Raw genomic sequence first — 124921 nt, forward strand, 5'->3', positions numbered from 1 at the left:
TAGAATGTCAAAATTTTCAAGCTTGCTCGCTTCACTCGCTCGCATTGAATCGTTATGCCATTCTCCTAATGTAGCTGCCAATAATTGCCGGCAGTTGCGTAATACGAAATATATAGCTACAAAACTCCAGTTTTGGAACTGCAGAATATCAAAATTTTCAAGCTCGCTCGCTTCGCTCGCTCGCATTTTATTGTTATGCAATTCACCTTATGTTGCTGACAGTATATAATTTGTCGATCGTTTCACACCGTGGTCATTCCATAATCCATGTAAGGAAAACGTACAATGTTCCTCAATGACTGCGTTGTTGAATGTATCACATTCCGTAATGTATTGTAGTCCCATTATTGCTCACGCACACACGCACAAGCATACAGACCGTCAAAATTACTTTATGGTTCCCCCCATGTTTCGACCCACCGTACGCCACTTTACATATATATATAATAGATATGTGTGCGTGTGCGCGCGTGTGTGTGTGTATGTGTATATTGTGTAACATATGCATGGTCTAATCTTGAGCCCCCTCCAATGTTTGCCCCCCCCCCCCCCCCCAATCCAAAACTGCTTCCGGCGCGCCTGTTTTAAACTGTTATTTGATCTTATTCTAATAAGACGTAATATCATGGACTGCTTTTTATGTTCTCCATTACGTTAGTAGATGCCAGGAAAACATCACTTACGGGGTTCAAATAGCTTAAAAAAAAAAAAAAAATCGGCGCGACGCCACGCGGCTCCACGCGGCCGGCTCACAGACATCGCCTTGTGGACGATGCTCTGCATCGCCATTGGGACATCACAAACCCAGGGACCGCGGAGCCAGGGTCGGCAAAAAAGATTAAAAAAATACAGCATGCAAGTATGCTTAAAATCGCAAGCTGGCGACCCTAAAAATGAAAAATCTCCCTACTGTAGGAGGGGGGATACCCCCCTCCCACACCCTCCCCCCCCCCCCCCCCCTCGCTCGCTTCGCTCGCTCGGGCTTGGTCGCTACGCTCCCTCGCAATACCCAGCTCAGCCCCTCAACCCCCCCCCCCCCCCCCCTTGGAAAAAAGCTAGATCCGCCCCTGTTTTACCCTTTACCATGAATTCAGACTATAGCAGTACAGTGCTCAGTAAACATTCATAACTGAATGATACACGCCTTTAAACTAAAATAACAACAACAGTACTAATACGTACAGTAGATAGCAAAGAGCTTACATACTACTCGCATGTTACGCACTTTGCTGTTGGTAAAAGGTTCAACCGGCGCGGCTGTTGTCATACAGGACGGACATCGTAGTAAAAGAGAATAGAGTGTACGTATTCGAAGCTACATGGTATCTAGACCTATTGACCGAAAGATCGGTCTGTATCTGTCCGTCGGGGAATGTTCCGCGGAGACTGCGTCTGGCTTCACGGATCCCCTCCGTATACAGACCGAAGTCAATGATTGCGGCTCCTGTGTGGAGCAGTCGCGCACTGATCAAACGTTACGATAAACCAAATTCCAGACAGCTTTTTTACATTCAAACAAGTTTGGCATGACATGACACATTATGCAACAATATTTGGGATAAATTTCTCAATTGTGCAATCGAAATACTCACATAAACTCGGTTATAACGCAGAAATTTTATCGATATCGCAACATCGCCGTTCGCAAGCTGTAAGTCGCCATTTTGAATCTGGAAGCCAATCACATGCGAGGTACGTGTTTTAGTAAAACAAACGCGTAGAAGCTACCTCGCATGTGATTGGCTAATAGATTCATACTGTATGTTTCTGCAGTTTGAACGTGACGACGCGACGGGCTGGTTGATGTGTGTTTTGCATTGTAAATTCTACCAAAATATTGGATTATTCATTAATCTGGTGAGTGTAGTCTATTCTTGAATAGTTGATTTAACTATTCAAGCTTCAATTTGCCGACCTAGGGCCGTGAATTAGACGCAATCGAGAAGGGTGAGGTACCTCACCCAATTTTCCATAGAGACAGTGGTTAAGAACATCCACACAGCAATGGGTACTACAACCTTCCGTCTGTCTACGGAGGACAGCGTTAATGGCAAAATATAAAAAGAGTCCTCCGGACAGACGGATCTTTCTGTCTACTAGACCTACAGCTACACTATGACCGGAGTAGGTGTCGATGCCCATGTTCGTAAGTAAATTTATGCTTCAAATTTGTGACGTTGTGAAGACTCGGACCTGGATTTGTTTTCGACTTTATTTTCTAAGAGACGATGATATCATACCGCGGCTTAATTTTCGACTGGGCGTAAAAACTCATGCTAGCATGCGAGTCATAATAGTGGATACAATGGAGTCCAATGAAACTTTTTATCTAGCCCGACCTCGCGCTCGCACGGCGTTCCGCCCGTATCGTGCGACAGAGCTGTGATCATCTTATTATGGTCGATCGACGATGCGATGATGGCTAGCTATGAATTATTACCGCCTTCGTTCATTGTTAAAACGTGTGCGGTCTATTATTGCTCTCACTGAGCTAGTCTAGACGTTGATGAAAGGCTCATGTTTGGCAAAGGCTTTTAAACCATCTGGTTTCCAGCGACTTTTGTTTTCCCGAAATACGGTGTCCCGGTATTGCGTGACGTGAGTGAACACGGCTTATAGTTCATGTGTTGTAGTTGGGCTTATCCATTCCCCGGACGGCCCCCACGCTGGATGAGGCGATGCTGCTGACAGTGGCAGTGAGGATGTGTTTAATTGCGGAATAATTGGTCTCACTATTAAACGTTTTAAACGGTTAGACTGTTTGACTCTGAGACCCTGCATCACAGAACTATCCAACAAAAGTTGACAGACATGGATTTTTAGTTAAAGGCAAATTCTAAAAGAGCAAACTTATACAAGCTTTTGTCATCCTCACAATAAATATACTCTACACAAATAACATTTTTTAACATTTTCAATATTAGAGTTTACGTTTTGTAGTTGGTAAATTTTCACTGAATTTGAAGTTTTATACCCATGCCTTTGTGACCTTTGAAAAAACCTTACTGTAAACCATTTGTTTTTGTCTCTTTTTCTTTCATTTCTATGTTTATCGATCTGTGTAGTTTGTTTTCCTGCCTGTTCTGTTCTTGCTTTCGTTCTTATCTCAGACTTAATTAAGACATTGATTGATGATTGTATAGTCCTTTCTTGCTTTCTGTTTGTCTGTTTCGCCTAACGTCATGCCAGCATTTTTCATACATGGATTCCTTGATGCATCTTGAGATGCCCTTACATTTGTTTTGAACCTAAAGTTATTCACAAAACTTACAAGTTATGCTTCTCTTGTAAATTCCCCTTTTTCTATCCATAAACAGTTTAAAATTAAGATTATAGTTGCTGAACTTTTGCATTTGTTGAAATACAATGATGATAATTGCTATGATTGGTACAATGTAGTGTTGAAGCTTGTGTGATAAGAAATCTTTTAATCTTTACTCATACTCATGGCCTTGTTTTTGCTTGTCAGCTGAAGGAACCCAGAAGTGGAAGGAGAAAGATGAGCTGAAGATCTTTTTTTTTTTTTTTTTTTGCTTGTCAGCTGAAGAAACCCCCGGAAGTGGAAGGAGAAAGATGAGCTGAAGACGTTCTTTTTTTTTTTTCTTCATCTTTTTTTTGTGCTTGTTTGCTCACTTTTGAAAACGCTCCGCCGGCCGGCCTGTGGCCCAATATATATTACTGTATGACATTGAGTATAAATTAAAATATCACATAAGAACAACCATGATTAGGAACCTGAGATTCCTTTTTATTTGCAGTATCTTTTTGGGGTAATATTTCATGTTTTTGTCATCACCCAAGTGATTTCTGTGTTATCAGAGCATTATTTCACACAGTTCTGAATATATGCATCTGCCCATATTCATGCAGAACAGAAATTGACATTAATATGCAGTCCTTTGGTAGTATATTTTTACCTACAAAATGTTTGTAAAAATTTTTGCAAAATTGTTCTCAGTGATTTCATCATTTTTCTTCTTTTTTTTCCCCTGCTAATAACACATAACAAAGTCAACAATTTTATGGAATAATTTACTATTGGAGGAACTGAAAAACACAGCTTCCAAAGCACTTTCTGTGTGTTTTAACAACTTGATATGTCTGTATGCTCTGCCAGTACTCCACCCTCCATTCTTTAATAGTGTCCTTTTGTCCTCCTTCCAGTGCTTTGCATTGCATTGTTTATTTTATACCTGTACCTTATTCATAAATTGCGTTATAGTCTTGTAATATTTTTTACTTTGATGCCTTTTCTCATAGCTAATAAGCTTCAGCTGATCCCCCATGATACAGTAGGCCTGCAATGTATGTCTACATTTTGACTTGAAACTCCGATGATAATTCATTGTGAAAAATACAGATGAAATGAGAAGAAACCTGTGCAAGGGTTTATACATGTACATACTTTTTGTCTCATGATAGTTCCATTTGATTTGTGACGCGTATGATTCAAACAAAAATTGTGAAGTCAAATGGCAATTTTGCCAATTGTATACCAGGTACAATGTGCATATTGCTTTGGGATTTTCCCTGAATGATAGAGCAGGTGTATTTAGTTTGCTTCCCATCTCCCAGTTTTGTTCTTGTCTTGCCTTTCCATCTGTGCATCACCCAACCTTAGGCCCTACATACCGTAAAAGTGGATATTTTTCGCATTTATGAGTAATTTTTTGTGCACGGCATTGTCCAACAAATTTCATGTGTTTTTAATCAGGAAGTTAATTACTTGTGTACTAGACAATATGGCATGCAAAAATATATGTGTGCTTTTATTTTTGCGCTAGCTTCTGGTTAGTGCGAACATTTCAACACCGAGAAATTTCCTCTTTTACAGTAGATTAATTTTGCACTCTCATAGATTTCTGGGACTTGAAGAGATTTGGGTATCTCTGGCCCAGTGCTGAACATGGCCCTCTATTCCAAGACTTTTACCCCTGTGGATACGAGAAGACCTTGGTAGAGAGCAACTCTGCAGTGAAGAATTGCATCTTCGTCCAAGTTGTCAACAACACTGTCGCAGAGACGGGTGAGTCTGCTTTGGAGGATGAGAGAGTGGGAAATGTGTGCTTCTCTCTTTCCTTTTCTTCCGTTTATGACAATCTAGTGAAGTCTAACACTGAAGATGAACAATATGGGATATGAAACAAAATTTCCTTTAGAAAATTTCAAGTAACATTACAATATCTTATACCAAGCATAAAAATTTATATTGAAAGATACCATAATTTTTGAAGAAATACGAAAAGTTATATATTAGTTTACTTTTTGTTAGTTTTTCCAAATTTTCTGCCTAAGTTGGTCTAGCCTACGGATAAATCTCTTAGAAAACAAATACCGAAACGTATAGGTAACTATCTCTTTTGACCATTGCTATAAATATTAAGGATCTTTACATGATTATGAATCAAGTCTGCAACGTTTGTGTTGTCCTGTTTGGTGATATTTCTGTGGTACTTTGTGCCAAAATGCATATTTTGACATCATTTTTATCTGTGACGTTTCCTTTCTATGATAAAACTTTTTTTTTTCACATATTTTTAATAGAATGAAGTATTAACACCTGGGTATGTTCATAGTAAGTAAAAGATGCTAAATGTACATGTAGCTTGTGAATATTAAGCCAGAAAACTGCAGTGCATGGGTTAATTACAAAGTCCACATACATGTACGGTACCTGGTGCTAGTAGTCTACAAATGTTGACTGCTTGCAAATGGTTAGACATAAACATGCACAACGATTGTCAAGATGTTTTACAATAAACGAACGCTAACACTCGTGTGAGGATACACCTATGCCTATTTCATTGTGTGGTTTAATGCATGGACTCAACTTAAACCATGTTACTTCTTCAAACTATCTTTGTGAATTTTGCCTAGTATAACATTATTTTTTTTATGTGTGTGTGTGTGTGTGTGTGCTCCATTTGTCTGTCCATGTGTTGGTAGTACATTCCACATCTTGTATTGTGATTGAATAAGTACAATGTATTTGACCTTTATCTAACATTTCATCTACATACAGTTGTAGATGGGCAAGTCCAAGATAAGGTCCCCTCAGAAGGCAAAATTTCATCTTTGCTCAATATTGACATGTTTGGTATCATTTTGAAGCTTATGAGTTGAAGTTTTGATTTCCGTGAAGAAAAAAAATGATATTATGTAAATTTATGCAAATTTCAAGGGCTTAATTTGCATAAATGTGAAACACAGCGTTACGTATGGGACATTTATAAAAATTCATATTAATTCAAAGGAAAGCAAATAATATTTGATTAATATGTGGACATAAGAAGTTCATCACATAGTTTAACTTGGGATGAAAATTTAGGGATTATGCAAATGATTATGCAAATTAGCTTGTGTCCTATCAGAGATGTCCCATACGTAACAAAATGAGGTCATTTTTTTAGGTTTTTTCTGAAATTGCTAAGATTATTTGAATGCCCTTTTGGAAAGTTCTAATTTATTGTTTAGAGAAATTAAATACCAGAGAAAAAAGAAAAAAAAAGTAAAAGAAATATTTTTTATTAGGCATTGAAATAATGTTACGTATGGGACAAATGCGTTACGTATGGGACATCCTCATACATATTGCATGTGAATGCATGTAGCTAGCTGGGAAGGTCTTTCAGTACACAAATGGTCAATCATCCTGAAGAAAGCATCCCAACATTGTAGCTACTTTTTGAGTTATAGACACTTGAAACAATACATGAACTTGACTGAACAATTTTCAGAAAGGGGGAGGGGAAAATGGCAAAATACACAATGAAAAATCAGCATTAAAGGGATGGTATAGTTTCTTGTAGAAATGGGGATTCAGTTTTCAACATTTAAAGAGATGATTGGAAACCAATTATATGAATTACTTAAGAGCATAAAATCCTAAGACTAGAGATTTTCAAAGTTTAAATGTATGTGATGGAGATCCAATTTGAAATGGTTGTGATTATAGAAGAAAAAAAAGTAAAGTGATTTTTTTTTTTTATTGCAAGTGATACACAAATTGTCCTTATTCAGTTTTCAAGTAGCCACAACAAAATTCATGGGTATACATACTGAGTTGTGACTCGAATCAATGACCTGACTGCTAGACAGACATCATTCGCTACTCGATCACTGGGGTTCCATGCAGCATTTATTAAACTTAATATTTCTTGTGTCAAGTTGTTTTTTATTGAAACTAAATGGCAAACTGCCCTTCATCAATGCAAGTAAACACCTGTATATTCAATTTTTCAGTAGTAACTATCGCAATAAAAATAGGGCATACATACTCAGGATGGTCATAAAAAATATAGAATATGATAGAATGTGATCATGATGGTAAATATCTGGGGAATATTGTTCCCTTGTCAATCTGGATCAGTATTTGAGTAATTTCAACTGATCCAACCTCAATAATTATGCAAAAATTTGTTTAAATGGGTATTTTGCAAAATTATTTTGCAAACTACCCATAAACATGGTTCTCCACACACTAAACGAATGGGGGACAAAGGGCATGCATACCCAGGTTGGTCATAAAAATATAAAAATATGATTGAATATGACTATGATGGTGAATATTTGGGGAATATTGTTTCCTTGACAATCTGGATCAGTATTTGAGTAGTTTCAACTGATTTTACTTCAATAAATATGCAAAATACCCATAAACGTGGTTCTTCACACACTAAATGAATGGGGGACAAACTGTCCCATACGTAACTGTCCCATACGTAACACATCATGTCTGTCTTTAATTAGAACCTGTAATTAGAGCTTTTTGCCTAATGACATGAAACTTACCTGTGAAAATCTTGAGTGTTGTGACTTTCATCACAGTGAGTTACAAGTTGTAGAATGATATATTTTTAGAGAGTTCTGAGGTTGAAAAAAATGTTTAAAAAAACAAAATTTCTCTGGTCCCATACGTAACGGCACATATTTTCTCTTCTAGAATATAATTGTCAAGATCATTTTTCTCAATTTTTTACATGATTATGCTTCTTCCAGATATCAATCACCATGATGAATTTCAATATGATCAAAGGCCATTAACACTATTTTTCAGGTCATAAAAGTCTCTGAATGTCCCATACGTAACGTGCGCGTTATCTTGGACTTGCCCAGATCCAGGCACCTTTTATATGAGTTGGTCCAATGATCAACTGGAATGTGCAAAATTCTATACATGTATTGGTGCACTTGCTGAATGCACCAAGTGATGCAAGAGAGCAAGGCCTGAAGGGGAATGGAACCTAACGTTATAGATGTGACCTTGCACCACAAAACAAACAAAAAGTCTCACCCCTTGATTTTACACGAGGACTCAAAACGGGTGAATGGGTCAACTTAGGATGCGTTTATAAATCAACCCTTTTTCTTGGCAGAAACAGGTTTTCCAAACGGCTTTCAGGGAATTTTTACGAGATGATAAACGCAAAGCTGTTTTGAAATGGGGTTCAGAAAGCCTTTTTGAAAACCGCAAAATTGTGCTTTCTGAAACAGGTTTTCAGAAACCTGCTTCTAGAAGCCCTTTGAAGTGAGATAAACGCAAAGCTGTTTTGAAACGGCTTTGTACTGCGGTTACAAATATGACCCTTTCTCCTCGGGTAAAAATGCGCAATGCAGCTGTGCAGTGACAAGGCCAGTTTTCATGTTTGCGATGAGTTGATAACACAAAGCCGTTTCTAAAGGGCTTTAGAAAGGGCTTTGGAAAGGGCTTTTGAAAGCCGTTGCAAACAAGGGAAAGATGATAAACGCAGCCTCAGTCAATCTCGAGTTTTTCTTATTTTCTTTTTAATAAAGAGTTATCTTTCTTCTACAGTATTCTTTAGTTTGGGATCATAACACAAATGGGAAAGTGTGTTTTCAGCTATTTTTCCACAACCCCTTTTTGGGGGAGAGTAGAATGATCAGGTATGCATTGGAGGCCCCTTTTCATTTTTTGAAATCCTTTGTACACTCTTAACTTTCAAGTCTAATAAATTTGAAAGGATAATGCAACTGCTTTGTAAGTTGGCATTAATCATGGACAGAATGTGTTAATAGAACATGGTCAATTTCACCTTAATCTGATAATCCCTTCATTGTTGTTGCTCCACTAGTTGACATCCTGTTTTTTGTCCCTTTCATCGCCCAGTTAGCATTGCTTGATGAAAGATTGAGCGCTTGAATAGACCCTGTACTTCAGACACACTTGCCCCCCCCCCAGAAGTATGTAGAAATACATATATTTGATGACGTTCATACGTGTAATTATGTAGATGGTCACCATCTTTCAATTGATAGCGTTACGAAATTACACCCACCAGTACAATTGTATGTTATTTTTCCGTTCATGGAACACCCTGTACAGGTGATTGACATGTAGATGGCGCTGTTTATCCTGTCGGTCTCGTGGGCTTTCTTTGCTTAGTGTCGGTCTCGTGAGCCTTTTTAGCTTATTGTCGGTCATGTGGGCCTTTTTTGCCTACTGTCGGTCTCGTGGGCTTTCTTTGCTTAGTGCCGGTCTCATGAGCCTTTATTGCTTAGTGTTGGTCTCGTAGGCTATGTTTGCTTAGTATCGGTCTCAAATGAGCCTTTTGTGCGTAGTGTCGAACTCCTGGGCTGTGTGACTCCTGAGCCGTATGACTCATGGGCTGTATGACTCATGGACCTATTATTGATGTCGGTCTCGTGGACCGTATGACTCGTGGGTGTCGGTCTCGTGGGATGCCCCCCTTTTATCATGGGAGTTGTCTGTATACATTTAGATTTCATTCTTTTTTTAAAACTCTATATAAAAGGGCAATTCCACGGTAACTGACGTTACGCATAAGGATTTTCATAAAATTGTTTATGTTGTAGTTTTGTGAATGAAAGCACCCGGGGCTTGTAATTAGCATTGATGAATGAGTTCATGAGAATGAAGAAATAGGTGGAAAGTTTTCCTCTCAAACTGAATTTCTTATCACATAGCAAGTGAAAATGTGTCGGTAACTGACGTTACGAAAAAAGGACATGGAAAATTATGGTGTAGATTTAAATGGAAATATCTCATGTCCCTGACTTCTAAACTTTATGTGTTTAATATGGCAACATACCTAGGTTCTTAGGAACAGGTATGCAAAATAATGTGCACTTTAGATATTTCCTTTTAGCACCATGCCAATGTCAGTGAAGGCATGACGGTAACTGACGTTACGTAACTGACGTTACGCTTACATTTGCCATAGGGTTTACACATGGAGTCATGATTAGGAATAGTTTTGTGATATTTTATAATTCTCACCTTTCAGAGTGATTTGTTGGATATGGAATCATACCTTGGTTCATCAATTACAAATACCCAAATGAAATTAAACATAAGTCCATTTTCTTTATGTTTTATGAAAACTTAAAGGTAAACATGTCAGTAACTGACGTTACACATACTTTTGCTATGGCGTTTACAAAAAAACTAATTTATTTAACAGGTTATTGTACTGCTGCAGTATACCAGTAACAATCCCAGGCATTTACTTAGCAACAAATTAAAACAAAATCTAAAGACAAAAATTGGGTGGGGCCCTTAGAGGGCAAGCCTCCCCCCCCCCCCCCAATGCCATAGCACAGTTGAGCAAAAATAATGTAAATGCACCAGAGGATATTTTTTGACATTGGTCTTAAGACTGAATGCTTATTCAACAGTTATGATTACACAGAGCCATTTAGATTCTGCAGTTCAAAGTATAAATATTGACATAACTAAGGGGTTTTTTTTTTGGTTGTTGTTGTTGTTTTTTTTTTTTGATGAACAGGAAAGTTTCTATCTAGAGTACCCCACCCATAATGCCCTGCAGTACTACACAAAACACAGATGTTTTTGTGTGTGGAAAAAAAAAATCTTTCAGGTCATGGGGAAAAAACACATACAAATAAAAATGTTCATAAATATGTATGAAATCTACTGTGATATATTCTTTCTTCTTTTCTTTATTTTACTCCTCCCTCAAGGCATTGTTAGGGCCGCAAATAAAAAAAAAAATGATCTCCATTATCAATAATGATTTAAATGAATAGTGTTACACTTATGATATTTTTTCTGTGAAGAAGAAACATGCTTTTTTGGTCAAAAGGGCATTATTTGTTTATTCCTTGCTTGAAGGAATGTAATTGTTTTTCTTTTCCTTTTCACTGGTATATCAAGGCTTGCAAATACATCCCAGATACCAAGAAATAGGACTTTGCACCGAAAGAATTCTAAGATCAATATAAACAAATCTTCCTGTTCATAATTATCATGTATTACAAAAATGTCCCTGCATGAATGAAATAAAGTAATCAACAAATATGAACAGTTTTTTTTTAAATTTTACCCTAGAATCACCTCTCACTTTGAGCAACATCAGTGTTAGTTTCAAACAGTAATGACAGTACTATAATATGCCTTATGTCAGGCCTGCTTATGTACCATTTCAAGATGTGCCATATTAACTAAACCACACATTTAAGTGCAAGCAAAGAAATATATCTGCTCTTACATTAGCCTTGAGGTAGAAACTCCACTAAGCTTCCAGAAAAAAAAAAAAAATGCTTGCAAAAGTAGTCATTAGTAAAGATTATAAAACTGTTGGTATACAGCTGTACACAAGCTTTTTAAGAGAAAAAGGTGGTTACCATGCAACCACGTCATTGATTAGGCCTACAGAATTTGGTAGCTTTATCATCCCGTAGGACAGTGAGTACTGTATAGTAATTTGAGTGCATTAGATATTGCATGTGGTAAACCTAAACTTCCAGATGATTTAACCTTAAACTTGTGCTGAACCGAAAATCAAAAGCTCAAGCCCCCCCACCAAAAAAAAAAAATATGATAAATAAATAAATAAGATAAAGTGAAAAAAAAAAATGTATCCATGGACATACAGTGTACCATGGTGATGACATCATTCCCTATCAAAGGGATTGCTGCTCTTTGTTGATAACCTTTGACTTCCCAGATGTATTGAAATGGCCTAAAGTAAAAAAATTTGCATAAGTTGTAATTACTGTCATGGTAACTGACGTTACATATATTGGTATATGATGTTTCAGTAACTGACGTTACACATTTTGATGTGTTCATTTGACTCTCCAGTATGCCAAGTATCCTTATTTTCTGTTATTGAAAGGAAAGCATATGGGCATACATTAGAAATCCTAAGTTACATCATATAGCTAACTTTCTTTGATGAATAAAGTTAAAAATTCCTTGTTTTTGGTAACTGACATTACATCCATCATTGTCAAAGTAATTAAAAGTTTTTATAAAATTCTTTAAAGCAAGCAGCTTTTTCTTTCTATCATGTGGTAAAAGACTTGTCTGGTAACTGCATAAGATTGTTGTTTAGAGTACTAGTAAAGTGGATATACAGAGGGTAAATTATGTGACAATACACTCTTTCTTACCATTGAGTTATAGGCATATTTTGGCAGCCATTTTGAAAATCAAAATGGCCGCTTTTATTGAAAAACATAATAATTCTTAAAACTTCAACTCAAGTATTGTTTGAAAATGTATGGTGTTTGAAACAAATATCATTTTGAATTTTCGGCATCTGTGTCCTACATACCATGGAATTGCCCAAAAGAGGAAATTTTGAGTAATAATTCTGCCTGGTTCATAATATGTGTTGACAAAATGCCCTACTCTCAGAGTTCTTCTATGGTAGCCCAGGTATAAGGATGGATACAAATTTGTACGTACCCGTAGGCTGTACCTGACATTCTGGGATAATAATTAATGATAACATTGACTGAACCCTGCAGAGCTATATTTACACTAAACAATGCTCTGCCTTTTAGTCTATGAGACAATTATGAGGTAGTGTTTATCGTGATGTTGATGATTATTTTAGTATAAATTTCACAACAGTTTATCTATGTTTGATTATAATATACCCTCATTGAATATTTCAGTATCATTGTATGGCAGAGTTGTAGATGTCTGTCATTATTCATCCCCATTTAATTGCCATCACAGGTTTCAGGAATTTTTTGCCTAACATGGACTTTAATAGATTGTCAAGTCAATTCCTTTCAAATCAATCAATCAATCAAACTAATCAATTAATCAATGTTATGATTTTGGAGACTTCAAGGCTGCGGAGTGATGTGCCTTCAGTACCCCACTTCTATTTTGTGTCAGCTAAATATTTTGCCATCACTTCGAAGAGAAGACAACTCCACAATAAGTGAGCACTGTGCTCCAAGTTTGCAGTTCATACTGAAAAACATGATACACAAGTGTATTTGTGGCATGAAATTTTGCAAATTGACAGCCTTTTTGCGTGGCATGAAATTTTTGTGAATTGCCACTGGCTTTCAATGCATGTAGTGTAGACAGGAACTTTTGCGTGCATTTTAATTTTGAGAATATCGGCGCTCGCGAATTTTGTGAAATAAAAATGCACGCGAACATTCCTTTTGTTACAGTAGTCCTTCTTGATGTAGTTCTCTTTCATCTTGCATACAGACTGGGTGCTAGATATGGCCACTCGTCACCAGTGCATTGTGGGCGTCGTCGGCTGGATTGATATGACAGCACCAGGTAGTGAGGTGAGAAAATTTTCTTGCATGTAATATTCTAGAAAAAGAAGGAAATGATAATAAACATTGTACACATTCCAACACCCCCCCCCCCAAAAAAAAAAAAAAAAAAAAAAAAAAAAAAGGTTCACAATCCACTGGGATCAAGATCATATTTTACATCCAAAGATTTGGATCCTGGTTTGATACTGCAAGATACTGAACGCAAGATTGAATGACAGAACACTCGACTTGTATTTCTTTTTCTTTTTTTTGTAACACCTAGTACAAGTATATTGTAGAACCTGAATAACATATGGGATTTGCAACTGATTAACAAACCGCCCTACAATAAGCAACAATTATTCAGTGTTTCACTGGAAGACGTGATAAAAACCATGGATATAATCAGAATGCAAATTCATGCACAATAGAATATACTAGATGTTACAAAAAACATTTCCCACTTTCGATCCTTAATAGTTAGAAAACTATACACTGGGGGCATTTTATGAAGGAACTTTTCGGATAAATTGTCCGACAAGTCAATTATATCCGACAAGTTCCGAGAAATCAGCCGATCAGACTAAAGAATTTCTCAAAACTTGTCGGATAAAAGAGACTTGTCAGATATTTTATCCGACAAGTTCCTTCATGAAATGCCCCCCAGATAACACTGCCATTGTAGGGCCTAATACCTGAATAGTGTACAATTTAGTTGGATGTTATTTGAATATGAGAGCATAAATCAATTTCGTTTTAATCCATGGTAAATTGTGAAGTTAAGTTCCAGATTTTGGTGTAGTTTGAACCCTCTGTACAAAATTGAACTTTACACAAGAACCAATGATGTGTATACAGTTGTACGTGAGTGTGTAAGAAAGAAGGGTGTGGAATGGGGGTTTCCCCCCTCCCACGGTGTGGACCTTTTTTGTTTTTCAATATCAAAATATGAGATTTGGTGCATGCTTTTTAACCTTTTAACCTGGCTGAATACGGCATTTTTGAGGAACGAGTTCCTTGAAATTATTAGTATTACTAGCTTATTTTAGGGAATCAACGCACAATGAAGGGATAGTATAACTTCCATTTCATTTTATGGTAGGTTTGCTACAAAATCGGTAGATCAAAAAAAAAAAAAATCGGTAGCCGGTCAAAACCTCTAAAAAGCGGTAGTCTACCGCCCAAAGCGGTAGAGTTGGCAAGTATGCGTTTTACCTCTGTGCAAAATTAAAATTTTGTACAGAGGTTTGAAAACAGAGCAAAATCTGAAACCTAATTTTTGAATTTAATGAAGCTGGTTTATGCTATCATTTTTTAATTACCCAGAACAAAATTGTATAGATTATTGCTCATATCAATTTCAGTGTTATCTGATATATAGTTTTTTAACTATTAAGGATCAAAAGTGGGAAATTTTTTTTTGTAACACCTAGTATTTAGGGTAGAACTCCTACACAGACAGGTGTTGCATCCACTATCCTACAACCTGTATCCTAGACTACCGAGCGCTCGCCTGACAGCCAGTGCTGAAGTGAGAGTATGAGCTGTAGATTCCCCCCCAAAAAAAAAAAAAAAAATAATAAAATAATAAATAAATAAATAAATAAATAAAATAAAATAAATAAATAGATAAAATAAAAAATAAAAAATAATCAAGACTAACTGCTACATCAAGATTTCTTTTCTTTGACATCATGGCTGGAAATGGCAACTCTTTGTAATAGTGTGAGCATGATAGACAGAATGTTTTTATGATAGTGCGTGGAAATCATTTTAGAGAAATATCTGTAACTTTCTGGAGCTGAGAGTGATGTAGTTAGATGAAGTTAGATAAGAATGCTTTAATACTTTTCTTTTACAAAATCAATATAGAGCATGTGCTTAGATTGTGTTGATTTATGTGTAGGATTATAACTCCCCAGCACACAGAGTTTCAATCAGTGCTTGTTTATATACTACCGGTAATAGCCAGAACAAAAGAAGAAAGCCTACATGAGTTCATCACAGACTAACTTTTTAAGCAAGGGCTATTTAATGGAATTAGATTGCTACATTAATGGAATATGTGAGCATTATATTATCATCCTTGTTCAGTGTAGTATGTATTATTGTATTAGTTTTTTGTTTTGTTTTTTGTTCAGAGTACTTGTTTATAATCTGCTTTAGGACCACAACAAATTCTACAAATATATGCATGGCACTACATGATGTCAGATTATATAAATATAAATATATATACGTGTCAATAAAGGAATTAAAATAAATAAAAAAACTCATCTGGACTGTATCTCGTAAAGCAGTTTGTATTGTAATGGAATTACATTTCTACATTGTGAGTCTCCTATGTAATCATCTGTGTTCAGTGTATTATATTTGTGGGTGTGTGTGTGTGTGTGTGTGTGTGTTTGTTTTTTTCCCAGAGTATTGATGTACATGTATCTTGGCAAGGACCACAATAAAATCCACAAATCTGTAGTCCTACAGAGAGGTGGTCCCACCTCCCTGGTCCTACATGGCACTATCGCAGGGATGCCAAGTTCAAAAAATTTTTATGAGTGAGATTTTTATGATTCGGCATCTCGGCGAGGGAATGTGCGCGCGAGCGAGGGTGTGGGAAGGGTTTTCCCCCTGTGGCCTCCCACGGTAGGGAGCTTCTTCAATTGTTAGCTCTTAATGGTGTGATCAGGTGCATACTTAAGTGACTATTTTTTACTTATTTTGAAAGACAGAAGGAAAATATACCTTCAGTTGCAACTATCACTTTAATCTTTGGAGCTATGCTCCTTATTGTAGGCCCAAGTTGCAGACTTTGCCTGATGCGTGAGAAAAATGGGTGTCATGCGTGAGATCGTGAGACCGACCCTAAATGCTTGAGTCTCACTCAGAATGCGTGAGACTTGGTAGCTCTGCTATCGATATTGTAGTACATGATGTGAAATTATGAATGCCTCTTTAAATGGAGATTGGCATGGGATTGAAATGCAGGTTGATGCTGAACTGGAGAGACTGTCTAGAAATCCCCTCTTCCTGGGCCTGAGACATATCCTGGATCTTGAAGAGCCTGGCTGGATAGAGCGAAAAGATGTGCGATGCACCCTGGGTAAACTGGAGAAGTTGAACTTAACCTTTGACCTCTTGCTCAGGTACGAGGTCCCGGTAAGGATCCAATTTGCACAATCCCTTCCATTCGAAATACATGTAACATGTCACCAATGTTATGGTGATTAACTGACATTTGCAGAAGAGCAAAACAAATGATCACAGGCGCTGTAAAATAAGACCATTTCACTGAGAATTGTACAAGATTTTGTAATTTTGTCCTGAATTCACCATGGTAGCATATGTGACCCTGCACCTCAAAACAAACAAAAAGTCGCCAGACATGAATTTGTAGTTAAGACCATATTCTGAAAGAGCAGACTTTAAGCTTTAAAATGATGTAGAACTCAAATCAAATGGACTCTCCTAACCTATCTAAATAGTGGAAAGAAAGCACAAACTCAGGAAAAGTGTGAACTGAGAAAAGAGGCTCTGAAGTACAGTGTCTATTCAAGCGCTTAATCTTTACCAAACCGTGCTGGCTGTGTGATGAATGGGACAAAAAAGAAGAAGTAAACCACCAGAGTAACAACAATGAAGGAATTATCAGATTAAACTGAAATTAAGCATGCCTCATTAGCACATTTTGTCCATAATTAATGCAACTTTCAAAGCAGTAGCGTTATCCTTTCAAAAGTTATTAGAGTTGAAAGTGAAGAGTGTGGACGAAGTTTTTCAGAAATGAAAAAGAGATTCTAAAGACACACCTAATCACACTATTCTACCAAAAATGTTCGAGATAAACTGCTAAAAAAACCACATTTTCCTGCTTGTTTTATGATACCAAATTTTAGCATAATGTAAAAGAAGACCCTCTCTTTCAGAAAATATGAAGAAGTCAAGTTCGGCTAGGTTGACCCACTTCACTTTGTAATATTTTCAGTCCTCACGCAAAATCAGTGTGTGCGACTTAATGTTCGTTTTGAGGTGCACGGTCACATATATCATGTGACCGTGCATCACAAAATGAACAAAAAGTCACATGCACTGATTTTGTGTGAGGGCTGAAAATATGTGAAATGGGTCAGCCTAGCCAGTCTTTGCTTTTTCAAATTTTCTGAAAGAGCAAGCCTTCTTGCACATTATGCTATAATTTGGGATCATAAAACAGCAGGAAAGTGTGTGTTTTTTTTTTTTCAACACTTTATTTTTAACCGAATAGAATAGTGTGATTAGGTGTGACTCAGTACCCTTTTCATTTTTAAAAACCCTGGACACACTCTTCACTTTCAACTCTAATAACTTACAGAAAGGACAATGCTACTGCTTTGAAAGTTAGCATTTATCATGGACAGACTGTGCTAGTAAAGCTTCTTCACTTTCAGCTTAATCCGATAATCCCTTTATTGTTGTTACTCTGGTGGTTTATATCTTGTTTTTTTGTCCAAGTCGTCGCACAGCTAGCACAGCTTGGTAAAGATTGAGCGCTTGAATAGACCCTGTTCTTCAGAGCCTCTTTTCTCAGTTCACACTTTTCTTGAGTGTGTGCTTTCTTTGCAATATTTAGATAGGTTAGGAGAGTCCATTTGAAATGAAATACATCATTTTAAAGCTTAGAGTCTGCTCTTTCAGAATATGCTCTTAGTTAAAAATCCATTTCTTGCAACTTTTTGTTGGTTTCGTGATGCACGGTCACGTATATCAAATCCATGGTGGATGTCTGGTCCATAAAAGAAAAGAGCATTGCATGCCTGTTGGCGTCCTCAACTTACAACCAAAATTTGCATGTATGGACCGAATTCAAACTTCCTTTGTGAATTTGGGACTTTGAGATCGTATGTACAAAGGGTTGTACATCGATCCTGTTATCATGGCAAAGTGTTTAAAGCTGTTAATGTGCCAATCAGGCAATTAGCTCAACTTGACACTCTCTATTGTCAGCATTCAGGAATCCATCCGAAATTACCCTATTTAAAGATTAGCAAGCCCACTTACAATGTAGGTGTAGAATTGTGCCTCGGGCCATTGTGACTTGACAGCGATTACAGGATTTGATAGATGAACCTCTTTTCATAGCCAATTGGTTTCACTACATTCATTCCAGTTGGCAAAGAAAGCATTTCATCATGCGCGCCAAGCTATGAAAAAAAAAAAGTACAGTGAAGGTTTCAAATCACCCTGTGGTTTATTTGACAAATCTCCTGCATGCTTCACTGCATATCTTTCCAGATCCAAACAATTCAGTCTGTCCTGTTTGTCCAGTGCCTGGCCCTCTTTCAGACCATGACAGGATTTTGGAAATGATGGAAATAAGTCAGATGAATTATATATCACTGGAAAGCAGTGAGACTGGAGAATGTGAAAGTGCCCATCTCAGGAAATTGATGTTTGCCCAGGTAGCATGCCCATGATGGAACCCATGTGGGCATACCCTGGGCCTCCGGGCGAGGGGAAGTCTCATATGATTGTAATTTTCTTCTGGTTGGTAAACATGGTCTTGAGTAGGCAAGAATTACTGTACAAAATAGTAGACACGATGATGACAGGGATGTCAAGTTCAACAAATTTTTATGAGTGTCTTTTCATGATTCAATGTCTCATCGCTCGCATGTGCGCGCGAGAGAGGGTGTGGGAGGGGTTTAGTAGGGAGCTTTTTCAATTTTTACCTCTTAATGGTGCTATCAGGTGCATATTTTTTACTTATTGTGAAAGACAAATAAGGGAAATATACCTTCAATTGCAAGTAGCACTTTAATCCTTTGAGCTATGCTCATTGTTAATTGGCCCAAGTTGCAGATGCACCAAATGCTTGACAAAAATGGGTGCTATGGGTGAGATCGTGAGACGGAACCTAAATGCGTGAGTCTCACGCAGAATGCTTGAGACTTGGTAGCTCTGTGATGATGATGATGTGAAGTCATTGGAAATGAAGTCCAGTTCAGCTAGTATCGTCTTATTTGTCAAATGTCGAGATACACCATGTACACATCATGAGTGCCATTGAAGAATACATTGAGGATACAAACACTTTGCACTCTTTAGAATTCTCTCAATGGGGGCTGGATTGGTTGGAAGATAGTATTACCCTCTGCCGGGTAGCAAGAGGTTTGGAACAGTAGGACCAGTTTTCAAGCTGAACAAGTAGTAAGTGCACATGTTGACATATTTGCATTGATTTTGTGAATAAGTTTAATTATCCATTAGATGGTACTTTCCATACAATAAAGGGGGAGATTATGATTACCTCATATACATTTGATGGATACATATCTATAGTGGGGACAATTCAAATAATAGGAGGATGTACTGTAGAGCCCACAAATGTCAAAATCGTCCACTGATGTCCACCTTCATAGACATGTGGGTTGAGTGAATGCAGCAATTATTGTAGAACACATCAGTGAGAGTTTGGGGAAAATCGCATAATCCGTTCGAAAGTTATGAATTTTTGAAGTTTCTGCTCAGTCACTGATGTCAATATTACCACAAATGTCATAACATGTTAACCACAAATATCAAAATCTGATTAACCACAAATTTTCTGGGGGGGGGGGGGGGGGGGGGAGGCATGGGGCATGTCCCCCCCCCCCCCCAATCTGATTGCTTAAAAAGCACAGGGACCCAACACATATGTTGGGGGGGGGGGGGGTGACCCATATCCGTTGACCCACGGTACACCCCTGAACTGGGCAAAACAAAAGAAGAGCTACCACAAAATTTATTAAGTCAACTGTAATATATGATGTGAGTGAACTCAGAAAATTTTGGTGTAATCACATGTATTATGTGTACTATGTACATGTACACTATTATAATGCAATCATTGAGTTTTGACATTTGTGGTTGATGCGTTATGACATTTGCGGGCAGTTCTGGGATCAACCTTCATCAACCAACCAAGTTTCATCCCATTTAACAGACAGATGGACAGACAGACCAGAATGGTGGGAAGAGACTCTTCCTACCTCCCTGGACAGACAAAATGTTTATCACTAGTTTTCATTATTTTAATGCAAGCAGTGAGTTTTGACATTTGTGGTTGAGGGCAATTCCATGGTAACTCGCGTTACAAATAATGGGTACATTTATGGGATAATGTGCCAACATCTTTGTAATTGGTAGGATCTACAAGTTACTTTTTTCATCATGGGTTAAGTAGACATACACCAAGTAAATGAATCCCAAAAGAAAAATAAAGGACAAACATGTTGGGATTCTTGAATCATTTAACTTTGGTAACTCGTGTTACACAAAAAGGACATGGTCAATCCTATAAAGGCCTCTTTTTGGAAAGTCTCCTCATACTAGAAAATCTTGATAAAAGTTTTCCTACCTTGAATTGATAGTGGGTTATGACTCATAAATTAACACTATCAAAGTTGAGTAACAAGGACTTGGTAAAATGTAGGAAGCCTTTATATCGGTAACTCGCGTTACATTATGTTCACTAACACAGGGCAGGGTTCTCGCCAGGAATTTATTCACCATGGGCGTCACCAGGGGGGGTGCGTTGGGTGCGAACGCACCCCCTTCAGACAAAAAAAAAAAAAAAAAAACCAAAAAAAAAAAAAAAAACTTCAGTCTGCGAGCGACCTCAACGCCGGACACTAAATGATTATTATTTTTTCTTATATTGTTTTTTTTTTATTTTGCATCGGGGACAAAAACAAAAACAAAAACAAAAAAATCGTGCGCAAAAGCAATTCGCACCCCTGGTTCTGGCAGCACTGATTTTATACATAATTATCTACTAGTACAAGTGTATTCTATACAGTGTTGACTATATACATAGATTTTGGACATCCTTCCCATACTTGGTCACTTCGACGCCACCTCGCTGGTCATACCTCCCCCAGTCATGAACATAAACCGACACCCTTGACTACCAGTGGCGGATCCAGGGGGAGGTGCGCAACGGGCGTCCCCCCCTCCCGCCCCCTCTTAATTTCCAAAGCGAAAAAGTATAGCTACAAATGGCAGTTTTTGGACTGTAAAATGTCAAAATTTTCAATCTCGCTCGCTGGCATTTAGTCGTAATGCCATTCTCCTGATGTTGCTGCCAGTAATTGCCGGCAGTTCCACCCGGTGCGCCCCCCCCCCCCTTACTGCAAAGAATATTCTACAAACGGCAGTTTTGAGACTGTAAAATGTCACAATTTTCAAGCTCGCTCGCTCCGCTCGCTCGCATTTGAATTCTCCTAATATTGCTGCCAGTAATTGCCAGCAGTTGCGCCCGGTGCGCCCCCTCGATTTCGAAAGCAAAAAAAATATATATCATCAAACGGCAGTTTTGGGAGTGTAAAATGTCAAAATTTTCAAGCTCGCTCGCATTTAATCTTTATGCAATTCCCCTGATGTTACTGCCAGTAATGTCTGCAGTTGCGCCCGGTGCGCCCCCGCCCCCCCCCCTTAATTTCCAAAGCGAAAAAATATAGCTACAAACGGCAGTTTTTCTACTGTAAAATGTCAAAATTTTCAAGCTCGCTCTCTTCGCTCGCTCGCATTGAATCGTTATGCAATTCACCTGATGTTGCTGCCAGTAATTGCTAGCAGTTGTGCCCGGTGGCATGCGCTCCACCCCCCCCCCCCTTAATGTAAAATTTTCAAGCTCGCTCGCATTTAATCGTTATGCAATTCACCTGATGTTGCTGCCAGTAATTGCCAGCAGTTCCGCCCGGTGCGCCTCCCTCCCTTAATTTCCAAAGCGAAAAAATATGGCTATAAGAACGGCAGTTTTTGGACTGTGAAATGTAAAATTTTCAAGCTCGCTCGCATTTAATCGTTATGCAATTCACCTGATGTTGCTGCCAGTAATTGCCAGCAGTTCCGCCCCCCTCCCTTTATTTCCAAAGCGAAAAAATATGGCTAAGAACGGCAGTTTTTGGACTGTAAAATGTAAAATTTTCAAGCTCGCTCTCTTCGCTCGCTCGCATTTAATCTTTATGCCTTTCTCCTGATGTTACTGCCAGTAATTGTCTGCAGTTGCGCCCAGCGCACCCCCCCCCCTTAATTTCCAAAGTGAAAAAATGATTACAAACGGCAGTTTTTCTACTGTAAAATGTCAAAATTTTCAAGCTCGCTCTCTTCGCTCGCTCGCATCGAATCATTATATGCAATTCACCTGATGTTGCTGCCAGTAATTGCCAGCAGTTGTGCCCGGTGGCATGCGCTCCACCCCCCTTAATTTCCAAAGCGAAATAATATGGCTAAGAACAGCAGTTTTTGGACTGTAAAATGTAAAATTTTCAAGCTCGCTCGCATTTAATCGTTATGCAGTTCACATGATGTTGCTGCCAGTAATTGCCAGCAGTTCCGCCCCCCTCCCTTCATTTCCAAAGCGAAAAAATATGGCTAAGAACGGCAGTTTTTGGACTGTAAAATGTAAAATTTTCAAGCTCGCTCTCTTCGCTCGCTCGCATTTAATCTTTATGCCTTTCTCCTGATGTTACTGCCAGTAATTGTCTGCAGTTGCGCCCGGCGCACCCCCCCCCCCTTAATTTCCAAAGTGAAAAAATGATTACAAACGGCAGTTTTTCTACTGTAAAATGTCAAAATTTTCAAGCTCGCTCTCTTCGCTCGCTCGCATTGAATCATTCTATGCAATTCACCTGATGTTGCTGCCAGTAATTGCCAGCAGTTGTGCCCGGTGGCATGCGCTCCACCCCCTTAATTTCCAAAGCGAAATAATATGGCTAAGAACGGCAGTTTTTTTGGACTGTAAAATGTAAAATTTTCAAGCTCGCTCGCATTTAATCGTTATGCAATTCACCTGATGTTGCTGCCAGTAATTGCCAGCAGTTCCGCCCGGTGCGACCCCCTCCCTTAATTTCCAAAGCGAAAAAATATGGCTATAAGAACGGCAGTTATTGGACTGTGAAATGTAAAATTTTTAAGCTCACTCTTCTTCGCTCGAGCGCATTTAATCTTTATGCAATTCCCCTGATGTTACTGCCAGTAATTGTCTGCAGTTGCGCCCGGTGCCCCCCCCCCCCCTAATTTCCAAAGCAAAAAAATATAGCTACAAACGGCAGTTTTTCTACTGTGAAATGTCAACATTTTCAAGCTCGCTCTCTTCGCTCGCTCGCATTGAATCGTCATGCAATTCACCTGATGTTGCTGCCAGTAATTGCCAGCAGTTCCGCCGGTGGCATGCGCTCCACCCCCCCCCCCTTAATTTCCAAAGCGAAAAAATATGGCTAAGAACGACAGTTTTTGGACTGTAAAATGTAAAATTTCCAAGCTCGCTCGCATTTAATCGTTATGCAATTCACCTGATGTTGCTGCCAGTAATTGCCAGCAGTTCCGCCCGGTGCGCCCCCCCCCCCCTCCCTTAATTTCCAAAGCGAAAAAATATGGCTAGGAACGGCAGTTTTTGGACTGTAAAATGTAAAATTTTCAAGCTCGCTCTCTTCGCTCGCTCGCATTTAATCGTTATGCAATTCACCTGATGCTGCTGCCAGTAATTGCCAGTAGTTCCGCCCGGTGCGCCCCCCCCCCCTTGATTTCCAAAGCGAAAAAATATGGCTAAGAACGGCAGCTTTTGGACTGTAAAATGTAAAATTTTCAAGCTCGCTCGCATTCATTCGTCATGCAGTTCACCTGATGTTACTGCCAGTAATTGCCAGCAGTTCCGCCCGGTGCGCCCCCTCCCTTTATTTCAAAAGCGAAATAATATAGCAACAAACTGCAGTTTTTTTTTTTTTTTTTTTGGTTTTTTTTTTTTTTACTGTGAAAATGTCAAAATATTCAAGCTCGCACGCTCCGCTCGCTCGCATTTAATTGTTATGCCTTTCTCCTAGCTACGCCGGTGCCCTTTCCCCGCTTGGTTTCCCTCAACAACAGTAGAAGTCTAGGGATTGAGAGCTTCCTATATTCCAAATGTCGGTCAAAAAAAAAAAATCTCGTTACATTAGGGTCAAAACGCACCCCCCTTGAAAAAAAGCTGGTGACGCCCCTGTTCACGCTTGTCGGCATTTATGCGCGCTGTTCTGGGGGTGGGTACGGGAGGGGGGTTCCCCCTCCCGCGCGAAGCGCGAAAGCCTTCGCTAATGCTGAATACAACACAGATAAATCGCCGCTAAAATGCCACTAAATGCGACATTTTCACGGAGATGTAATGAACGTTGTGAGGGGCATATTCTCACAGAAACAATGCAGAAACTCCATACATTTTGTTGGCGGCAGTTCCTCAATAATAAATGAAAGAGAAGTAGGTGCCGATGGTGAAGGTTCCGATTTCTTTTAGGCCTTTCCTGTCTCACTGTTGCAATAATTAGCCGTCTCTGCATCGCAACAACGCGCGCCGTGTTGCTTTCTCGCCGTCTGCTCGACCACGTGGTAAGCTTACTGCATGCAGATGCGCGAGAAGCGATCGAGAACTTTCGGGACATCGTTCCTTTCTGGGTATACTACGGTAGTTTGGCCGTGACATCAAAGAGATATCATACAAAAATGTAATGATGGTCATTATTCCGAAGGTTTGTTTAATCATAAAATGAAACGATTCATTACTGAGTACTTCAAAGGTTTGTAATCGAAAACAACAACAACACCAAAGGTCGGTACTACAGATGATTGTTCAAAATAAAACTGATTTCGTTCGAAGATTAACAAGCATTTTTTCTTTATTATTTTCCGATCAACGAACCTTCAGAAAGGAATCTATCATCGTTACTGTTTCGGAATAACAAACCTTCAGAATAAGAAAACACCGTTTTGGGGCCGTTGTATTCCGAAATTATACTGGCAGAACATTCGAAATAACAAAATTGATTTCGTTTGGATATTATCAAAATGAAAATTTTCTCCTTTATCATTTTTCTATTAACGATCATTCAAAATTAAGAATGTAGAGTATTATTTTGCCATTATTCTTTCGGAGTAACGAACCCTCAGGGTAAGAAAACTGTAACCGTTTTCATTTCTTCTTTATCGTTTTCCGATTAACGATCGTTCAGAATAAAGAATCTTAAGTATTTTATCGTTATTCTTTCGCAGTAACGAACCTTCAGAGTAAAAGAAAACTGTAACCGTTTTGGGGCCGTCGTTTTGTTCTGGAATTTCACTGACATAAACGTTCGAAATAACAAAACTGATTTCGTTGTGAAATAAACGGACATTTTTTTTTTAATCATTTTTGGATTAACGACCCTTCAGAATAAGGAATCTAGCATTATTTTATCATTAATCTGTCGGAGTAACGAACCCTCAGAGTAAGAAAACTGCAACTGTTTTTGGGCAGTAATTGTTTTATTCCAAATTTCACTGGCAAAACGTTTGAAATGACGCACTGATTTCGTTTTGAAATTTACGGACATATTTCTTTATTTGATTTTCGGTTAACGAACCTTCAGAATAAAGAATCTACAATTTATTATTTTATCATTACTATTTCTGTCGGAATAACAGATCCTTAGAGAACGAAAACACGCTGTTTTGTGACGTCGTTTTATTCCGAAATTTCACTGACAGAAACGTTCGAAATAACAAAACTGATTTCGTTGTGAAATGAACGGACATTTTTTCTTAATCATTTTTGGATTAACGAACCTTCAGAATAAAGAATCTAGCATCATTTTATCATTAATCTGTCGGAGTAACGAACCCTCAGAGTAAGAAAACTGCAACTGTTTTTGGGCAGTCTATTCCAAAATTTCACTGGCAAAACGTTCGAAATGACGCACTGATTTCGTTTTGAAATTTACGGACATATTTCTTTATTTGATTTTCGGTTAACGAACCTTCAGAATAAAGAATCTACAATTTATTATTTTATCATTACTATTTCTGTCGGAATAACAGATCCTTAGAGAACGAAAACACGCTGTTTTGTGACGTCGTTTTATTCCGAAATTTCACTGACAGAAACGTTCGAAATAACAAAACTGATTTCGTTGTGAAATGAACGGACATTTTTTCTTAATCATTTTTGGATTAACGAACCTTCAGAATAAAGAATCTAGCATCATTTTATCATTAATCTGTCGGAGTAACGAACCCTCAGAGTAAGAAAACTGCAACTGTTTTTGGGCAGTCTATTCCAAAATTTCACTGGCAAAACGTTCGAAATGACGCACTGATTTCGTTTTGAAATTTACGGACATATTTCTTTATTTGATTTTCGGTTAACGAACCTTCAGAATAAAGAATCTACAATTTATTATTTTATCATTACTATTTCTGTCGGAATAACAGACCCTTAGAGAACGAAAACACGCTGTTTTGTGCCGTCGTTTTATTCCGAAATTTCACTGGCAGAACGTTCGAAATAACAAAACTGATTTCGTTGTGAAATGAACGTACATTTTTTCTTAATCATTTTTGGATTAACGAACCTTCAGAATAAAGAATCTAGCATCATTTTATCATTAATCTGTCGGAGTAACGAAAAAAAAAATGAACCTTGGTGGTGATAACTGATGCTGGTGTATTAGAGAAAAACAAAGACAGGTCGCTCAAAAGATGCTTCCTTCTTTCAGTTTATTTTCTCCCCAGTCATTCCTATCGTTCTCTCATGAACCCCTGCCATGCACGGACGATAAACAAAACAAAATGTTACCGATGCTGCAATGAAAAAAAAAAAAGAAACACATCCTCGACGCAAATTATCTACACTTTTCAAGTTTAACAAATTGATGTTCGTAATGAAGAATGAAAAAAAAAAAACACGACCACAAGCAGTGGGGAAACTTGATATCATGGCTTGTGGAAATTTCCACGAAATTTCCACGAAAGCCAGGTGTCAGATAGAGAAATGCCGCGCGTACTGCCACCTTGCTTCAGTGGTCGTAAACAGCGTGTACATAGCATGTAAACCAACTGGGAACATTGATGAATGATCATCCATTTATTTTCTGCCCATGAAGGCCCCCTAACCCACCTTTTAACAAACCAAGCCAGAAGCACGTGGAGCATTACGTACGTTGAACTTGAAAGACCATCATGACAGAATTACTATAAATTTCGGCCCGGAAAAGGAAAATAGAATATTCACGAATGACGTTTACAAATCCATGGAAAATGAAAAGAATAAAATGGAACGCATGGCTTTCTAGATTTAAAAAAAAAAAAAAAAAAACCACTGAAACTACCAAAACCAAAATAACATTTTGCATTTGCTTACTCCATCATACGTTCTTTTTTTTTTAACGAAAGATGGAGTTAATTTTCTCTCTGCGGCAATGCTTTGAACGCATCTAATTTTACATCATTGCCGATGGCCAGCTTCCTGAAGAATTGATACGAATCCTTTCAAATATACGAAACAAAGTCTAAAAATCCTGGATCCTGGCGGTGAATTGCGGTGGTATTATAAATCCTGCTCACTATCAAAATTTAATCATCTGTTCCTTGCGCCATTTTACCAACCAACTGTTCCTGAAAATTTTATCCTAATCTGTTCCCAAATTTTGACTTATTTTGCGAATAGAGAGACAGACAGGCAGACAAACTAACAAACAAACCAAAGCAGCCAAAAAGAAATACAACCTTTGGCGGAGGGGGGCATGCATTTCATATCGTTTGTTTTTGCGTAACCCGACAACAAGCGTGACAACAAGCGAGCACGTGTCAGCCTTCCTCAGCCTCCTTCGGCCTCCGACCCTCTCTTTCCGTCCTCTCTCTCCCTCTCACAATACACTGTACCGTTGTACATGCAGGCGGCTGTCTGGCCGGCTGGGTGCAACTAGGGAGGTGAACCTCCTTTGTGCATGTGTGTGTGGATCCCAAATCAGAGCGCATGTAAGTGAGCAAGTGTGTGATGTGGTGTGTATCAGCTAGCACGTCGCTCTGTTGAGCCGCGTTGTTGTGATCGCACCGGTGATTGCGTGGATAACTTTTTGCGCTTGTATTTGAAACTGCTGCTCCTTTCAACATCTAGCTTCTTTTCTAGCCAGATAATAAAGACTGAAAAAGGCGAGAAATTAGTCCGAACTTAGCTCGTCAAGCAAGTCACCCTTGTCGGCAAGTTCACGCGTGGTGTTACCCTTGTCGGCAAGTTTTACCCTTGTCGGCAATTGTTTCTTCAAACCGCACGCTTGTCGGCACCGACAAGGGTGATATACGCTGGCGAGATCCCTGCAGGGTGACACAAATTGATGACATACAACTGTTCTGATGGCACTGAATCTTGTGTTGAATATTTTGAGAGGTGCTTATTTTTGTAGATAGTAAAATGAATAAATGTTAAACAAATATTTTACTATTAAACCCAATTGATAGAGAAGAATGTGTTTAAGACTAATAAGAGCTTCACTCCTCATAGAGACCTTGAATATGTTTGAATATATACCCAGATGATTCAGGTGTATAAATACATTGTAATTTTCAGAGTGTAAAGATGAAATATGTTGAAAGTCTTTTTAAGGTAAAACATAAAAGTATCAAACCCTATCTACAAGTTTACAAAAAAGCTTACCATCTTTCAAAAATTAAAATCCTATCTTTGTGAAGAGTGAAAACTAGTACATTTCTTTGCAACTGATTGACAAATAGACCAGTTCGTATTCCACTTTGCGCATGGTAATACTAATAGTATATTTTGAAAGAAAATCATTCAAAAATTTGGGTTCAGCTAACTCTTTCAGTTTTTGATCATTTGGCTTCAAATTTGGCACATGTGACCACTGTATTACCTAGATGTGCCAAGTTTATCTTTTGTCCTTGAAAAATGTGTTGCCATGGTAACCGCATATTTTGAATGAAAATTATGCGATAATATGAATTCATTTAACTCACTCAGCTTTTGAGCATTTGACTTGAAATTTGGCACATGTAAGGGCTGTGATATAGTTTGTAAACTTCATTTTTTAGTTAATGTCAAACATGTTGCCATGGTAACAACATTTTTAAATGAAAATCATAGAAATTGCCGATTTACTTGCACTTGACGTGAGATATGGCACATGTGACTATCAGTGAGCAAAATATACATTTATTCATTGTTGAACAATGCCTTGCCATGGTTTCTATTTTTTTTTTTCAGTAAAAGGCATACAAAGTAATTGCTGGTTGAGCTAACTCCCTCAGTGTTAGGTGGGAGTATTAATCACATTGAGTGATAGTTCTAGTTGTGGATGCTTCAAATCTAATTGAATGATACTGAAGTGTTGAACTAAAGTTTAAACTGAGATGGTTTATGTTTGGAGATTCCATTCATACGTTGAAAGTAAAGGCACTGCATCTCCTTCAGTTTGATGTGTTTACATTCACTGGAATTGCTCTGGTATTACATATTTGATTTTTAATTAACTTTTTTTTTTTAAATTACCATTTACCATTTATTGTAGCTGAGTCAAGAACTAGACACAGAAATTACTGCCAATTTCTGGATGAAAGAGTGACAAAATTTTAGTCCGTTCATATTGTTGAAATAATACAGTATGTCCCCCAAAAAATTACAACGAGGTCCTCTGCAATAATATCTTTAAAAATAGTGAATCAATCTAAATACAAATTCAGGGTATGAAACTATAACTCATTGCCTACATCTTACAGAAAACCCCACTCGATTTGTTTCAGTGGTCAAAGAGAAATACAGAATTTTGTAGATGATGTCAGGAATCTCTTCTGTCCACGTTCTGTCTATTATTCACACACAAGATCATCGAAATGCTAGACTCGAAAAATCGATTTCATGACATGCTTTACAACAATCCACATTTCTCTGTGACCGCTTAACCAAATCGAATGGGGATTTCTGCAAAATAGAGCTATAAATGTTTTACATTTGTAGTTTAAGATCCTGAAGAAGCATTTAAAAAATGTAATCATATTGGGCGTTATCAATGCGAAAATCTGATTGTAATTTTTTGGGGGGACATACTGCAGTTAGTCGCCCTAAAAATTACAATCAGATTTTCAAATTGATAACACCCAATATGATCAACCTGTCTATTAAGTGCTACTTCAGGGTGTTGAAATACATGTATAACATCTTAGCTCTATTTTGCAGAAAACCCCATTCAATGTGGTTAAGCGGTCGCAGAGAAATATGGATTGTTGTAAAGCATGTCATGAGTCTGATTCTTCCAATTTAAGCAATTCAATGCTCTTGTGTGTGAATAATAGACAGAACTTGGACAGAAGAGATTCCTGACATCATCTACAAAATTCCTCATTTCTCTTTGACCACTGAAGCAAATCGAATGGGGTTTTCTGTAAGATATGGGCAATATGTAATAGTTTCATACCCTGAATTTGTATTTAGATTGATTCACCATTTTTAAAGATATCATTGTGGAGGGCCCCGTTGTAATTTTTTTGGGACATACTGTATTTTAGATGTCAACTGAAAAATATGAAAGTACGTTATTCATTCTTGACAGCTGGAGACATTTCTCTCTTTTGTCTTGGAAGCACAATGCTGTGAAATCACCCTTTTGTGTGTCATGTCTGAAAAGCTGGTTGTAAGCCCAGCTGGTTTATAATATGTCAATTATTTAATCCTTTATTATAAAGTATCCTATGAAAGCTTCGGTGATGTTTATGGAGAAGAAATACACTTTAAATGTAATACTGGATTAAATGGGTTTTTTTTTCTGCTCCTCAGACCCCACACTCTGCACTATGCCAATGAAATTGCCACAGAGTTTCCCAAGCTGCGCCTGATCATCAACCATCTTGCAAAACCGAAAATCAGGGACAGAGAGTTTGACAGCTGGGCCGAAGAAATGAGCAGGGCTGCCGAAAATCCAAATGTATTTGTAAAACTGTGAGTCTTTATTTCTTCTGGATTGTCTGTCCTTCTTTGCCTCTTTATATCCCCGCCAAACGAAGGTTGAAGGAGTTCTATCTAGGAATCGGAGTGTAACCGTGTAGGTGGGGCAGGTGAGCATTTGTGGGGTTGAATGATCAGTTGGTCTGTTCCAAATGTTGGGTATCAAACTACTTTTTAAACTTTAGAGAGATAGACTTGACAATGGGCATTAATATGTAGATGTCAGGACACTTTTTGAAATTTATCATAATCTGACAGTGTGTTGCTATGGTAATGACTTTCTGAAATAAAACAGCATAGAAGTGTTTATAGGTTTACTCTCTCAATTTCTAACCATGTTACTTGAAAGTTGGTGCATGTGACCACTATAGTATGAGTATGTTTATGTGCAAGTTACATTTTTTGTTAATTGTATTGCTATGGAAATAGCTTTTTGAAAAAGAAAATTGAATATTTTGGATTAAGCTAACTCTCCATCATTTTTTTAGTATAATGTATTTTACAAAAAAGTTGTCCGCATGACCTAGATAATTTAAAATTGTGCATGATGCATCTTTCATCATTATGAAACTGTGTGCTGATGTGGTAAGAGTAAGTTATTGACAGATACATAAACAATAACATACAAAATATAGCTGTATTATGGATTGAACTTTAGTTTCTTAGCATTTAACTTGATATTTTGCACATGTGACCAAAATACATTTTAAATGTGATCTTTCAGACATGAACATATATGTGACCATGCATCACAAAACCAACAAAAAGTCGCACCCCTTATATGTGAGGAATCAAAAAGGGTGAAATGGGTCAACTGAGTCAATCTTGAGAATCTCACATTTCTGCAAGAACTATCCTTCTACCTTATTCTTTAGTGTGAAATCATAACCTGAATGGGAAAGTGTTTTTTTCAGCAGATTTTCTACAACCCTTTTAGGGGGGAGAGTAGAATGAATAGGTATGTGTTAGAGGCCCCTTTTCATTTCTTGAAATCCTTTGCACACTCTTCACTTTTCAGGTCTAATAATTTATGAAAGGACATGCTACTGCTTTGAAATGTTAAGTTTTTACATCACGTTTTGATTATAGCTCAAAACTTTTGATCCATGTGTCTGTTTGTGACCAAACTTGGATGGTAGATGTCCCTTGGGGAGTTAAAGGTCACCACAAGGTCAAAGGTCACAGACAGGGGTCAAATGGACTTTTAGGGCCCAATGTTTCACAATATGTGATAAAGTTTATTTGATAAAAATTGATTTTGAAATGGCTGAGATATCCCCAAACAAGGTGAAACAAAAAGATCCTAATAAAAGGCGTGGCCTGTTGCCTTTTATTATTATCACTTTTTTTATATCTCAGCCATTTGAAAACCAATTTTCATAAAATAAATGTTAAACCATTCTTACAATTACTTGCTCTTTCATATTTCATAAGAGGTTTCTCATTATCTCACATAGGAATGTTATAAACTTGAATCCCCACCTCAACCAGTACTGTACATTTCCTTTAAGTTTTTACGGCATGTTTCGATTATGGCTCATAACTTTTGATCCCTATGCCTGTTTGTGACTAAACTTGGATGGTAGATGTTCCTTGGGGATTTGAAGGTCACCACAAGGTCAAAGGTCACAGACAGGGGTCTAACAAACTTTTAGGGCCCAATAGTTAAGTTTTTATGGCGCGTTTCGATTATAGCTCATAACTTTTGATCCTTATGTCCGTTTGTGACCAAACTTGGATGGTAGATGTCCCTTGAGGAGATGAAGTTCATCACAAGGTTAAAGGTCACAGACAGGTGTCAACAAACTTTTAGCCCCCAATGTTAAGTTTTTACAGCATGTTTCGATTATGGCTCATAACTTTTGATCCATATGTCCGTTTGTGATCAAACTTGGCTGGTAAATGTCCCTTGGGGAGTTGAAGGTCAAAGGTCATAGGTGGGGTCAATGAACTTTCGGGATTTAGAAAAACATTAATTTCTGCTACGCGAATGGGCGGGACACATTTTGGCACTTGCCTTGTCTTCTGGTATAATCCAACATTAATGTTTTTTTTTTCCTCCTGCTAATGTTCTCCAGGTCTGGAATGGTTACTGAAGCAGATCCCGAGAACTGGAAACCAAGCGATCTGAAACCATATGTGCATGTAAGATAATTCTACCTTGTAGTCTTCTCCAAATTTGGCATGGTTTTCTTCCACGGTTTTACTCTAAAATTAAGAAAGAAAATACTGAACAATCATATATGCACTAGAAGATGACATTGATAATGTTGCTTTTGAATGATAAAAAGGATGACATGCTTTGTTATATGTATTGAAATGATATTCTTACACTTCTCTAGTGGAATGTAGAATGTTTACTTGATTGATGTCAACATTTTTTATCTGTTCATTCATCCACAAGGGTATCCTTTCTTTCATGTACCAGAAGACCACACTTTTACTAATTGATTGACAAGTTTCATAAAACTTTATAGTGTATGTCTTTAATTGTCTCTTTCCTTGCAGCATTGTGTCAAAGTTTTTGGAGCCCAGAGGTGTGTATTTGGTAGTGACTACCCCGTTTTCAAAATGGTAGGGGCCACCTACCAGCAAGTGTATGATGCTCTCATGGAGTGCCTGCTAGACTGTACCACTCAAGAGGAACAGGAGGGTATTTTTGGGGAGAATGCCATTGCATTCTACCAAATCAAAACAGCTCTTCAGAAGTAGACCACGTCAGTATATTAGCTGGGTATGCTTGTTTCATCAGGGAAATGTTGATCTTTGTAAATCCTCTTTGTGCCTGAAATTATGGACAATGATTAGTGTTTCAAGTAAGTTTTGCACTAGTCTGTTGAAACAAAATATAAAAAGCAATAAAAAAGAAGTTTTATGATGCAAATTAAGCATTATGCTTTGGGACCTTCATAGGAGTGACTGCAGACAAGTTTGTTAGCACTTGCTCCCCTCCCATCATGGAATTGTCTTCAGCACAATAAAGTTCAGCCGTGGTGCTCTTGTTTTGTAAAATGTTTTGTAAAATCATCCCTTTTATACGGAGACGTACAGAATCTCAAAGAAACATTGAGGAAACATTCTGAAAACATTATGTGTTTGCTGGGTACTCTTTCCCAGGATTTGGTAATACAGAGATAAATGAAAGCTCAATATTGCGTGTCATGTAATTTACGTCCTGTTACCTTTGACACAGAGGTAATAATTGGGTTACATGATTTTACTATGCCATCGCGACAATCATAGTCCAGTGCTTGCCTTTTCACATGTCTTAGTTTTAGTGTAAATGTGTGCTAGAGACAAAGGTTGCACGAATTTTATGGTGAGTAGGAGGTGAGGCGAGTGTGTAATAATGTAATTGACATTTCAAATTGATTGGCAGGTCAACTCTAGCCTAAATTCATCTCGTACAGTTTACGTGCTTCCTGTTGTAAGCTGTCATTTCTTGCCCTATTTTTGCCTCACTCTATCACAACCTTTAATACCTCTGCACTCCCTTCATTTCCTGTACAAGTTTCTCCTCGTATGACCCTTGTATACCTTCCTCTTCTCTTACTTGATTTCTCTCTTACATGTACTACATACATGTAGTACTCGGTTCTCTTCAGAACTGTTAATCATATCCACATGATAGACTACAGACTTGAAACGCAGTGCAAGATACATTGTATTTTTTACTGAAGTTGTTGATAAAGGGAATTTTGATGTACCAATGCATAAAATCTAGGAGAGCTACCTCGTCAGAGGCAGTAAGCGGCTGAAAATAACCTGATGTCAAGAGGTAATATTTCTTTACCCTGACTTTTATGATAGTGCCAAAATTAATGAAATACTGTAGAAGATTTTAATGTTGACATGAAATGTTTTTATCAATGTGCAGTATTTGTTTTTGATGTACTGTACATTGTAAATGAACGCATACTTATGTAATGAAGAGTCTTATAATGTTCCTACCATAGAAGGGATATGTAGAAATAAGAGTAGGGGCTGTAATAGAACATGCTATCACTTCGAGAGTACTCATGTTTACGCATAGTCACCATAGAATGTGAATGTCACAACATACTAATAAATTGAGACAATAGAAAATGATTTTTTTCTGCATATCCAATACTTGTACATACATGTACAGTATTGCCACAAGACATGCTACAAAACTCTTAGTTCAAAGGCAGACTGGAAAATTACTGTACAGTGGACTCCCATTACAATGAAGCTTCCAGGACCAGCAGTTTTCTTGCGTTATTTCAAAATTTCGTTATAACCGAACATATAAACAACAAAAACCATAGAGTGGATAATGTTATGGTCTAATATTTTATTTCCTAATAACCGTGTTTGTTTTAACGGGAGTGCTCTCACACCACTGTGCTTAGATAGTTGTTTCAACAGTTTCAAATGACTGACAAAATTTTTACATGTATGTCGAATGAGTAAAATAGTGTTTACTGCCAACAGATATGCAAAGTGCTGTATCTAATGAGGAACTATGCACTAAACATTGGGAGCAAGGAGTTAATGTTGTTTGTGTATTTCCATCAGATTCAACAAATTGGACCATCATGAGGAGAAGTACAGTTTGCTATTGGTCCTTTTGACAAAACTCCGCATCATGTTCTCATTGGGCATGAATACTTCATATATGAGAGAAAATTTAAGAAAACAGCAGCAAAAATGTCTCTGATTGGTTTAATACTGTGACACAATCAGACTAGCAAACTTTTCCACTTGCAAATGTATGTTCATATACATTGTATATAATGTATTTTATACATGTATTACATTTATTTTTCAATGATTATCATATTTTAGAGAATCTACTGTATATGATATTGGAAATAAAAATTGAATTGAATTGAATTGATGTCAGAAATGAAGTACACTTGTACTAATTATTGCAGTGGTGGATGTTTAATACAGCTAATATATTGTAGGCATGCAGATACCCTGTGTATTATCAAACGAACCCCTTTGGTTTAGCCTATTAGGTGATGTACAGTATAAGGCTTAAAATGGCATGCCTGGTATTATTTTCTGGGACCTTTGTTCATGAAAACGTGCATAAAATGAGTTGTGGAAAGAGTTTAAAACGAAATGGAAAGTTAATTGGGTTATGGCGTATGGAGAGAGAGGGCCAGAGCCCTGTCATTACAAGACATTTTTTTTTTCTCTCTATAACAATTACCCTATTGCTGTAAAAAGATGTACCAGTATAAAGTTTCATCGCGAAACGAGTTAACTCCCCTTTGTTGAGATATTTGTGGCTAGAGCTGCTAAAAACAAAAGAAATTTAAATCATAAGAAAATATGGGATATTTTTATGCCTCTGCCAACGAAGTGGCCGGAGGCATTATGTTCTCGGGTCGTCCGTCCGTCCGTACGTCCGTCCCGTTTTGTTTTTGTCGATATCTCAAGAACCGTGTGGTGGTTTTACATCAAACTTGGTATGAGGGTATAACCTGGGGGGATAATACTTTATTTAGATTTTAGGGTCACGGGGTCAAAGGGTCAAAGGTCACAGGTTATTTTGTGAAAAAAGGTTGAAATTTCATGTTTTTCTCCATATCTTGCAAATGGTTCAAGGTATCTTCATGAAACTTAGTATATATGCATGTACCGATGGGCAGTGATTATCTAGGGAAGTTGGGGGTCATGGGTCAAAGGTCAGGGGTCAGATGTAAAGGTCAAGGTCAACTCTTCAAAATATCACTACTTTCCTTATATTTATGCAGTGCCTGAAGGATTTTTTTTTTAACTTGATGTATGCATGTATAACCCAATATATATTCTGTGGGAAGTTTCTTGCCAAAAGCTCAAAGGTCAAAAGGTCAAAGGTCAAGTGAAAGTGCTAAATTGCACTTCCTCCATATCTCAAAAGTAACTCAAGGTATTATCATGAAACTTACATATTTATGCATGTTCTACCTAACAGTGATTCTCTTTGGGACTGTGAGGTCAAAGGTCAAAGGCCAGGTTTAGATAATACTATTTTACCATTTGATACTGAAATTATACTTTTTCTCAATACCTTGAAAATTACTCAATGCATAAACTTATAAAAGGGTCAAAAGTCAAGTAAAAATCATCAGTTCCCCCCAAATACCCGCACTCTGACGTTTTAATCATTCATCCAATTGAACCTAGTTCTAGGAAAGTGAACATTCAGCACATTTGTGGCAAACCTGTCATTTTAATATTTTGCCAATTGTGTAAAACTGTCATCTCACATTGTCAAGACATTGTACTATAGACCTATTAGGAGAACCATGCATTATTGCGGAGGCATACACCAGTCGCCGTAGCGACATTTCTAGTTAATCATAACTTCAAGAATATTACAATTATTCTAGTTATATGATACAGGTCATGTATCATCGAAAAAGGTCTGTTCTATCCAATGAGCAAAGGCTTGAAACAGGCGCTAAGCCCCATTTTGCAATCTTTCTCTGTGTATAATGTGTGTGTGTGTGTGCGCGTGCGCGCGCGTGCACATTCTGTCAATCATCATATTATACAACCTCGATTAGAGCAGACATTTTTCTTTTAGCCTGAAAACGACATATTTCTGGAATTTTTTGCTCATAAAAGCGAGGTGGGACCTACACGTGGACTAGATGTGATGCAATGGCAGGGATTTGAAGAAGTGGAGCGAAGTATAGACAGTGTCTGGTTTAATTTATACGGGCATATTTGATACAACCTTCTTTGTTTGATGCGATAATTACTTTCTGAAAGACTTAAAATACCACATACATTTCCTGGGATTTGGCAATTGCCCATGATATTAAAGCGCTGTGCCTGTATTTTAAAACACCAACGGAGTCGGTCCGGTAATATACGATGGAGAATTAATCGGGGCAGGTCAACATTTCATTTCATACACGTCTTCATTATCAACAAAAAATAGAAGCGTACGAAATATATATAATGCTAAAAAGAAAATAAAATACAGAGATTCTAAATGATATATCAAAATGGATTATAACCACACATTAAGTTGTAGCGCTAAGAAGAATGAGATTTACTAATTGATGTTGAAAATAAAGGGGAAGCTAAAAGCCAATGTTTGCAACTCTACATCTCGACGCCATTTGCAACACTTGGAATTTACATACAAGACTTATTGACATCCCTTACATAATCAATTGTACCTTCCCGACATATCATTTATACTACACATAAAGCATTGTGAGTAAAGATTCCAGCAAACGTTTCGTTTGGGTTTAATACGGGCTATAGAAATTAAGTGTCCTGAAAGTGAAGGAGGTCAAAGAAATTATTGGTATTATGACTGTTACATCACGTGACATTTTCTCTACCCCCTCCCTTGCCGAAATTCTGTCATTAATTCAAACATACTTAAAAAAGACACATTATATTGCTCTCCTGAGTACAAGTTGTAATGCTAGCAGAAGAAAAAGATGTTGAATGAAAGGAGAATGGAATCCTCTACACACACCGATTAAGTGAATGCGACATCGTAAGTAGAACACAGTATAGGAAAATCGGACCAAAAAGAAGTGGTAGGTGAATTTCACAAAATTTACTTTCTATCAAAATACACATTCCCCGCATTAAATGACAAAGGGAAGGGTGATGATTAATCCTCGTGCTTCCTGAAAGAGGTACTTACGTGCTTTTTCACTATGCTAAAAGTGAAAATGTGTTGAATTTTCTTTATATTTTCTTTATTTCGTTGTCCATATTATAACGTCACAAAGCGTTTTACTCTTTTAAATTCAAAGAAGCCTGTACCAAACTTTAACAATTCATAATTTTTGAACGAATTATCATATTTTCCTCAAACGTCGCTGATGTGTTCAACTAATATTGCTGCATTTCCTCAGTTGACATACATGAACGTATTATGTAATTACGCATAAAGTTTTTGGTTTCATTTTCATTTAAAGCTACACCACATAATTGTGGAATTAAGTCCCGGAAAAACAAGAACAACAATAACAAACTGGGTATTATGATGTATCATACCAGTATAAGATTCACTTCACCTTTTCCTCTTTCCCATCTCCGAAGTCTTGTCTCCACAAAATCAAACCTTCCTTTCGTGAGGAACTACGTTCGGATTCCCGAAGATACATTGTACATGTATGTCATTTTAAAGCTATTGAAGACTTAGGCTCCTAAAGCTTACATCCGTAAATCAAAATAATTTTTTTGCGACTTGTGATTTATTATGGCATTGATAACCATATACGCAAAGTGATTCTGTGAAGTATTTAATGCGAAAATCAGGTCTAAGTAAAAAGATCAGATATCTATATGAGAAATTTTGTCTTCACTTCTCTCCATTGCCGAATGTTCTCTAGGAACAAACATAAACATATAGTGGAGCGGCATAGCCGAACAATTGTGCATTTTGTGATAAAAGCACCAAATCTCGTACAAAGGTTGACAATCACGTTCAGATTAAATTTAGATATTGGGCCATCGTAAATACCGCCCTCAACGTCCATGGCAGCCATTTTTCAAAATGGCTGCCATAAATGCCATGTTTTCATAAAATTTGCTTATTTTAGGAAAGAAAAGTCAATAAGGTTTTGGCTACAAACAGGAAATTACATTCAAAATAAATCTAGATATCGAGCCATTGGAAATAGCGCCCTCAATGGCCATGGCGGCCATTTTTCAAAATGGCCGCCATAAATGCCATTTTTTTCAAAATATTTGCTAACTTCAGAAGGGAAAGCCAGTAAGATTTTACAAGCAAGTGGGAAATTACATTCAAAATGAATTATAGATATTTGGCCATTGTTAATTGCGCCCTCAACGCCCATGACAACCATTTTTCAAAATGGCTGTCTAATGTGCCACTTCTTCGATGATTTTGCAAATTTCAGGAGGGAAAGTTAATAAGATTTTGCCCTTAAATGTTAATTTCATTCAAAATAAATCTAGATATTGGGCCATCGGAAATTGCGCCCTCAACGGCCAATGCCATTTTTTTAAAAATGCAAGTTTCAGAAGGGAAAGCCAATTTTTCTTTTTTGCAAACAAGCGGGAAATTACATCCAAAATAAATCCAGATATTGGGCAATTGAAAATTGCGCTCTCAATGGCAATGGCAGCCATTTTTTTTAATGGGCCCCATAAGTGCCACTTTTTCATTAAAAAAAAAATGTTAATTTCAAAAGGAAAAGTCCATGAAATTTTAGTTACAAATGGGAAATGACATTTAAGATAAATCTCGATATTGGGCCATCGGAAATTGCGCCCTCAACGGTCATGACAGCCATTTCTAAAATGGCCGCCATAAATGCTATATTTTCAAAAAGATGTACTAAAATCAGAAGGGAAAGCCAACGAGATTTTGCAAACAGGTGGGAAATTACATTCAAATGTAAACTTATTGGGCCATTGCAAATGGCCCCCTCAATGGCCATTCCAGCCATTTTTTCAAAATGGCCACCATGAATGTCTTTTTTTCTTAAAGAGTTGCAGACGTCAATCAGAATTTCCACAATGATGGAAAATTACATTCAAACTGAATTTGATAATAGGCCATCCAAAAGTGCACCCTCAACAACCATAGCAGCCAAGTTTCTTTTCAAGTTATTTCTCAAAAATAGATTTAAGTATAAGGTCTTCTTAGAAGGCGCCCTCAAGGGCCATGCTGACCGCCATGGATGTCTGCTTCTTTTTTCTTTTCTTTTTTGGAAAGATTTGCTAATTTCAGAGAGAAAATCAATGAAATTTGTACAAATGTTGAAAATCATATTCAAAAGAAAATAATATATGAGGTCATTACAAATGGCACCATCAACGACCATGGCAACCATTTTCCAAATGGCCACTATAGATGCTATTTATTTCTTGAAAATATGATAACGCCAGAAGAAGACAATAAAATTTCTTGTGCAAATTGACAAAAGACATTCAAATAAATTCAAGTTTGAATTTGAATTTGAAATGAAGATATTGAGCCACCATTTAAACATCGTCCCCAACGGCTATGGCAGCTCTTTGTCAAAATGGCTTCCACACACTCCTTTTTTTTTATTTGCTTATTTCAGAAGGAGAAAGCAATAGAATACTGCTAAACAGCCATTATATCTAATGGAATCTGGTTCTCAAAGAAATTTAAATCTAAAAAAAGGGTTTCATTGATGGGTTAGTTCTAAATTCATGTTTTCAGTTTAGTTCTAATTGTAGTTTTTCGCGTGTGACGGCTAACAGTATGGATATCAAAGGTATGTGTTTTTATGGAAGCATAGCAAGTAAATTAACTTTTTTCGTAAAATGAAAGGCCATTTTTCGTATCTGTCTAAAGAATATTTAGGAAGTTACATTTTAGAATAGATACACGTTATGTAGTCCCATATATTCAATGATATGGTGTTACTGTCAAAGTTAATACATGGCGCCATTATCCCTGGATATTCATATTACTCTTTTTCGGAAATTTTTCATGTTTGCCACCTAAAATATGCATTCATCATTGGTGAGATATAATCGCTAAGCATTTGCCTTGTTTATTTAGTTATTTCTCAAATGATTTCTTTAACATCATATTTTAGATTATATAATGTCTCTGAGTGTTCTACTGTCTTCTCCTTCTGAAGTTAAGCAAATTTTCAAGACAAAAAAAAGAAGAGTGTATTGTAGCCATTTTGACAAATAGCTGAAATAGCCATTGAGAACACAGCTTATGATGGTTCAATGTCTAAACTTCTTTGTATGTAATTGTCAACATACGCAAAAAATGTTTATTGTCTTCTTCCGGCATTAGGACATCTTCATAAAAGAAAAATGGTATCCATGACAGCCATTTGGGAAAATGGCCGCAATTACCGTTATTAGCATTTTTTTTTTCTTCTTGAAAATTTGCGAAGGAACACTTTCTAGAGTTAATGCAATCTAGATATAGTGTTTAATCGTAAACATGATTTTCAATTTATGTACACATTTGTTGACTTTTCTTTCTGAAATTACCATTTTGTAAAACAAAATGATTATGACAATGGCAGCCACTTTGGAATATGGCGGCCATGGCCGTTGAGGGCAGTATTATAATAATCTAATACAAATATTTATTTCAGACATAATTTTCAAATTGTGTGCAAAATCTTATAGACTTTTCCTTTTGTGAAATCAGGAAATAAAAAAATAATGGAATCCATGGTGGCCGTTTTGAAAAATGGCTGCAATGGCCATTGGGGGCGCTATTTGCAATAATATAATACATAAGCGCGAGATATATTTCAAACGAAGTTTTTAAATTGAGTGCAAGATCTTATTGACTTTTCCTTCTGGAATTAGTAAATTCAGAGAAAAAGGTGGTATTTATGGCAGCCCATTTTAAACATGGCCGCCATTGGCGTTGAGGGCGCAATTTGCGATGGCCCAACATCTAAATTTATTTTGAACTTTATTTCCCACTCGTTTACAAAATCTTATTGATTTTCCCTTCTGAAATTCTTAATTGTTTGCGAAAAATCGCATTTATGGCAACCATTTTGAAAATATGGCTGCAATGACCGTTAGGGGCGCAATTTGCGATGGCACAGTATCTAAATCTATTTTTAATGTTATTTCCCACTTGTTTGCAAAATCTTATTGATTTTCCCTTCTGAAATTTGTAAAATTTTACAAAAACTGGCATTTATGGCGGCCATTTTGAAAACTCCCTGCCATGGCCATTGAGGGCGCAATTTCCGATGGCCCAATATCTGAATTTATTTTGAATGGTATTTCCGACACGTTTGCAAAATGTTATTGATTTTCCCTTCTAAAATTTGTAAATTTTTACGAAAAAATGGCATTTGATGGCGGCCATTTTGAAAAATGGCTGCAATGGCCGTTGAGGGCGCATTTCGCGGTGGCCCAATATCTAAATTTATTTTGAATGTTATTTCCCACTCGTTTGCAAAATCTTATTGATTTTCCCGTCTGAAATTTGTAAATTTTAAAGAAAAATGGCATTTATGGCGGCCATTTTGAAAAATGGCTGCCATGGCCGTTGAGGGCGCTGTTTACGATGGCCCAATATCTGAATTTATTTCAAATGTAATTGTCATCATGTGTGCGAAATTTGGTGCTTTTATCATAAAATGCACAATTCCTCTAATTTTTCAAGCTATGCCGCTCCACTAATAGGCTAGTATCATTGAGTGGTCGATCAGTGATGTGAGGTGAGTTGTTATGTTAATAAGCTGATGCCATACTTTGGGGCATCCGAAGATCGAGAGAAGAAAATTAAATTTCTAGATGTACTAATAGGTCCCTAATAAAATCTCAGTCTCCTGATCATTTGCTCATGATTTATAGCATCAGAAAGCTTGTCAAAATACATCTAGGGACCTACGTGGCATTGGATGAACGGTGGCCTTTTATGAACAATGCCTCAAACAACAAACGACCTCTTCCATATTATATACAGTGCGTATGAAAAAAAGCAACAAAATTTGATTTCAAATTTGTGAAGATTGTGTTAACTTTACACCAAAGTGAGTAGCAACATCTTAAAACCACATATCTTCTCTTTCCAATGATATCTTATTTATTCATACACGGTCATGGACGGCTGGGTAATCATTCTTTTTGGACAATGGGTCAAAGCTTGACTTGGGACCAAGTTTAGACACTGCAAGAATCAATGAACCTTTTTAGAAATTAACTTAACAAATGGAATAATCAAATTAATAATCGCAACTTACCATTGTCTTCTTTCGTATATCTCTTTTTAACATTACATCCCATGCCCCTCAACATTGCCACCATTCCTTTCCACACAGAGGTTAGCTCTTTTCTTCATCTCACGCACAGCCCTGCGAATCATTGGGGCTTGGTGGCGTAGAGATTCAAACTCATCAGTGATTCTTTGTCTCAGAGTTGCAATGTCGGGTGGAGGGGTAATACACACTTTGCTCTTGAAATAACCCCAAAGAAAAAAGTCACAACAAGTCAGATCAGGAGATCGTGATGGCCACTCCACATCATGATACGTACAAGGCAATCACCCGATTTCCAAATACCTTAGCCAATCTGTTTCTTACTGCAACTACAGTCGATGGGCTGGTGCGCTATCCTGTGCCCACCATAGGCGTCTGAACACACCCCTTTGTTGCACAGGAAAATTTTCCATCAATTCAGGAATCACAGTCATGTTCATTTGAAATTTGTAAGAATCCATTTCCGTTCATTTTTCTCACCTGTCTGAACATTCCCAAAAAAAAAAGAAGAAAAAAAAAAAGAATGGACCATCCAGATATTATGGTATGACTCACCTGTCCGAACATTTGAAAAAAAAAAAAGGAGAATTGAAAAGGATTTAGGGCGGACGTCCACTTGGGCGCGGACAAGCCCCGGAAGGGTTGCGGAAGCAAATTTTGTTATTTCGGCATCCTGTCCGCGACAGACGCGGAATAACTTTGTGAATCGGCTTGTCCTGGGACATTCCTATAGGACTGTCCGCGGACTGTCCGCGGACTGTCCGCGGACTGACTGCGGACATTCCTAGGAATCACTCCGGAAGAGCGCGGAATATGCTAATCGTAGCCGGGCAGAGCGGAAACATCTAGGATTACACCAGGAATGAACGCGGACAATCAGGATGCCTTCCGGACAACACAAGTTAGGCATGCGGACAACCTGCGGACAATACCAGGAAAATGGAAAGGTATAAATTTGGCGCTGACTTTGACTTTTCCTCATTTGACTGCTAGCCGTCATTGATGCTCCTTGTTGTGTTTCCGCAGTAGCTGCTGATATTATATTGATATGATTGGTCAATATCATTTTATAAATGTGACCACCAAAAGTCGAAGAATAGGATTGTCTGCATGTCGGCTGAAGACTCATTTTTTTTTATTTGTCTCATCTGGGAGAACAATCTTTTCTCTGCCTACAGTCACATGGATGATATTCGCAAACTTTTTGAACCATATAATATATGTATATATATATATATATATATATATATATATATGTACATACATCTACATCTTATGTATATTATTATATATATATATATATATATACATAATATACATAAGATGTAGATGTATGTACATATATATATATATATGTTGGCAAGATAAAAAGATAAGTAACAAAACTGCAACAAAGTTCATGCTGTATTCGCCAACGGTTTATTTCTTCACAAGAAATAAACCGTTGGTGAATACAGCATGAAATTTGTTGCAGTTTTGTTACTTATATATTCTTTATTCCCTTTTTTTAGACCTGTGCTTTATCCATCGTGAAGTACATACATGTTTTGTCTGATACTTCCGCAGAGCATGCCAAAATGATCCTAATCATTAAATTTGTTTTTCTTTTTCTCATTTTTACCCTTGTTCATCTCTAACTCTCTCTTATTTTGATCACTTTTAAACAATTTGCAATGATTCAAGTCCGAGATTTTTTTTTCATGCTTAGAGCTTAGTAGCCTATTGGTCAATGAAGTGTAAAAATGGGGAAATATTTTAACCTACTTTAATTTACTTTTTTTTTGGGGGGGGTTCAGCGGGGCTGTCAAATTGGACAATCGAGTTTATTTGCTAAAAAACTAAAACAAAAAGAGACGATAAAATTATTACATAATAACAAATACGAAAATCATTCAGGTAAAGAATATTTCTGAAATGATTTGTGATGCTTAATGTGTACTTAAATATATACACTCAGCAACAAAAAAAAAACGAAGAAATTTAACACTTTTTCGAGTTCATGATTTATTGCTTTTTCTCTCATATCACTTGAATTTTGAATTGGTATTATCTTTAGCTTTCATTGTTATTTTGGGCTTCAAAGATATTACATTGTAATGAGACCACAGGTATATCTTTGCAATTGAATTCATGCATTTTAGTGCGATGAATTTGTCTTTTGTTCTGATATGTTGTATCATTAGAAAGCATTTGCGTATGAATAACAACTTGTTCATGTTTATCTAATACACTAACATTTAGCCAAAAATTCTATGGTTTTTTTTTCTGAGTGTACTTCCACCTACTTTTGTGATTTTTCAGCTGGGCTGTCACATGGCACAACCTAGTTTGTTTGCAAATAAAATACGAAAACAACATAAAGGAAAATGTACCATAGTAAGTAATAGGAACCAGGAAAGTCACTCAGATGAAAAATAATATCTGAAAAGAGCAAATCAACATAAACTTACTAGGAAGTTAGGGGGCTGATTTCACTTCTTTCTGGTTGCTTTTGGCACAGTCTCTACTACCTTCTTCTTTGCCTTCTGGGACCGGAAATTCCTTAGATTTACCTGTTCTTCATCACTAGACGAAAGGTGTGCCTGTGATAGGGATATTTGCATGGGGGCCTCGCCTCCCTTCTTACTCATTTTGCGCTTCATTGGCATGACGCTCGTGGAAAGTGTCGACATTTTCGTGTCTGGATTACAAAATTTCCGCATCGGTTCCGGACACTTGCATAATAATATAGATCCGCATCGGCTCCGCGCTGTCCTAAAACATTCCTGGTGTCTTCCGCCTTCATTCGCGAAGCTTCCCCACACCGCGGGATTCTTTCCGGAGCGTGTGCGGAAGGAGCGGAAGGGTTCCGGACAAGCGGGACATCGTCAGGACATCGTCAGGACAAGTCGCCGAAGATGTCAGGAAGTTCATTTCCGCGTCCAAATTTTGGTCTCGATCAAAATTTGGACGCGGAAATTTTTCTCTCTCCCGAAGGTGCGGAAACGCCCGGACATGTTTAGGACAGTGAGCGGACACGTTCAGGAACGTGCGGACAGGTTGCCGAAGGAGTGCGGAATACCAAATTTGCATTCCGGGTCTTGTCCGCGTCTTGTCCGCGCCCTAGTGGACGCCTGGTCTTATGCTGGTCTTACTAACTGAATATATATATATATATATATATATATATATACATACGTATGAATATATATTATACTGAAAGAAATTAGACTGATTTCTTTCAGTATATGCTACCCACAATTAGGCACCGCGCACGTTTGGGAAGGGAACTATCTCTCACACTATATGAATTATATATATATATATATATATATATATATATATATATATGTATATATATATATATATATATATATATATATATATTCTTATATATGAATTGCAATCATAAGAAATCAAAAGCTCCCTCGAAACTCCCCCATCCACATTCTTTCTCAGCTTGGTTCCCTCCACAGACTTCACAATTTTCTACTACAAATTTCCAAATATTTTACCGAAAGTATCCCCCCAACACACACACACACGCACACACACATACACACATACTTTTATAGATTTTCTTTTTTTGCTAGTATATATTGCTGGCGATAACTTCTTTATTTGACATACATCCAACCACTCTTCTTTCCACTCTTGAATCTCCTGTGAATACCGCATGCAGCCTGTCGAATTTGAGGAATTCCCATAAATTAACACAAGAGGTGTAACACTGCGCAGAGTTAATCATAATACCAAGGAGGTTTAAAAGATGGGGTTCCAACTGGCTGTAATTATTCAAAAAGTTGTCACTTTTATATTGATGTACAAAAGAATTTCGCAGGTGCATCTGTACCGTTGATGACAGGTTTTGATGCCGCCGTCTTGCTGAGCAATCTGAAGATCATTTTGAACGCTAACTTAATGTTGGCTATATTTTACTTGTTTATCTATTAAATGAAACGAAATCTCACTTTATGATAAAGCATATCAAACGAAGGTCAATCCCTTCCAGAAATATGTGCTAAAGTGTAAATCAGAGCTGTGTCATGTGGAAGTGTTTAAAACTGTACACTCCAGGAAAGCTGGTTTTATCACTTTTCCACTTAATTCCGACAAACGATATGGAATAATCTTCAAGTATAATTTTTCATTAATAGATATATCAGATTAGTGTCCGGGCATTGCCAGTCGAGTAATTTTCATTTTCATTACATCATTTTTTGGGCAATTTCTATTCGCGCATCCTCGCATCTTTACCATTATACAATAGAATGCATTATGGTGTTACAAAAAAACATTTCCAACTTTTGATCATCAAAATGTTCAAAAACTATACATCAGAAAACACTTGCATTGATATGAGTAATAGCTGAATAGTGTGCAATTTAGTTGGAGGTGATTTGAATATGAGAGCATAAATCAGTTTCATTAAATCCATGATTAGTTTTAAAGTTAAGTTCCAGATTTTGGTCAAATATGAACCCTCTGTACAAAATTGAACCAAGGAGGTTTCTTGGAGTTCCAACTGGCTGTAATTATTCAAACAGTAATTGTCAGATTTCTATTGATGTACAAAGGAATTTCACAGGTGCATTACAATTTTGTGCCATTGATGATCGATGTTCGAAGCCGCCGTCTTGCTGAGCAATCTGAAGATTAATTTTGACCGTTAACATAATATTGGCCATATCTTGCTTATTCATTTATTGAATTAAATGAAATTTCACTTAACGATAAAGCATGTAAAACAAAAATCAATCCCGTGCAGAAATTTGTGCAGAAGTGTAAATCAGAGCTGTATCATGTGAAAATGTTTAAAACTGTACCATCCAGGAAAGCCGGTTTTATCACTTTTCCGCTTAATTCCGACAAATAAAACTGACCTGGAATAATCTTCAAATATAATTCTTTATTGATAGATATCAGATTAGTGCCCGCGGGTATGCTCAGTCGAGTAATTTTCATCTTTATTTCAGCATTTTTTGCGCAATTTCTATTCGCACATCCTCGTGTCTGTACCACCTAATAACCTTGTATAAGAAGGGATAGCGAAAAGTAATTACCATCACAAAGACATATCTTCCTTAGAAAGTGGCTGGTGATTAGGCGTTTTCACATCTGCCGGATGTTTCGAAATAGCGCGCTATTTTCTGACATGGGAAGTTAAAAATATCTCGAGCTTGGATTTTTATCGGGCTGATGTGAAAACGCCTACTGAGACACGAGTCAATAGGCGTTTTCACATCAGCCCGATAAAAATCCAAGCTCGAGATATTTTCCAATTTCCCAAGTCAGAAAATAGCGCGCTGTTTCGAAACATCGGGCTGATGTGAAAACGCCTAATTTGTCTTCCTGTTTGGCACATGCTTCAAATATTTCTGAGCGGCGGCATCGAACATCTAGCAAAGGAAATAAGACAGCTGTGACTCCATTCTCTTGAACCTCCTTGATTGAACTTTACACAGGATCCAATGGTGTGTATGTGCAAGTGAGTTCATGTGTGCTTACAATGACCCTGAACAATAAACATGAATATCAAGAATACCACCTTTTCACAGCTCTACTGACTAGGCTTCTGGTCTCTTGCTTTAGGCTGCGTTCACATAGAAGTATACTATTCGGGTATTCGGTGCTCGTTTTCGAGGGCACGCGAATAGCTTGAAATACGACAGTTGTGACTCCATTCTCTTGAACCTCCTCGATAATACATGATGGTCGGTCAGTGTTCCTTGTGCGAGTTTCCATGACAACAACGATGCGATCAAGCCACCAGCGCGCTCACCTCCATAAGTACTAACGTTACTGTATGCAATGATGTTCTCGGCGAAGACCATAGAGCTGTATTAAAAGATCTAGGTGCATTTGAGTAGACGCCATCTACGGCGGTGTGCAGGTTGGTCCTGCAGTGATTGGCGACAGTCGAGCACATAACATTCTAAACTGTCAACGGGGCCCACTTTATCTGGCCTATCTCTGGCGATTCACCAAGACAATGAATGATAGTTGATACAAGGTATAGCAATGTTTGCTGTTTGTCTCATCATTTACCTGGTCTGCAGAGGATGAAACAGTGATTTCATCCTTTTCATCGCTGATCATTATAACTGCGGTATATTTCAGGGCCGGCGCAGTGTTTCCAAAAGTGTGGGGGCCCACTCTCGGGTTGAAAAAAAAAAAAAGAAAAAAGAAAAAAAAGAAGGTCCTCAGCTCACTCTCTCCCCTCCTATTTCAGTGCCACTTACGTACTTCCGGGTTGAAAAAAGTGTGGGGGCCCAAAGTGATGACACCTTATGTATTCCTTTTGGTGCACAAAAAGTGTGGGGCCCGAGCCCCCACGGCCCCCACGGCTGCGCCGCCCCTGTATCTAATTTTCATCGGACCGGGCATTTTAGTGGCGATTTTTGCGCCGGTTTAAGAAAATTCAAATGGTACCAATTTGGGTTTTTCCAGTCCGTTGCTTTCGTATTTGTATTTGTTTTGTTTTATTTTGTTGGGGTTTTTTTCAGTGTAATAGGCGATTCACCCGCGATCAAGCACTCTGTTTTTTTTTTTTTTTGATTTTTTTTTAAATCTGAAGGGAAGGGGGGGGGGGTTGAAACTAATCTTATTTGGGACCCTATTTCAGGAGTGTTAAAAAAGATTTGAAAACGAAAACCCTATCTGAAAAAATATACCTTGGGAAAAATACAATAAAGAATATTTCAATTAGTTTTCGGGATTTTATTCCCGAACTGAACTCCAAAATAATATACCCCTCAGTTTTCCGAAACTCTCGGGAGCGCGCATGCGGTACAACCGATGACCACCTGAGGTGTGTGTGTGTGTGGGGGGGGGGGGGGGGGAGGGGGTTACTATCTCAGTGCGGAACGGCATTCGTGTAGACCTATCCATCCTATAAAATCGACGGAATCAACTAAAACTAGAACCGGAATTTGTCAACACTGACAAATTTGGTGATCCGATCTCTTCGAAAATCAATGATTTGAGTCCTGATCCCAATAGGCATGACCATATCGGTTTCATTTGTGTCAAGGAGACATTGGCCGTGTGATGTTTGGATTCTCATTTAGAAAAGGAGGTCAGACTTGCCATCTTTGGTACCGAATTCCGTATCCACTAACGAAGATACAGAATGAAGTATATTTGACCTTTGACCCCACTTTGCACACCCAAGATGGCATCTGAGCAAAAAGTGGTTATTTAGTGAAGCGATTATTGTAACATGCCCTTTGCGTGTGCAAAATATGGGAAAGACAGGACATGTATTCACCAAGATACAGGATGAACAATTTGTGACCTTTGACCCTAATTTACCTACCCAAGATGGTGTCCGATCAAGTAGTTGTTATTTTATGAAATAATGTACGTGACATGAACTAAACATGTGCAAAATATGGGGGTGATAAAGGCTGTTTTTCTTGAGTTATTGCAAAGAAAGTTTCAGAAAAAATATCATAAAAGATCGAAGAAAAGCTTTAATTTCAACCAAGTTTTTTGACATGATGCCGACATTGCATGAAGAAACGAATTGCTTATTACGATAGCCCAAACTCTCAGCTACAACATATTAAAATCTAGGAGAAATTCACTGAAGGGTAAGTGAGCTAGTTCTCGATAAAGACAACCATGTCAATTTTCACATCTAGAAAAATTCCCTCCCATTGAGATAACACGTCATAACGAAGATAGAGGAAAAAAGTACATATGACCTTTGACCCCACTTTGCACAGACAAGATGGCATCTCAGCAAAAAGTGGTTATTTTATTAAATGATTCTTGTAACATGGTCTTTGCGTGTGCAAAATATAGGAAAGATAGAACATGTATTCACCAAGATACAAGATAAAACATTTATGACCTTTGACCCTAATTTACATACCCAAGATGGTGTCTGATCAAGCAGTTGTTATTTTATGAAATAATGTACGTGACATGAACTAAACATGTGCAAAATATTATGCTTATAGAGCTTGTTTTTCTTGAGTTATTGCAAAGAAAGTTGCAAAAAGAAAGGAATATCTCAATACATCGAAGATAAGCTTTAATTTCAACCAAGTTTTTGGACGTGATCCCGACATCAAATGAAAAAATGGAGGGCACATAACCGATAGCACAAAGTCTCAGCTACAACATATTAAAATCTGGGAGAAATTTACCGAAACATAAGGGAGCTAGTGCTCGATAAAGATAGTCATGTCAATTTTCATTTCCAGAAAAACTGCACTCCTATAGAGATAACACGTAAACTGGTCAAATTTGACAAGATTACTTTCAATCCATTTTTACGAGGTGATGCCGTCATCCAATCAAAATGTTGTTATCACATTAATGTAAGAGTATTTAATAAGCTACATCATACTGAAATCTGGGTGAAAATTGGCAAAGGATAAGTGAGATACGCTCGAGTGAACTTGAAATTTGATGACGTCATTTTGAAAATTTACTTTTTTTATTTTATTAAGAAATTTGATATCTTTTAATCATTTTTCCAGCATCGCCAACCCATGAAATGACATGTACCACTCATCAGCTTTCAGAATATAAAAAGAAAATGGGGGATCATTGTCCATCCTGACGAGTAATATCGGATTTAAAATTGGCGGTTTTTTGGCATTGTTGCACTGTATATCGCCATTGACGCGCGCGCGGAATTTCAACTTTGACGGGCCCGTATGACGTCATATTGAGTTGGATTGACTTAAAACTTGATAGAAATATTCCTTGAAATTTCAGGCATCCGATAAACGTAAAAAAATGGGAAATTTCAGTTGCATATGAGCTGTGCATGCGTATATGTGCGCGCGCGTACGCGTCCGTCCGATTTTTTCAATTTTTCAAAAAATGGTCCAAATGGTCTGAAACGTGTGCAAAAAAAAATTGAGCTCGATTTGAGCATACAAATATTTCAACGCGCGCATACGCGCGCGTTTTAAGAGAAAATATGAATTTTGAGAATATGAGTAGAATGCGCATAACTTGAAATATATGTGACCTAAATTTCATTGAAAAATTCCATTCCATTGATGAGATATGATTGAGAATGTGTTTTCATATAATAACGTCATAATGACGTCACGGTCGACTGATCACTATGATTTTATTAGACCCGTCGTCTTTGGGACATGATACATATATGGTATAACTTTGAAATTGATAGGAAGAACTCTTTCTGAGCTAATCGATACACAAACTTTTGTCCAGAAATAAAGAAAGAAGAAGAACCACCAACAAAGAATCCGTACAGATACAGAAGGTGATCCGAGAGGATACTCGGATCACCTAATTAAGCAATGTGTATCATACAGCAGAGCATCTAATACTGTGATTTACTGGGCTCGTGGAATCAGTGTCCACGCCGGCGCAACCGGAATGTATGTATGGGGTCTAAGCTTAACCACATGGGGTCCGGAAGTGACAGTCACCAGAAACAAACATGTGGTTGAGCTTTTTTTGTTTTGCTTGTTGAAGTTGTGCCAGAGGTTTTTTCTTTTTTTTTCTTATTAGCCAATGAAAGCTGATAGAAGTGCGGGAATACCTTTTATCATTATCATTATTATGATTATCATTATTATGATTATTATTGTTATTACTATTATTATTATGATTATTATTATGATTATCATTATTATTATCATCATCATTATCGTTATTATTATTGTCATCATTAAGCAATTATCATTAATAGCTCTTTAGCGACACCAGAAAATTACGCTGTTCAAAGGCCTTTTTTTTTTTTTTTTTTTTTTGGACGTCCTATAGAGAGAAACCCGGATCTGGCACCAGAAATGTAAACTATAGGTCCCAGAATAGTGGTATAGTAACTAAACATGCAATATTTATAATTATGATACACAATGAAATGAAACAGGGGTCCTTTTCATGAAGTATGCCAAAGTCGCTCACATGTAGCTACGAGAGACTATGAATCAGAGAGAAATGAAATCTATTTCATGAAGTCTTAAGTGTGTCTCATGAGCGAAAAGTCTTTCATAACACTTTGGAGAGCTGGGGGCATTAGGGTAATTTTCATTCGAAGGGATATTTTATTCCGACAAATTTGCTCTCAGCCAATCAGATGCATGAATTTCAGTAGCTTATTACGACAGATGATCAGAAAAATATATCTGACAAAATACAGTACGCGGTTCTGTACCTACATAGGTGTTACAAAAAACATTTCCCACTTTTGATATATAGTTCGAAAACTAAATATTATATCAGATAGAACTGTAATTGATATGAGTAACAGCTGAAAAGTGTACAATTTAGTTGGAGGTGATTTAAATATGAAAAGCTTTATAAGTTCATGAAATCTATGATTAATTTCAAAGTTAGGTTCCAGATTTTGGTCAAATTTTAACCCTCTGTACAAAACCTGAACTTTACACAGGAACTATAGGCCTGATGACGTGTATGTGAGTGTGTCGTACAGACAATGACCCTGAACAATGGACCTGGATACCACCTGTTCAGAGCTCTGCACCAAGGGCATATGGATGCTATATTAATTTTATTCATGATGGATTGCCCTGGGCACTGCTATGTCTGAATTCGTGGCAAAGGGTGAAATGCATGCACATGAAAAAAGTAAGCGCATGTTTCCATGTGCTTGCATACACTACACTATTTCAGAATGAATAAAAGGCGTTTTCACATCAGCCCGATGTTTCGAAATAGTGCGCTATTTTCTGACTGGGGAAATTAAAAAATATCTCGAGCTTGGATTTTTATCGGGCTGATGTGAAAACGCCTAATAGGCGTTTTCACATCAGCCCGATGTTTCGAAATAGCGCGCTATTTTCTGACTTGGTAACAAGTTAAAAATATCTCGAGCTTGGATTTTTATCGGGCTGATGTGAAAACGCCTATATGACTAGCTGTGACAGTGGAATTTCTCATGAATGAATAATGGCACATTCCAATCCTGGCCAGGACCATTGTCTGGGTGTCAACTACACACTCCTATGTGGATATACACACTAATTGACTTTTGTGCAAAGTTAAAGTTTTGTACAGAAGGTTGAAAATAGAGCAAAATCTGAAACTTAATGAAATCAGAAACCTAACTGAAAAATTAATGTTTAAGCCTAATTCTATAAAACTGAATTATGTTGTCTATAAACATTATTGCCTCCACCAATTATTGTATACACTATTCAGCTATTGCATGCTCATATCAATGTCAGTGTTATCTAATGTATAGTTTTTGAACTATTAAGGATCAAAAGTGGGAAATGTTTTCTGTAACACCTATAATCTAGTACGTCATGAAGCATGCCTTCATTCACGGAGAGACTCTATGTTGCCAGACTTGGCATAATACATGTACCACTTTCTGGCATAATTTTACGAGGTTTCGCAAGCAGTACAGGCATTGATTTGGGCTGTTTTTTCAAATATAGCATATATATTCTAGCATATAAATTGCTAGGCCTACAGAAAGGAAATCTCCAGCCATGTGTACCGTACTGGCGGGTGGAACATCTTTTTGGTTGGGTTGTTAATTTGTGAGCTGAATTTTGGATGAAATTGACAATAAAAGGTTGAAAAGACGTGATTTTGTTGGTAATGTATGGGTACCACAATGCGATTGGGAACCATAATGCGATTGGGAACCATAATGCGATTGGACCATTAATTAAAGTTTCTTTTTAATTGGTTCTTCTCTTGTCAGCTGATCGCGGGCGCACCATAAATTGGCGAAGCAAAAAAGAAATGTGAGGACCTGTTATTTGTGTGTCTTTTGTTTTTTCTTGTCAGCTGATGAGGCACCAATTGGCTGACATGATGTCACATAATTTCATGGCAATTTAGCATAGTTTTAGGCAGCTTCAAGCTAGCACAATCCCATGTTTTTTTCGCTGGTCACACTGGAGAGACCCCGGGCGTTTCTTTTGACGAGCCGGTATAGGAATTGTGTAGTACGTACAGTACTGCAGTGTACGTGACACGCAAAGGAAGGTCACCTTCGGCCTACGATATTTACATACGTACTACCAACTATTATCAGCGCGCCGTGGCAATGTGTACACTAGCCTTTTGTCAAGGCCCTCTCGCTGTATGGTGAAGAGAGCCCAGCTGAGTGGGGTCCTGGCGCGCTCGGCTGGGCTCGCTTCGCTCGCCCATTACAGCGAGAGGGCCTTGACAAAAGGCTATGTGTACACATGTGACCTATCCTACCAGTCCTGTACAACACCCGCTAAACGTAAAGGGAAACTGCTCGTTTGTTTGGTGCGGCGTAACGGTTTATCCTTTTGTTATGCACTGGGCTCGTTTTGAGCGTAGAGATAAAATAGTTTTGTTAGATAGTAAGTAATCAGTGAAGGGGGCGGATGCTGTTCAAAGCGGCACGCGTTTTACGGTCGATCATAGGGCTTTTGCCGAGCGCAAAGATGGTGCTGAAAGTCGCTTCGTTCATAGGGCTGGCTGCGATCCTCCGCGCCTACGCCGCCCTGAACTGGTGGGCTATCGCTGTTGGACTGTTCGCTGTATATCTGGTGACGGGCGGCTGGAAGTTTGTTCGAGTTGTCATCGTGACCCTGCCAAGAGATCTGAAGTGAGTTTGATATTTAGGAAAGATGAAGAAGAATTCTGGTCCAGGTGATCTGGATCAGTATTTGATTATCTCTGCCGAGCTTGGTGTTGGAGTTAGCCATAGTTCAACAAGTCGGGGCACAGGCCACAGCCACTGCACAGGCAGGCAGGCCGCACTCGCAGCGCAGTGCCCAGTGCCCCCAACAAGTCAACTAAACCAGTTAACAAAAGTGTGGGTGTGCTACCGATCTTGACCATGCATGACACCATGTGGATACTGTGTTTTACCTCCTAACAGTTAGACCTATGTTTAAGATATTAATTATACTAACAATGTTGGGTATTTATAGTATGGAGATTAATGGGTCCAGCTGGTTATGCCCTCAGTTCACATTAAACCAAAATAGGTCAGTTCTACTCTGAAGCTCAAAAACCTCGATGAACCTTAATGGCTTAATATGTGAGGATTTTTGTAGCGTTGATGACGAAAGCAGGTAGGGCCTTAGCCCCGGAGACCGCGCCGCCAGGCGCGGTCCTGGCGGCTTCCCCGCAGTTTCGCTAATGTGAGAATAACGAATAGCTCCCCTATTCTGTGTGCTTGTGCAAGTGATTGTGAATTCTGTGAACATCGGTGAGCTGCTTATAAGACATCATTTTGTGCATCACAAGCAATTAATGCCTCAAACAGTCGCCGATGATAGTCATTTAGGTTTCATCGACCCATGTAAGTATTCCTAGTAGTTTCTGTTGAAAAATTAAGGAAATATAGCGCCGCAAAGGCACCCGTTTGTTCAACATGAAGATCTGAAATGGGAGCACGGCGCAGCCGCCACACGCAGTGTGCAGTGTGGCGGCTGTCGCAGTTAGTAGGGCCTATAACTATAAAGGGCCTAACGTTACAGGTAAAGTTTATGGTATTACCGGACAGCATGGTAATTCCGTACACGTACATTTTTGCGTACTGATGTGATGACATTCAGCATTCAGTAGTATTAGTAGGGCCTATGCGCGAGACTTTAAATAGATTAGCCTTGACCCATTACCTCAGATTTATACATGTAGTTGAGTGACCTGCACCTCGTCATAGTTAATATTTATGCATGTTTGAATCACATTTCATCACTGAAATTCTATGAAATCCCATTCACATACAGGAGAAATGCTGAAGATTCTTGATAGAACCACAAGTTCACTGATCGATACTGGAAATTTGCAGCTATTGTCCTCAAGTTTAGTGAACGATGCGGAAAGTGGTGCGCTGTTAAAGGAAGGGACCCGCAACGCAAGGGCGCAACTCGTCACCCGCGCTCCCGTAGACAAAGCACGTACATGTAAAATTCGATCATCAATTTTTCATAAGGTTTTATCGCGTGAACTGTTTGAAATGTTCAAGATAGACATTTTAAACGTTTTACTGTAAAATGCAAAATTTGAGCCTAATTTGCCGATTTTTTCTTTGTCGTCTGCTCGGTGAGAATGTTTACAGTGATTTGTGGGATGAATTGTGATTCTGGTGCAAGGACAAGGTGCGAAAGACGTTGATTATTTCATTGCGAAAATCGTGTCCGGAATAATAATGCGATTTTACACCGCGCAAAAAGACAACTTTTTGGAGAGAGGTATATTTGAAGTCTATTTTCCAAAAAAACGGAGTGAATAGTTTTCATATTTTGCCAAATTTGTAACTTTCAGGACTTTGTGAATAACTTGTACATTTTTTCGCTGAAATTTCGTCCTCTTAGTACGGAATTCAGAGCCACAAAAAAACAAGCGTCCGGTGATACGATCAACTCTCCTACACGTATGGGTAGGTTTTCCGTTTAACCGCTAGTAGGGGTCTAATACCAGGCATAATTTATTCTTGGATTAGCCTTCAGGAATGATGGTGTCTGTACTTAGGTGTGTGACCGTAGAGCTATCTAACAATAACATAGTGAATATTCATAAGTTGTCACCGGTTGGCATGGTATGTATGTTGAAAGGGTGCAGTTACGAACAGAACCAAGTGGAAAGGATCCCTCCCAAAGTGTACTTGTGTACCCAGCCACCGAATGACCACCACACAATTACAAATTAACTAATATGTGGTAATTTAGTTTTTTGAATTGTAATTCAAAACCACTCTGGCTCTGTTCCTCAACGCACATAAAGTGACGAAATTGAAGTTAATTCTATTATGTTGAGACCGGAATACTACACGTGTACGTCTACAGGACCAGTCCTCTACTTCCGTATCAGATGTGATGTGATGTAATGTGATGAGGTCACTAATAGAATGTGTGTGGGATTTTTGCGTGCGAAAAGTCAGCCAGGTACAGTGCAAAAGCGTGGGTTGCTACAAATTGTGTACACATGTTTCCAGCGGTCAAATTTTGGACGGCACTGTGGTCGAATTATGGGCAGCTTGCTTTAAATGGGAAATGTGTGTTATGGGAAAATTAGTCTTTATTCAACAGGATGATACTAGAGTCATTTTAGTTTACAAACTTGTACCGTAGTACAGTGGATCTATTCCTATCTCATTAGAAAAATGCTAGATCTATGGTACCTGTATTCAGAGAAAGTGCCCATTTCACTGAAACTAAATGTTGAAATCTAAAAACACCAACTTTAATATTCAAGCTGTGTTTTTAAATGTTTTACAGTGTGAAAGATCAATTCTGTCTCAGAAAGGGTCCTTCAACAAGTGAGTTTGTATTAGTGACAGCCTCTTTGTCCTGGATAAGGATGTTGATAATTGATATCAGCCATCTAGTCAACTTCTAGTGGGTGTGTACACATACTTGAACCTTGAAATGCTTTTTGAATTTTTACGATGTACTAATTGATACGGTGTACTGTAGGCTCCTATGGGACCATACTCTTTGTTGCCAGATTTATTTGGAAATTGCAGAATAGCATCAGTACATGTACAGGGCTGTATTGAATGATTGAAAAAATTAAATTCCCAATAAAAATTTAGTGAATTCATTTCTATTAAAAAAAGAAAGAAAAAGAAAAAGAAATGGGCGGTGAGTCTGTAGCGCGTCTGCCTCATGATCACGCGGCCCAGGTTTGAACCCGAGTCTGGACTGAGCAATGTTGTGTGTAAGCATACCGTCCCCTCTAACAAGAGGCAAATACACTCTGTCCCACGGATAGGACATAAAATGGAGGTCCTGTGTATGAGAGAGTGACAACTCATGCACGTAAAAGATCACGCTTCATTCATCCATCGCAAAGAGCAGGGTGTTTAACCCGGTGAAGTGGTCCCCACCTCACATCCAACTGGACCCCATGGAAGACCAGCTTAACGTAGCTGAATATGGGCGATCCAGCCATCGTCTTAGATGGAAATGAACAAACAAACAATAAATAATGCACTACAGCAGAGATTTAAAGGCACATGGTCCTGGTGGTTTAGTCAAATGCGTACGCGGGTGCATGGCGCTAGTTTCCTACAGTATATAGACCTATGTTATCGACTCCTCTTTAGCGCTTACGCTGTGACCCATTTCCCCGAGTCCGAAGAAGTCCGATTCACAGTAGTCAGTGGTCCGATCACAGTTCTTTTCGTGATTTAGCTGAGGGGGATGACAGCTTTAAATAACAAACTTCTTTTGTGATGTCATAATAAGAAGCACATAATAATTATGCACGCACCCTGGTATTACTACAGACTGCGTTATGCGTAGAGAAGCCCACGAAGGCAACGTTACTTAGCAACACCTACTGTACGTGCTTTGCTCTTGATAACAGCTCAACCTCTGCAATCTTTGTATCAATGCTAACAGTGATCGGCAGTATCATCAACAGCGCCCTCTACACTACCGGGACTATGCGCCCTTAAGTACAATGTAAAATGTACTTAGCTGAAAATAAATGTTGCAAGACAAAAACACAAGCATTCTGTAGCAATCAAGCTATGCTTTAGAATGTTTTACAGTGTGCAAGAACAATTTCTGTCTCTAAAGGGCTCCTCAACTTGACGAACGAGTATCATGTGCTCATTACTTCTCTGTTCTACATGTAGAAAAGGATGTTATTATCAATATTTGTTATAATATCAGCCATCTGTAGTCAGCTTCTGATGGGCATATTATATAATAGATGATGACTAGCGGGGGAGGGAACATAGCGAATGTTTCACCCGAAGGGTTTGAAATGCTATTGAGGGAGGTTATAAATCCCGAGACGAAGTCGAGGGACTTATCAATGGCCTCCCAAAATAGCATTTCAAACCCTGAGGGTGGAACGTTTGGTACATGTTCCCGACAACAAAAGTCATCATCTGTTATATTATATTGGTTAATAGTCAAATCTGCTTTTTCACATTGTATGGAAAAGGCAAATTTATCCTATCAATTGCGTGAAAAATATGATCGTTCAATCGTTCGCTATTGTTCTTCATTTGTTACGTGAAAATGTTTTCCCATGGGAGAACATTACAAAAATGTTCTGCCCATGGGCGAACATAACCAATGTGCCTCCATCACATGACTGTGTTTAGCCAATCACTAACCGATATTTGACTAAACCCATTTGATATAATATGTGTTTGTTTAACCCTTGAAATGCTTGTTGAATTTCTAAGATGTGCTACAAGTACTGTATAGGGGATTACACCCTTTTTTGCCAAATTCATTTTGCAATTACTTGTATGGTACAGCATCAGTACACGTAATGGCATAATAATTGCAAATACTATACTCCCATAAAAGATTAGTGAATTTATAAAGAAAAAATGATTGTTCAACACAAATATGGCAACCCAACCGCAGCAGAGATAAGTAGTCATGAGCGGAACACCTTGAGAGTTCAGTATTTCCTCCTCTGTGCCAGGAGATATGAAACTTACTCTTCACTTCCTGTAAGGATTTCAGGTACTGGTACAACTAGGATCAAAATAACATCTCAAGTTCATCACTTTACAATGGCAGTGATATTGCACACAGCTGTTGGTCAAGGGCCAAGGAACAATTATTTTCGAATGTTTGTGTTTGTGTTGTTGTTGTTGTTTTTTTCATGTTGCCATTTTTTTTTTCGGGGGGGGGGGGGGGGCAATGCTCTTACTAGGGTCAAGGGATGATGCTCCCTCACCCCCCTTGTGGAAGAGATTCTCTTGGCAGAACTTCCAGAAAATCATGGGTTTTCCCTTTTTGGGAGGAGGGGAAAGGAGGGGAACGAGGTACAGCCCCTTAGCAGCCCCCCCCCCCCCCCAAAAAAAAAAAAACAACAACAAAAAAAACCAAAAAAAAAACCAAAAAAAAAAAACACCAGTTTAAGAGGAGTTGGGGTAGATTGAATAGGATGGTGATTGATTCGAAAGTCATCTGCCTGAGGTAATGTACATTGAGGGTCTTGGAAAAGCAGTTCTGGTCATGTGACCGGATTCTGCTGATGTTAAAATCCTAAGGTGACTTCCTTTCAATGTTACCTCCTACCAGCTAGGATACTCACTTATAAAAACAGTTGTAAATTTCAATCTCTTACATAAATAGATACGTACATGTGAGTAACTTTTACAGGAGATTGATGCAGGGATGATTTGAACCACTGGAAAAAAAGAAACACACACTATATGAAGGTGCTCAGTAAATGAAGGAACTTTATGGCAGTTGAAAGATTAGTTTTTATTTCACTTTCTATGCGGCCCATCTGAAGTGGACACAGTGTTGATATTCTTTGTCACTTTGTTCTTTAACCCACTGAAGACTAGTAATGAGTATATTAGGGCAGCAGACATCTATGGGAAATGCGTGTTGTAGCAAAATCAGCCTGTCCTCAACGAGTTAATGCTTCCATGGCATCTGAAGAGTGAACTTTGCTCTACGTTTTCTTTTCTTTTTCAGGGGGTTGAAGGTGTTGATAGCTCTGAAGCTGTACATTGGCGGCAGGCTGAGGAAGAACCAACTCATTCATGACATCTTCCGGGAGACAGTTAAGCGCCATCCAAATAAGGTATTCGAAGGGATAGGGGAAAGGTTGATTTGATTTAATTTGATTTTAGCAAACTGTACAGATGGTATTAAGGTTGAATTTCTCTTAAGTTTGTCTGTCCCTTTTGCAACTCTCAAAATTAGACTCCTTCTGATATATTAAGGTAATTTAGACCTTTCCTCAGAATTATAAAACTAGAAACTCCTTTATGACGGGGGAGGAGTAAATACCATGGATTTCTGGTGAATTTATTTGGACACACACACACACACACACGCACACACTCACACACGCACAAATCCAAACTGTTATTCTCTGAAAAATAAAGGGGGGTAGGCATATTCTTGAGTAGAGACATTGGGTTAGTTTTTTTTTTTCCAGTTTTTTTTCTTTTGTAAGAACAAACAAACAACCAAGTACCGGTAGGTGTGTTACCATAATGTTTCTTACATGAAGTTGGCACACATTATTCTTCACCCCTGCAAAATTTCATGGTATTTGTAAAGGGGATATGATGACCCTCAAACTTCACATTTACAAGTGTACCAGTTGATGCTGTGTATATAAATGGAAAACTTGCAAAAACAAGCAGACTTTAACTTATTAACTCACAGTCTCAGAAACCACATTTCTGTGGCCAGTTTGATGGTGTCTTGTATACTTCTAGAAATATAGTTATTACTAATTATTATTTTATGAGATAAATTTAAAATCTGCCTTTTATTATGATCTCATCTGAAATAATGTTACCCAATTGCTAGTTTTGGTAGCAGATTTACCCAATCCTAGAGCTGTAAATCTCTGAATTTATCACTTATCAGTATATTGGCAAAACACTTCAAAATTTTACATTTATAATAATGTCTATGTCCCAAATTGGCATTAATTTTTATTTATTTATTTATTTATTTTTTTTATTTTATTATTATTATTTTTTTTTTGGGGGGGGGGGGGATTGATGGATGCAACTTGTTTCATGTAGTGTTTCTCCAATAAAGAATTCACAATAGAATTCAGGGTTGACAAATTGATGAGGGAAAGATGATTATTTCTGTAGCAAAATCATTGTAGGACTTGATTGGTTAAATAGTAACTCATCTTTTGCAAGATCTCCAATTTTTTTCCAGAAGTTCAGCATGGAGTATTAAAGTGAATGGCAATGGTGATGAGATACATGTAGGTGCATGTCACCTTTTCATCAATCTAAACTCCACAGTTGGAATTTTGGTTGAAATTTGTTCTCTGTTTGTCTTGATTTGTCTGTAAGTATCTACTTCTAATTAATGAAAACTCACCATACGATATATCAAAGAACAGTATTGCTTTCACACAATAGTATCTGTTGCATAATGTATCAATACCATATTAAAATCTAATGCTGTGGCGTATATTGTCACTTGCGTGTATTTGATTGGAACCGTGGATATGACATCTGATCTGTGCTTTCTTCACTGTAATAATGCCAACTATGATAACATTGTGGACACAATGTTTATAAATTCCAGTGCAACTCCAATTGTGCTGATATGAAATTCTTCTGGATTTTAATCTTGTGTTTGAATTGATTCAGATAGTCAGGGATGTGTGTATGACACAGTGATGATCACTCAATGCATTGTTTCTGAAGCAAAAACAAAAAATAAAAACCAAAACCATCATATGCATTGTTTTGAAAACTGTACATTGCAGTTGTTGCTAAAAGAACAAAACTGCAGTTCAGTTCTCCAGCCTATGATATTCAATGGAGTGATGTACTTGTACATAGTACATGCAGTGTATGGCCCCATTTAAAAAAAAGAAACAGAAAAAAGAAGATGTTTAGAATAACAACTTTTGCTAAAATAACAACTTCTCATAGCAACAGCCAATCAGGAGGCAGGATTTTTGTCATTGCCATGACACCTGCCATTCCAGCAAGAGTTGCTCTCATGATTGTTTGGCCTCTAACTTTGTACACTGTATCACAAGTCAAATTCATGATTATTCCTTTCCTTTCTTGTACCAAACTATTCAGTTTGTCTACCGGTATTCATATTCAGTTCCTGTCTATTCCATTTCATGATCATACATTATGTGCTTAAAGTTCTGTGTGGATGGATTAGTCATCAAGTACATGTGTTTTTTAAAGACTTGAGCAAGCTTCTTTCAAAATAGATTTCTAGAGCAACCTGTTCAGTGATCTCTTCTTGAAGAAATTCATAAAAATGTGAGTAGGAGTTTGTATGTGCTATCACTGATTGACAAATTGGAACACGTATACATTTTCAGGAGGGTTGTTCACAAAGGTGCTCTCAAATTCAAGTTTGATGTATGTCATCACTGCCCATATTGAATTAAAAAAAAATCCCCTGTTATACAGTACAAATGGTGCTAGTTGTCAGGCAAATGGGCATAAACAGCCAGCCATAGACGTACAAAGTGTAGTTTGGTCTGAGGCTTGGCTGACATACAGTGTAGCAACAGATAACGAATTATACATGTACACTGGATTCCAGGTTTTGAAAAGTTTTGAGTCGGAACAGTAGACCACAACAGTAGAGCTGTATGAGTAATACAGAGATGCCAACTGTTACCTTTTTTTACAGTAATTATTTTTTTGCAAACTTTCTCCCCAGAAACTTTTCATCCACGTTTTTTTTTTTCTTGAGCAAATCATGCATACATTTAACCGAGTACTTCATTACATTTATCACATGTATGTAGGTGGCACTGCAGCTGGATGATCAAAGATGGTCCTTCCTCCAAACTGAACAGTACAGCAATGCTGTGGGCAACCTCTTCTTTGAGAAGGGCTTCCAGAAGGGAGACACCGTCGCCCTCATCATGGACAATCGTCCAGAGTTCTTCGGGCTGTGGCTGGGCTTGTCGAAGATCGGCGTCATCTCGGCGTTCATCAACTACAACCTGCGGAAGGACGGCCTCGCCCACTGCATCAACGTGGCAAATTGCAAAGCCGTGATTTACGCCTCAGAACTCGCAGAAGGTGAGGTTACAGAGAGAGTGTGGTGTGAAGGAGCGGGAGGAATTGTTAACTTTCTCATTACCTCGGGTTGAATGTGCCATTGGGATTGTACACCAAAGGTTTGCAAATGGTCAGAGTAATATGGTTGGGTGTCATCAGAGGATTTTTCATTTTCTGTTTTCCCCCTTTTGTTTTTGAAATGGACTGCCTTTAATTCTTAGAAAAGAAGAAGTTATCCTTGGACTTTCTTTGATTTTGTTTGACAGTGCCTCAGTTGGTGTTTTGTCATGGATGATTTTGGATGATATAATCTCAAGTCGGTGCAAAAGTCTGGCAGCAAAGTTATCCTTGAATGAGTCATGTAAATATCTGTATAAAAACAAACAAACAAATAAATACATTTGTGCAAGACCTCGAATGGCTCTTTGCAAAATAAATACTGTTCATTGTTGCTTTGTGTCAAATCATCATCACATTAGGAGACGGTACAAACGTTCAGCTGTACATTGTAATTCAAGTGTAGTCCTTCTAAACACCAAGAGGTGAAAGGACCACTTAGCCTGCCCTGGCACTGCATATTTCTACTCTTTTAGTCATTCTCTCATATGAGCAAGCCTACCTTCAATTATCTTAAAGACTCAGAGTGCAAGGTTGAGGCCAATTTTTCGTGAAGTGTTCATTGATTTATAATCCAATGGTACATTACATGTATCTCAGTTTCACGAGCCAAAGCATTTAAAGCTTGATCCCCACGATGTGAATATACTTTTCATGTGCAATATACAAACAGTGTAGAGTACACACCACAAGAACATGCACACTGGGTAGGACAAGTGCATTCTTCTCGATTTTTTTTTGTGTGCATCCATTGTTGCTTCATAATTACTGATAATCTTCTGATTTTGCTATTTTGCTGTATGCATACATTTGACATGGTATGTCTCTTCTTCCTGTGGGTTTTTGCTTTATCAAGTACATAAGATCGTATCCATTTAAAGGGCTGGTACAGTATTGGTGGAGATGAGAAGTGGGCTTTTAACTTTTTGCGAGATAGCGGTACCAAGAAAACACTTATGATACAGAGCATACCATTTTAAGAGGAATTCAAAGTTTATTTGATGAAAATCGGGTTTGGAATGACTGAAACATCCAAAAACAAAGTACCGGTAAAACAAAGTGAGCGTAATAAAATGTGGGTCTCACACTTTATTAGAATTGCTCTTTTTTGGGTATCTCAACCATTTCAAAACCAATTTTCATCAAATAGTTGTAAACATCGAATTCCTCATAGAATTAAATGCTCTTTCATACACTGTATTTCATAAGAGGTTTCTCATTATCTCACCAAAAAATGTTAGAAACCTGAAATAACCAAAACTATGTGATCCCTTTAAGTGGAATATGGCATGTACATGAACTATGACTATTATAAAAAGATTGTGTTTTGTTTGCCAGTAATCAAAATATTCCTGTAAGAGTATGAAGACTTTGATTGAACTCCATCAATTAATATCAATTTAATCTGTTGAGGACAGGCTGATTTTGCTATAACACGCATTTCCCCTCGACACCCAGTGCCCGAGTATACTCGGGACTCGTCCGTAAGAAACGGGTTATGAAAATGTTATTTTCAAAAACAAAGACATGATAACAAGATGTAAGACATCTATGATAATTTTGCGACCTAAACTTTTACTTCATTCAAACAAAAATTTTGATATAACTGTGTGTGATAAACGGGAGTGCATAGTAAGATAGGCCTTTTGTAATGATGAAATGCAACGTACATAAGTGTAAGTAATGTATTTCCTCTGTCTTAAAAAAAATAGTTTATGTTTGTTTGGGTCTTTTTTTCCATGTGGAATTAATTGTACTCCAAAATCCTTCGGGAACAACTGACAAACCATTCTAACTATATGTTTTCACCCTTCTTGTGGCTGCATCACTTTTTATGTTGTAGCCATCAGAGATGCTCTGCCCTCGCTGCAAACCAAAGAGTGCTACAGCACTGGTCCTGTGCCCCAGAATCCAGGCTTCAGTTCAACGGACATTGACTCTCAGGTGGCCAACACCTCCTCACTTCAGCCACCGGTCATTCCCGGTCGGGATCTGAGAGGTGAGAGCCAGGGACTCGCGGTACTAAAAAGGGGGATCGAGGGATTGCTTAAATCTCGTAGATTTTGTAATACTGTATATGTGACCGTGCACCTCAAAACGAACATAAAGTCGCACACACTGATTTTGCGTGAGGACTGAAAATAAGTGAAATGGGTCAACCTAGCCAAACTTGACTTTTTCATATTTTCTGAAGGAGCGGGTCTTCTTTTACATTATGCTAAAATTTGGTATCATAAAACGGGCAGGAAAGTGTGTTTTTTTAGCAGTTTATCTCGAACATTTTTGGTAGAATAGTGCGATTAGGTGTGTCTTTAGAATCCCTTTTTCATTTCTGAAAAACCTTGTCCACACTCTTCACTTTCAACTCTAATAACTTTTGAAAGGATAGGGCTACTGCTTTGAAAGTTGGCATTAATTATGGACAGAATGCGTTAATGAGGCATGCCTAATTTCAGTTTAATTTGATAATCCCTTCATTGTTGTTACTCTGGTGGTTTACTTTCTGTCTTTTGTCCCTTTTATTGCACAGCCAGTACGGCTTGGTAAAGATTAAGCGCTTGAATAGACACTGTACTTCAGAGCCTCTTTTCTCACTTCACACTTTTCCTGAGTTTGTGCTTTCTTTCCAATATTTAGGTATGTTAGGAGAGTCCATTTGATTTGAGTTATACATCATTTTAAAGCTTAAGGTCTGCTCTTTCAGAATATGGTCTTAATTAAAAATTGATGTCTGGCGACTTTTTGTTTGTTTTGAGGTGCAGTGTCACATATACACTTGCAGATCACCAGTCCAAATCTATTGCAAAATGAGATTTATCGTTTGGCTGTATTCTTGTCGCAGCACATTCTTCAAGCAGTAGATACATGTACAACTCCTTGAGTTACTGTAGTAGTGCACACAGTGGTTCGGTCTGCACTTAATAACATTTTAATGAAAGACAGTACCTTTCTTGCATTTCTGCGTGTGCGTGTGTGCTTGATATTGCTCAATGTGAAGGACAAATTCACTTTAAATGTACATGTGTGGATTGAGTGACTGCAGCAATAGTAGAACACATCCGTCAAAGTTTGAGGAAAATTAGACAATCCGTTCAAAAATTATGAATTTTTAAAGTTGCAGTGCCACCATCACTGGATTAGGAGACTACTACAGTTTGTGATGTCACATACAATCCATTTTTTCCCCCTTGACTTGTTACTGATGTATGTAAAGGGTAATATTATCCCCCTGCCTTCTGAAAGAGGCAAGTCAAGTGTTCTTTTGTTATGCTAGAAAAATGAGAATATGTTGAATTTGGTTGAATCAGGTTTGTCTGTGTAGAAGGTACAGTAGCATCTTTGTTAGAGGTTGCATGTTGAAGGATTTTTGTGGCTGTATACATGCAGTTTACAGTGATTAGCAGAGCATCTGAATATGATTCTTGCATGCAGGAAATGCAATGCCATGATATTCACATTAAAGATATATAGAGCAGGTTTCCTTCCTGGAAGTAGGAGATAAAAAAATACTGCATGAGTTTGATGATTGAAGTAAGAGTTTCATGTCTTATCTGATGTTTCTTAACTTTAACTTTGTATTCTCATGGGGAAACATGTAATGATTTGAGTTAACACACAATTCTGTAATCACTGGACAAACTGTAAAGCTACTAACCGTAACGTTACTAACCATGATTTTTGTACTTAATTTTCAAACAAAGTTATAATGAGAAAGGATATTTGGGATAGATATTGCCTTTAAAGCTACATGTAGAAATGAAAAATAAGTGTTGATATATTTCAAGCTATACCAGTTTTAGCAAACTTTTTGTTCAAAGATGCTCATCAATTTTTTATGTCCTTTTTTTGTAACCTTACTAACCGGCATTAAAAGCAGACCTTTCTTCTAAAATAATTCATGAAATGATTTCATTCTTTGCTCTGTTCTAGGTCTACAGTAGAATGATCTCTGGTGACATTAATGAGACTTCACATCCACAGATAGAGAAATGAGTCTAATCTAAATCATGAGAATGTCCCTAAAATGTAACGTTACTAACCGCGGAATTGCCCTCATAGATTTTGTAATGTATACGCTTGCAGATCACCAGTCCAAATCTATTGCAAAATGAGATTATCGTTTGACTGTATTCTTGTTGCAGCACATTCTTCAAGCAGTAGACACATGTACAACTCCTTGAGTTAGTAGTGCACACTGTGGTTCTGTCTGAACTTAATAACATTTTAATGAAAGAGAGTACCTTTCTTGCATTTCTGCGTGTGCGTGTGTGTTTGATAAATTTGAAGGACAAGTTCACTTTAAATGTACATGTGTGGATTGAGTGACTGCAGCAATAGTAGAACACATCCGTCAAAGTTTGAGGAAAATTAGACAATCCGTTCAAAAATTATGAATTTTTAAAGTTGCAGTGCCACCATCACTGGATTAGGAGACTACTACAGTTTGTGATGTCACATACAATCCATTTTTTCCCCCTTGACTTGTTACTGATGTATGTAAAGGGTAATATTATCCCCCTGCCTTCTGAAAGAGGCAAGTCAAGTGTTCTTTTGTTATGCTAGAAAAGTGAGAATAAGTTGAATTTGGTTGAATCAGGTTTGTCTGTGTAGTAGGTACAGTAGCATCTTTGTTAGAAGTTGCACGTTGAAGGATTTTTTGTGGCTGTATACATGCACTGTACAGTGATTAGCAGAGCATCTGAATATGATTCTTGCATGCAGGAAATGCTATGCCATGATATTCACATTGAAAATATATAGAGCAGGTTTCCTTCCTGGAAGTAGGAGATAAAAAAAAAAAAGAAAAAAAAAAGGGAACTATGGCTCTGAGCTGCAGTCACATGCCCTTTCCCCAGATGTCTCATTTTCCTGAGAGACCAAAAAATGTTTGTATTTGATTATGATATAGGCATGTTTTATGAACAAATTTAGTGTGCATCTTGACAATGGCAGATGCTTGCTAGTCAGGACGAACATTTGTTGTTGCTTCCTGGGCTTACTGAAAAATAAGAGTACATTACAATGTATGTAAAAGAAAATAAAAATAATTAGAAAATGATTGGCTATTGTTTTATTTGAATACTACCAAATTCTTATCACACATAATAAATGACTGAAGATGGAGATATTCTGATTCAAGTTTTAATTATATTGACTAGTTATCTATGTAGCGGGCACCATCTGGTCATCAATTAAAGTACATTGTATTTGCCTAACACTAATCTTCTGAAAATCCATAAATGCAGCTGATATAGAAATGCCTTGATGTGAATATATGACCCGCTACTACGAAAGGATCCAAAAGTCGCAGGAGGTTGATTTTTCTGAAAATGGTATGACATTATTCCCTTATTCTCCAGCCTTAATTTCATATATGAATACAACTCATAAAAGTACTCAATTTGCGGATATATCCCTGATTTTGTGAGAGCATATCGAATGGTCTAGGAAATCAGCATTTTGAGAAAAGCGCCTTCAAAGTTTTCCTGCTGACGCAATCCTGATCAAGGGGAGGTAAGACAGTATTGTGAAGAGGTAAGACCTCTTCACAATAGAAGGTATGCTTCTATAAAGCAACCGCCATGATATTCATTCAAGCTTAGCACCAACGGTCTACACATGACCAATCAGAAACCAGGATGCCATGCACTGACCAATAATCAAAATATTCCTGTAGGAGTATGAAGACTTTGATTGAACTCCATCAATTAATATCAATTTAACCTGTTGAGGACAGGCTGATTTTGCTATAACACACATTTCCCCTCGACACCCAGTGCCCGATGCTCGGGCGGAGTCTATTTGCGGCGCTAAATCCAAATCTTCTTACACGTTTCTGGTCCGTTGAAAGTCGGAAAATCAAGGCCCAGAAAAAATGCTTATTTCTTGCTTTTCCTTTATAGTAGATCATTTTGACTTCGAAATTTCAGCATATTATAGTTAAGAAACATTTAATAGACTATAAAATTATGCCGAAAACAGAAATTAGATGGTTTTGAGGGATTTTGATGCTCTGACTTCAACTTTGATTTTCTTGGCTCAGCCATCAGTGGCATTAAGATCCTTTTGTCGTGGCGGGTCACTATACAGTGTACATTGTATAAACATGTAATTCTTTTTTTTTTTAGGGGGGGGGGGAGGTAAAGCACATAACTAGATGAACTAACAGAGATGGTGAAATTAACATTACAGTGGAAACTCAAGGTTTACTGTCAAATTGTCCACACAAGGATCAATAGCCCCATTATATTCTGCAGTGGTAGACATGGTACATCTGATTTCCAGAGGGATCCTGAAAGGAAAGAGATTCCAATCTGGAAGCAGTATAGAATCCAGAACACTTGGAAAAAAAAAAGGCATTCTATCAATACTGTGACTTCCTCATGACTACTTGGCTTCTTCACTTACAGTAGCTGCAAGTGAAACAAAAGTTGCATGAATTGCTGCATCTTCACCCTGAACCCAAATTTGAGGAGAAATTCCTCTTACAGCAGGTTGGATCATCAATCATGATCAAACAATAATCCCAACTCCACTCTAGGCCTGTATCCTGCATGTAGCCTATGCAAAAGCCACAGCACTGGATAATGCCTGGAAAACTTGTCAGATTTGAAGTGGTCTCCCCCTCCTCGAATCCCCACCCCCAAACTTCTATTTTTGGGGAGGGGAGTTTGTTTTTATTATACACCCTATATTAGGTTTGTTAGATTTATTATACACCCTATATTAACAGAAATAGACATTTATTGCTCATTTTCTTTCCATGCAGTATTCATTTCTCTTCCCCCCTTTCCTCCATGTATAGACACCATCTTCTACATCTACACATCAGGAACCACAGGGCTACCCAAGGCTGCTATCATCACACACTCAAGGTTTGTTTGCATCGTTATCTTTCACATGTGTGCTTTATACATGACCATATGTTTTGGTTTGCCAACCATATGGTGACTGAGGGTTAAAGGTCATCCAGTTATTTGTAATTTGAGTGAGACACTTCAGTTTGGCATAATGCTTGCAAGTGAATATATGTGCAAAGATCATCATACTGCAAAGCAAGTTCATTTAATATTTATCTTTTTTTTCAGCCTCAGATTAATGTTGTACAGCATGCAGTTTTAGATTTGCATCATGTTGTAACTATAAGAAAAGCTTGGCAAACAATGATGTAAAGGGGCTCAGTGCCAGCATAATGTTCATTGACAACCGTAAAGTGAGCAGGCATCAGGCCAGAGTCTACCGGTATCTTCCTGCATCACAACACTCGTGAAAAGTCACATTAGATCAAATGTTCTTGCAGGTCCTGCAAATCTGTATTTTAGATGACATTGTACTCGACTGATGTGGGGATTTGGGTGTTTTCTGATTGGGTTGTCCTATTTTGTGATAGTTTGAAGTTATGAGCTTCAAGTCAATTATGAATTGTATTGTAGCAGTCTTCACAAACCCATTTTTTCCACATCTTAATTTATTTGTTTGTTTGTTTTTTGTTGTTCTCACTTATGTGAGTTAAAGTTCAAATCTTTGCAGAAGCTCAAACAGTATGAAATATAAATGAGATCATCAAGTATCCCTTGACATTCGTAGCCATGTTAATGATTTGAAAATCCTTTTTTTCTTCCATGAAAAGTTAAGGGAGACTCAGTTTTAATTGAATAGACTTTAAGCCATTGCACCGACTTTAAGCCATTGCACCTTCTCTAATGAAAATTACCATTCTTACATGTTTTGTTTTCAGTCATTTATATTGCATTTCAGAAACATCCAGGTCAGAGACTCCAACCCAAAGTACCTTCTGATCTGGAGATTCTCCCACCTGAAACCCCTAGCAAACGGGAGACTCAAAGTTGATGTGTGCGAAGCGCGAAATTCCCAGGGTTCTAGATGCTCTCTGGTGCTATCTAAGACTTATTTTTTCAACATACGATAGAGATATGTAAGAAATCCTTCCCAACGGGAGACAAAGAGCCAGGGCGGGAGAAATTAAATCTCAAACGGGAGAACGGGAGATTTTGCAAAAATGGGTTTTCGGCGGGAGATCTCCCGTCGAAAACGGGAGAGTTGGAGTCTCTGCCAGGTGCGATGAATGAATAGTATGCTCTGTTAGAGACATGCACATACTGTACCTTTGCATAAATATACATTTGTGTTTGTACATTGTATGTGTGTGTTTGTGTTTAGGGAATATTGCATGTTATTTCTGAAACTCCTCTATTGACCGATTCGGGTTTGTTGAGGGCAGCAGACATTTTGTGGCACTGGGCGCAGCCATGAGGTGTCTTAGCCGACCCCCCCCCCCCCCCCCCCCCCCCCCCCGCCCCTCCTCTCCCCCACCCCCCGGGCAACATGTGCACTTGTAATAAAGGTTCGCGCACTAAGCAAGCATTCGCGCACTCAGTACAACATGCCCATTGGCTAAAACAACCATGCATCAGTTTTTCATTCCGTGCGCGGAAGGGGGTGGGGGAGAGGGGAGGGGGGGTCGGCTAAGACACTGCGTAATGGCGCTGCCCATGCCAAAAACACACATAGCGTGTCACAGAATCGGTCAATACTCTAACAGTAACTTTATACTATAACATAAACAAAAACAAAACGCAAATACCAGTTTAGGCATGATGTGAATTGCGGGAATGCAGCTGTACCAAAATTTTCAATATTCATAACTTTTGAACGAATACTGTAAAAGTGGACATTTTTGCAGTGTTGAAGTTTATTAATACAATTTCATATGCAAAGTCAATATTTCTCCCTGTGAGTTCATTAAAATCCCCCTCTCCTTACCAATGCTACAAATATTGCATAATTTTCTTGATTACGGAAGTCCATACTGCACCTCATTGTTCTTTTTTTCCCCAATGTTCTGAATGACACAATGTGGTGCAAAAGTTGTGTGTGTGTGTGTGTGTGTGTGTGTGTGTGTGCAGTTTTATCATGATTGTTCAGCTTGTGACAGTGATGCTTCCATGGTATTGCAGTTTGCTGTCAATGATATAATAGAGTATCCCTTGATCATTGAAATTTAGTGTTACTGCAGTTTAGTCTGACAAGCTAAACTGCAGACAATACCATGGTTGTTGTGCACTCATGAGGTCTTCTTTGCAGATACACTGTACAGTGTAGCTGTTCATGGCTATAAACGCTATTGTAACGTCCCTTGACCATAGGAAGACATTATTGCATTTACTCTGCAGTTCATTGTTCATGGTATCAATACTTATTTTGGCAATGTCTGCTGTACAGAATGCTGTCCATGCTCAAATATATTTCACTGTCTTTTGACCTTAGACCTTTGACATGCTCTGCTGCATGAACATATTATTATTATCATTATGGATTTTCCCACGTGAATGTCAATGTCTTCGTTACAGGTTGCTATTCATGGCCAAGAGTATTGCTGTATCCTTCGACATTCGTAGTGACGAGGTAATCTACTGTGCGCTTCCCCTCTACCACTCGGCAGCGGGGTGCCTAGGTGCCGGCCAGATCATCATCAATGGCGCCACCATGGCCCTGCGCAAGAAATTCTCTGCCTCCAACTTTTGGCACGACTGCATCAAGTACAAAGCGACAGTGAGTGATAGCTCTCCCTCCCATTTTGACTGCTCTTTTAACCCTTTCAGTGCCAGGGACCTGGGACAGTATGTGCAGTAGCTGCTTCAGCTAGGCTTCAGCTAGAAAAATGTCTACACGGTTGTATTGTTACCATTTGATAAGAAGAGTAGCAAAGAGTGATAGTTACCTTGTAGATGAAAGGACTAAGAGAGCTAGATAAAAGGCTGAGGTCAAAGGTCACCAAAACTCAGCTAGAATCTATTTTCCATACCATTAATTCCAGTAGGGAAGCACAGTATCAATGAGGGGAAAAAGGTTTGCGGTAGCACTGCACAATCTCCGTCATTTACTTCACCATGCAAACCCTCAAGAAAAACATAACCCAGTGTCAGTGGTTGTATGTGGTGAAATTGATTTATGATATCTATTTGTTTGTTTTTAGAGAGAGAGAGAGATTGAGTTCAAACCCTGGTCGGTAGTTAAGGCTGATCAACAGCAACAAAATATGAGAAGGGCATAAAACAGTGAAATTGCTCTCGTAATTAACCCGTGGAGGACTAGTCGCGAGTAAACTCGGGCAGGTGTTTATGGGAAATGTGTGTTGTTGCAATGTCAGCCCGTTCTTAATGGGTGAAAATGTACTTCGTACTCGGGTTCGTGTACTGTGCAGAAGCACAATGGAAGCATACAGTTTATAATATGTCTCCATTCTTATGTCATTTTTACCATAATTCCTTATAAGAATGCTACCGCAGGAGTTTTGTTTTGAAGTCCAGGATCTAAGTTTGCTGTTGTTGTTTTTTAACATCACATTGATTATCTGACGATGCGGTAAGCGGAGTGAATTGCCTTTCAGAATGGGGCTTTCAAATATCATTAAATTGTTATTTTCAGAGAGAGAGAGAGAGAGAGCAGGAAGTAGAATACCAGCTAGCATTAGCAAACTGAAAGTGATGGCAATATTCATTTAACAATCAAGTGGCTTTTGTGGTCAGTTTTTGCCGTGGGAAGCTTTCGTTTTGTTGTCTTCAGTTTCATCTCTGAATGAAGCCTTCTCTCCAAAGATGTGTGTACTCATAAAGTAAAAGTCAGGCAGTAGTCTGGTATGTAGCTGAATGGAGATTAATAACAATGGTATTCATGTGCAGGGCAACATGATTCATACTGTATTCATGTTAACACTTTTACAGTATTCATAATGAATAAGAACATGAATGATGTGAGAGGTTAGAGAGACACATGGAATGGCAGCTTCTTTGAAGGAAAGGCATGATGTTATTAATGCTTTTAATGATTTTTATGCCTCCGCCACGAAGTGGTGCCGGAGGCATTATGTTTTCGGGTTGTCCGTCCGTCCGTACGTCCGTCCGCATTGTTTACGTGATAACTTGAGTAATATTGACTGGAATTTTACCAAACTTGGTCCAAGTATAAGGTATGATGGGGCAATTACTTGATTTAGATTGTGGGTGAAATCGGCCAAAGGTCAAAGGTCAAGGTCAAATCATGAAATTGTATCTGTTTACGCGATAACTCAAGACTGGGTCAAGCAAATTTCACCAAACTTTGTCCAAGGATGATGTATGGTGGGACAATTACTTGATTAATTTTTGAGTGAAATTGGACAGAGGTCAAAGGTCAAAGATCAAGGTCAAAACCTAAAATTTATCTTTTTATGTGATAACTCAAAACTGGATGAAGCAGCTTTCACCAAACTTGGTCCAAGGATGATGTATGATATGGCAATTAGTTGGGTAGATTTTAGTGACATTGGCAAGAGGTTAAAGGTCAAAAGGTCAAGGTCAAATGCTAAAAATGTTGCTATTTCCCTATATCCATGCATTGCCCAAAGGTATTTTCTTGAAACTTAGTGCAGACATGTACTACTGCATAAAGATTTTCCTGAGAGAGTTTCATGTCATAAGGTCAAAGGTCAGAAGGTCAAAGCTTTAAATAGGTGAAAATGTTACAATTTCACTTTTCTCACAAATGGTTCAATGTATCTTCATGGAACTTGGTACATACGCATGTACTGACTGGCAGGGATTATCTAGGGAATTTAGGGGTCATGGGTCAATAGTCAGGGGTCAAAGGTCAAGGCCAACTCATCAAAATTTTACTATTTCCCTCATATACTAGTATATGCAATGCTTGCATTATTATTTTTAAAACTTAATACACATATATTACCTAATGGAGATTCTCTTGGAAATTTCCTGCCAGAAGGTCAAAGGTCAAAGGTTAAGGGTCAAGGTCAGGTTTAAATGCCAAAAAAAATCTATTTTGTACTGTAATTGCACTCTTTCTTTATACATTGTACGTACGTTGAAAATTACTTAATGCATAAACTTATGAAAGGGTCAGTCAGAAGTCAAGTAAAAATCCTTAATTCCCAAAATACATGTACACATACCTGCACTCTTTAATAGACAATTATAGCAAACGCAGCTCAAGGAAAGTGAAGATTCAAGATATTTCTGACAAACCTGTCATTTCAGTATTTTGCCAGCTATGTAAAACTGTTATCTCACATTGTGAAGATGTTATACTATACACCTGTTGGGAGAATCATGCATTATGGCGGAGGCATCAGTCGCCATAGCGACATTTCTAGTTGTACTATGAAGTTCAGTTTTGACAGAAGTTTGCTTTGTCTTTCTGCTAAATTAAAGTGAGTGTTTTTTTTTTCCCCTTTAAGATGATCCAGTACATAGGTGAAATCTGCAGATACCTGTATGCCCAGCCACACCGTCCAGAGGAAACCCAGCACACGGTCAGACTGGCCATGGGCAATGGACTCCGGCCACAGCTTTGGAATGACTTCAAAAACAGGTTCAACATCACAAAGGTGATACTATAAAAAATGCTACTCACTTACATATATACCATCAAGAAGTGTCTGGTGCTGTAAAATTCAAGCATGACTCTTTAGAATAATGATGAGCAGAAACTTCCTGGAGCTATTGTGAGGATGATTCCTGTGCCACCCTGTTCAGGATGTGTATCAGGATAGACATATAGAAACTCTATCAACTGTCCCACGTGGAAGCTATGAACATGTTGTATGAGGAGCGATGTTATTCCCATTCTTAATTGGCAATGATTTTTTGGACATTATGCAGTTTTTGGTGAACAAAGGTCACGAATTAATGTGCCAGTTTACAGCAAACAAGACACAGGTATTAAAGGGTAAACATGCCCAGTGAACCTGTTATGCAGGTTAAGGAATCCATGATCTAGATTTCGCTTTTGGCTGAGATATAGAACAAATATAGTTTCTGTTTAAAGTCATGGGGATTTAGTAAAGGTGGTTGTGGCTTGGTGTATAAGACTGGACTGTCTATCACAATGTCCCTGGCTCAGTTACCCTAGCTGCAGCAATTGTGCCATTAGGTAGAGACATTTCATCCTCATTGCTCACTGCAAAACCAGAAGTGTTTGCCTGCATTTTAAAGGGAATACAAACCCACAGAACAATGTGAATTGAGTGAAAGCAGTAACATTAGAGGAACACAACAGTGAAAGTTTGAGGAAAATCAGGCAATCGATGCAAAAGTTATAAAGTTTTAAAGTTTTGGTGTTTGAACTGCTGGCTAAGGAGACTACTAGAGGTTATGACGTATGAGTGGACTACAATATAAAGAAAATATAAAGGGAATTCAATAAGAATTCATTTTTCATGAAAATTACACATTCCATCAACTTAATACTGGCATATGTTAGGGGTAGCACTTATTCCCCCTTTCATCTGAAAGCGGTTAGTCAAGTACTCTTTCATTTGCTAGAAAAATGAATTTTTGTGGAATTCCTTTTATATTTTCTGTATATTGTAGTCCACTCATATGTCATAACCTCTAGTAGTCTCCTCATCGAGCGGTTCCAACACCAAAACTTTAAAAATTAATAACTTTTGCATTGATCGTCCGATTTTCCTCAAACTTTTACTTTCATTGACAGTCATGAAAAACTTATATTTTCATGAAAAGGTCATGGAAAGTCATGGAATTGCAAAAATTTAGAAGTTTATCTGTTGGGTTTTTTTTTTTGTGTGTGTGTGTGTGAGATGTGATGTATTTCTGTTGCGTTGCTTTGATTTGGGATCAATTTGTCAGTCTGATGTGTAAAAAGAAAAAAGAATGTATAAAAGTCATGGAAAGGTCATGGAATTCTGTCTAGAAAGGTCATAGAAAGTCATGGAATTCAATTCAAGAGAAAGAGTATGAGCCCTGTGCAAGGAGAGCCTTATATCCAACCTTTCATTGTGTAATGCTATAAATTAGATTTGGCCAAGTTTGATCTTCACTGTGCCTCCTTCCACACCAGATTGGGGAGTTCTACGGAGCAACGGAAGGCAATGGCAACATAGCCAACATGTCTGGCCAGCCCGGTGCTGTAGGCTTCAACTCCATGATTGCCCCCTGGGCGTACCCTGTGTTCCTCATCAAGGTGGACCCACAGACGGGCGACATCGTACGGGGTCCCGACGGCCTCTGTAGAAGAGCTCAGCCAGGTAATAATATGTTGGTGGTGACAGTAATAATGATGATAATAATAATAACAATGACGCTAACAGTGATAATAATCATGGTAATAACAATGATGATGGTAATGATAACAATAATGACAGTAATGATGATAATAATAACTACTTTCATAATTTTTTTTCACAATTTATATCTTTTCAAAAGTCCACAATTGACCATTGAGCTCAAGGGTTTAAATGGGTGTCCTATGACTGATTGCTGATATTAATAGATTCAAGTCTGCTTTGAACACACATTTTTTTTTTCTTTTTTACAGTGTAAGTGAACATGAAGCTCAGTACCATCACTGTAACTGGAATTGTATGTTTTTGTATAATCTTTCAATTTTTTGAGCACATAGGGACATATACACTGTGTGTTATGTGTTATATAAGCACTGTTTATTATTATTATTATGACACCAATGCTATTTAAAGCATATGTTTTGTTACATAATCAAAGTGGTATAACTGTCCATTTTCTGCAATATTCCTCATAATGAATGTTTATGACACAAAAGAAAGAGTAACAAAGTAGAAGAAACAAAAGTTTACCATTTGCTACTGAGATATGACAAATACATAGAAAGCACTATAGCTTTGATATGAATGAATGCCAAATATGGGATGTTTAACTATATTTTAAACCACTTAATGTATGGTTGCATTACAAATGAAACGCAATCACTTCTGATGGATATTTTGTCTTGCAATGTTGTCATTAATTATGACTATGATCTGATGTGATGTAGGGTACTCCAAGGACGTTCACGTATATGGACAGTTGTGATGCGCTACCAAAGATGTTAGGATTTGGTGCCATTGTAATTGCGTGATTGTGACTGTTGGTTGTGATTGTGTGTTGTGATGTGGTATAAAGGCATATATTCTGAGATTAGGTGTGTTGGGTAATGGCTTTTATGATTCTAGTGGTGTGGTTTGTAGTATCAATACATCATGTATGTAGCAAAGGGAAGCAGCAGTTTAAAGGCATTGCTTCACAATGCCACTTTAAAGATCTCAGCTGCATGGTCATCTGTGCTTCCCATGTGTCTGATATTGTATAAAATTAAAGCTATTTTAGTATAATAGCAATGCTGTAAACCGGCACTGGTCCAACGGTCCAGGACCAGTAAAAATCACTTTTGGACCAGTAACTTTTTCATGAATAAACCAGTAAAAGATGGAAAAACTGGGTACCTACTGGTCAGACAAACAGGTCAGACCAGTAGAAATAATGGTTTAGTATGCAGCCCTGTATTTAGCAATATTAGCAAGTGACAGTGTCGAGTGATCATTATGTGCTTCGAAACGGATGAAACTCTTGAAGCGACTGGATTTATAATACCACTTGTCCTCCCCCTCCCATTTGCGTGTGGAAGCACCTTGTACCATGGCGATATTTGATCATAGATATCTGTATAGTAACAGCATGATATGCAAAGTGTTCGTATATACCCAAGCATTTTCTATCTGTTTGAATATCATTATGCAGCCCTGTCACCTTAGCTTGATGTCATTGTTTCACGACAGTTTTATTAGGGCTGTTTTTCATTCATCATTTCAAATAGATTTGGTAATGGTATTTCCCTATTTTATTCGCTCCCTCTCAGGTGAACCTGGTCAACTCGTTGGCAAGATTCGAAAAGGGGACCCAGCGAGGGATTTTCATGGTTACGCAGACAAGCAGGCAAACAGCAAGAAAGTTGTCTACGACGTCCTGAAGAAAGGAGACATGGCATTCCTTTCTGGTATGTATGCACTCTTTTTGGAGGCTGAAAGGGGGCCATTTCTTTGGTTTTGAAGAAAATTCGCATGAAATTGTAAAGATAACTTTTAACAGAGCTTTCGAAGGAAGCGCAAAATTAGAGACTCTGTATCGCTCTTTGGCCCGAATTCTTGAAGGTGAGCAATTGAAACCATGGTTTAAACCATGGATAATTTGTATGGAGCACCAAATTACGAATCAGTTATGAAATCAGTCACAAAATCAGTCATTTCGTTAACAAAGCAATCATTTCATTGACAAATATTGTCATAAGAAAAATAAAAACCATAAAAAATGGTAATTACCCTCAAAGGTCTATGATAGAAAAAGAGTTACAATTTTGTGAATGACATTCAAGCGAATGGGAAGACAGGGATAAAGATTTAATCAATCTGGAAGCTACTGAGAGTGCCATTAAACATACCCCCCCCCCCTTCTTTCAGGCCTTATAAATCATGGAAAGTAGAAATCTTTGTGGACTGTCCCGCAATGTGTAACAACAGAACACACAGTACATTTCGAGGGTTTTAGTACTGTGTCTTACAAATTAAAGATGGCAAGCTCTTTTCTGCAGCCAAATTGAAACAATTGTTTCTATTCTTGTGTGGCAGTTGTTTACTGTTAATCTTTAAAGAATGTCTAAAGTTAAAACTGTGGTCAGAATTAGCAGGAGTTGAATGGTTGGTTTCATACTTATCATCCTTGGTACTAGTGTACTCAAATTGTGATATTAGTAGGCAGCTACAGCATGGCATTGCATGGGTATTTAGTTATCTTATGCAAATAAAACTATCAGAACTGGCGTGGTTACGATGTGTGTGGTTCTCCATGCTCAACCACTACCAAGTAACACTCCTTGACTTTAGACCCTTTAATTCTTAATTGCCTGTGATCAAGAGAGATGTTAGTTTGTAGTAGGTCAAGGTTTGTGCACTACGTGTATGTTTACACAGGGTAGTGTTTATTTTGTGAGATATCTGATTATTTTATACAAAGTGCATAATCACCCAGCTTGAGTGCCTGCCAAACAACTAATATTAGATACTGCAGGAAATCCAAAGGTGAATGGATAGAAATGACTTGATTATCATCTTCTGTTTTCCTTGTTACGAAGTTTTTAGCTCACCTGAGCCAAAGGCTCAAGTGAGCTATTGCGATCGCCCTTCGTCCGGCGTCCGTCGTGCGTCGTGCGTCGTGCGTCGTCCGTCGTCCGTCGTCCGTCGTCCGTCGTCCGTCGTGCGTCGTGCGTAAACTTTTTACATTTTCATCTTCTTCTTGAAAACCCCAAGACCGATTTTCATCAAACTTGGCAGGTAGCATCCCTAGGGGGTTAGGAACTCAATTTGTTAAAATGGGCACCATGCCCCACCCAGGGGGCCCCCAGGGGGCCCAAACCCCCCAAAATTAAGGAATCTGTAAAAATCTTCTTCTCTAGAACCAGAAGTGATAGAGCTAAGTTAATACTATGAGTTAGTACATTGATGACTGTAGTTTCAAGTTTGTTCATGGCAGAATCAGGGGTGCCCCCCTTGGGACCCAGGGGAGGGGGGTGGGGAAGGGTTCTAATGGGGCCTAAATTGTACATTTTCATCGTCTTCTTGAGAACCCCATGACCCATTTTCACCAAACTTGGCAGGTAGCATCCCTAGGGGGTTAGGAAATCAATTTGTGAAAATGGGCACCATGCCCCACCCAGGGGGCCCCCAGGGGGCCCAAACCCCCCAAAATTAAGGAATATCCGCAAAAATCTTCTTCTCTAGAACCAGAAGTGATAGAGCTAAGTTAATACTATGAGTTAGTACATTGATGACTGTAGTTTCAAGTTTGTTCATGGCAGAATCAGGGGTGCCCCCCTTGGGACCCAGGGGAGGGAGGGGGTGAGGAGGGGTCCTAATGGGGCCTAAATTGTACATTTTTATCTTCTTCTTGAGAACCCCATGACCTATTTTCACCAAACTTGGCATGTAGCATCCCTAGGGGGTTAGGATCTCAATTTGTTAAAATGGGCACCATGCCCCACCCAGGGGGCCCCCAGGGGTCCCAAATCCCCCAAATGAAGGAATCTTTATAAATCTTCTCTAGAATCAGAAGTTATATATAGAGCTGAGATAATACTATGAGTGAGTACATTAATGACTGTAGTTTCAAGTTTGTTCATAGGAGATCCAGGGGTGCCCCTCTTGGGTAGGGGGGGGGGGGGGGGGTGGTGGTTGGAAGGGTCCAAATGGGGGCCTGAATTGTACATTTTCATCTTCTTCCTGAAAACCTCATGATGGATTTTTGTCAAACTTGGCAGGTAGCATCCCTAGGGGGTCAGGATCTCAATTTATCAAAATGGGCACCATGCCCCACCCAGAGGGCCCCAGGGGGCCCCCAATCCCCCCAAATTAAGGAATCTTAAAAAAATTGGGCCCTTATTGTACATTTTCATCTTCTACTTGAGAATGCCTGGTCAAATTTTGGTAGAGCTGTGAATAATTTAGATTAGTGACTGCGTGAAAGGTGAACTTGCGATACTCAGGTGAGCGCTAGACCCGCGGGTCTCTTGTTCCTTCCCCCCTTTTTTCCCATACCTGGCACCAAATGGTGTATGCTCCTTTTATGTTGTTACTTATTAGAATCCTATTGCTCTAAAACAAACTTGTCTTTGTGTGTGTTGTTCTGTTTTGTTTTTGTTTTCCCTGCACACATTGTTGGAGTGTATGTAGCACATGTCAAGTTTAGAATACAGAGCTCACTATCTACACTGTATATTATGGTTCCTGACAGTGTAGTCCCACATGCATGATTTGTTGTTGTTGTTTCTTCTGTGCGTACAGGGGATGTACTGGTAATGGATGACTGTGGCTACTACTACTTCATGGACCGTTCTGGCGACACCTTCCGCTGGAAGGGAGAGAACGTCTCCACCACAGAGGTTGAGGCGATCATCAGCAATCTGATTGGACTGCATGATACTGTGGTCTATGGTGTGGAAGTACCTGGTAAGAACAACCTCGCGCTGAACGACCTCACAAATTTTCAAATCCGCTTTCGAGTGGCACACTGACACAATACTTTTATAAAGGAAACCGAAACCTAAATATGAATGTGGATTGAATGAAAGCAGCTGTATTGGTAGAATACATCAGTTTTGCAATCCTGTTCGCTGGCAGTTTAAAGTGTGTGTGTACCCTAAAATTCAAATTTCTAACATATATTGTAGTTCAATGTATTTGGTACTAAATGTTCCTAAGAATCTGGGAGTAAGAGGTTGCTCTCACACAAAGATATCGAATTATGGAGCACACCCATAGGGTGTGAAGGACAAGTTCACCCATTAAAATATACAGTGTATGTATGGTTTAAGTCAATGCAGCAATACAATGTATTAGTAGAACACATCAGTGAATGTTGGGTGAATTTAAAATCATACTGTATGACGGCCGTAATCTGGCAGAACTCCCTAAAAGTCGATTTTGGTCGATTTTCAGGTTTTGAGTGTTTTGTGTGTTTTTTCTCATGCTCTTTCAGGTGGGCCAAAAATAAGTTGTGATTCGGTACAGAAAGTTATTTTTAGAAAGTAATTTTGGCAAAATTCCTGAGGAGAGAGAGCGATTAATCTGGCAGAACTGCGTAAGTCGAGATACGAAATGAATTTTCCGATGTTAATCAGGCAGAACTGCGTAAGTCCACTTACGACAACGCTTGGACCAAGGTGTTCCTGCATCCCACACGGACATGGTATATCTTAACACGCGCGTGCGTGACCTTGGTAGTGACGAACGCGCTGCACGTTCAAGCTAGCAGTGCCTAGCTAGCTAGCTAGACACATCGTACGGCGCGGCTACGTGCATTGTACACGATGACAGTCACGCTAAAGCAATAACCCTCGTTACTCTTGGGGGAAATTGCCACTTTCTTTCCCTTCATAGACTGGCAGGCTTCAAAACAGGTCAATATGTGGTATGCCTTACTATTAAGTTTTGCCACAATCTAGTGTTTTTTAAGCCTAGAGCATTTCTAGGTCTAACAAACGTTATAGTTTGCATCTTGTCTGACATCACGCTCCAGTCAACTTTAGGCCTACTTAGTACTGCTGCAGCACTTGTCCATTGTTAGTGTACGTGAAATCAATGTACTGTGCGGTAGCGTAGGTCACGCGAACAACAATATCTGTAATCCATTGACCATAGCTTCTTATTTTGTTATACCCCCGCCAAACGAAGTTTGAAGGGGGTACATAGGAATCAGCGGACGGTCGGTCGGGCGGTCGGGCGGTCGGTCGGTCGGGCGGTCGGTCCGTTGCAAATCTTGCGTCGCGAACTGCTTCCTCAGTTTTCAACCGATTCCCATAAAACTTGGCACAGATGTGTGCCTTGGGTTGTAGATGTGCAAGACGTATTTTTTGACAGTACCCAAAAGTACGTTGCCATGGTAACGGCATATTATGGGCAAAAATGGGTACAAATCTTGCGTCGCGAACTCCTCCCACAGTTTTTGATCAATTTTTATGAAATTAGGTACAGATGTTCATCTGAATATGTTAATGTGCAAGACACATATTTCCGCAGTGGCAAAAAGTGCGTTGCCATGGTAACAGCATGTTATTGGTAAAATATAGGGCAAAATGCTTCATGGCAAAACTGCTTCATCAGTGTTCTTCCAATTCTCATGGAATTCATATTGAATGTTTGTCTTAGGATATAGGTCAGCATGACACATTTCTTGACAGTGACAAAAAGTATGTTGCCATGGTAACAGCTCACATATTATGAGCCAAAATGATGGAAAATTTTGTGTTGCAAACTACTTCCTCAGTTTTTGCCCAATTTCCATGAAACTTGGTACAGATGTGTGCCTTTGGTTGTAGATGTGCAAGACGCATTTTTTTACAGTACCCGAAAGTACGTTGCCATGGTAACGGCATATTAATGGCAGAAGATCAAGGAAAGATCTTGCGGATTTAACTACCTCCTCAGTTTTTTGACCAAAGCTTATGAAATGTGGCACACACCTTGATCTTGGTGGGAAGATGTGGAAGACATATTTTTCGGACGTGTCGGAAGCTGCGTTGCCATGGTAACGGCATATAAATGGCAGAAGATCAAGGAAAGATCTTGCGGATTGAAATACTTCCTCTGTATTCGACTGAAGCTCATGAAATGTGGCACACACATTGGTCTTGGTGGGAAGATGTGCAAGACATATTTTTTGGACTTGTCGGAAGCTGCGTTGCCATGGTAACGGCATATTAATGGCGGAAGATCAAGGAAAGATCTTGTGGATTGAACTACTTCCTCAGTTTTTGACAAAAGCTTATGAAATGTGGCACACACAATAGTCTTGGTGGGAAGATGTGCAAGACATATTTTTCGGACGTGTCGGAAGCTGCGTTGCCATGGTAACGGCATTTAAATGGCAGAAGATCAAGGAAAGATAATTCCTTGGGTAAGACTGTCGTCACGGGGCGGGGGTATTAATCACCTTAAGTGATATTTCTAGCTTTTCATTGTAATAAGCGGTTAGCGGGCTTGGATCTATGGGATTGATCTCGAGAAGTTTAATGAATATCTAGGATACCGTCCATAACGATGGCATTTTCGATCCAATCCTACAGACGTCAGAAATTGACCAATACTAACACTTTTACACTGGTTACAGTTTACTTTTTAATACCGGTACCGTACCGGTACTCCCAGTAGAGTTGTGCAGTAGGGGCCTATTTTATAATAGACTACTGGGGCCTACCGTTACTTAACTTAGGCTGAATCGCCGGTTATTCTGTCTTTACTCAGTTTTCTATTTTTCTAGATTTGATTCAGCTAGACATTCTTGAAGTCTGTAATATGAAGAATCTAGAATCTACAGGTTAAAAGCTAAATTATAACCATTTAGCCCTAGAAATGAATCTGAAACTTAGATTTAGATCTGTGATCTACATTGACTATTACTAGGCATTATAGGCTATTAGACTTTATATACTTACCATTAGTCATTAGATAGGCAGTTTAGGCTTTACATTGTTCTTAGATCTACTATAACATTAGTACTAGGCCTAGATCCCAATAGACAGTCTAGCTGTAGATTTAGCCCCTACCTGGATATAGAGTCTAGATCTAGAGTCTAGACTAGAAAATCTAGAAACCAATTTTCATTGATCTACTAGTCTGTTATAATGACGCCCCAAAATAGACGTCTGGATGTTACATAGACCTAGACAATCGAGTAGAAAGAGTTTGAGAGTTCTCGTACGTTTTAGGCCTGCGTAGATAGTAACGATTAGAACACTACTACCCTAACATTAGTACTGTAGTGACAATTAGGCCTACAGTAGGAGTCGACACAAACGAAACCTAGGCTAGGGTCTATTTTTTTTTCTAATAAAGCTGTAAATAAACTTTTAGTCAGGCCTAGCTCCTAGTATTCTTTAGTTTAAATAGAGTTTAGGCCTTCAGCCAAAAGGGTCTAGGCATACTCTTACTTCGGGCATAGAGTAGGATAATGATGAGATCAGTAGGCCTATCGTATGCAGATTCCTACGTACCGCTCTACTAGTCTCTAGATGTCTAGTGTATCGTTAGGCCTGAATAGACTACGGTCTAGACGGTCTACAGTGTAGTACCTGTAGTCTTGATGAACAATATACAGTGTAGCTTAACATCTAGAACCTAGTCTTAATCCAAATGATATGCTTCATGAGATCGACAATAACCCAAGCAGCAGCCAGGCTTTTGATGTAGCAGTACTTCTTGTGCCGCTAAATAATACTGAAACATGAACACAGACTGACAACATTTGGGGAAAGCAAGTTATTTTCCACATACAAATGAATGGATAAAATGAAATTAAATGTGAATCAATAATGATGACTTTATACAATACAAATATTTTTAAAAAATTGTACTCGATCTAAAATATTCATTGTTTTGACACTGCATCTGCTGAATAGTAAGGGGGTGGATGGTAAAATCTGATAGACAACCCACAGAAAATAGACCGAGATACGTAGTTCTGGTTGATAAGCACGTGGTTGACGACGAAAAGAGATACGTAGTTCTGCCTGATGAAACACGTGCTTATCAGGCAGAACTGCGTATCTCCTAGAGATACGCAGTTCTGCCTGAAAAACCCCCCGCATGGCCAAAAACTTACGCAGTTCTGGCTGATCAACCCAGGCACGTGACCAGAGATACGCAGTTCTGCCAGATTACGATCGCAAAAATTTGGCGACAATTAATCTGGCAGAACTGCGTAAGTTTTTTAAATTGGTAATTTTTACTACTTAAAAAGGTCAAATTGTCATTTTTTTGCTGGAAATAAATTCTTTAGACCAATTATGACCAAGAAAAGAGGAAAAATGCAACTCCTCGTATCTCAGTTTAGAAAGGTGTAACATTGAATCTTTAAACCCGATTTCTGGCGTAATGTGTGAAAGGAGATACGCAGTTCTGCCAGATTACGGCCGATGAGGCATTGTTATTGTCATAATGTTATTCTCGTTTATATTGTTCTCATTTAAAAGTAGCTAATAGTGTATCATTTTCATTCTTATTTTCCGTCATTTATTTTTTTCTCTCCAGGGGCGGAAGGGCGTGCAGGCATGGCAGCGATCGTAGACCCCAACAACTCACTCAATGTTTCGGCCCTATATCCCAAACTGAAGGCCAACCTTCCCAGTTACTCCGTGCCGCTTTTCCTGCGCATGCTTTCAAAGATGGACACAACAGGTATGGGAGTAACTCAAACGGATGATGTAGCTTTGGTTGAGATGGTGATTCAGATTTGAAATTTTGTGAGATAATTAGAAACCACTTTTTTCGAAACATTAGAGAGCGTACAATTCTTAGAAAAATTAACAATTTATTAATGTGATAAAAATTGGTTTTGAAATGGCAGAAATATACAAAAACAAAGTAAAGCAAAGTGGTCCTAATAAAAGAGATTACGTATTCTTCGTAATCTGTACTGAGTCACCATTGTGCTTCTGTTGGACTGAGGCAAATTGCTACACCTGAGTGGGCTGGCTAACTTTACACAAAGATCAAGGTGGTATTAATTACTGAATGCTTATGGAAAAAAAAGCTTGACAAATAAAAGCTGCATTGTATGTGCCTGGGCACACAAAGAGTCAACATTAACTCATTTCCCACAAACTTCTGAAATCACCACATAATTGGAACAGAATCATTAAAAAAAAAATGTTTATATGTACAAATTGGACTTGGAACCAAGTTTAGGTACTGCAAGAATCTCCTCTTTCTAATGATATCTTATTTTAATATTCATACACGGTCATGGATGGCTGAGTAATCATTCTTTTGGACAATGGGTCAAATCGGACTTGGGACCAGGTTTCAGTTTCTGCATTTAACTATGACGTCGATTTTCGTAGAGAAAAGCTGAATGTCTGGGCTGGACTTTGTGGAAACGGTTTGCTCCTAGGGCCCTTCTTCTTTGAAAACAACATGAACGGAAATGGATACTTACAAATTTTAAATGAAAATGTGATTCCTGAATTAATGGAAAATTTTTCTGTGCAACAATGGGATGTGTTCAGATGCCCATGGTGGGCACAGGATAGCGCACCAGCCCATCGACTAGTTGCAGTAAGAAACAGATTGGCTGAGGTATTTGGAAATTGGGTGATTGCCTTGTATCATGATGTGGAGTGGCCACCATGATCTCCGGATCTGACTTGTGAATTTTTTCTTTGGGGTTATCCCAGGAGCAAAGTGTTCATTACCCCTCCACCTGACATTGCAACTTTGAGACAAAGAATCACTGATGAGTTTGAAGCTCTACGCCACCAAGCCCCAGTGATTCGCAGGGCTGTGTGTGAGATGGAGAAAAGAGCTAATCTCTGTGTGGAAAGGAATGGTGGTCATGTTGAGGGGCATGGAATGTAATGTTAAAAAGAGATACTAGTATCCGAAAAAAGACAAAGTTGCAATCATAAATTTCGTCAATTTCATTAATTGTGATCATTAATATCATTAAGATTAATTTCATTATTCCATTTGTTTAGTTATTTTTCTATTCAGGTGCATTGATTCTTGCAGTACCTAAACTTGGTCCCAAGTCCAATTTGACCCATTGTCCAAAAAGAATGATTACTCGGCCATCCATGACCGTGTATGAATAAATCAGATATTATTAGAAAGAGGAGATATGTGGTTTTAAGATAATGCTACTCACTTTGGTGTAAAATTAACACAATCTTCACAAATTTGAAATCAAATCTTGTTGCTTTTTTTTTGGGATACGCACTGTATATCATTTTGATTGATGTTATAAGTATGTATTGTTAGCTTATGTATCAGTATAGAAATGGTCATTGTCATTATTAGTACTATAGGATTAGTAGTAGATGTGTCAAATTAGTCATAACTTATTTCAAGAGAAAATGCAGCATAACGAGCTGGTGCAGGATCATCGGTGACTCTTCTTTTTTCAGGCATGCTTGTTTATCTTCACACATCTGATGGAGTTAAGAGTCTTTTAACTAGAAAAGCATTCATATTGGAAGAATATGGAGAGAGTAGGAACTGTAAACTCATTTTGAATACTTACTCTTGGAAAAGAGAGAAGAAAAATATAGTCTTCCCAATTTTTGTATTTGTTAGTGCAAGCCGTCGGTTGAGAATGATAAGGGCGTTAAGTGACCACAAAACCCATAGTGTTCGAGAAGACTTAAAGCCCTTCTCATTCTCAACAGACGAAGTAAAGTTATGATAATGATTTTTTCATTCATTCTTGTGTATTTTCATTATTCTCATAATTTTGTGTGTTCTGTTTGCCTTTCAGGAACCTTCAAAATCAAAAAGGTGCAGATCAGGAATGAGGGCTTCAACGTACATCAGGTCAAAGACAAGCTCTTCTATCTCAATGCGCGGGCAGGGAAATACGAAGAGATCACTCCTGCTGTGTATGCTGACATTCAGTCTGGCAAAATCAAGTTATGATGCTTGTTCATCGTCTGCCCATCTCCTTTTTGTTGTGTAATTTCAATCTATTTGGCGACTGTAGGTAATTCAGTGAGATATATGCAATAAGAGAGAAATTGTGTTTCTACCTTATCATCTTTATTGAAATAGTCTATTTTTTTATGAGTGCAAAAACTGTGATTCCCATGTTTATTGTGTATTCTGTCGACAATCACGAGGCGTCGGGGAATGTTATACGTGAAATTACAGCTGTGAGGATGAGGGATAGAGAGAGAGAGAGAGAGCTTGTTAGCTGCATGCAGATTATCAGGGAAGATTTGGGGATAAAAGAAGAGATGATTTTATTTGGTATTTGAATCAGAGAAAGCTTTGTAAGTCAAAGTCAGATAGTTCTGCAGGGCAGTCCTATTTTGACCCCCCCAAAAAAAAGAAAAAAGAAAAAAAAATCAGGAATCAGAAAGTGATGACATTTGTTATGGCATCCTTCACGTGTGTATTGATGAAGTTGTCAGTATTAAAGTTCCAGTTGTATCCCTATTATGCTTTGATTGATCACCCGTTTGTGATCCTACATTGTTGTGTGCACCAAAAGAACAAATCAAGGAAGGTGTTCTTTAAAGGGAACACAAACCCAAAGAGCAATGTGGATTGGGTAAAAGCAGTAACATTAGTAGAACACATCAGTAAAAGTTTGAGGAAAATCGGACAATCGATGCAAAAGTTATGAATTTTTAAAGTTTTGGTGTTGGAACCGCTGGATGAGGAGACTACTAGAGGTTATGACGTATGAGAGGACCACAATATAAAGAAAATATGAAAGGAATTCCACAAAAATTCACTTTTCTAGCAAAATGAAAGAGTTCTTGACTAACCGCTTTCAGAAAGCAGGGGGAATAAGTGCTACCCCTAACATATGTCAGTATCAAGCAGATGGAATGTGTAATTTTCATGAAAAATGAATTTTTATTGAATTCCCTTTTTATTTTCTTTATATTGTAGTCCACTCATACGTCATAACCTCTAGTGGTCTCCTTACCCAGCAGTTGCAACACCAAAACTTTAAAAATTCATAACTTTTGCATCGATTGCCCGATTTTCCTCAAACTTTCACTGATGTGTTCTACTAATATTACTGCTTTCACTCAATCCACATTGCTCTTTGGGTTTACTTTCCCTTTAAAGGACAAGTCCACCTTCATATACATGTGGTTTCAGTAAATGCAACAATATTAGTAGAACACATCAGTGAAAGTTTGGCGAAAATCGGACAATCCGTTCAAAAGTTATGAATTTTTGAAGGATCTGCGCAGTCACTGCTGGATGAGAAGACTACTACAGTGTATGACGTCACATGCGTACAACGATATATAGAAAATGATAAGAGAATTTCACAAAACTTTACTATTTGAACAAAGTGCACATTTCTTTGACTTGTTACTGACGTATGTTAAGGGTAATATTATGCCCCCTGCCTTCTGAAAGAGAGAAGTTGAGTATTCTTTTGTTATGTGAGAAAAGTGAAAATATGTTGAATTTTCTTTCTTTATATCGTTGTACTCATGTGACATCACAAGCTATAGTAGTCTTCTCATCAAGCCGTGACTGAGCAGAAACTTTAAAAATTCATAACTTTTTAACAGATTGTCCGATTTTGCTCAATCTCTCACTGATGTGTTCTACTAATATTGTTGCATTCACTCAATCCACATGTCTATGAAGGTGAACTTGTCCTTTAAAGAACAATGGGAATGCTGATGGGGTCCATGGACCTCATATGTGCTGGTGTTTTTCTTCTAGGCACATCTTCCTTAAATTGTATGCGTTATGTCTTTCTTCTGAGCACACGATGATTATCAGATATGACAATTGTTATCAAGTCTTCTCATAATTTTTTTTGCATACAAGTGAGTGTAATAAGACTTGTATGGCCGATGCAGAACACACCCTTTCTGTTTCTCATTGTCTTTCAAGAAGCAAGCTGTCTATCCCTGCAGCCAAAACACTGTAAATGTGAAATAATTTGCAGTATGGAAATACTGAAAGTTTCCACTTTTCAACAGTACATAGACTATCTGTTTAACTGTCAGAGTATGTGATGGACACGTGCTGGTGAAATGTGATGATTTTTAGAATTGTTCTTGTAAATGAAAAATCAGATTGAATACCCTATTACGTATCCACGCAGAAGATATTCACTAATTTCAGCGATGCCATAAGTTCCATATGGGTTCATCAAAGTTAAAGTTTGTCGGTTACAGCAAAATTGGCACAAATTTTTATCTCAAGTAGCACAATATCCATATCGACAGCTTCAAATCATTCTTGCAGTACTTCTCCCTGAGATATTCTACAGTTTTGTTCTGTGGCTGGGTAATGTGTTGTGTTGTTTTGTTTGTTTGTTTGTTTGTTTGTGTTTTTTTTTTTGGGGGGGGCGGTGAGGGAGGGGGGCCTGCAGGGGTCAAGAGCTAATGATCCCCCCTCTTTCCCCCGGCCCCTGTTGATATGGGCTAATACGTGTGTAACGACAGACTTCATGCTCCAAACTTTGTGTTGAGCCAGGAACATGGATTTCTTTATTTTGAAGATTTCATCGCAGATCCATATTGAAATAATTATGCATATAAAGATCATACTGTTTGCAAATATGTATTTTGCTGCATTTGAATCTGATCATCCTCGTACAACCCTTAACTAGTTGATTCTGATTTCAGGATTGTTAATTATGTGCCTTACATGTAGTTGCTGTATTCTTATCAATCGTTCCCTTCCCATCTGTCGCGGGACAATCTGTTCACGTGAGCATCAAATCTGCTTTGATATACCATACCAGGTTATTCAGTGCAACAAGCATGCACTATCTCAGCTGTACATGTTGACAATCCCAAGTGGTCTACAATAGATCATCCCTTGCACATTAATTTCCTTTTGTTTGTTTGTGTGTCTATTTGTTTATTTGTTTTTGTTACTGGTCGCATAGTTGAGACAATCGCAGGACAATCTCTTTATTGCAAGGTGATGGAGTTTGATTGTTTAGAAAAAAGAGTACATGTACACAGGCAGACATTTGAATTTATTCTTTACAAAGAGAGTAGCTTAAAAGCATAAAGATAACTTTTGTTCTATGAGTCAGAGATTAGATTAGTGTAGAAACAAAACAAAACAAAGACAAAGTCAGTAAGATTTATCAATTACCAAGACCTTTTCAATCGTTGATTGTTCCTTTGAACCAACTGTGTGTAGCATAGGCAAACTATAAAGGTAATTACTGCATCTTGTTGCTACCTGGGTAAGAACGGGGAAGATTCTTCAAGCACTGATGGTGCAACATTGCATATAACGTGTAGAAACACCAAATATAGTTTTGAATACATGTGAATGTGTGTGTATGTGTGCGTGTGTTTGTGTGCAAGAAAGACTTTCAGCAATTTACAATGATTGGACTGATGTGCCTTTGAAATTCTTACTCTGAGCTCTTTTGTATAGTAGGAATAAATATCACATTTCTCATTAGCTACACATTCTAAGCATCAAAACAAGATGAATGTGTGTGTGTGTGTGTGTTTTCGATATTGATTTGATGTACTTTGTATAACTGTAGTAGAAAAAAAGAATTATGGCGATTTCTGTAACCTAGCAACTCTGGTTCATTGTAAAAAAAATATGAATAACTTTAAGTGTTGGAGATTTTGTTTGTCAGTATTTGTGTACTCTATTTTACATGAGTGTTATTTTTGTTTTTACCTTGTAAAGTTGGTAGCATAGCATGACTGTGATTCTTTGTATGAAAAGACATGTTTAAAATGATGGCGCTTGTCACCACTTGTCTTGCGATACATACTGCAGGTGCAATGGAAGCCTTAACAAAAGGGGCTGTCCTTGTGAACACCTCGTATCTTGCACTATACAAATGTATATCTATATAACTATAGATAAACTAGTGACTCCTACATGACGACCTAAGCCTTTAGATTCAAAGGCTTTGGCCTGAAGTCAACAAGTGTTATAACTATGGACACAAGTCCATTTGAATCTTGTGAAGAGGAAAGGAAGTACAGTGGAATCTTGTTATAATGAGGTCAGCCGTACAAAACCATTTTACAATGGGGTGAATTTTTAGGTCCTTGTATTTGTACCCTGATTTAGTAAGAAACGGGATATGACACAGTAATTGTCAATTAGAAGAGGTTTCACTAGTCAACATTAAGTCAAGTATAAGGGTAATACAAGAGCAAGCAAAATGGTCGGTGTCCTCCAGTCTCCTACCAATGAGAGTGAGGCTAAACTTGATCTGTGAGTTGAATAAATCCCACTAGAACCCATGTGAATTGTCTTCCAAGACATTAACATGTTTTATACATGTACCCTCCTGCAGCATTTTTCGTGAAGTATGGTCAGGGAGGTGTTAGAGAAGGAAAAGTATTAAGAATCTCTCCTTTGTGCCCATGCTCAAGTTACAATACGCTTTATTGCAGGTTCTGATATATATTGCTTTGACAAAAGAGAGCATTTATGTTTAATTATGCTTCATTCCTCACTAATAGCAAACCTAGGGATCAGTAGTTCGCTGTCCCTATCAATATTTTTGGCAGCAAGTATTTTGTGTGCACAGGACACACAAAGAAACACGCACTAACCAATTTCTTAATCCTAGAGATTCAACATTTTGGTGCCAAACTTGGTTAACAGAATCATGCTCAAATGTTCATAAGATGGTTAAATGTTAACTTTTTGTGACATTTAGAGTGTCTTGTTTTCCCGCCTGTCCTGAGGCATTAGTAACAAGAAGATTTGAAGAAAAACGGGAAAGATTTGTTCTGCATTACATTGCCACCAAGTTCCATTCAGGTTTGTTCCCTATTTCTCTGAAAGACCCTGTACAGTTTAAAATTGTTGAAATCAAGAACCTCTAAGGTTGGTCTCCATATCCAAACTGTATGGAAGAGTGGATTGGAGCATGAAAAAACATACAAGCCATGTAAAGCATTCAATGGTCATGCTATTGAACCTACGCATAAATTTTCTTAAAATTTCGAAGAGATTCCTCTCCTCTAACACCTCCCTGGGTGATACAATTGCTATAAAAACAGAAAACGTGTAACAATAAATTGCTCTTTACTCACCAGTCCGTACATTCCATTCTTAGTCACCTTGTACTGTATATTGAATTCATTGCATGCACGATGTATAAGTGCAACTTTGCATTCATCCAGGTATTCAAGTTCGAAAGAATGCAACTTTTATACCACCTAGATATAAGCAGTGATTAGAAATGAAATATTGATCTTTGTGTAGGCATGCCAAGTTAATGCAACATGTTGAAAAGCGTGCTCGTTATACCACTTTTTACATGAAAACAGGACTAGAGTACACGTACCTGTATTCTTTATCACTTTGATAACTTACAAGTTTTAGTGAGATGCATTAAAAACTGTTTTACTTATGCTGTAAACATTTTAAAATCAGATTGCAGTAATAATTGATTCACATTGCTATAGTCTTGTGACTAGTGAATGTATTACACTATAATAGTCTTAGTGGTAAACTTTCATTATCACTTGCAAGACACAATTCCTGTGTGCTTTAGATATAACGTTTGCATGAAGGTAGGTTTTGAGGTTTTATATACAAAATATGAACATGCTTTACAATCATATATTATCTCATTTGATACATTGGAGTGTTAGATCTCTTCTATGTAATTATTTATGCATGCCTATCTAGTGCGAATGATTTGCATGTTTGGTACAATTTGATCTTTCAGAAGAACGTTTATGCTGAGATCTCTTTGATTGTGATAGTTGAGATCTCTTTGATTGTGATACAGGGTTTTATCTTTCTTTCTTTTTTGTGTCATACATTGTAGTTTTCCAAAGAATTCAATGTTGAGAGTTAATGTGCAGCAGCACACATATGATTTTATTAGTGACATCTAGGTCCCAACTTCAATCAACTTGATCCTTTGTGCCAATACATAGTTACCAGTGTGTTTGCTTTGTTGGACAAATTATTTTCATTTTTTTTTTTTGTGTCACATCGTTCTGTTGAGAGACATTTCCTGTAATGTCCATGCAATACTGAAGATGATCACGTCATTACACTGCGTTCATACTTGTGTGAATATAAAAATGATTTTATAACTCATATTTGCAGGGATAGATTAAATGAGTGAAACAGATCAGCAAGTTTTAAGCGAGAAGCTTCTATAAGAAGTGTCGTGGTTCGAGTTTGTACGTGCATGTGTGTTGTGTGTGTGTGTGTGTGTGTGTGTGTGTGTGTGTGTGTGTGTGTGTGTGTGTGTGTGTGTGTGGTTATGGGTGTGTGGTTGTTTGAACATACACTGTGATTGTCTCTCTTTTTACTGTGAATCTCCCTCCTCAAACCAGATCTGAGGTATTGTCTCATTTTGTATTTCCATCAACACATCAACAACACGTATATGCATACATTTAATACAAAATATGAATTTGTCAGTGTATATCTAATATTGAGTAATTTGACTTTTTGAAATATACAGATCAAGACATATGAAAAACAAAACATGCAGATAATTAAAACAAGTATACACCTTATTTGGAATAGAAACCAAGAGTACAATACATGTAAAGCGTTGGAAAAGAGTGATCTAAATTATATTAGTAGGAAGCAAAGCCTGTAAATCGTAGATAATTGGGGGAAAAAACCTACACTGTATAAACAGTAAACATATCTAATTAATGATAAAGGGACACATACCATAAACGGTTCTCGTAAGGTGTAAGGAAATATAAACATATATAGAATAACACAATGCTATGGTAAGGACATTGCTCATTACAATACGTGTATACCTCGTCAATGCGGTGACAAAACAACACACATGCAGTACACACAAGTTGTCACGCAATATCGAGCAAAACAAATATGAAAAGAAATAAAAGCAATAAGAAAGGATCTCATATTGTAACAGGAACAAGAGCACAATAACATTACAACAACCAGAAACGAGGAGAAAGGAGGAGAAGAGAAGAGAGGTCAGTGAACACACGACTCCATCGCCGGGACAAGTGAAAGTAAAAAAAGTTATTACATTATGATATACATGTAATTATCTAATATATATATATATATATATAAGTGACGTCAATGGACTAAACTGTTCAAAAAGTATTATGAATGAGTTTGGTTCTGCATTTATGGTACACATATTGTACACTGCATTTCTTCTTTCTACTTCATCCCTCTCCTTAAAGCGCATAGAGACACCACGGTAGTGATATGCGCTATATAAGCACTGTGTTATATATATATAAACCAGTGGCCCGTTGCATAAAACTTACCACTGAATTTCAATGGTAACTACCGTCAAAATTAGGCGTCACAGCCAATCAGCATCAAGGGTTATAAAATTTACCGCTAAATTGAAGAATTACCGCTAGAAAGGAGCGGTAAGTCCAGCGGTAAGGGTTTTATGCAACAGGGCCCAGAACATGGCGGACATGCAAGGACAGTTAATCATAACATTGGCAGCAAAACTTGCACAAGAGACCGAGTGGCTCTGATGTTGGGTAGCAGCAACCCCTTCAATTGAGCTTTCGGGCTAATTGCCCTTCATAATCTACAATTACAAGTATAACGCATAAGAACATTCAAACAAAATAAACCACGGTGTAAAATCAAACTGAACTCAACTGAATTTTGTTTAGCTAATTTAAAGCCTGGGTCCATCATTAACAAACGTATTTTGAGTACTGTGCAGTTCTCACTAGGGGAAATGGAATTCATTGGATCGTCGTGTGGGATAGCTGCATGCGTATGTGACTATTTCGATGATATAATTCACAGAATATCTTATTTAAGTAAAATTACACAAAATAGTATAACGGAGGGAAACCTAAAGTATCGTAGCTTGTAAAGATTACCGATAAATGACGTAATCGCCACGCATGGAGCGATGGGATTATTGTAACAACCGACGTACATTCCACATACAGTACGCACATTCTGTCATCAATAATACTGGAAAGTGCAGTAAATAGAAATAACGTTTGTCTGTACTTTCACAGGGGCCCATAGTTCATGTTTTTTGTGTCATTCAAGAAAGTTATGTTCAATAGTATCCTGTGCACCCGCTACCGCCTGTATGGACAAGCAGCACCCATAGATTTTGATGAGGGCTATGAAGTACGAGATCCATATCTTTTGTATTAAAAATACAAACAAACATGTTTTTGTACGATCACCTGGTGCCATATCTGCACAATAGCAACGCATCATTATACTTGACCCAAGTACGACAAAGTCTTGTTAAACTATTTCCTACTCTTTAAAATCTACACTCATAAGTCGTAGGGCCTATTTGATAAAATCATAATTATTCCCACTCATTAAGTTAAGACATATTATATAACGACAAAGAGATCCTTGTCATTTGACTGGATGTTTGACATTGAGCATATTATAGTCCATTTCATTATGACGTCATCATCCGTGCAATTGTGGCTCCATTTACCAGTGGCGGAATGGGGGGGGGGGGGGGGGGGGGGGGTGGGGTGGGGGGGATGCAACCGGCCCACGCCCCCTGTTATGGCACAAATTGTCGCCCTTCATAAATTGGCGGCAAATTGTGCTGCTTGTGCAGTTCCCAATTTTTGACCTGGATGGCGAAACGTATAGCTGCAAATTGTCGTCGGCCATGCACTATGAATTGTGTGGTTGCTCCGGTGTTATGACGACAAATTGAAAAATGCAGGCAAATTCCAAAGCGTAGTGTATTGGAAAGACAACACAACTTTTTTTTTTCGGGTACCTTTCACACCAAAACCTAACGTTCATCATTCACTCGTTCAGCCGCATTTAGCGGTTGGAGCTCGGTCCCTGGTGGATCCTTAGAGTATGGCAGCGGCGCTTTCTCGGGATGGAAGCTGCCTCCCATAGTGGTTCCATTTTGAACGTGCGCCCAGTAGGCTTCCATACGATCCTCGAGGTTAGTGGGTCCCCAGTCGTCCACCGGGCGGGTGAGGACGTGGAGGCGCTGGCGCATGATAGAAATCGACACGGCGGATTGCATTTACGAAACTTTAAAAGCACTGCACTAACATTGCACATAAATTGGTGTCGTAGGTGCTACAAAGGCAGTGGTGGGCTTTACAAAAATATAGTCAACAATTTATTTTGTTGAATTATATTGCTAATTATTGCTCTTTTGCTAAAGATACCTTTTTCATTAAAAAAAAAAATTAAACGGCCCGCGTCTCCGAGTAAACACGTTCCGATATTCTCTCTGAAAGTCAGGTACATACCTAAAACTTGGCTTTGCAGAAAAAGTATCATTTTTTTTTTTAATTATGTCGAATTTTCCTAGAAGTATGCACAAAAACTTCCAAAAATATTGTAAGGAGTCATAACAGAAGAATAAAACAAACTATCTTACTTCACTCATAGTGTTCAAGAGCTGTAGCGATAAAATAGGCCTAAAGGTGGCAACTTTATCGAGGGAATATTAAAGGGACATTTCAGACGATTTTCATAATTTCACATCATGTAGTACATAAATCGACAACTCCATGTATAGATTTGTGGAATTTATTGTGGTTCTTGAGCAAAGAAACATTAGTTTGAAAAAAAACTTCAACAAATTACACTGAACAAGGATGTGATGACATAGGAGGTTCACATATGTCAGAAATGTAGCAGTGTAAATCCATTACAATACTGCTTGCTTGCGAGTTCACCTGTGTATAATCTATGCATGCCTTCTTCTTTTTGTTCTGTTTCCTTGAGCCCCAACTCCTGCATTCTTATGGTGACTCTGCCATGTCATCATCCTTGTTCATTGCAATTTGTTCTAAATTTTGAAAATATTCTTATTCTTCATCCCAATTATCACAAATTCTGAAACTCTGTCCTCAGTATAACTAATTCATAGTTGTTCAAATGTAAAAATTAGAAAATCATCCGGAGGTCTCCTTTAATTACTGAGCTTCGATTTAATGATATCGTGCTTCTACCCAACCATTGAGGCAATGAAGCATAGATTCCCCTGGTTTGCGTATGATACTTTTGTGAAATATGTAATCTTTCAGCGTTATAGGGACTTTGGATAGCGTTTATAACGCTATGGACTCCAAGCAAATTTTATAACTAAAGCCCTGTTTTCACAGACCTTATACCGCGCAAATGTGTAAATCAGAGATGTATCATGTGAAAATGTTTAGAACTGTACCATCCTGGAAAGCTGCTTTTATCACTTTTCCGCTTAATTTCTACAAATGAAACTAATATGGAATAATCTTCAAGTTAGTATAATTCTTTATTGATAGATAGATCAGATTAGTGCCCGGGTATGCCCAGTCGAGTAATTTTCATCTTTATTTCAGCATTTTTGGCGCAATTTCTATTCGTACATCCTCGTGTCTGTACCACCTACCTTGTATAAGGGATTGCGAAAAGTAATTACCATCACAAAGACATATCTTCCTATAGAAAGTGGCTATAGTGATTATGCAATGAGACACGAGTCAATTGTTTTCCTATCTGCGTGGCAGATCCTGTTTGGCACATGCTTCAAATATTTTTGAGCGGCGACATCGAATATCTAGCAAAGGAAATAAGACAGTTGTGACTCCATTCTCTTGAACCTCCTTGGTTCTAGATTGTGCACATCCAAAAGCGTGGTTACATTCACTGATTTTAATTCCATAGAAATCAGTGGTTACAATTCATGCACATGATCGGTTGTCAAGTAGTCTCTGTCTGCAATGTTGCACATGCGTGTTGAGTGTATCAAAGCATGTGGTAACAATGGCGCAGTTACAATGTCAGGGCAAAATCGGGTTGGCAGAGGTTACCGCTATACAACGTCCGAGCAACATTTTGCGGAGACCGTTTTAACAGGTGGAGTACTAAAATGCACACACAAAATAATAAAACAACAACAACAACAGCAAATATACCCTGACATTATTAACCGAAACTATATACCCTGAACTTTTGAAGCTATCAAAAAGATAACTTTCTCAATCTAATATCCCATCTAACGAAACTTCAGTGCTTCGATTTGTTCGACCTCAGCATCCCTAATAATCATGATTACAGATAAACTTTGAAGTTGAGTAATCTCTATAGTTTCTAAGTGTCAGCAGTCCCTGTCATGTTGCCATTGCTAATGAATGTAATACCCACCTGCCGAAATGTTCCCCGCGTCCGCACTAAGTCGTAAATCCAAACGGCTGGGATGAAGATCATAGTTCCCACAAGGAAGAGCCAGCCAATCACGTGACACCAAGCAGGAAACGGTCCGTTGTACTCCGGCTTCGACCAGTTCGTGATGTTGTAAATGAGGATGATCTGCATAGGTATGATCGCATGGATTAACAGGGAAGGATTCATGGTACAGCTGTAGCAACCATTCTCATTACACTGTGTGTTCTAATGCGAACTGTGACTACTACCACGATCTCAATCATCTTGGCTTTAAATGACAAAGTCGGAATAAAACCGGAAATTTGAAGAGGTGTACACTCACGTCTTAAGGAAATAAAAGAAGAAGAAGAAGAAGAAAAAGAAGAAGAAGAAAAGAACCTTCAACAAGGGGTCACCGCGATGAGAAACATTTTTTTTTGTCCTTTTGATTCTTTGTTATTTTGCATCTCAAAAGCAATATTTGGCAGGTATCTTCCGTTGCACAATAGGTCACAACGAACTCGCAATGAACTTTTGGAAAAGATTAACGAGAGAAAAAAAAAAAACATAAGAGAAGCTTTCATTTCATCAAGAACGAGAAACTTTTTTTTTTTTTGGTAACTTTACCAGTAGAATGGCAGGGGTGAAGAAAAGCCACGAGAGCTGCCAGTACATGAAGGACCAATGATCCACGAGCTTGCTGCCGAGCATGGCCCGTATGTCGTTCTTGAGGCGTCGTATGCCGTAGACCCAGCCGAAGGAAAGCGGGAGGGCCAGTCCACTGATGATGGAAATCCAGCCCGAGGCGTAGCTGTCGATCAGTGCTACCCAGTAGGGACCGGCCTTGGGTCGATAGTATATAGCACGGTCAGTTTAAATGCAATGAGAATGCTATTTCATAGAGAACAATGCACTGCAAGATTGTACTTCAGTATAATATGATTATATAGACGAAACAGGACAGCTCATCAAAATGAAATGATAACTATTGATTATTGTTGAAAGTGACATTTGAACAAATACTTAATGTATAAATGGGTTATACTGGTTACAAAGTTTCTATTTATTGTATGTAATTGGATTGAGAAATAGGAATGTTTTACAAATTTAAGAAACACAAACAAGTGGTATTCTTTTAACGGAGTCAAATATTATTGATAAAGAGGTTTTCAGAATATTGCTTTGTATGCTCAAGTACGACAATACATCGTAGTTTCCACAGATCTTTATTTGGCACGCGCTATCAATAATGCCACTTAATAAGTAAATTCATCAAAATCGTATGGAATGTTCCTGTAATAACTGTGTTGGTCCTGAGCCCAATTTACCTGAATGTATAATGCAATATACTGGTCAGCTTTCGAAGAGGATGTAACGTTTGCTTACATTTGTTATGTAGCTAAAGCTGGTCATAAAGCAGACGCCACAGCAAACCGCTACAACAATCACGCGCCATTTCCTTAATTTGGGAAAGCGGTCCAGAAACACTGTGATCATGGCTTCCAAGCAGACAAACTGCAGTAAATGGCGAAGGATTAGAAAGAAATACAAAAACAAAAATGCATATCAAGAGAAATCTGAGAAGAGGAGACAAAGCAGTTTTTTTAAAGTTGTTTTTAAAATTTGTTTCAGAGTTGTATTTTGGTCATGATAATTTTATGGTAATATCAGTCATTCAATAACATTTGAATTGTTTATTTCTGAAATAAATAATTCAAAGCTACTCTTGAACGACTAGCAGTTCCATCTCAATTTTCTTTTTGTGTAAAAATGAGGTTGAGAGTAGCCTCTGCAGACAGGATTATAATTATCACCTGCTTGATCAATATTCATTATGATTTTTTTCTTTAGTTCTTTCTCTATTCTTACCTAGAAAAATGAAAAAAAAATAGTTTTGTCACACTCTCCTACGGCATTACGTTTACTTCTTGAGTAATGAAACGTCTGACTGCAGATAAATGTCACACTTTTTGAACAGCCGTAAGGACCGTAGTCCTTAAAGAGGCAACAATATCTTTTTGTAAATTCTGAATAATTCATACGATATATAGTCCTAATAATCGCGATATGGCAATGCTTACTCTCTTGTCGTTGTTTTTTAAGGAAATTACCCTACCTGACTATCCAAAGCAAGAAGGAACAACATGAAAAAGAAAAGCGCCGACCACACAGGGGCACCGGGGAACTCCGCCAGCGCAGCGGGGCAAACCACAAACACAAGTCCGAATCCTGACACAGAAAAAATGAGAAACATATTAATGGTTTATTAAATCACAAAAAGTTGTCGCTATTTTGTCACGCACAATGCGTAATATAGATTTTCCCGGTCAATTTCTACTTTTTTCGTTCAAATTCATTAATGTGCATACAAATTCACACAGCGCACGCACTCGAAAATATTCGAGCGTTCAAATTCAGAATCCGAGCGATCAATATCATTTATGAGCATTCTATTTCGTTTTCGTGAAATCAAATTCACGATTGGGCATTCAATTTCAAAAAGCGAGCACCTACTTTCCTACTCGTGCGTTCAAATTCATGCGATAGTCAATCGTGCAATCAATTTAACGAGGAAAATGGAGTAGACTTTTTAAGAAAGGAAAAAAGGGCCAACACAACCAATGAAGTCTTGCAATTATGATTGTTTACAGGTTCTACATTGTTCATTGTTCTTGTATTCTTTGTTTTTCATCTCAATGAATTTCAAATATTGTAATGTCCAATCAGCAGTACATCCAAACAACACCACGACAATTTAATCATATTTCTTGATGATACTGCATGCTGATAGCGTCCCAACACCAACCACATAATGACAATTCATCGATTTAGAGACAAACTGACACACAATGATCTCACACAGTCCCGCAAAAGTAAACCAACAAGACAGTAATACACAACAAACAAGACGTATAAAATGTTCATGTATCAGTTTCAGTAATAAAAATAGTCGAAATTGTTGTTTTTTTTCCTCGAAGGAGTCAACCAACCCTCCGTGTAATGCTCGTCTGAACGCCTATACAGTGCCTAATTTTTGTTTGTTTGTTTTATTTTCCATCAAAGAAGATGGCTGGATAACCCATATTCAGCTGCAATAGCTGGTCTTCCATAATGTAGGGGTCCAGTTGGATGTGAGCCTTAAACACCCTGCTCTTTGCGATGAAAAAATGAAGTGGGATTTTTTACGTGCATGAGTTGTGACTCACATTGGACCTCCATTTTTTGTCCAATCCGAGGGACATGTGCCTGTATATCTAGTCCATGGGCCAAGACCCGAAAAATGGGTTGTTGGTATCACCTGAGGTGGCACAACCTTTTGGGTGTCAGTTTGTTTGTCGGGCATAGATATGCTTATCGAGCTATGATAGCATTTCAAAATGAGTAGCTTAGTCATAATAAATGATTTTTTAACCAATTTGGTCTCGTTTTTATATCCCTATACTTCTGAATCGAAACTAACAGCTATACAAAGAAGAGCACTGTCTTCCGTGTATATATATATGTCCACAGGTGTTCTGTTGTAAACGCGGTGCGCTTAGTCTTTATTCAAGGCAGCGAAGGGAATATCCAAAGGGTTATGATGTCCACAGCTGTCACGCGGTGCGCTTAGTCTTTATCTAGACCAATGTACCGTTATCATATCTAAAGTTCCTCATAAAAGGGATTATCTATACTGTTTTTATACTACCCTATCAACAAATACATCAGTTTTAAACGAAAATCACTCTGTTCATTTATAATATTATTCATTATAATGTACCGTAGTGTACCGGTACATTGTTTTTGCATTATCTTATATTGTTGGATGGAAATAAAGCGACATTGGTGTGGTATTAGCGTTTTCACCGTAGCGTTTTCGCCGGAAAATGATAAATAATTGAAAAATACGGTAAAATTCACGAGGAATTGCTTTTTTGTTGTTGTTGTTTTTAGATAAAAGGATATACACTGTATCATACGCTTTGGATATTCCCTTCGCCGTCTAGAATGAAGACTAAGCGCTGTGGACATCATAACCTTTGGATATTCCCTTCGCTGCCTTGAATAAAGACTAAGCACACCGCGTTTACAACAGAACACCTGTGAACATACCATAGAGCTGCATTTTACAGCTCTATTAAACATACAGAAGACAGTGCTCTTCTTTGTATAGCGGTTAGTTTCGATTCAGAAGTATAGGGATATAACAACGAGACCAAATTGGTTAAAAATTCATTTAATATGACTAAGCTACTCATTTGGAAATGCTATCATAGCTTGATAAGCATATCTATGCCCGACAAACAAAATGACACCAAAAAGGTTTTGCCACCTCAGATGGTACCAATATCTGGCCTGGCCCATGGACTAATCCCTTTTCGCTAAGCGCGAGTTCAAAATTTCCAATGAACAGGTGGACCTCTACTGCAAAATGAATATTCATCATAAATCTCAATATATTCAAAACCAAATGAAAAACACAACAGGCATACACGACCCCAAACTAACTAAATTCAGGACTTCTTTTGAATTGAATGAAGTTATTTGGAACATGGTTGCCTATTCACGAATATGAATAACCGACGAGATTCCGTCGCCAGCTTGACATGAATTTAAATGCTTATTGATGAAATACGTGCTCCTCTCTCAAATTTGAATGCTCCGATAGTGAATTTGAATGCTTCGATATCGAATTTGAATGTTCTGAGAGTGAATTTGAATGCTCCGTCAGTGAATTTGAATGCTCGGATAGTGAATTCGAATGACCGGCGGAATAGGAACTCGAATGACAAAAGTATGAAATTGACCGGGAAAACCTATAACACGACCAGCTCAACAAATAACCACAGAAACATTAATTTGCATGCATATGTTATCACTGTATATTCTGTAGCCTATATATATATATATATATATATATATATATATATACACACACACGCACATACACACACACACTATATGTAAAAAATATAAATATACATATAATATATATATATTTATAATATATATATATATATATATACATATATGAGATATGAGAAAGGAAGGAGATATCGGTGCGTAGCTTTGACATCATTATTCCTCTTACTGTTCCTCCTTTTTGGGAAAAGCGCAAGAGTTGAAAAATTGGTCTCCGCCGGGAATCGAACCCGGGTCTTTGGCATGGAACGCCATGTATACTTATATATATATATATATATATATATATATATATATATATATATATGTCTTCCCGGTCAATTTCATAACTTTTGTCATTCAAGTTCCTATTCCGAGAATTCGATTTCACGCATTCCACGCTCGCAGCACTGAATCAGCAATCCGGTCATTCGAATTCACTATCCGAGCATTCAAATTTAAGAGAGGAGCATGCATTTCATCAATGAGCATTCAAATTCATGTCAAGCTGGCGACGGAATCTCGTCGGTCATTCAAATTCTTGAATAGGCAACCATGTTCCAAATAACTGCATTCAATTTAAAAGAAGTCCTGAATTTAGTTAGTTTGGGGACGTGTATGCATGTGTTTCTCATTTGGCTTTGAATATATTGGGATTTATGATGATTATTTATTTTGCGGTAGAGGTCCACCTGTTCATTGACAACTTTGAACTCGCGCTTAGCAAATAGGAATATACAGGCACAGTCCCTCGGATTGGACATAAAATGGAGGTGCCATGTGTGAGAGAGTCACAACTCATGCACGTAAAAGATCCCACTTCATTTATTCATCGCAAAGAGCAAAACATCCAACTGGACCCCATATGGAAGACCAGCTTTTGCAGCTGAATATGGGTTATCCAGCCATCTTCTTTGATGGAAAATGAAACAAACAAACAAACATTAGGCACTGCAATAGGCCCACAGACGAGCATAATACGGAGGGTTGGTTGACACTTTCGAGGAATAAAAACAAAACAATTTCAACTACATTGAAATTGATACATGAACATTTTATGCGTGTTTTTTTTTTGGTTGTGTAATGCTGTCTTATTGATTTACTTTTGCGGGACTGTGTGAGATCATTGTGTGTCAGTTTGTCTTTAAATTGATGAATTGTCATTATGTGGTTGGGGTTGGGGCGTTGCCAGCATGCAGTATCATCAAGAAATATCATTACTAGTCGTTGTGTTGTTTGGATGCACTGCTGGCGGATTGGACATTACAATTTGAGATTTATTGAGATGAAAAACAAAGAATACAAGAACAGAGAACAATGTAGAACCTGTAAACAATCATAACATTATTATGCAAGCCTTCATTGGTTGTGTTGGCCCTTTTTCCTTTCTTAAAAGTCTACTCCATTTTCGTCGTTAAATTGATTGCAAGAAGTAGGAACTTGATCGACTAAAGATGAATTTGAACGATCCGAACAAGCTCATTGGGACTATCTCGTGACTATCGCTGGAATTTGAATGCACGAGTAGGAAAGTCGGTGCTCGCATTTTGAAATTGAATGCCCAATCGTGAATTTGATTTCACGAAAACGAAAGAGAACGCCCATAAATGAAATTGATCGCTCGGATTCTGAATTCGAATGTCCGAATATTTTCGCGTGCGTGGGCTACGTGAATTTGAGTGCACATTAATGAATTTGAGTGACAAAAGTATGAAATTGACCGGGAAAACCTATATAGGCCTATATATGGGCCCTTATCTGTTTCCATTAACATGATTATTTAGAAACTAGAATGCAATAAGTAGGTTAATTGAATCACTAGATGTTATTTTTTGGAGGGGGATACTTGATACATGTGTATTGATTTTCTTTTTTATGAAACAGTCTGTCGCTCTTTAATAGTCATACATCACTATCCCTGCTTCGACGGTCCCTACATTATACCTCCTCTGACGACGTCTTGGATTGGGGTCCCACTTTGTTTTGACATGTACCCTAGAATGGCAAAGACTGCAAAGCCACCGTAGAAGCTGGTGAGACTGTTGCCGATTGCAACGATCATTGCATCGCTGGAAGAATGGATGGATGAAGGAACAAGATGGGAGAGATGGAAGAGGAAAGAGATTGAGGAAGAAAAGGGTGAAGGTGAAAGAAATTAGTATTATAAGGAGAAAGAACATAAAAGAAGGACATAACATGTAGGAGCGACAGGTACGTATATTAATGGGTTTTGCAGGCATGCCTCACCTCATCTCAAATGCATTGTATTATACACACAAACTCATGCTGTATGATAACGGCTAGGGGCATGAAAGAGCAAGAACAGATTAATGTCAGAGAAAATGATTGCCTTTGTATCCTACAGTTACATGCCAGTTAACTTCATGTGATAATCGCTATCTATGCTATTCACCTTTAGTAACTTAATCTAATTAGTCATGTATTCATAAATTGGGCAAAGGTAGTTTTGATGATATTATACAGTATAAAATTTCGTATTTCGTTGAATTTTGTGCGGAGATGAAGTCGATTTATCATTGTGTCATATCATTGAATGCCATGTGAACAATACGTTGCCCACACATTCGGACACAACTGTACATACACGCCATCAAATGGTATGCATACATTCAGTGAGACTTGAAGGTTAGATCGCAGATCACTGAATAACAGGTAATCAACCTAAAATTTGTCATAAGATATTGTTCAAACCAGCATTCATACTAACTTGATAAAAGTGTTGTGGAAATTGTTGAAGGAACCCAAAGTGAGAAAGCTACCACCGCCAGCCCCGGACGAAAAGAAAACCTGTTGCGCAGCATCTTTCCACGGCTGTAGAAAGATGGAAGAGGAGTGAGATGAATTAATGTTGTTGATTGCATGAAAAAACATGCATGAAAAACAATAAAACCTTGCGGCCAAAGCGAAGGCAACGGGAGAAACGTACGCTGATTTTACACTGGATCTTCTGTCTGCTAAAAGTATCGAATAAGAATCAATGCTAAGTCTTTCTTGAGTATATAATGTGTCCCTGAAAAAGGCCTATCCACTTCCGATGTTTGGGCAAACATGATCGTGCCGTTTCCAATAGAAAACTATTGCCGTTTTTCATTAAGATAACACTGCTCTGTTTTATACATGTATAATGGAAATGATGCGCAGGAGATTGAAATAGTGTTGAACAATGAATAACATAATATAAACAGGTGGTTTGGACAAAAATATCTGATATTGGATGTTAATAAAACTCAGATCATGCTTATTGGAACATCAAGAAAACTTTTGTGCTCAGATCGGTTGAAAATTGAAATTGCCTGTAATGAATTTGATGGAGTAACTGAAGACAAGTATTTAGAGGTTTGGATGGACGAATTCATAGATGGCACAAACAAGCTGAAGAATACTGTACAAACATTGCTACACGACTAGCAATGCTGAGATGCCTATGGAAGTACATCAAACCGAAAACAGTGCTAAAACTCACTAATTACATTGCCATATTTGATCACTGTTTTTGTGCATAGTGGAATGGTTCACAAAGCCTTAAGGATGTGCTCATCAAACAGTACAAGAAAGTGTTTAGCGTGGTAGAGAGTGGACCACACTGTGTCGACCAGCAGTGCTTTGAAGGCCACGTTTGATGACGCTTAAAGACGTTTGATGACGCTTAAAAAGGGAATGACTATACTAGTAACTGATCTGTGGGAATTGGAAGTGGGAATGGCGGGGGATGATTGTTCCAATTCTTGTGGGATTCATTCAAGAGTACATTGCATATCTATTGTTCTGTGAAAATTATCTGCTTCAGAACGGTCTCATTCAAGTAATGTGCAGTTTAATGCCCCGTCACTGTACAGGCATGCTAGCCTGGAAACATTAAACTGCACACTACTTGAATATGAGACCATTCTAAAGCAAATAATTCTCACATAACAATAGATATATGATGTACTCTTAAATGAATCTCACAAGGATGGGAACAATCGTCCCCCAGCGTTCCCACGGATTCCCACTGATCAGTTACTAGCCATCCCCTTTAAAGAGAGGTGGTGTTTGAACACTGTCTTGTAAAGCAGTTTAGAGACACTCAATGACAGCATAGCCGTCAATGCAAATGAACTCATTCCATCTCTTGCAGGGGAAAAAAAATCGTTCTCATACTTATATGCTTATAATTATATCATAATATTGTGAATTTAGTTAATTGTTTTTCAGTTTTTGAGTATTTGATTTGAAATTTGGGATATGTGATGTCTATGATATCATAGTTGTGTAGATTTTTTTAATGTCAAATATGTTGCCATGGCAACATCATTTGCTATTAACAATCACAGCCGATTTATTTATTTTACTCTGGTTTTAAGCATTTGACTTGAGATACGATATATGACGTTTTTGTGATTGACAGTGGGCAGTATATATCTATTTGATATTGAGTATTATATTACTAAGATAATAATGTTATTGGTAAGAATATGTAAGATGGTTGCTGGTTGAGTTGATTTTTTCCCGTTTTGGGTGGGGGTATAAATCACGTTCAGTGAAAGTTTTAGTTTTTGATGAAATTTATGGTTGTTTGGTTATAATAGATACAAGGCCCACCATACCGTATCGTTTGTTTGATTAGTATAATTGTCAGTGTACAGTTATTGTATGATTGTTTGTATTGGACTCAGTGGAAGAATTGTACTTATACACGCACAGTATGTTGTATTTATGTTTTGTCATCTGTTATGTTTGTATGTTCAGGGCCCCCAGGAAGAACAGTACCTGCCTACTGGACAGGTGGGGCCACCGTAATGAAAGAAGACTGAATAAATAAATATATAAATAAATAGATAGATAGATAGACAGATAGATAGATTAAAGAATAAATGAATAAGGAAAAAAAAAACAATGTGTATGTGTGTGTCTGTGCGCGTGTTTGCGCGCGCCCAATGTGAAAGCTGTATGTTTTGCTGAAATGGATCAACAGGTTTACACAATATACCATGTGGAACGCGTGTCGCTACTAAATTTTTCGCTCATCTTTAATGGGAATTTTTCTCTTTTGTGTGTGTGTGTGTGGGGGGGGGGGAGGGTTACCAATGGGGTTGCGATCTTTGTCCAATCAGGCTTAAGGTAGAACATGATGCCATCGTAATATCCATCCAGAGTTACGGCTCGAATCAGGAGCGCGGTCAGCATCACGTAAGGAAAAAGGGCCGTGAAATATACCATCTGTAATCAAGTAACATAAACCATTCTAAGGATAAATCATCCTATTGTCAGTCAATCCGCTGTGGAGTGAATACACTGAGCGGATTGGACAAGACTCACAAGACATTCCAAGTCAGAACAAGGCATATGGGCATTTGCACAGAGGCCGAGCTTGAATGTATCAATCCCACCGTCGTCGCGACGTTAAGCACTACATAAGATTGTTGGAAAGGTTTAATGTATTTTTTTTTTTACATTTTATATACAGAATACTTAAACATACAAATTTCAATGCATATCTGTATCACAAGTCAGATGAATGAATAACTGCGCTGAGTTGTTTTCATTGCAGCTGATTTGCAATATTATAAAGGAGCTCGAATTTTCAGAACAGCAAAGAACATGTATTTGTCTACTTGATTGCATGCTTGATGCGCTTGCAATCAATTTTTCGTAGTCTCCACGAAAAAAAAGAAATAGCGCCTATTTCGACGATATGTCAAATTTGCGGGGCCGAGCCCTTGAGCTGAGAATATAGCAAACAGGGCGACGGCTCGGCCCGCATTACCGCGTCTCCAACAAGCTTGGGTCACTGTTTGAGCTTTGGTGTAAGCGAGGTGGAGGATGCATATCGAGGATGTCAGGGCACTGTGTTAAGAGTTACCATGCAGGTGATAAATTCAGATAATCTGAAAAATGACCACAAGCTGTAACTCTTCACTTTGTTTGCATTTTCATTCACGGGTTTACAAGGATTCTAATACAGCATGTTGTTTGTTTAATGTTTGCCTATTAGATGTTGTTCTCAAAAGTTGTTTCCTGCAAACCGATTAATATAAACATTAAATATTCAAGTTCTTTGCGCTCTATCAGGAAGAACGTATAAACAAATAAACATACATATCATGTTGCAGTAGGCAATTCCACTCTGCTCGATTCATCCTTTTAAAAGTACGGGGGCTTGTGAAAGTTCAATAAAAGTCGTTCAATTACGAGAATGTGTTAACCTACATCATTAGCTCACTTTGCCAGAAGTCTTTATACCCTTGGCGATGATGACGAACACGGTAACCCACACTAAGAGGTTGCTAAGGGCAACCTGCCAGACCACACCCCCAACTTCAGATATGCTGGAAGACTGCTTCAAAAATTGGTTCCTGGTATGAGACAAGCAAAGGAAAAAAGAGTAAAACATAAACACCATCTGCATACATCCTGGCACATTAAATATTTTGCATTTAAAATCACCAAAGGATCTTCAGATTCTTGACTTCTACTGGATTTTACACAGGATCAACCCGAATGATTATCTCAAGTTACACGAATCATGTGCTGGGTTATCTCTGACACTCCAGCAAAACATTTTGTATACGCCGATTCGTGTACGTACAATTGTTTTGTTTGTTTGTTTGTTTGGGTCCTTTGTGTATGAGTTTAGGGTCAAAATAATTCATTCCATACGGGAACCTGGTGGCCTGTATATTAAGTCTATGGGGATTTTAGAATCTATGGAACGGGATAAAATGAAAGATAGTACATCCAAGTCCCCGGCCACGCATTTCACGTGTTTTCACGCTTTTCTTCCTTCAGCTTTCTTTTTGTGTGTGTGTGTGTGTGGGGGGGGGGGGAGGGGGGCGGGGTGCTCCCGTCACAAGCTTTCTGCTTCAAGAGAATGTGGCCACAGTGGCCATGTATACTGTATATGCCATGTATATCATCATATTGTGATAAACATAAGCCTGTAAGTCTGCCTGAAAGGAGTCTACTACCTGAAATACCATTAACACTCACGTCCAGTATTCCTCACTCGGTAGTCGCCTCTCCATCCTGAGAGGGTCAGTATAGTTGCCGAGATCCACAAAGGTCTCATTATGCACAATGACGTTGTATTCTCCGAGCTCTTCTTCCGTGAGCTTCGTCAGGTTTGCGCAGCTGCCATTGGCAATAATGATGCCTCCATCTCCCAGACAAGCCCCCAAATTTTCGCTGCAGTAGGGTGTGTTCCACGGGTGGTCACATCCCACCCACGGCAGGTTGCGTGTGAAGGAGGCGAAGCAGTAGTAGATAGAATAAGCGATGATGACGTTGTAGTATCCAAGGAGTACCGAGTAAGACAAGAACTGGCAGTAAGACAGACCTGTATGTGTGTATTTGTATTCGAACAATGTGATTTTTCTCATCAGAGAGAGTGAGGATAACAAGGCATTTCGTTGCAAGAAGAAGGAATTAGGCATGAATCATCCCTTCTCTTGCTTGACACTTTGATTGACAAAGTGAGGAATGACAAAAACTGTAAAAGTCTAATTACAATGATCACGAAGACATTTGTAGTTTTTTTTTTTTCATGAATCCGAGCACATATCTTAGGTCTTAGCAAAACTCTTCAAAGGGACTAGTCCAAGATTTCTAGCGATGATATTTAATTAGTAATTGACCTGTCATTAGAGAGTTCTAAACTTGCAGCACAATGGCTATACAATAAATACAACTCTGCATTATAAAAGCACCAAAAATTCGCCAGATATTATGGATTCTTAGCAGATTATGAGAAACTTGACTCTAGGCTTTAATTTGACGTAAACTATATACAAATGATTTTCAGTAACATACCTAAATAATGGGAAGAAAATATGCATTCTGGGAAGATGTTACTTTACAAAAAAAAAAAAAGATGCTCTGAAGTTTATTGTCTTTATAGATCCAAACACTTAATGTCACAGTGCTATGCTCTGCGAAATGAATGGGAAAAATGAGATGTAAGACTTTGTAGGCAACATGGGCTGATTAATTCAGTTTTGTACACTCGTTATCAATATGCACATTGAATTCATGACTGATACGAACTTTAAATGCAGTTTCACAATCCTTGCAAAAGTTATCCGAGATGAAAGTGAAGTGTAATGTTTTTCTTTCTTTCTTTTTAATGAAAAGGGCATTATAGCCATATGTTATACGCCACTATTCTACCAAAATGCGTTCTAGGAAAGGGCAAAAAAACACACAATTTTCCATTCATTTTCTAAAATCAAAATCTATATTCGGTTATGATTGGTTCCTTCGGGAAATGATGATATGTTGATATAAAAAAGACACTTACTGTATTGAACCATTTCACCTAATCTGAGTCATCACGTGATATGAGAGCGTGCGACTTTTTGTTGATTTTGTGATGCATGGTAAAGAAGAAGTGATAAAATAATGTGATTCTCAGGTTTACCTCTCATGATGGGTAAAGCTCTCCAGACCGTGACCATGTTGCTGCTGCTGTACTGACCGAGGGCAAACTCCAGGACAATGAGGGGGATGCAAGCAAACATCAGGAGGGTGAAGTAGGGAATAAGGAAGGCTCCTTTGTGGAAACAAAATCAACATATCGGATAAGGTGTTGAAATGATCGCCACCCATGTCTTTCATTATTCCTGCCCACGAAACTTAACTATTAAACAATTTAACACCTAAATAAAGAAGCATGGATTCAATCTATCGCATCGACTTATTGTGGAGTTGTAATAACTGGGCAATAACTAATCGTAAGGGAAAAGAGATTGTTGTTACTGTTAATGATCAATTAATTTTCAATCTTCAGAGCTTCTTGCCTTCTTTACTATTTCCCAATGTCTCTTTCCTCTTCCACTCTCTTCCTTATAGGATCTTGTCACCCAAAACAACAATTACTGTCCTGTCGAGGGTTACATAGACATGGTGCTACAGGAAACCTCTCTTCATCATTTACATTTACATCTCCATGGGAAGACAAGTTTCATACTGCACATCGAGTATAATTTCATTGATTGCATACCTCCGCCGTTCTTGTAACATAGGAACGGGAACCTCCAAATGTTGGATAGTCCCACGGCATATCCAAGGCAAGAAACGGCAAAGTCGAAGCGCCCTCTCCACGTCTGCCGCTCCACCACCTCCTCCAGGGCATCCTCCCTTCGCTGGACATGACACATTATACGATAATAATGAAATGAATCGTAGCAGTCGAATGAAATCAAGAATTAAGGCTCTATAGGGTTATACTGAAGCCAGCTAATTTTCATTAACTAAATTTATTTGATAATGGTTGGCATTGCAGGGGGTTCGAGGGTAGCCTAAGACACTGAAGGGACTTCAAGGGTGTAACACCTGAGACAGGAGTCATAAACGTTTATATGAAAGCTGATCTTGCTGGAATGGCAACTTCCCACAGCAACAGTCAATCCGGAAGCTGCATTCTTGTCGTTACCCTGAAAATTGCCATTCCAGCAGAAGTTCTTTTCATAAAAGCTTTCTTTTCTTTTTTAAATAGAAATATAATGGTGCCCAGGCGTCGTGCAGGAAGGACATTTTTCATTTCCCCCCTAAATTCAGTATTCGATTACCAGCCTGCTGTCGGATGATAAAACTGGGCATGCATCCTATGGCTTGTTTGTTTGATTGTTTTTGTAAAACGCATGGTAAATGCCAGGACCTTTTTGGAATAATATTGTAGTCTTCACTGCGTGGGAGGAAAACAATACACGAACGTAGTTTGTTAGGTCGCATGTACGAATCCCATCTGTCGCAGCTACCGAAAATGAAAATCAACTCAGCACAAATGCCTCTCAAGTTTCCGAAATCCAAACACATAAAACTTCAAACAGCTCATGTACCACTTTTACCTACAGTCACATTGCTGACAACAGAAATCCTTTAGGCTTGAATCTGTCATATGTTTACAAGACAAGTCAAGCAGTAGGTCCTATATTGTATACTGACGTTTCAGATCCTCTAGCCAGATACCCATACGTCGACGAAGGCCATCCCCAAAAAATCATATTTCCTCTGTTTATATTCAACACATATGCAGCGACATACCATGTCTTGAATATGACCATGAGAGGAAAATGGCTTGTCTGGGTTGGTCTTTGTGGGAGTGACCCAACCGGTAGCCAGGTTGAAAGGTTATGGACCATAAAAGGTTAGAAGAACCCCTAAACACAAACTTGCAGTCGGGCAGGTTGACCTGTTTATTGACCGTTTTCCTAAACAGATCCCACCCATTTTAGTGAGACAGTCAACCTTCCTTCACGGTGACGCTCAAACTTGGAACAAGTGAAACTTGTCATTGTTACCTTTAAAGATCATGTGCTCACTCATTCATGACATTTTCCTATATGGAAACACAATTAGCTATCAATGAAAAGACGAAGTCTTCCCCTTTCTTCACAACGAATATCCAGCTCTCCATAGTTGACATTATTAAGAAACAGTTGACCTCTAACGTTGGATTACCTTTTTTTTTTTGATACGGCAAACAGGTGCAAAGCGATTATAGTATTTGATATTGATAAGACATGATAAAAAATACTAATTATTCTAGTCCCAGGGTTTGTATTATGCAGGATTTTGTTTTCTACCCGACAAGGCTATAAATCTCTACAGACATTGTATGAAGACCGATAACATCCCACCCTCATAGCAATTGATATCATTGATATGGAATTATTCTGCATTATTTTTACCTTCTCATACTTTATGTAATAAAGATTCTATATTCAGATTATCAGCTATACGTAACTGGCAGGCGTTATAGAAGGAGTGGAATACCTTCGCAATTTGTACAAATTTAAGCGTAGATTTTATAGCATGACTATTGTGTGCTTAACATTCCACCGTCTTTGATGTTCCATGCTCTAAACAGCTCTTCAGAGGAAATGTTGAAATGTTGTATAGAACTTACTAGCAAGTAGCAATACTGTATTAAAAAGACATTCAAGACTAGACCCTTCAAGTTTTGTTTTGTTTTGCTTTTTTCAAATCACACTGTTAGTATAAGGTCCAAAAAATGAAAGCGAGAATATCAGTACTTCATGAAAGTTAACATAAAGCCGTCTAAACTCTTTAGTACAATTTTTTATTCGCCGGGTCTAGCACTTTTTAGTCAGGTTGCTTAGTGAAATTACCGTTACACGGCGGATAAAAGCACCAAATTTTGAAAGATGATCCCTCAGGACCTACTCATTGATATTACAGTAGGAGCCCTCAGATTTTGTTAATCTTACTCAGTACTTTAAATGCTGAATTTCATAGTTCAGGATTATTCGTATGCATGAGACTGTTGCAAATTTTTGCGAGGAGGCAAGATTTGCGAGAGCAAAATGCGCGCTATTGTACACAATGCATCGAACGTCAGTGGAAATTCGCTGAAATTTCATGCCGCCGAAAAAAAAAGTCGTCGGCTCCAACTCGCGAAAGCTTCATGCCGGGAAAGTAACAATGTGATACATATAAGAAACAAAAAAGAGATTCAGATTTGGAGTAAAATTTCTCATGTTTTAATGGGAAGGATAACATGAACTCCATCTTCAATTCCATAATCAAAAAAGTATTTGGTACATGGATATGATTGAATTAATTAACGATTTATGAATAGGAAAAGCTGTATTAGGCGCCAATCCAGCGAGATTTACTCTTCCCAATTCAGAGTTACATATACATGTATAATAACAAAGGGGCTTGACAACGTTGTCTAATGAGAAGGGGGGGGGGGGTTGGGAGATCACTGACCCTTGAACACCCACCCCGCCCTCCCTCTATTCAACGGCCCGCAGTCCCCCCCCCCCCCCGCACACGCGCGCGCGCGAGCACACACACACACACACACACACACACACACACACACACACAAGAAAACGTTCTGCAGCCAAATACGTAACTCTGAACTGAGAATAGCCTACTAGTACGTCTTCTTACAAGTACGTCACACAGTGGCATCTCAACAACATTTTCCATAAACCGATAATAAATTCAATGATCTGGACCCTGTTTTATCAAAAGATAGACTCGATTTTAAATTTCCTTACCACACAGGCTGCCATAGACTTATAATAGAAATCAACTTTATAATCAATTTTAACTCTTTATAAAACAGGGCCCTGGACGGTTTCGAATACATTCAGGATGAACAAAATTAAAATTGGGTTCATGTTATCCTTTCCATTAAAAAAATTAGAAAATATACATCAAATCAGGGGGGCGTTTCATGAAGGAACTTGTCGGATAAAATGTCCGACAAGTCAATTATATCCGACAAGTTCAGAGAAATCAGCCAATCAGACTAAAGAATTTCTCAAAACTTGTCGGATATAATTGACTTGTCATATATTTTATCCGACAAGTTCCTTCATGAAATGCCCCCCCCCCCCCGAACTCCCCCTTTTTTCACTTAACTTCTTCAGGTACATAAATACAGTGCAACTTTCCCGGTATGAAGCTGTTGCGAATGGGAGCTGACGGCGTTTAAAATTCCGCAAATTGCCTCTGTCATTCAATGAATCGCTTAGAATCGCGCGCATTTTGCTTTCGCGATTCTTGTCTTCTCGCGATTTTTTTTTTCTCGCGAAAAAATGTTATGCATCGAAAAATTCATAGAAAATAAATCCAGCATTTATACCATAGAAATGAAAAAAAAAAATCAGAGGGCTCCTACTCTAATATCAATGAACATACGTGCATAAGAGAACATTTGGTCTGGTCCTTGACAATACAAAAAAAAATGATATGCTTCACCAGGGAAATTGATAAGATGATCAATTTTATCAAGAAAACGCTAGTACCTGATGATGTATGCTGCCATCCGTTTGCACGACCTATACCTATAACACTTTACTTGTTCTTTGTAAAACCCTAGCTCAAAGGACGTCATGACACTCTTTTTTAAAAATGAGCGAGGAGTGCAGCGTTTTGAAAATGTTGTACGCACCCCTTTTCTTGCTGTATCTAGCACATCTAATTGTTGGATTAAGCTGGATTAAATGGTGAATACAACGTTTCAAAAACGCTGTCACTCCTCGCCCGTTTTAAATGTTGATTTACCCTTTTCTTTTCAAGAGTACGGAAACCCATTTGCACTGTATACGGGTCGCTGAACAATCAAGGTGTGCAATAAATCGGTACAAAGATTTCCTCATATCCTCCCCCTACACACACACTAGCACTCCCACACAGGTCTACTGTACCCTATTGCCCTTATAACCTAAGCAAGGATGCACGCACACACGCACATTTGACAAATATTATGTTGGGGTATTATCATCCGTGCGTAATAGGGAAGTACAGAGTTGTGTGGCAAAATTAGCGGGGGAAATAAGGAAGTATCTCCCCAAAAAGGGATCATAATAGTTTAAGATGAGATGAGACTTCAGGTTTAAGACTCTTTTACGAGATAATGAGAAACCTTTCATGAAATATGAAAGAGCATACTATTCTAGGAAGAATTATAAGGTTTATTTCATTAAGATTTGCTTTTGAAATGGTTGAAATATTAAAATAAAGCAATGCTAAAACAAGGACTGTACATTCTGAACCCATTTTGACTTTGTTTTTAGACATCTCAGCCAATTAAAAAACGAGTTTAATCAAATAAATTTGGAATTCCTTCTACAAGTGTATGTTCTTCACAATTTCATGATTGATTTTTAATAATTCCTGGAAAGGGTGAAAGCTGAATGCCAATCTCAACCAAAGATATACTATCTCTTTCAAATCAGGACAACGCCCTGTTGACGAGAAACTACTTTTAGTGACGATGATAGAAAAGGACTGTTTGTCCGGTGGCTTTTAACCTCCTACCGTGGATGTGACAGTGAAAAGTAGAATCTTGGATGTCAGTTCCACAACGTAGGCCCTAAATAACACAATCAGTTCACTTACGGAGTCTTCAATAACGTTCTCGCATGTCTTTTGCGAAGTCATGGTGTTTGCTTCAGCGGCACAGCACCTCCAAGTTCCAAGAAAAAGATGAAGGCCTATATGATACGCGATAATCTGCGATTAGTAGGATTTCAGGATGAAGAGAAGAGTGATCGGAAGTTATTGTACACTTGACAACTTGTGGCATGTGTGAAAATGCACCTGTTCAAAGTGTGACTTGTTCACACACCCTCAAACTGTCTGGATATCATCAGTGGGAGCGCAGATCCAAGTCCAGCTCGTCGCAGAAAAAAAAAAGAATAGAAAAAAAGACCCATAACGATCAGATACGGGTGACTGAGTAACAAAACAGATATTCGGATTAAGATTTCGAGCTTTGATTGCTCCAATGGCAGACGCTGCACTCCTTAACAGGAGTAACGTTTATTGAAACTAATTCATTAATTATATCCCTGAATCCTGCTTTATGAAGACTTATTATTGATCATACAGTTGATTTCTTATATAAGTCTATGGCTGCCTGTGTGGTGAGGGAATTTACGATCGATTTTATCTTTGATAAAACAGGGTCTGGACTTGATTGTTTGGTAAACATAGGTAGCTTCCAAATGTTTGTACCGATCATGAATCACTTCCATTCACGTTCGAAATTTCTTGTGGGCCATCTTCATATGCAATGTCAAGAGTAACATTTGATTTATCTCAGTTGAAAGTAGTACTTCTTCCGATCAATGTCCTCTGTACTCTGCTGGTATCGATATACTTTTGCATGAAGCTTTTATGTTGCATCATATCAGTTTTCAAATGCTCTAACTCTAAATCTCTGCATTTTAGATGTAAAAATGTTAATAGCTGGTTATTGACAATTTTTCTTTTCTCTCTCGAGACCAACGTCCTTCAAACTCTTCTTTTCAATTGATCACGTTTAACACCACTATAGGCCTATTTACTCTTTGTCGCCGTTGCAAAGTATGCGTTGCTTCTGTCACTTTATAATTATTCTTACATACAATCTACTTATAACAAATTTAATGTAAAGCAATATAAATTGCTTAGTTGGATGCAAAGAAAATATAATGTAATGGAATTGTATTGAATTGAATTGAAATGAAATGAATTGAACTGAATTGAATAAGATTGAGCATTGGCGGCATATGTCATCGAACCTTGCATTTTAATCCAAACTGGATGACTACTTTTCAGACCGTTTAGTTTTTAAACGATTTTAGATAGAGAAAGAGAGGAGGGGAGGGAGAGAGAGAAAAGAAGAAGAGAAAGAGAAGGAGAGAGAGAGAGATAGATTGAGAAAAGAGAAAGAGAAAAAAGCTGCCCGCCAAGATTACATTTGAATACCAGCATCATTGGTTGAAAACTAATTATTACGGGTCCTATCAAGAACATTGATCCAAAGGTAGTAAATCAGTGGGGTACAACGCTATCCGGTTCGGTACCTGTCTGTATTTACAGCATGATACGGGCCGGTATATTACAACCACCGCGAGCTTATAGTGTTCCTCTTCACATTCCCCCCTTCAGGGTAATTCTGTCTGTACTTGTCTGTACGCCATTCAAGTGATTCCCACTGATCTTTCACTGCTCTCCACAACTGAAAAGAATAAAAGGTTTCTGAAAGAACACATTATGCTTAAGATCTTTCTCTCGGTTACGCTTGAAAGCATCCCGTGTTTATGACATGTCACTGAAAATTTGAAATAAAAGCTTTGGTACGAGGTGGAAACCGCAAAAAAAAAAAAAAAAATGCGCCATTTACGAGACCTGAAGCCTTATGTCTCGTTCTCTCTAGATCGGGTTCGGCCAAGGCCTTTGACATAATACTTCAATACCCTGGGGACGAAACGTTTCATCTCTTTCAGTCTTTGTAGATGGTAAAGCATTGTATTTGAGCGACACTAGGTGGCTCGCGTCTGTCTGAAAAAAAAAAAATATCTCATGTTCAATCTGAATAGGATATGCACAATCGAATGAAATCTGCAACTATAGAGGAGCACTCCGAGAGATCAGACATCTGCCAGGCAGACATGATTAAAATACATATTATGGCCATTTCATCGGCAGCACATAGCCATCAACACAAACATAGATGTATAATGATATCTACACGATGCATTTGGTGAAAATGTGATCTCCATTTTTTAGTTATCGTGAGATTGATATTATGTAATGTTGTCTTTGGTCCATATGACCTGCTTGCGACCTAATTTTTCTTGCTTTATCATGACACAGTCTGCAAAGTTTATGGAAAATCCGATTATCAGGTCTTGAGTTAATGGGAGATTCAGCTTATTTTTAAGTCCCTATCATAGCGCTCGCGAGCTTTGATCTTTGACCTCATGACCCCCAAATATACTAGTTTCTTTCTCACTGAAGGCACCATGCAAGTTGGTCAAAAATCCTTAACTAAATCCTAAAGAGAGGCATACAAACAAACATACGGAACAGAAAACATAATTATATTATAACATCCACAAGCCGTAAGTTGCATTTCAGAGTTCAAAGTTTCATTGAGGTCAAAAGGTTATGTACATTTCACGAGTTTTTGTGCAGTGCAGTGACATAATATTCAAGATCACTTCTGCAAATCAAATGTAGCAATACTGTCAGAATCGTTACTGAACCATCCTTTCGTGAAGCATAGAAAAACAACAACCTCGAATGATGCAGCAAAACTGGGATGTAAATGGTGGTCACAAATGCAATATCATCGAAATGAACGGGAACGGTGTGTACAGCAAATGCAATAAGTACAACGAAATAGACGATATGATTACGTCCTTTTTCTCACTCCCTTCTTACACCCTCTTATTCCTCCTGTTCTTGAATATCCCTTGTCGGGGTATTTGGATGGCGCAACGCCATGTAAAACATTATACCATGTGCAGGGTGTCTCGCATTTTGCAATTAAACTCTGAGGTGACGTCATGTGGCAAAACAAGGTATCGTAAAGCGATATTTACAGCAAAGAGCAAGAAGAGAGAATAGGGCAGTAAAGGAGAAACAATTTTCCAATAACATGGAGCCTACACACCAATCAAAAAAAATAAAAAATAAAAACCTCCAGCCAAACCAATCAAGGTTAAGAAATATCTTCTTTTTTTGTGGTTTGGTACTCTTTGCGTGTTGTTTTTTTAATTAATTCATGTAGGTTTTTAATTTTAATAGTAAAGAAAAACACCATTCCTTTCATTTGAGCTCCCTATTGTTGATGACTGTAATTGAAATGATAGTATATCTATTTAAGGGTACGTATAGTTGACAATTACTACATGACTTCCATGTGAAATTTTATACGGCAACTGTCATCTTCGGAGAAAATGTTATCGTTATGACGGTTAACAAAGTGGTTATCATTTGCGCTATAGATTAACATAATCATAGTAGTCACTGTCATACTGTAGTTGAAAGCATTTGCATCTATTTTGGCAATTGGTGTCATATTCTTCTTTATAATCACCATTAAAGTCATCGTCAGATACTTTGTTGAAAGCGGTCTGCATAGTTCAGCAAGTGGAAGTATAGGCCTATACAATCGCGTTGACAAAATGTGTTGTTTGGGTTGATTTTTTTTTTGTGGGGGGAGGGGTCTTTGAAATCATGATAGTTGTATACTTTCACCCTTTCTATCTATGTAACTGCTGGGAGGGGGGGGGGGGTATAAAGCCATAATTTTGTAAATACTCTTTGATGCGTCATGTTTTAAACGCCTTTGATTATATTCCAAGGGCATTCTTATTCTCCGATTT

At 38.1% G+C, this 124921-nt stretch overlaps 3 protein-coding genes across 3 annotated transcripts; 2 read left to right on the plus strand and 1 right to left on the minus strand.

Annotated features, from left to right (window-relative positions):
- Window positions 1-2102: 2102 nt before the first annotated feature.
- On the plus strand, window positions 2103-35969 carry LOC139728756 (L-fucono-1,5-lactonase-like). Its single transcript, XM_071639698.1, has 7 exons — window positions 2103-2146; window positions 4859-5026; window positions 13463-13545; window positions 16504-16661; window positions 31106-31267; window positions 33352-33418; window positions 33782-35969. The coding sequence occupies exons 1-7, from the start codon at window positions 2116-2118 to the stop codon at window positions 33983-33985; spliced, it is 873 nt and encodes a 290-aa protein (XP_071495799.1). The 5' UTR covers window positions 2103-2115; the 3' UTR covers window positions 33986-35969.
- Window positions 35970-56163: 20194 nt separating this feature from the next.
- On the plus strand, window positions 56164-91497 carry LOC139728757 (long-chain fatty acid transport protein 4-like). Its single transcript, XM_071639699.1, has 12 exons — window positions 56164-56494; window positions 62304-62412; window positions 65095-65374; window positions 67314-67469; window positions 72276-72345; window positions 74842-75043; window positions 77724-77873; window positions 79349-79535; window positions 81161-81298; window positions 84135-84299; window positions 88878-89024; window positions 91102-91497. The coding sequence occupies exons 1-12, from the start codon at window positions 56271-56273 to the stop codon at window positions 91257-91259; spliced, it is 1986 nt and encodes a 661-aa protein (XP_071495800.1). The 5' UTR covers window positions 56164-56270; the 3' UTR covers window positions 91260-91497.
- Window positions 91498-100041: 8544 nt separating this feature from the next.
- On the minus strand, window positions 100042-116437 carry LOC139728770 (sodium- and chloride-dependent neutral and basic amino acid transporter B(0+)-like). Its single transcript, XM_071639709.1, has 12 exons — window positions 116281-116437; window positions 115699-115830; window positions 114273-114618; window positions 113506-113638; window positions 112368-112502; window positions 110011-110114; window positions 109227-109351; window positions 104518-104630; window positions 103788-103916; window positions 103029-103244; window positions 102402-102566; window positions 100042-100251 (listed from the first exon to the last, which is right to left on the minus strand). Exons 1-12 carry the CDS (start codon window positions 116435-116437, stop codon window positions 100042-100044), a joined length of 1965 nt encoding a protein of 654 aa, XP_071495810.1.
- Between the last annotated feature and the right edge of the window lie 8484 nt (window positions 116438-124921).

This window comes from Diadema antillarum, unplaced genomic scaffold (assembly GCF_040938485.1).
Source record: "Diadema antillarum isolate AM-2024a unplaced genomic scaffold, OU_Dant_1.0 seq00000197_RagTag, whole genome shotgun sequence".
NCBI classification, from domain to species: Eukaryota; Metazoa; Echinodermata; class Echinoidea; order Diadematoida; family Diadematidae; genus Diadema; species Diadema antillarum.

What these genes read in the sequence shown, in the direction of transcription:
- LOC139728770 (XM_071639709.1), bottom strand. Translation starts at nt 116,437, where the DNA reads ATGTGTCATGTCCAGCGAAGGGAGGATGCCCTGGAGGAGGTGGTGGAG. An exon ending in CCGAGTGAGGAATACTGGAC is followed by an intron (nt 113,639 to 114,272) that starts GTGAGTGTTAAT and finishes GTCTCATACCAG; the next exon opens with GAACCAATTTTTGAAGCAGT. An exon ending in TTCTTGCTTTGGATAGTCAG is followed by an intron (nt 103,917 to 104,517) that starts GTAGGGTAATTT and finishes CATTTACTGCAG; the next exon opens with TTTGTCTGCTTGGAAGCCAT.
- LOC139728757 (XM_071639699.1), top strand. Translation starts at nt 56,271, where the DNA reads ATGCTGTTCAAAGCGGCACGCGTTTTACGGTCGATCATAGGGCTTTTG. An exon ending in AGACATGGCATTCCTTTCTG is followed by an intron (nt 81,299 to 84,134) that starts GTATGTATGCAC and finishes CTGTGCGTACAG; the next exon opens with GGGATGTACTGGTAATGGAT. An exon ending in TTCAAAGATGGACACAACAG is followed by an intron (nt 89,025 to 91,101) that starts GTATGGGAGTAA and finishes TTTGCCTTTCAG; the next exon opens with GAACCTTCAAAATCAAAAAG.
- LOC139728756 (XM_071639698.1), top strand. Translation starts at nt 2,116, where the DNA reads ATGACCGGAGTAGGTGTCGATGCCCATGTTC. An exon ending in TGACAGCACCAGGTAGTGAG is followed by an intron (nt 13,546 to 16,503) that starts GTGAGAAAATTT and finishes ATTGAAATGCAG; the next exon opens with GTTGATGCTGAACTGGAGAG. An exon ending in CCAAATGTATTTGTAAAACT is followed by an intron (nt 31,268 to 33,351) that starts GTGAGTCTTTAT and finishes AATGTTCTCCAG; the next exon opens with GTCTGGAATGGTTACTGAAG.